The sequence below is a fragment of the Mytilus californianus genome, unplaced genomic scaffold (assembly GCF_021869535.1).
Source record: "Mytilus californianus isolate M0D057914Y unplaced genomic scaffold, xbMytCali1.0.p SCAF_11, whole genome shotgun sequence".
Lineage (NCBI taxonomy): Eukaryota > Metazoa > Mollusca > Bivalvia > Mytilida > Mytilidae > Mytilus > Mytilus californianus.
In genome coordinates, this window is record NW_026262593.1 from 1521063 (window position 1) to 1665241 (window position 144179).

The following is a 144179-nucleotide window of genomic DNA, read 5'->3' on the forward strand; positions in this document are numbered from 1 at the left end:
GAACTAAAATAGAATTTTTACGAATTTATGGTATCGTTTCAGCTCCGAAACATTTTGAAAGAACAATGGAGTCATTCTCCCTTAAATATACAAGCTCACTTAAATACCCAGAAATGCAAATGGTGTTATTTGTTGCAATTATTTATATCTTATTCAATTGTTAACTGTATCAAGTTTTTTTTCGAAAATCGTAAATATTTTGACTGGCAAATTATTTTTATTCGTTATAAGTTCTACTCAACAGGTTATGATTGCGAATGATTAAACCTATAAATAAAGGCAACAGTAGTATACCGCTGTTCGAAAACTCATAAATCGATAGAGATAAAAACAAATCCGGGTTACAAACTAAAACTGAGGGAAACGCATCAAATATAAGAGAACAACGACACAACAAAAACACAATATTAAAATGTAACACACACAGAAACGAACTATAATATAACAATGGCCATTTTCCTGACTTGGTACAGGACATTTTAAGAAAAAAATGGTGGGTTGAACCTGGTTTTGTGGCATGCCAAACCTCCCGCTTTTATGGCAACGTCAATCACAACACCAAAACGACAACATCACATGACAGGACCACAATACAAATAAATGGGAGAACATATAGGACAAAGAAACACACGAATAATAGCTAACAAAAGGTACTAGGCTTAAAATTCAATACGCCAGACGTGCGTCTCGTCCACACAAATAAATTATAAGCCAGTATCTTTGATGATTGTTTTATATTAAAACAATAATGGCCTTACCAAATAAATCTAATTATAATCGGAATGTCCAAAGATCTGATATGACTGCTTTATATTAAAACAATAATGGCCTTACCAAATAAATCTAATTATAATCGGAATGTCCAAACATCTGATATGACTGCTTTATTAAAACAATAATGGTCTTACCAAATAAATCTAATTATAATCGGAATGTCCAAACATCTGATATGACTGCTTTATATTGAAACAATAATGGCCTTACCAAATAAATCTAATTATAATCGGAATGTCCAAACATCTGATATGACTGCTTTATTAAAACAATAATGGTCTTACCAAATAAATCTAATTATAATCGGAATGTCCAAACATCTGATATGACTGCTTTATATTGAAACCATAATGGCCTTACCAAATAAATCTAATTATAATCGGAATGTCCAAACATCTGATATGACTGTTTTATTAAAACAATAATGGCCTTACCAAATAAATCTAATTATAATCGGAATGTCCAAAGATCTGATATGACTGCTTTATTAAAACAATAATGGCCTTACCAAATAAATCTAATTATAATCGGAATGTCCAAACATCTGATATGACTGCTTTATATTGAAACAATAATGGCCTTACCAAATAAATCTAATTATAATCGGAATGTCCAAACATCTGATATGACTGTTTTATTAAAACAATAATGGCCTTACCAAATAAATCTAATTATAATCGGAATGTCCAAACATCTGATATGACTGCTTTATTAAAACAATAATGGTCTTACCAAATAAATCTAATTATAATCGGAATGTCCAAACATCTGATATGACTGCTTTATATTGAAACAATAATGGCCTTACCAAATAAATCTAATTATAATCGGAATGTCCAAACATCTGATATGACTGCTTTATGTTAAAACAATAATGGCCTTACCAAATAAATCTAATTATAATCGGAATGTCCAAAGATCTGATATGACTGCTTTATTAAAACAATAATGGCCTTACCAAATAAATCTAATTATAATCGGAATGTCCAAACATCTGATATGACTGCTTTATCTTAAAACAATAATGGCCTTACCAAATAAATCTAATTATAATCGGAATGTCCAAATATCTGATATGACTGTTTTATTAAAACAATAATGACCTTACCAAATAAATCTAATTATAATCGGAATGTCCAAACATCTGATATGACTGCTTTATTAAAACAATAATGGCCTTACCAAATAAATCTAATTATAATCGGAATGTCCAAACATCTGATATGACTGCTTTATTAAAACAATAATGGCCTTACCAAATAAATCTAATTATAATCGGAATGTCCAAACATCTGATATGACTGCTTTATATTAAAACAATAATGGCCTTACCAAATAAATCTAATTATAATCGGAATGTCCAAACATCTGATATGACTGCTTTATTAAAACAATAATGGCCTTACCAAATAAATCTAATTATAATCGGAATGTCCAAACATCTGATATGACTGCTTTATTAAAACAAAAATGGCCTTACCAAATCAATCTAATTATAATCGGAATGTCCAAACATCTGATATGACTGCTTTATATTGAAACAATAATGGCCTTACCAAATAAATCTAATTATAATCGGAATGTCCAAACATCTGATATGACTGCTTTATTAAAACAATAATGGCCTTACCAAATAAATCTAATTATAATCGGAATGTCCAAACATCTGATATGACTGCTTTATATTAAAACAATAATGGCCTTACCAAATAAATCTAATTATAATCGGAATGTCCAAACATCTGATATGACTGCTTTATTAAAACAATAATGGCCTTACCAAATAAATCTAATTATAATCGGAATGTCCAAACATCTGATATGACTGCTTTATTAAAACAATAATGGCCTTACCAAATAAATCTAATTATAATCGGAATGTCCAAACATCTGACATGACTGCTTTATTAAAACAATAATGGCCTTACCAAATAAATCTAATTATAATCGGAATGTCCAAACATCTGATATGACTGCTTTATTAAAACAATGATGGCCTTACCAAATAAATCTAATTATAATCGGAATGTCCAAACATCTGATATGACTGCTTTATTAAAACAATAATGGCCTTACCAAATAAATCTAATTATAATCAGAATGTCCAAACATCTGATATGACTGCTTTATTAAAACAATAATGGCCTTACCAAATAAATCTAATTATAATCGGAATGTCCAAACATCTGATATGTGACTGCTTTATTAAAACAATAATGGCCTTACCAAATAAATCTAATTATAATCGGAATGTCCAAACATCTGATATGACTGCTTTATTAAAACAATAATGGCCTTACCAAATAAATCTAATTATAATCGGAATGTCCAAAGATCTGATATGACTGCTTTATTAAAACAATAATGGCCTTACCAAATAAATCTAATTATAATCGGAATGTCCAAACATCTGATATGACTGCTTTATATTGAAACAATAATGGCCTTACCAAATAAATCTAATTATAATCGGAATGTCCAAACATCTGATATGACTGTTTTATTAAAACAATAATGGCCTTACCAAATAAATCTAATTATAATCGGAATGTCCAAACATCTGATATGACTGCTTTATTAAAACAATAATGGTCTTACCAAATAAATCTAATTATAATCGGAATGTCCAAACATCTGATATGACTGCTTTATATTGAAACAATAATGGCCTTACCAAATAAATCTAATTATAATCGGAATGTCCAAACATCTGATATGACTGCTTTATGTTAAAACAATAATGGCCTTACCAAATAAATCTAATTATAATCGGAATGTCCAAAGATCTGATATGACTGCTTTATTAAAACAATAATGGCCTTACCAAATAAATCTAATTATAATCGGAATGTCCAAACATCTGATATGACTGCTTTATCTTAAAACAATAATGGCCTTACCAAATAAATCTAATTATAATCGGAATGTCCAAATATCTGATATGACTGTTTTATTAAAACAATAATGACCTTACCAAATAAATCTAATTATAATCGGAATGTCCAAACATCTGATATGACTGCTTTATTAAAACAATAATGGCCTTACCAAATAAATCTAATTATAATCGGAATGTCCAAACATCTGATATGACTGCTTTATTAAAACAATAATGGCCTTACCAAATAAATCTAATTATAATCGGAATGTCCAAACATCTGATATGACTGCTTTATATTAAAACAATAATGGCCTTACCAAATAAATCTAATTATAATCGGAATGTCCAAACATCTGATATGACTGCTTTATTAAAACAATAATGGCCTTACCAAATAAATCTAATTATAATCGGAATGTCCAAACATCTGATATGACTGCTTTATTAAAACAAAAATGGCCTTACCAAATCAATCTAATTATAATCGGAATGTCCAAACATCTGATATGACTGCTTTATATTGAAACAATAATGGCCTTACCAAATAAATCTAATTATAATCGGAATGTCCAAACATCTGATATGACTGCTTTATTAAAACAATAATGGCCTTACCAAATAAATCTAATTATAATCGGAATGTCCAAACATCTGATATGACTGCTTTATATTAAAACAATAATGGCCTTTCCAAATAAATCTAATTATAATCGGAATGTCCAAACATCTGATATGACTGCTTTATTAAAACAATAATGGCCTTACCAAATAAATCTAATTATAATCGGAATGTCCAAACATCTGATATGACTGCTTTATTAAAACAATAATGGCCTTACCAAATAAATCTAATTATAATCGGAATGTCCAAACATCTGACATGACTGCTTTATTAAAACAATAATGGCCTTACCAAATAAATCTAATTATAATCGGAATGTCCAAACATCTGATATGACTGCTTTATTAAAACAATGATGGCCTTACCAAATAAATCTAATTATAATCGGAATGTCCAAACATCTGATATGACTGTTTTATTAAAACAATAATGGCCTTACCAAATAAATCTAATTATAATCGGAAAGTTCAAACATCTGATACGACTGCTTTATTAAAACAATAATGGCCTTACCAAATAAATCAATTATATATATAGTCGGAATGTCCAAACATCTGATATGACTGCTTTATTAAAACAATAATGGCCTTACCAAATAAATCTAATTATAATCGGAATGTCCAAACATCTGATATGACTGCTTTATATTAAAACAATAATGTCCTTACCAAATAAATCTAATTATAATCGGAATGTCCAGAGATCTGATATGACTGTTTTCTTAAAACAATAATGGCCTTACCAAATAAATCTAATTATAATCGGAATGTCCAAAGATCTCATATGACTGCTTTATTAAAACAATAATGGCCTTACCAAATAAATCTAATTATAATCGGAATGTCCAAACATCTGATATGACTGTTTTATTAAAACAATAATGGCCTTACCAAATAAATCTAATTATAATCGGAAAGTTCAAACATCTGATATGACTGCTTTATTAAAACAATAATGGCCTTACCAAATAAATCTAATTATATATATAGTCGGAATGTCCAAACATCTGATATGACTGCTTTATTAAAACAATAATGGCCTTACCAAATAAATCTAATTACAATCGGAATGTCCAAACATCTGATATGACTGCTTTATATTAAAACAATAATGTCCTTACCAAATAAATCTAATTATAATCGGAATGTCCAGAGATCTGATATGACTGTTTTCTTAAAACAATAATGGCCTTACCAAATAAATCTAATTATAATCGGAATGTCCAAATATCTGATATGACTGCTTTATTAAAACAATAATGGCCTTACCAAATAAATCTAATTATAATCGGAATGTCCAAACATCTGATATGACTGCTTTATATTAAAACAATAATGGCCTTACCAAATAAATCTAATTATAATCGGAATGTCCAAACATCTGATATGACTGCTTTATTAAAACAATAATGGCATTACCAAATAAATCTAATTATAATCGGAATGTCCAAAGATCTGATATGACTTTTTTATTTGATCAGAGTTAAGTTCATTCTTAAATATGTTGAGAGAATTTAAGAGAAGATAACAAATGGTCAATAAATAACCATTAGTAGATGAAAACTAGAATGTTATGACAAATAACTAGGACAGACAACTTAAAGACTAACAATTTGGTTCTTGTATTTATAAAGTTTCCAGTGTGATATTCTAACCAGTAAGGCATAATCATATAAATTAGCTAGCTTTTGCTGAAATCCATTTTTGGTGTCAGATTATAAAATGATTTCATTTGCACAAAAAAAACCTGGAATTATCTCGTAATCTGGTCAAAAAGAATCTGCGTTATCGTTCGTGATGCTGGTAAGATTATTTAGACAAATTGTAAAAAGGCTAGGATAGAATTAGTTTTTGCATTAAATAAACAGGTATAGATCTGTCTAAATGTTCCAAGCAGGCACACAACTTTTTGTCATCAGATTTTAGGTAGTTAACATTTTGCATTTGAAAACAAGAATGTAATCAACAATATATTTACGTTTTATGTATAATATTAGTATCTAGCAAATTTGGTCAAAATTAGTATTAGAATGCTGAGAAAAATAAATATCAGGAAATTCCCTGGACATCGAAGACAAAGAGACCATAACAATATCACCACAATATTCGTGAAAAAATTACAAATGTAACAAGTTGTACAGTTTTTGTCTTTTTTTTTTTATTTATTATGTTGTTGTTTAACCTTTCTGTCACTATATATTTATTGTTTCCACAAGTATTTCAGTTAGTTGTTTTTGTGCTCACACTTCTGTGTTTTCTAAACACTTATTTCAATATTACTAAACCATATAACTTATCGTACTTATTTGGCCTTTTGAATTATTTTGATTCGAGCGGTACTGATGACTCTTTTGTAGACGAAACACGCGTCTGATTTAAATAATCTTAAGTCTGATATATATTACGAGTTCATTTATTATCATGTCCGGTCATTATTGAGAATCCGATGCTCCTTGGTGAGAGAGTGCAACGGTCTCAGCATGTTGAGAACCATTTCAACAACTCTTCGGGGGTCCATAGGTGGCCCATTGAAAAACAAAATTTCTCTCCCTATTGAATTAACTAATATATCATATTTTGCAATCGTCAGTCAACATTACCCGCCTGTCATGTCCAAGACCGTTCTATTATATCTATTGTTAACAGTTTGGACTTAAACATGAAAGAAATACTTGCCACTGAGCGTAAAGCAAACAACAATCAATCAATAAAATTCAAATTAAGTTTCAGATACGATAGTAACATTAAAACGAACAATGTTAACAACCCTAGAATTTTACCTTTATTTAGTCTGAGTAATCACAGTTCGCTAATAAAGCCTCGGAGGCAGAGGAAAAATCTCAATAGCTCTGAAAAACTTGAGCTGCTGTCCTGATGTGAACGACTGTATCAACATTGTTCACTTAACATTAAAGAAGTTGAATTGAATTATTTTGTTTTAAGTGTCCTCTTTATAATTCCTTTATTTCAAAAGTTTTCAAAACACGAGAAACATCAATCTCGAAAGCCTTTTTATCTGGATCTATACAAAAGAAGATTAAGTGTTTAATACAATACTTAGTCTGGTATGAACAGAATCTTTTTTTTGAGACAGGAAATAGTGATACACATTAAATTTAGCGTTATCCCTCTTTCTACTTGTTCTCGCTTCTCCTAATATTTTCCATCTTCAAAATTCTCATTTAATAACCAGTATGAATGTTTTCTTGCATGTGATGTTTGTTTGAATATTGTATTGATTTGTATTTTATATAATCTCAATGGGCCCTTTAATTTGGAATATATAATTTTGAATTAGATTTTTTTTTATCGCGAGTCTTCCTAGTTAATGTTTTCAAGATCTATGTAACGTACAAAATAATAATAATACTTTATTCCAAAATCAAGTACATCTTATAGGATATATACAATGTTGACAAATTAATTGTACATGCATCATTGTTATATCATGATATGCATATAATACATAGAAATAATAAGATAGAAACGCAATAGCGTTTCTGTTTTATTCTTTCATATCTAGTATATTCATAGCATAAATCAAACAATGTACTAAAATAAAAGGGTTAACTCCTTGCAAAGATGACCATTGATAATGTTGGTTTTACTGTTATAAACAATACGTAAAGGCGTTGACGATTAATTTACTGGACCTAAATAAGGGTTGCAACTCCATCAGACGAAGTTCACCTTTAAAGTTTTTTTTTCTGTATTAATATAACTATTAGTTCAAAATTTTAATCTGGTTATCTTTTTGATGAGTTTATGTATATTGTAAACCAAATAATTTACAGTCTGTTTGACTTTCAGGCTTAACAGTAACTTGGAGACAGATATCCAGGAAACACGTGTCATACAAACTATACTAGTATCTTTTTACAGCTGTTCCAAATAAACACGGAAAGGGTATATATATCAAATTACAATTTAATGACGCAGTAAAGCTTTAGACAGGTACATATGTATAAAAGAGCTCTTCTTCAAAAATGAAATGATAGGTTATAACCTCGTCAGTTTATTTCTCTGTACAGTCGACCAATGAAATAATGTTCATACTACAGCATCTACCAATAATATGTCTTGTTTTAAGCGGACAGATATGTGTCGTTACCAGCTCATGTAATGCTAAGCTGGGTAAGTTATATGTGCCTTGAGCAGCCTATGTAGTTCTAAGCTGGGTATGTTATATCTGTCGTGAGCAGCTTATGTAGTTCTAAGCTGGGTAACTTATATGTGTCTTGGGCAGCTTATGTAGTTCTAAGATGGGTAAGTTATATCTGTTGTGAGCAGCTTATGTATTTAGTTCTAAACTGGGTAAGTTATATCTGTCGTGAGCAGCTTATGTAGTTCTAAGCTGAGTAAGTTATATGTGCCTTGAGCAGCTTATGTAGTTCTAAGCTGGGTAAGTTATATGTGTCTTGAGCAGCTTATGTAGTTCTAAGCTAAGTTATATGTATCGTAATTAGCTAATGTATCTCTAAGCTTGGTAAGAAATATCTGTCGTGAGCAGTTCATGTAGCTGTAAGCTTGGTAAGTTATATGTGTCGTCAGTAGCTCGTGTTGCTGGAAGCTTGGTTAGTTATGTGAATTGGGAGCAGCTTATGTAGCTCAAAGCTTGATAAGTCATATGTGTCGTGAGCAGTCCATGTAGCTCTAAGCTTGGTAAGTTATATGTCACGTGAGCAGCTCATGTTCCTTTTAGCTTGGTTATTTATATGATTCGTGAGCATCCCATGTAGCGGTAAGCTTGCTTAGGATATAACGGGTTTAAAGTATTGCGTTTTATAATAAAATAATCTTTAGTTTTTATGATGGATTTATATCATGAGTTTTAATCTTATATTTCAAAGTGCAAGTAATATATGTATTCTTAATTACTAGACTGTGCAAGATATAGTCTAGCAAAACAAAAGAAATTGAAGTTTTAAAGTAAAGAAATATCACTTTTGAAAGCATAAACGGAAATATTATTTAACAAATAAAATACAAATGTTGACTATTCTGATCTTTGAACATTTGTTTCAATATTTGCAGAAAACTCACTGTTTGATGACCTTATTGGAATGATGTTAAAGTTGAAAGGAACAGGTACTAATGATTTAATTCATATATTTTGGTCATATCCCCCTCTCCTTGTCTTTTTCCATATCATGTCTGATATGCCTTATTCGTATATCAAACACCGAATTCTGATTTGGTTCATCTTTTTCAAAATCTCTTTTTCGACGTTTGTTTTCAAAAAATGCCAATTAATATCAAAAAAGATACTAATCGCTTTAAATAAGTTGCATATAATTTGAGAAAATAAACGATTATTCTTGCTGATTAAAAAGCATTTAGCAGATTTTTTGTTAATCTGAAAAGGAAATTAGACGAATATATTCTTAGGATAATAACTATATAAGGCAACGTTATACTCCTTTAAAAGACCTTATCAAAATAAAAATAAAAATTGTTGTAATCTAATTTCAGGGCATGGAGAACAAGGAAATATATCGACTAAAAAAGATACACCTGCCTTCACAGCCTACAGGAATTCTGTACAAACTCTATCGTCCAATGCTATTGTAAAGTTTGATAAGCTATGGACAAATAATTTGAATGCTTACGACGTTACTACAGGTGTCTTTACTGCTCCAATGCCTGGTCTTTACCACTTCTCAGCAGTTGTTATGTCAGAAGATGGTAAAACACTGTTTCTCCATTTATGGCACAATGATACAAAGACCGCTGGAAGTTATACGCGAGGCGATGGTTATAAAACTGGTACCTTTGATGTTGTGCTGAATTTAAAGAAAGGTGATCGCATCTATATAAGGTGTAAAGGAGGTCATGACAGTCAAAAAATCTTAAGTGATGGTAATAACTACAGTACCTTCTCTGGATATGTTATCGCTAAATAAAACCTTACAAAGTATTTATTTTGCTTTATTGTATTGGAAGACAAAAATAATCATCAAATGTATTAGACTTATAATTCGCCGATTTTTGGTATGATTCGTCTTATTCATGTTTTAGTTTTCTATGTGATTTAGGTTTTTGTTGTTTTGATTTCGTCAGGGTTACTTTTTGGCCATAGTATTGTCGTTTTTTATAAGATGTATGATTTGTGAAGGCTCCTTTGGTTTCTTCTCCCTTTTTTAACGATTCGTCTACATAAGACAAATCAGTGGCGCTCAAATCAAAACAGTAAGAACGCCAAACAAATACAATGTTGAAAAACATTAAAAATCAATGATTCTGAAAAGTTGTACCAGATACGTCAAAATCCATATATATGCTTTTAATTTGTGTAGAAAAACCTTAACGTATCGAATTATTTCAAGACAGAATAAAAAGAATACTAAAAGATTAAATTCAGAAATTATTGCGTCTTTTTAAGAAGACTATTTTGGTATGACATTAACAATACACTCGAAGTCTATTGGATAATAAAGGTTTGGACCACGATTTCAAACTCTAACGTCGGATAGGGCTCATTTCACGAACGGACGTCGATTAGAGATCAGTCATAGATAAACTATCTGTTTTCACAGGTCCTGTACTATATCTCAAGTTAACATGATTTAATAAGATTCAGTTTGTTTAATGAAGGTTTTGTTTTCATTCTCTAATTTTTAACATCTTTCTTGCCATGAGAATAACTGGTTCCGCTTTCAGAATAAATCGTATTATCATGAGTAAACGAAGATGTACAAGGAACACTTTCGGTCAATGGTGCATCAAGTAAACAACAAAACGTAACCAAATAAATGTCTACGGGTCACCACACGTTAGCAAAGACCAATTATTTATGACTACATTGATTAACTAGCTTTAAACACCATAAGGTAAAACAAACTGACATAATATCAAAAAATCATAATAGCACCTTCAAAGCTTTGTAGAAGCGTTTACAATATATTTGACCCAATCGTTGTTTACGTTTGTTTTTATCAGACATTTTTATTTTTCGCTTGGTGCTATTAATTTTATGCGGTCATATGTATTCTTTCTTTGATTGTTTCACACCTTGTTATATATGTGGCTGTTTTAGCTTTATATACGATATAAGCTTTGTTTATTGTCGAGACCGTATAATAATCGCTTAGATTTTTATTTTTCATTTGATAGTTGTCTTCGTGGGCATCATACTACATCTCCTTGATTTTAATGTTTGCATTCTCCGCAAACAAACATCATGATAAAAACAAAAACGTTAGAATATTGTGGTATGTAAAATTGAAAAAGTTGACTGATTCAGGTAGTATTCAGAGTTACTTTTTAATGGACTTTTAAAAAGATAAAACGAGTTACATATCAATGAGACATCAATTTAACGACACAATTACTAGTAAACAAATTAATCAACAGTTCAACTTACAGTCTTCAATAATAAATAGTTTACGTCAGCTATATAGAAATAGGACATTATGTTATTAGGACCTCAAAATACATATAACGCTGTTAGAACATTGCAATAGTGTGAAATTGTCTCTGTTGTTCTTCAAAAGTCACAAAATATATATGTAAATTTCACATAAAACCTTCTCTATGTTCTTCCAGCCGTTACAGTGAGTGAATCTTACATGTAATATCAAGTTACCATTTATTATTTTCTAAAGCTATGATGTCACGTTTATTTTAGTTCAGAGTATTATATTTATCCATAAATGACACTGAATTTGAAATTATAGAGATTCAAACCAAAATATGAGATGACATCTCTAATGCATGCTTTCAGTAAATAAAACGAATAGGTCATATCACCTTTTTTTTATGTAAGATGTACATAGAAAAGAAGATGGATTTTCAGATGTATGTGATTTATTTTTTGAAAGCAACAACAAAAGAAAACTGTATTTGTGAAAGAGAAAGGGTGAAAAGATTAGATGAAATCTTATATATATCTACATGTATTCTTATTAAAATAAAGGTGTAATACCACCAAATCATAGTAATTCACATCCGGTTGCATACGAAAATAGGTCGAAAAAAAATATTTCCTTGAATTTGACAGTTGTAGGTAATTGATCCTACATTTCATTGCAGTAAAACATTTCTGAGTCATAAAAATATATCTTGGGTATTTCAAAGTACCATTATTTCTTTATTTGGGGTTTCTATAGAATATTTTGGAAACTTGAGGTTACATGGTTACTAAAGCTTGTACACAGGTTAAAAAAGGGGGAAAATTTGATTGGTTAACTTCCAGTGATGGTTATTTTCTTATATGCAATGAAATGTTATGTGTAATTTTTTCTATAGTACTGGACAGGATAAAACTTTATAAATGCCAAGTATTTCTTTATTTGAAACAAAGATAAATTCTGCACAATTTTTTGAAAAGTGCAAATTTAACAAAGACTAATAGGGGAAAATCAATGGTGGTATTACACCTAATATGGGAAGCTGTACATGCACCTTTGACCTTGTGAGTACTCTCATGTGTTAGAATTTCTTGCTATTTAAGTGAAACATTACATATAATGAAATATTTTGAGTGGATTGAGTCTCCAAAATACATTTTATGAGAAAATTTTCTTGAAATAGGACTTTACCATGAATATTAGTTGACAGAACAAGCCATACTTAGAGTCTTGGGGAGCTTTTTCTCCTTATTTCTTATATTCTGCTATACAAGAAATTTTTTCCAAAGAAATACTTATAAATATATAGTTTTAAGTAAATGAAATTATTCTTAAAGCAGTAACAACAAAATATTCACCAAAAGAGAAGTTTTTTATGTCCCTCTCTGGAACGCGGCGTAAATTTAAGTTTTACGTAAGGACTTATTGAAACCTCCTAGGAGACAGTAAACTTGTATACGGATAGTTCATTCAGCTTGAATACTTCCATTAATCATTTATAATAACATTTCTATCATAAATGAGTGAAAGTTACCCCAAAATTTTTATTTATTGGCCTAAAAAGTAGAAATTTTGAGGAAATGAGACGTATAAATGGACCAAAAGAGACCTTATAAGGAAGACAAAGAGGTCCATTAGTAGTATTTATCATCCTAAAGTCATCTTTTGTATCATATTCAACTGTTTGTAGGCAGATGAGATAAATATTTGATCATTTATTGGTCCACACTATATTCTATCATGATGCGGCTTCGTTTTAATTTTTCGAAGAAATTTCGCTCGAATCGCTGTAGATGTCGTATTACATTATACTAGATTTTTCTCAAACTATTAAACTGATTATGACAAAACTTGACAGGAATGCTTGAAATAACCAGTATTACAAAGGAAAAAGTCACATTCAGTTTATTAAACAAAAAAGTGTTCTTTAGGGAACAACAAATAATTTCATTATGTCTATGTTGTGTTTTGTATACTAGATTTTTTCTTTTGGTCGTCTTTCATTTTTTGCCATTGCCTTGTCAGTTTGTTATCGATTTGTAAGTTTGAATGTCCCTTTGGTATCTTTCGCCTCTCTTTTAAAACGATTTTTTTAATAAACACATCCTTCTATGTAATTTTTGTAGTTCCGCTGATCAAAATGCAACCCTAATCAAAACGTGACGAATATCTATTATCTCACTCTTTCAATGTTATACTCTTCACATTTATAACAATTTTGCAGTGAAAAAAGACAAACTTGTTTTAGTTGTATGAATAAGTTTTCCTTTAATACAGAAATAACTTTATTAAAAGGTCCATTAAAGATTTCGTACTTTACTGAATTATAATAGCGCTACATTCTGATCTTTATATAGTCATCGTGTTTGAATTGACATATGGTGCAATGAGGTATTGCATATAATTATTTCTATAAAACCACAATTGATATTACAAAACTGCAACATTAATTCGATGCAACATATGTACATTTTGAATTTAAGATTAATCATGAAATTATGATATTTTAGATATTTTTATTCTTTTTTTCTCTGGAGTGTCTTCAAACTTGATCAGTAAATTATGTTTCCAAAAGCTGTTCATAAATTATTACAGCATAAAGGCGGAAGGAAAATAAATTACATGTTTGCCTGTGGTCATCCCCTGTGTACTCAAAACACTGTAAAGTTTAACTTAACTGGTAAAAAAAATATACTCATACTATTGGCAATCATACCACATCTCCTTATATTTATACAAAATGAAATTTCAATCGTTGCATATTGGCTTCGCATGATGTATACATACGCAGTATCGTCCAATCAGACTCAATGTATAATGCAGTGAGAGTGCCATGCTCTCTACACGTTCATGCATGATTCCTTCAAACAACTCTTTATGTTATATCTCATTTCCAATTACTGACTACAGATGTCGTAATATTTTAAAGTCAATTTATTTGTTGTTGTTCCAAGTCCGTTGTTATTTTCAAGTACGTTGACAGAACTTTGTAAAGCAGGATAGAAGGAAAGTTTATAATTCGCCCTCACATTTCAGAAGTTATTTTTAACTTAGCGATCTGATACATGAATTTTCACATAGTATATACTAGTTTTGATGGATAAAAAAATTGTCTGATTCAACCTATTTCTACGAGAGAAAACTATTACCGATTATAGATTACAGACACATAAGAATATTATTACATGTTAATAGTTAACACAAAGGTTAATAATGATACACCGAGGAACAAGTGATTAGTATGCTGGAGTTGCTTATTGACAACGTATTTGTTAAATTTGGTGGTAGACTTTTTCAACAAATTGTTGGCATTTCTATGGGAACCAACTGTGCGCCTCTCCTTGCTGACCTCTTCTTATTTTCGTATGAGTCGGAGTGAGTTCCTTCAGACACTAGTCAAAAACAAAATGATTTAAGAAGACAAATTATTTAATTTCACATTCAGATATGCTGATGATGTTCTTTCCATTAACAATTTAAACTTTTCTGATTGGGTTCCACTCATTAATATATCCTCCAGAACTAGAAATTGAAGAAACAACATACACGGCTTCCTCCGCCTCAATTTTATACTTATATCTCGAATTTGACATAAGCGGTCATCTCAGTACCACAATCTATGACAAACGGAGATGATTTTAATTTTGAGAAAAAAGCATACCAACTTCACCTGCAATTTGGATATACATTTCCCAACTCATTCGGTATTCAAGAGCTTGCAGCTGCTACTCAGACTTTATAAAACGTCACCAGTGTCTGGGCATAAAAGTCGATGAACCAGTTATGTCAAAGAACGTCTCGTTTTTTTTCGAAAAAAAAGTTAATCGGACGATACCAAGATCTTGTTGATCAATATTCCGTATCAACTTCACACATAATACATGATGGTCTTAAAGTATAGATTCTAGGAACTGACATTGTTCATCAGCTTAATTACGTGTTATAGTGATCTTTTTATTTGTCCTTGTATATTTTTAACCTTTACTGTTTTTGGTAATATCCTTTTCGTGTGGCTCGGTATCTACACATCCCGCCATTGTGTTATTGTGCTATGGTCATTTTTGGTATTAATGTCTTTCATTTTTGTGCAAGTGCTTTGTCTATAGAGTGTCTGCATGCCATTTTGTTTTTCTTTGTTGACATAGTTCTTTGTTTTATTAAGGATTAAGATTATAACACAATGTTGACTGCTGTACCCGAATTTTGACATTTTTACCTTTTATGTCTGTTTGTTTTGCTCAAACATTGTTGTCAATATAATGGAATTCTATGTGACTGTCATACAAGTGAGAAGTTTAGCTAGCTATAAAACCAGGTTTAGTCCATCATTTTCTACATTAGGAAATGCCTGTACCAAGTCGAGAATATGACAGCTGTTTTCCATTCGTTTGATGTGTTTGGCCTTTTGATTTAAAAATTTGTTAAGGGAATTTCCTGTTTGAATTTTCGTTGGACTTCAGTTTTTTTGTTATTTTACTTTTAACACATTTGGACACATTATCATAACCCTGATTCAATAGGCCTATGCTCTAACTCCCAAAAACCGCCGCGTTAAAGGAAGAGAAGCTGTAAATAGTAGAGTTAAAGTCTGCGATTTAAACTGATTGATCCCAAGATCACCTTGACTCAAGCCTTTGGCATGAAAGATTGAGAAAATCAAAAATATTAAAATCATTACTACTATGATATAAATATTTCAGCTTTGTGGGCCTCATTTTATGGAGAATACAACCAGTCTTTGTTCTGGTGCAACACTGACATTCAATTTGAAGTCTATTAGAGAATTAAATTTGTTGACCTCGATTTGAACCTATTACGTCAGATTAGACTGCGATTTCAAGAAACAGACATCTATTAGAGATCGTTCATCGATCAATCTAACGTATTATAATATGTAACAATCTGCTTCCACATGTGTTTCTGTCATCTATCTCAAGTAAAGATAAATAAGCTAAGTTTATAAAAATAAGAAGATGTGGTATGATTGCCAAAAAGAAAACTCTCCACCAGAGACCAAATGGTATAGAAGTTTACAACTAAAGGTAACCGTACGGCCTTCAACAAAGAGCAAAACGCATACCGTATAGTAACCTATAAAAGGCCCCGAAAGAACAAATGTCAAACAATGCAAACGAGAAAACTAACGGCCTGATTTATATACAAAAAATATCGAAAATAAATATGATATACAGCAACAAGCGAAAACTACCGAATTACAGGCTCCTGCTTTAGGACAGACACATATATAATGTGACAGGGTTAAACTAGTTTGTTGGCACAAAACCCTCATTAACCTGGGACAGTGATGTTACATCACAACATAAGAACAAACTTTAAAAATCAGTTGAAAAGGGCTTAACTCATTAGATCGATACAAAGCAGAAAAACATCTAACAAAAACACAGAGTGGACGTGGCAGGGTATTTATTCATCCCCACAACAAAAAAGATACTACGTACAGATCTGAGAGTACTCACAGTTACTAACAGCTAGTTCAAACCCAATAACAATCAATAAAAATACATACATCTAAGACTAAAATATCAATCAGTACACATCCAACATCTAATTGATTTAATGTAAGGACGTCATTAACAGTCAGAGAACGACATGACCTTGTGCAATGCCAAGATATAGGTATCGACAGATTGTAGAACCATGAATGTGCAAATGTATATAAAAATTCCATTTAGTTTGATTTTAATTTAGTCAGTTTTGTGAAGGTTTTGTTCTCATTGTCCAGTTTTTTTAAGTCTTTGTTGCCATGAGAATAAATGTTTCTGCTTTCAGAGTATTTTGTTATGATTCTTGATAAACGGATATGTACAGTGAACACTTTCGGTCAACGGCTTATCAAATAAACAATAAAACTCAACCAAAATAGATATCTGCGGGTTACCACGCGTCCTGAACGCCATAAGTCACAGAAAACTGACAACTGATATCAACAAATCGTTACATTACTGTGAAAGGCTGAGCGTTTACAAACACACTTGATAACGCCACATTTTCAAGGTGTAGTCAAGGGGTTGTCGTTAATTGTTATCTGACATATCTATTTGCTTAACGTTGTTAGCTATTTTGAGACCTTTCGATTTGACTTTTAATTGTTTCAAATTTTGTAATATATATGCCTGTTGTAGCTTTCTATGTGGTATGGATTTTGCCAATTGTCAAAGGCCGTATAATGACCTGTAGATTAAATAATCATTGATTCTTTCCTTGCGTTCGAAGCTGTCTTCAATATGTACCTTAGTCGGGAACGCCAAAACCTAAGCATAAAAAAGTCAGGGGTGTGTAAACAGGAAGAAACTCTAGGAGCTATATGACCAAAAAGGACCTGGACAGAATAGTCAATGTATCTAAGATTAACTTTCCTTTGGGAAATTGGAACCTTCGTTTCGTGATACTGAATTTATCTACTGGGAATTTCAAATAAGAAAGCTATTTATCATTCTAGTACGTTCCACCAACTTCTTAGCTGATAATACTCTCGGAAACAAACAGTTAACCAGCAGCGGTATCGACCAAGTTCTGTTACATGAAAAAAACACTTTATCAATGGCGTGCTTACGACGCGCTTTTCTGTATTAACCTTCATCAGGGACACCCAAACACAAACATTTAACAGCCAGTGATGTGTAAATACGATATGTATAATCTATATGTATGACAAAGCTGGACCTTCATATAATAGCCGATTTTATTTTAGGTCAAGTTTCCTTGAGGGAGTTTGAACCTTAGATTCTTAATAATAAATGCAGTTCTTTACTTTATTTTCTATGTTGGGTAGTTGTCTCAGTGGGATTGATGCGACAACTCCATATTTTATGTTCACATCTTACGCAAACAATCATCGTGGTTAGATGACTCTAAAACACTAACACACGTATATGTTTTGGTATTTAGAATAAAACATCTTTGGAAACACATTCTGTGAATTATACGTAGCAACGGTTTAATATACTTTTTTATAGATATAGGATATATATCAATGAAACAGCAACCTAACGACACACATAAAAAATAAAGTTCACAAAACAGTTTTCATCAATACAACGTTATCTAAATAAACTCATCATAGATACCAGGATTGAAATTTTGTATTAGCGCCAGACGCGCGTAAACAACCTGTTGCTGGGTGTCTACTAATAGACGTTTTTACTATCTGCTTTTCGAAATATGACACACTGTTGTTAGGACCTCACAGTAAACACAGGACACAATTTTAATAAAGATTATAACTATTTTAGAAGATTGCACCAGTGTGAAGGAGTAGATGAAGTTGGATATGTCTTTTCAAAAAGTCAAAAAATATAAACTGTTAATAAAACTTTTTCTATATTCTTCAAGCTGTGACATTGCGAGAATCATACATGTAATATCAGGTTACCATTTTCATTTTCGAAAGCTATGCTGTCACGCATATATCGACATTTAAAAAATAACATGTGTCTTTTATTGACAATGAATCTTTAATTACAGAAGTTTGAAACAAAATATGAGAAGGTAACTCTAATAACTTGTTTGCAAGAAATAAAAGAAAAATACTTTTTGTTAAAAATATACATATAAATGAAGATTGCTTTTCAGAAAAAACTTATCTGATTTAATGTGTAATCAACCAACAAAATTTCTGTATTTTTGAGATAAGAAATAATAAAATCTTTTATATATTTTAATTTAAATGAAAGGTCTAACAATAAGCATATTTGGCATTAAAATCAGAAAATTCAGAGAACTCTTCAGATTGCGAAATATTCATCCTCTGACAGAACGGATGTTGTCATGATAAAGAGCATTTTTCAAATGTTCTTGTGTGTATTTTTTCAGTTCCACTGATCTAAGTAATAGGAAGAGGGTAAAGATTTTAACAACAAGGTTAACCCCGTCTTAAATTCATTTGCCTGTCCAAAGTCCGGATCCTCGTCAGTGGTTGTCTTATGTCATACTTAAATATTTTTGTAATTTGATGGCAGATCTTTGGTACTTCTTTGCTATTCATTCACAACCATGTATAGACTCGGTACGATTTAGAGTTGACATATTGTTTGGACACCTTTTTGAGGACTACATGATATATATTGTCGATAGTGTTATTTTTTTTTTCACAATGCAAACTTAATTTTACTTGTGGGGGTGTATAAGTACCCTGCCACGTCCACCCTATGTTGATGTTAGATGTATTTCTGCATTGTATCCATCTGACGAGTTAAGCCCTTTTCAATTGATTTCTATAGTTTGTTCTTATGTTGTACTGTTATAGGTTTTCATATGTCTCTGATAGTGTTGATCAGGATTAAACACGTGTTACTATATGATCCAATCGCAGCTTACCGTCCAAAATTGATGACATAAGTTGAATGATTTTTTTCAAGATTTGCTGCCTATTTGAACGGACACTTTTTATTTATAGGATCAATCGTGCATTAGTGAGTTGATAGGGATTTATCTTTTGATAAGATTTGATTTTTTTATATATATTTCCTGTCTTTTTTATTGAAATATAAACGTCGGTATCATCATTTCTTTACTTTCAGCATTGTCCAGAATACTATCCATATAGTGAGAAAAAAAAAATACATTTACGGACCGACCATTTAGCTTCAAAAGGGCGGTATGTTCTTTTCTGAGTAAGAAAATTATTTAGTTTTTCAACACTATCACCCAAATATTTTTTGTTTTCGAAATTAGCACTATTATATACGGTATTGGAAAAATCAGGAATCAAAACATTATTTTTTTTCATCTGCTTGACCACAATATATTTTTTCTCATAAAATTGGGGATCAAAATATTTTTTTTTAGGAAAAAACCCAAACCCCCCTTTTGAAGTAAATGGTCAATCCTGTAGTGTACTGATATGAATAGTAATTTACTGGAATTGTTTGGAAAAAAAAATTATTGATGCTAACGTAAATATTTTAATAAAAAAGACAGGAAATATGTCGGTGAAACAAAAAGTTCTAATCTTATTGAAATTTAAAGTGCCCTTGAACTCACTGATCATGCACGAGTGATTCTATTCATAAAAAGTGTCCGTGTAACAACTAAAAAGTGTCCGTGTATCATCTCAAAAGTGTCCGTGTAACACCCGTTAATGTACTGTTTTTCTATAGCTCTGCTGGGGGCAAAGTCGTACAAGTCTTTTTAAAAAGTCGAAAAAATATAAATTGTTAATAAAACTTTTTCTATATTCTTCAAGCTGTGACATTGCGAGAATCATACATGCAATATCAGGTTACCATTTTTCATTTTCGAAAGCTATGCTGTCACGCATATATCGATATTTAAAAAATAACATTTGTCTATTATTGACAATGAATCTTTAATTACAGAAGTTTGAAACAAAATATGAGAAGGTAACTCTAATAACTTGTTTGCAAGAAATAAAAGAAAAAGAGTTCTTGTTAAAAATATACATAGAAATGAAGATTGCTTTTCAGAAAAAACTTTTCTGATTTAATGTGTAATCAACCAACAAAATTTCTGTATTTTTGAGATAAGAAATAATAAAATCTTTTATATATTTTAATTTAAATGAAAGGTCTAACAATAAGCATATTTGGCATTAAAATCAGAAAATTCAGAGAACTCTTCAGATTGCGAAATATTCATCCTCTGACAGAACGGATGTTGTCATGATAAAGAGCATTTTTCAAATGTTCTTGTGTGTATTTTTTTCAGTTCCACTGATCTAAGTAATAGGAAGAGGGTAACAACAAGATTAACCCCGTCTTAAATTCATTTGCTTGTTCAAAGTCCGGATCCTTGTCAGTGGTTGTCTTATGTCATACTTAAATATTTTTGTAATTTGATGGCAGATCTTTGGTACTTCTTTGCTATTCATTCACAACCATGTATAGACTCGGTACGATTTAGAGTTGACATATTGTTTGGACACATTTTTGAGGACTACCTGATATATATTGTCGATAGTGTTATTTTTTTTCACAATGCAAACTTATTTTTACTTGTGGGGGTGTATAAGTACCCTGCCACGTCCAGCCTATGTTGATGTTAGATGTATTTCTGCTTTGTATCCATCTGACGAGTTTTCAATTGATTTCTATAGTTTGTTCTTATGTTGTACTGTAACACAACCGTCCTATGTTAGGGGATGGTTGACGCCTTTAAACTAGTTTAATCCCGCCACATTCTATATGTGCCTGTCCCAAGTCAGGAGCCTGTAAATTCAGTGGTTGTCGTTTGTTGCTGTATATCATATTTGTTTTTCGTACATTATTTTGTACATAAATAAAGGCAATAGTAGTATACCGCTGTTCAATAGTCATAAATCGATTTAACTGAAACAAATCCGGATCAAAAACCAAACTGAGGGAAACACATCAACTATGAGAGGAAACAAAACGGAACAACAGAAACACTGAACTGCTACAAAAACAGACGCCAACATACATAGAAACGGCAATGTGATAACAACTGCCATATTCCTGACATGGTACAGGACATTTTAAGAACAAATGGTGAGTTGAACCTGGTTTTATGGCTAGCCAAACCTCCCGCTTATATGGCAATGTTAAAAATACCGATAAAATGACATAATACGTTATAGGAATGCAGTACAAATAAATGCAAGAACAATTAGGGCAGAGAAATACATAAATAAATATTATAAAAGTACATTTCAACATGTTAACCACAGAATAACAACGAACACCTAAAATTAATTTACGACAGAACACAAATACAGCACAATAGAATAATGAACACACAAATCTGGCCGTTTGTTTTCTCGTTTGAATGGTTTTACATTTGTCATTTCGGGGCCTTTTAAAGCTGACTATGCGGTATGGGTTTTATTCATTGTTGAAAGCCGTACGATGACCTATAGTCATAAATTTCTGTGTCATTTGGTCTCTTGTGGATAGTTGTTTAATTCGCAATCATACCACATCTTCTTATTTTTATAATAGATCAACACGTGTCAAACATCCAATGTTTGAATCTTTCAATGATATTCTACATTGATAACATTTTGCATTGAAAACGCCAAACCTTTCTCAATTGGGAAAAGAATTTACTTTGCAGAAATTACTCTTTAAAAGTTCCATTCATACTTTGGAATTCGTACTTTACTAAATTATAATTGCGCTATATTCTGATGTTCAATTGTTAGTCATCGTGTTTTGATTGACATCTGGTACATTTAGGTATTATATAAATTCTATAACCACCACTATTGATATTACAAAACTGCATCATTAATTCGATGCAACATATGTACATTTCGAATTTAGCATTAAACATGACATTATAGTATTTTAGATATTTTATTCGTTTTTCTCTGGAGAAAAATCAAACTGTATTAGTGAGTTATCGTTCCAAAGGCAGTTCATAAATTAATTATAGCATAAAGGAGATAAGAAAATAGTTGGCCTGTTAGTCTGTAGGCACGCCTGTGTACTCAAAAGACGCCAAAGGTTGACTTTGGTGTAAACATATGCTCCCATGACAATTTCCCGTCCGGTATTTCACTCGTGGCAGATTGGGCGGCCAATTGGCTTTGCAAGATGTATAAATACGCAGTATCGTCCAATCAGATGCAATGCATAATGTAGTTAATATGCCATGTTATCTACATGTTCATGATCCAGTCAAACATGTCGTCGAGGGTCTTGTATGATGCCTATCGTGATTTCCTTGATAGAGGTTTGCTGCTCACAAAGAAGCTATTAAACCAAGAGCACCAAGTAGTGAAGTTGAAATCATTTCTACGTAAATTTTACGGACTCCATCACGAGTTGGTTGACCGTTACGGAATATCTGTTAAACAGATGACAACGGATATGTTCAAATTGTCGTAACTACAATATCGTTACTTTTCACCCGAATGTGACCTACCGAATTAGACATATCACCGGGTTTGTACTTACATTAGCAACACAACAAGTGCCACATGTGGAGCAAGATCTGCTTACCCTTCCAGAGCACCTGAGATCCCTCCCAGTTTTTAGTGGGGTTCGTGTTGCTCAGTCTTTGGTTTTCTATGTTGTTTTGTGTACTTTTGTGTGTCTGTTTGCCTTTTTCTTTTTTGGCCATGGCGTTGTCAGTTTGTTTTCGATTTATTAGTTTGAATGTCCCTTTGATATCCTTCGCCTCTCTTTTCCAAGGTTAAATGTCCACAACTATCTGCCTATTTGCTCGTGGTAATTCAACATTTTTTTCCCGGTCAGGCTTAATAACCAAAGTTTTTGGATTATTTGTTAATTTATTATCGTCGTCAATATGCAAGAAATGTATGCCATGAACATGAATAAATAAAGGCAATAGTAGTATACCGCTGTTCATACAAAAGAATTTTACAATCTCATCAACAGAGATGACAATTATTTTTTTTTCTTCTGATAAACAGTATTCATTTTTTGTTGACTTTTAGTAAATGGTGGGCTATCGTATGCATGCATAACAGGAGACATTTACACTGTCGGCACACTCGGGCTCGCTTCTTTTGGGGTTTGTGATTGTTACCTTGATTTGTCTCTCCTTTATCGATTTACAAGATTAAAACACCAGAGAACTGAGTTTGACTAAATATGGCAATTATCAGAATATCGAACAATCTAATAACGTTATTACAAACAACTTCACGGTATAGTATTTATGGTTTAATTTTTTAAAATAAGAAAATGTGGTATGATTGCCAATAAGACAACCTTCAACCAGAAACCTAATGTTCTAATTCATATCGCCGTGCCCCTTCGTATCTCTTACCGTCAATGTTTTTGTTACTGTTCCATGTATGTTGTTATTTTTAAGCACATGTCCGAAACTGTGAAAAGCAGATAGAAGGAAAGTTGTATTAATTCGACCTATCATTTAAGAAATATTCACATAATATATGCCAGTTTCGGGAAATAATGTATAACTCCAATTCCACTTTTTTTACAAAAAAAATAACCAATTACTTTCACTTAATTTAATACTGCATTTTTTTAATATTATGTTAGAGACAACGACATTTATAGGTTATAGACAATATAAAAATATTAGTACATTGTTATTTTGTTGTATGTTGTCATATATATCTGCATGATGATTGTCATATAAATCGCTGATGGTATCAGTATGTACAGTGTCTATTATCTTAGTCAATACATGCTGAAACTTTCCTATGAGGCCATTTTATGCATTAAATACATTAATGTATTTTACATTGAAGTAACATCCCAAAGTAAATTGAGTCTAGACATCCGTAAATCAATGAAGGCCACTAAATATCTTGAACTATATCATGCTTAAATTATATCAAGAACAATGAACGACAAAATGGATACTTTGATAACATACATTTGTATATTGACTGCAACCATTGATGGCTTTTTGTTTTAACTAGGAAACATTATCCACAATGATTAACACAGAACATTTTTTTTTATAAATATACTGATTACCCATCTGGATAAATCCGTTTAAAACTTACATTCTTAAAATGAATCCGATTTGTTAAAATTCAATAAAAGCAATGCATCTAAGCCTTAAAACAATAAATTATCTAAATTGAGTTTGATCATAAAAAAATTGTGTGTAAATCGTACTAATATTCTTTCAATGAAACTTTTAAAATAGTTAAATATTGAACTGTTGACAAAGGAATAGGTCTCGCCTGTATGAATTTTTATCGAAAATTCAAATGTTGAAATTAAAATGGCAATCGTTGACATGTAAACTATACAAAACACTCAAGGCCAATCTAACATGATTGAAGGTGCATGGCCAAATATTCGCCCTGGAAATACGATATACTATACTTGTACAACTACAGACAAAATATCATTGACTTAATTAACATAAGTGGTTCATCTTAAACTAACCTAATCACTACAATTTACATGAAAACTAGGCAAAAAATTCAAAGTCAATAGACAACGACTGAGGGGCAGAACCATTTAATCCAAATGGAAATGATATCTAAAAATGCTGATATGACTATAAGACTAAGAAGATGTGGTATGATTGTCAATGAGACAACTCTCCACAAGAGACCAAATAACATAGAAGCATACCAAATATCATTGAACTACCATTAACGGTTCACCTTAAACTGACTTAATCACAAACTTTTGTATCTAACCTCAACAAAATTTTCAAGGGCGATAGAGCATGACTGATGGAGCAAAACCAAATAATCGCCTTGGAAATAATATGTGTCAATGCCTATACCAATAATACTAAATATCATTGCCTTACATTCAGTGGTTCCCCTAAAATGACCTAATCACAAACTTTAACAAACCGTCGTCGTCGACTACGGAAACTGCACATCTGAGTCTCGTCCCACTACTGCGTAGAGGTGATCCAAGAAATCAATACTTCAAATTAAAATATTTTTTGTTGTAGTATTAGGAATAACTGAACTCATATATCTTGGGTTTCTTGAGTATATATAGTCCAATACAAAAACGTAAATCTTTGTTCATTTCTCAAATTCATCACGTTCCTTTTCCAATTAAGTTGACAACAAATAATATCTTACTCATTACAAACAACATTATGTATATTCACACGCCAGATATCAAATGCAAATTGCTTTTCGGATGACACTATGACACGAAATTTTTGACTTATTACTGGTAAGCTGGTATACCCTGAGGAGATATAGACACGCGTTTTTAAATGCGTGATTCTTCAATTGAACATACTGGGTAGATATAGACACGCGTTTTTAAATGCGTTTTTAAATGCGTGATTCTTCAATTGAACATACTGGGTTGGTCAATCGTTGTCGTTCCTCCAGTTCCCTGAATCGCATAGTTGAATTACTGTTTATATTATTTTCGGTATTTTGCACGATTTCATTTCGTCTATTTTTAGACGTCTGCATACGACATTTTCTTTTCCATTGACAAACCCCAATCATTCCAATAAATAAATAATATGAAAGAAAAATAACAAGAACTAAAATAGAATTTTTACGAATTTATGGTATCGTTTCAGCTCCGAAACATTTTGAAAGAACAATGGAGTCATTCTCCCTTAAATATACAAGCTCACTTAAATACCCAGAAATGCAAATGGTGTTATTTGTTGCAATTATTTATATCTTATTCAATTGTTAACTGTATCAAGTTTTTTTTCGAAAATCGTAAATATTTTGACTGGCAAATTATTTTTATTCGTTATAAGTTCTACTCAACAGGTTATGATTGCGAATGATTAAACCTATAAATAAAGGCAACAGTAGTATACCGCTGTTCGAAAACTCATAAATCGATAGAGATAAAAACAAATCCGGGTTACAAACTAAAACTGAGGGAAACGCATCAAATATAAGAGAACAACGACACAACAAAAACACAATATTAAAATGTAACACACACAGAAACGAACTATAATATAACAATGGCCATTTTCCTGACTTGGTACAGGACATTTTAAGAAAAAAATGGTGGGTTGAACCTGGTTTTGTGGCATGCCAAACCTCCCGCTTTTATGGCAACGTCAATCACAACACCAAAACGACAACATCACATGACAGGACCACAATACAAATAAATGGGAGAACATATAGGACAAAGAAACACACGAATAATAGCTAACAAAAGGTACTAGGCTTAAAATTCAATATGCCAGACGTGCGTCTCGTCCACACAAATAAATTATAAGCCTAGTATCTTTGATGATTGTTTTATATTAAAACAATAATGGCCTTACCAAATAAATCTAATTATAATCGGAATGTCCAAAGATCTGATATGACTGCTTTATTAAAACAATAATGGCCTTACCAAATAAATCTAATTATAATCGGAATGTCCAAAAATCTGATATGACTGCTTTATTAAAACAATAATGGCCTTACCAAATAAATCTAATTATAATCGGAATGTCCAAAAATCTGATATGACTGCTTTATTAAAACAATAATGGCCTTACCAAATAAATCTAATTATAATCGGAATGTCCAGAGATCTGATATGACTGCTTTATATTAAAACAATAATGGCCTTACCAAATAAATCTAATTATAATCGGAATGTCCAAAGATCTGATATGACTGCTTTATATTAAAACAATAATGGCCTTACCAAATAAATCTAATTATAATCGGAATGTCCAAAGATCTGATATGACTGCTTTATTTGATCAGAGTTAAGATCATTCTTAAATATGTTTAGAGAATTTTAGAGAAGATAACACATGGTCAATAAATAACCATTAGAAGATGAAAACTAGAATGTTATGACAAATAACTAGGACAGACAACTTAAAGACTAACAATTTGGTTCTTGTCTTTATAAAGTTTCCAGTGTGATATTCTAACCAGTAAGACATAATCATATAATTTAGCTAGCTTTTGCTGAAATCCATTTTCGGTGTCAGATTATAAAATGATTTCATTTGCACCAAAAAAACCTGGAATTATCTCGTAATCTGATCAAATAGAATCTGCGTTATCGTTCGTGATGCTAGTTAGATCATTTATACAAATTGTGAAAAGGCTAGAATAAAATTAGTTTTTGCTTTAAATAAACAGGTATAGATCTGTCTAAAAGTTCCAAGCATGCACACAACCTTTTGTCATCAGATTTTAGGTAGTTAACATTTTGCATTTGAAAAAAAGAATGTAATCAACAATATATTTACGTTTTATGTATAATATTATAATGCAAATTTGGTCAAAATTAGTATTAGAATGCTGAGAAAGATAAATATCAGGAAATTCCCTGGACATCACAGACAAAGAGACCATAACAATATCGCCACAATATTCGTGAAAAAATTACAAATGTTACAAGCTGTACCGTTTTTATCTTTTTTTTTTTATTTATTATGTTGTTATTTAACCTTTCTGTCACCATATATTTATTGTTTCCACAAGTATTTCGGTTAGTTGTTTTTGTGCTCACACTTCTGTGTTTTCTAAACACTTATTTCAATATTACTAAACCATATAACTTATCGTACTTATTTGGCCTTTTTAATTATTTTGATTCGAGCGGTACTGATGACTCTTTTGTAGACGAAACACGCGTCTGGCTTAAATAATCTTAAGCCTGATATATATTACGAGTTCATTTATTATCATGTCCGGTCATTATTGAGAATCCGATGCTTCTTGGTGAGAGAGTGCAACGGTCTCAGCATGTTGAGAACCATTGCAACAACTCTTCGGGGGTTCATAGGTGGCCTATTGAAAAACTAAATTTCTCTCCCTATTGAATTAACTAATATATCATATTTTGCAATCGTCAGTCAACATTACCGCCTGTCGTGTTCAAAACCGTTCTATTATATCTATTGTTAACAGTTTGGACTTGAACATGAATGAAATACTTGCCACAGAGCGTAAAGCAAACAACAATCAATCAATAAAATTCAAATTAAGTTTCAGATCCGAAAGTAACATAAAAACGAACAATGTTAACAACCCTAGAATTTTACCTTTATTTAGTCTGAGTAATCACAGTTCGCTAATAAAGCCTGGGAGGCATAGGAAAAAGCTCAATAGCTCTGAAAAACTTGAGCTGCTGTCCTGATGTGAACGACTGTATCAACATTGTTCACTTTACATTAAAGAAGTTGAATTGAATTATTTTTGTTTTAAGTGTCCTCTTTATAATACCTTTATTTCAAAAGTTTTCAAAACACGAGAAACATCAATCTCGAAAGCCTTTTTATCTGGATCTATACAAAAGAAGATTAAGTGTTTAATACAGTACTTAGTCTGGTATGAAAAGAATCTTTTATTTGAGACAGGAAAAAGTGATACACATTAAATTTGTACTTGTTCTCGCTTCTCCTGATATTTTCCGTCTTCAAAATTCTCATTTAATAACCAGTATGAATGTTTTCTTGCATGTGATTTTTGTTTGAATATTGTATTGATTTGTATTTTATATAATCTCAATGGGCCCTTTAATTTGGAAAATATAATTTTGAATTAGATTTTTTTTATCGCGAGTCTTCCTAGGAAATGTTTTCAAGATCTATGTAACGTACAAAATAATAATAATACTTTATTCCAAAATCAAGTACATCTTATAGGATATATACAATGTTGACAAATTAATTGTACATGCATCATTGTTATATCATGATATGCATATAATACATAGAAATAATAAGATAGAAACGCAATAGCGTTTCTGTTTTATTCTTTCATATCTAGTATATTCATAGCATAAATCAAACAAATGTACTAAAATAAAAGTGTTAACTCCTTGCAAAGATGACCATTGATAATGTTGGTTTTACTTTTATAAACAATACGTAAAGGCGTTGACGATTATTTTACTGGACCTAAATAAGGGTTGCAACTCCATCAGACGAAGTTCACCTTTAAAGTTTTTTTTTTCTGTATTAATATAACTATTTAGTTTAATATATTTAAAAGTTAATATATTTGACTTCCCTTGCTTTTGCAGACGATCTAATGAAGTAAAATGCAAAATGACACATGTCGCATGTACTGTAACAAGTATAAGACGGTTTATCTTACTACCAAGTGATCGGTACTGATTTTAACGGACGTAAATGTACATGGACACTCTAGCCCAGAAACTAGTGTTCCGTAAAACCACCAAAGGGTAAGCAGATGATGGTTCTAACTAGTTTCGCTGAACTAATTAGAGCAATTATATTTGGTCCTCACAGCATTATGTCATCAACTTCTTATTTTATTTTGCCTTGATATTTTTTTCTGATTCGAGTGTCTCTGCTGATTCTTTTCTAGACGAAACGTTCGTCTGGCGTACATAATTTTAATGTGGTTATCTATTTGATGAGTTTATTTATATTGTAAACCAAATAATTTACAGTCTGTTTGACTTTCAGGCTTAACCGTAATTTGGAGACCGATATTCAGGAAACACGTGCCATACAAACTATACTAGTATCTTTTTACAGCTGTTCCAAATAAACACGGAAAGGGTATATATATCAAATTACAATTTAATGACACAGTAAAGCTTTAGACAGGTACATATGTATAAAAGAGCTCTTCTTCAAAAATGAAATGATAAGTTATAACCTCGTCAGTTTAATTCTCTGTACAGTCGACCAATGAAATAATGTTCATACTACAGCATCTACCAATAATATGTCTTGTTTTAAGCGGACAGATATGTGTCGTTACCAGCTCATGTAATGCTAAGCTGGGTAAGTTATATGTGTCTTGAGCAGCTTATGTAGTTCTAATATGGGTAAGTTATATCTGTCGTGAGCAGCTTATGTAGTTCTAAGCTTAGTAAGTTATATGTGCCTTGAGCAGCTTATGTAGTTCTAAGCTGGGTAAATTATATGTGTCTTGAGCAGCTTATGTAGTTCTAAGCTGGATAATTTATATATGCCTTGAGCAGCATATGTAGTTCTAAGCTAAGTTTTATGTATCGTAATTAGCTAATGTATCTCTAAGCTTGGTAAGTAATATCTGTCGTGAGCAGTTCGTGTAGCTGTAAGCTTGGTAAGTTATATGTGTCGTCAGTAGCTCGTGTTGCTGTAAGCTTGGTTAATTATATGAATTGGGAGCAGCTTATGTAGCTCAAAGCTTGATAAGTCATATGTGTCGTGAGCAGTCCATGTAGCTCTAAGCTTGGTAAGTTATATGTCACATGAGCAGCTCGTGTTCCTTTTAGCTTGGTTATTTATATGATTCGTGAGCAGCCCATGTAGCGGTAAGCTTGCTTAGGGTATAACGGGTTTAAAGTATTGCGTTTTATAATAAAATAACCTATAGTTTTCATGATGGATTTATATCATTAGTTTTAATCTTATATTTCAAAGTGCAAGTAATATATGTATTCTTAATTACTAGACTGTGCAAGATATAGTCTAGCAAAACAAAAGAAATTGAAGTTTTAAGGTAAAGAAATATCACTTTTGAAAGCATAAACGTAAATATTATTTAACAAATCAAATACGAATGTTGACTATTCTGATCTTTGAACATTTGTTTCAATATTTGCAGAAAACTCACTGTTTGATGACCTTATTGGAATGATGTTAAAGTTGAAAGGAACAGGTACTAATGATTTAATTCATATATTTTGGTCATATCCCCCTCTCCTTGTCTTTTTCCTTATCATGTCTGATATGCCTTATTCGTATATCAAACACCGAATTCTGATTTGGTTCATCTTTTTCATAATCTCTTTTTCGACGTTTGTTTTCAAAAAATGCCATTTAATATCAAAAATGATACTAATCGCTATTAATAAGTTGCATATAATTTGAGAAAATAAACGATTATTCGTGCTGAGTAAAAAGCATTTAGCAGATTTAGTGTTTATCTGTAAAGGAAATCAGACGAATGTATTCTTAGGATAATAACTATACAAGACAACTTTATACTCCTTTAAAAGACCATATCAAAATAAAAATAATAATTGTTGTAATCTAATTTCAGGGCATGGAGGACAAGGAAATATATCGACTAAAAAAGATACACCTGCTTTCACAGCATACAGGAATACTCAACAAACTCTATCGTCCAATGCTATTGTAAAGTTTGATAAGCTATGGACAAATAATTTGAATGCTTACGACGTTACTACAGGTGTCTTTACTGCTTCAATGCCTGGTCTTTACCACTTCTCAGCAGTTGTTATGTCAGTAGATGGTAAATCACTGTTTCTCCATTTATGGCACAATGATACAACGACCGCTGGAAGTTATACGAAAGGCGATGGTTATAAAACTGGTACCTTTGATGTTGTGCTGAATTTAAAGAAAGGTGATCGCATCTATATAAGGTGTAAAAGTCATGACGGTCAAAAAATCTTTAGTAATGATCATAACTACAGTACCTTCTCTGGATATCTTATTGCTAAATAAAACCTTACAAAGTATTTATTTTGTTTTATTGTATTGAAAAGCCAAAAATAATCATCAAATTAACTAGGCTTATAATTCGCCCGATTTTTGGTATGGTTCGTCTTATTCATGTTTTAGTTTTCTATGTGATTTAGGTTTTTGTTGTTTTCATTTCGTCAGGGTTGCTTTTTGGCCATAGTATTGTCGGTTTTTATAAGATTTATGATTTGTGAATGCTCCTTTGGTTTCTTCTCCTTTTTTAACGATTCGTCTACATAAGACTGATCAGTGGCGCTTAAATCTAAAACATTTAAAACCAATGATTCTGAAAATTTGTACCAGATACGTCAAAATCATATATATGCTTTTGTGTAGAGAAACCTTAACGTATCGAATTATCGAATTATTTCAAGGCAGAATAAAAAGAATACTAATAGATTAAATTCAGAAACTATTTTTGGGAGACTCTTTAGATAAGGGACTTTCCGATTTGAATTTTCCTTGGAGTTCGGTATTTTTGTTATTTTACTTCTTTTTTTTTTTTTTTTTTTTTTTTTTTTTTTGTATGACATTGACAATACACTTGAAGTCTATTGGAGAATAAAGGTTTGGACCACGATTTCTAACTCTAACGTCGGATAGGGCTCCATTTCACGAACGGACGTCGATTAGAGATCAGTCATAGATAAACTATCTGTTTTCACAGGTCCTGTACTATATCTCAAGTTAACATGATTTAATTAGATTCAGTTTGTTTAATGAAGGTTTTGTTTTCATTCTCTAATTTTTTACATCTTTGTTGCCATGAGAATAACTGGTACCGCTTTCAGAATAAATCGTATTATCATGAGTAAACGAAGATGTACAAGGAACACTTTCGGTCAACGGTGCATCAAGTAAAAAACAAAACGTAACCAAATAGATGTCACCACACGTTCGCAAAGAACAATTATTTATAACTACATTGCGTAACTAGCTTTAAACGCCATAAGGTAAAACAAACTGTCAAAATATAAAAGAATCATAAAATCACTTTCAAAGCTTTGGAGAAGCGTTTACAATATATTTGACTTAACCAAATTTTTAATGTACCATCCCAAAGCCAGAGATTTGCAGTCAAGTTGTTTACGTTTGTTGTTATAAGACATTTTTATTTTTCCCTTGGTGCTTTTAATTTTATGCGGTTTTAGGTTTTCTTTCTTTGATTGTTTCACACCTTGTTATATATGTGGCTGTTGTAGCTTTATATACGATATAAGCTTTGTTCATTGTCGAGACTTTTTACTAACCTACAGTCGTTTAGGTCCTTATTTTTCATTGGATAGTTGTCTCAGTGGGCATCATACTACATCTCCTTGATTTTAATGTTTACATCCTATGCAAACAAACATCATGGTTAAAACAAAAACGTCAGAATATTGTGGTATCTAGAGTTGAAAAGGTTGACTGATTCAGGTAGTATTCCAAGTAACTATTTAATGGACTTTTTTTTTTTTAAATACGGGTTACATATCAATGAGACATCCATTTTACGGTACAAATACTAGTAAAAAAAATAATCAACAGTTTCAGTTTCAACAATAAATACGATAAAACGTTAGGTGGTTTTTTTTAAATATTTTTTCGTCAGCTATTTAGAAATTAGACATAATGTTATTAGAACCTCAAACTACATACAACGCTGTTAGAAAATTGCAATAGTGTGAAATTGTCTCTTTCGTTCTTCAAAAGTCACAAAATATATATGTAAATTCCACATGAAACCTTCTCTATGTTCTTCCAGCTGTTACAGTGAGTGAATCTTACATGTAATATCAAGTTACCATTTATTATTTTCTAAAGCTATGTTGTCACACTTATTTTAGTTCAGAGCATTATATTTATCCATGAATGACACTGAATTTAAAATTATAGAGATTCAAACCAAAATAGTAGATGACTCTGGAGTGTCTTCAAACTTTATCAGTAAATTATGTTTCCAAAAGCTGTTCATAAATTATTACAGCATAAAGGCGGAAGGAAAATAAATGACATGTTTGCCTGTGGGCATCCCCTGTGTACTCAAAACACTGTAAAGTTTAACTTAACTGGTAAAAAAAATATATTCATACCATTGGCAATCATACCACATCTCCTTATATTTATACAAAATGAAATTTCAATCGTTGCATATTGGCTTTGCATGATGTATACATACGCAGTATTCTCCAATCAAACTCAATGTATAATGAAGTGAGAGTGCCATGCTCTCTACACGTTCATGATTCCTTCAAACAACTCTTTATCTTATATCTCATTTCCAATTACTGACTACAGATGTCGTAATATTTTAAAGTCAATTTATTTGTTGTTGTTCCATGTCCGTTGTTATTTTCAAGCACGTTGACAGAACTTTGTAAAGCAGGATAGAAGGAAAGTTTATAATTCGCCCTCACATTTCAGAAATTATCTTTAACTTAGCGATCTGATACATGAATTTTCACATAGTATATACTAGTTTTGATGGATAAAAAAATTGTCTGATTCAACCTATTTCTACGAGAGAAAACTCTTACCGATTATTTTCATTAAATCAAATACGCCTATTCTTTTAATATCATGTTAGGGACAACGATATTGATAGATTACAGACACATAAGAATATTATTACATGTTAATAGTGAACAAAAAGGTAAATCATGATACACCGAGGAACAAGTGATTAGTATGCTGGAGTTGCTTATTGACAACGTATTTGTTGAATTTGGTGGTAGACTTTATCAACAAATTGTTGGCATTTCTATGGGAACCAACTGTGCGCCTCTCCTTGCTGACCTCTTCTTATTTTCGTATGAGTCGGAGTGAGTTCCTTCAGACACTTGTCAAAAACAAAATGATTTAAGAACCAAATCATTTAATTTCACATTCAGATATGCTGATGATGTTCTTTCCATTAACAATTTAAACTTTTCTGATTGGGTTCCATTAATATATCCTTCAGAACTAGAAATTCAAGAAACAACTTTTATACTTATATCTCGAATTTGACATAAGCGGTCATCTCAGTACCAGAATCTATGACAAACGAGACGATTTTAATTTTGAAATTAAAAATTTTCCCCACCTTAGCAGCATACCAACTTCACCTGCAATTTGGATATGCATTTCCCAACTCATTCGGTATTCAAGAGCTTGCAGCTGCTACTCAGACTTTATAAAACGTCACCAGTGTCTGGGCATAAAAGTCGATGAACCAGGGTTATGTCAAAGAACGTCTCGTTTTTTTACGAAAAAAAAAGTCCATCGGACGATACCAAGATCTTGTTCCGTATCAACTTCACACATAATACATGATGGTCTTAAAGTATAGATTCTAGGAACTGACGTTGTTCATCATCTTAATTACGTGTTAAAGTGATCTTTTTATTTGTCTTTGTATATTTTTAACCTTTACTGTTTTTGGTAATATCCTTTTCGTGTGGCTCGGTATTTACACATTCCGCCATTGTGTTATTGTGCTATGGTCATTTTTGGTATTAATGTCTTTCATTTTTGTTCAAGTGCTTTTTCTATAGAGTATCTGCATGTCAATTTGTTTTTCTTTGTTGACATAGTTCTTTGTTTTTATAGGGATTAAAATTATAACACAATGTTGACTGCTGTACCCGAATTTTGACATTTTTATCTATTATGTCTGTTTGGTTTGCTCAAACATTGTTGTCAATATAATGGAATTCTATGTGACTGTCATACAAGTGAGAGGTTTAGCTAGCTATAAAACTAGGTTTAGTCCATCATTTTCTACATAAGGAAATGCCCGTACCAAGTCGAGAATATGACAACTGTTTTCCATTCGTTTGATGTGTTTGACCTTTTGATTTAGAAATTTGTAAAGGGACTTTCCAGTTTGAATTTTCGTTGGACTTCAGTATTTTTGTTATTTTACTTTTAACACATTTGGACACATTATCATAACCCTGATTCAATAGGCCTATGCTCTAACTCCCAAAAACCGCCGCGTTAAAGAAAGAGAAGCTGCAAATACTAGTGTTAAAGTCTTCGATTTAAACTGATTGATCCCAAGATCACCTTTACTCAAGCCTTTGGCATAAAAGATTGAGAAAATTAAAAATATTAAAATCATTACTACTATGATATAAAAATTTAAGCTTTGTGGGTCTCATTTTTTGGAGAATACAACCAGTCTTTGTTCTGGTGCAACACTGACATTCAATTTGAAGTCTATTAGAGAATTAAAATTTGTTGACCTCGATTTGAACCTGTTACGTCAGAATAGACTGCGATTTCAAGAAACAGACATCGATTAGAGACCGTTCATCGATCAATCTAACGTATTATAATATGTAACAAACTGCTTCCTCATGTTCCAGTCCTCTATCTCAAGTAAAGATAAATAAGCTAAGTTTATAAAAATAAGAAGATGTGGTATGATTGCAAAGTAGACAACCCTCCACCAGAGATCAAAAGACATAGAAGTTTACAACTATAGGTAACCGTACGGCCTTCAACAAAGAGCAAAACGCATACCGTATAGTAACCTATAAACGGCCCCGAAAGAACAAATGTCAAACAATGCAAACGAGAAAACTAACGGCCTGATTTATATATAAAAAATATCGAAAATAAATATGATATACAGCAACAAATGACAACTACCGAATTACAGGCTCCTGCTTTAGTACAGGCCCATATATAATGTGACAGGGTTAAAATAGTTTGTTGACACAAAACCCTCATTAACCTGGGACATTGATGTAACATCACAACATAAGAACAAACTATAAAAATCAGTTGAAAATGGCTAAACTCATCAGATCGATACAAAGCAGAAAAACATTTAACAAAAACACAGAGTGAACGTGGCAGGGTTTTTATACATCCCACAACTAAAAAAGATACTACGTTCAAATCTGAGAGTACTCACAGTTACTAGCAGCTAGTTCAAAGCAAATAACAATCAATAAACATATCATACGTCTAAGACTAAAATATCAATCAGTACACATCCAACATCCAATTTATTTAATGTAAGGACTTCATTAACAGTCTGAGAACGACATGAGCTTGTGCAATGCCAAGATATAGGTATCGACAGATTGTAGAACCATGAATGTGCACGTGAATATAAAAATTCCAATTAGTTTGTTTTTAATTTAGTCTGTTTTGTGAACGTTTTGTTCTCATCAGCCAGATTTTTTAAGTCTTTGTTTCCATGAGAATAAACGGTTCTGCTTTCAGAGTATATTGTTATGATTATTGATAAACGGATATGTACAGTGAACACTTTCGGTCAACGGCTTATCAAATAAACAATAAAACTCAACCAAAATAGATATCTGCGGGTTACCACGCGTCCTAAACGCCATAAGTCACAGAAAACTGACAACTGATATCAACAAAACGTTACATTACTGTCAAAGGCTGAGCGTTTACAAACATATTTGCTAACGCCACATTTTCAATGTGCCAGTCCCGAGTCAGGTGTAGTCAAGTGGTTGTCGTTAATTGTTATCTGACATATCTATTTGCTTAACGTTGTTAGCTAATTTGAGACCTTTCGATTTTACTTTTAATTGTTTCAAATTTTGTAATATATGTGCCTGTTGTAGCTTTCTATATGGTATGGATTTTGCCAATGGTCAAAGGCCGTATAATGACCTGTAGATGAAACAATCATTGATTCTTTCCTTGCGTTCGAAGCTTTCTTCAATATTTACCTTAATCGGGAACGCCAAAACCTAAGCATAAAAAATTCAGGGATGTGTAAACAGGAAGAAACTCTAGGAGCTATATGACCAAAAAGGACCTGGACAGAATAGTCAATGTATCTAAGATTAACTTTCCTTGGGGAAATTGGAACCTTCGTTTCGTGATACTGAATTTATCTACTGGGAATTTCAAATAAGAAAGTTATATATCATTCTAGTACGTACCACTAACTTCTTAGCTGATAATACTCTCGGAAACAAACAGTTAACCAGCAGCGGTATCGACCAAGTTCTGTTACATGAAAAAAAAAACACTTTATCAATGGCGTGCTTACGACGCGTTTTTCTGTATTAACCTTCATCAAGGACACTCAAACACAAACATTTAACAGCCAGTGATGTGTAAATACGATATGTATAATCTATATGTATGACAAAACTGGACCTTCATATAATAGGCGATTTTATCTTAGGTCAAGTTTCCTTGAGGGAGTTTGAACCTTAGATTCTTAATAATAAATGCAGTTCTTTACTTTATTTTCTATGTTGGGTAGTTGTCTCAGTGGGATTGATGCGACAACTCCATATTTTATGTTCACATCTTACGCAAACAATCATCGTGGTTAGATGACTCTAAAACACTAACAAACGTATATGTTTTGGTATTTAGAATAAAACATCTTTGGGAACACATTCTGTGAATTATACGTAGCAACGGTTTAATATACTTTTTTTTATAGATATAGGATATATATCAATGAAACAGCAACCTAACGACACACATAAAAAATAAAGTTCACAGAACAGTCTTCATCAATACAACGTTATCTGAATAAACTCATCATAGATACCAGTATAGAAATTTTGTATTAGCGCCAGACGCGCGTAAACAACCTGTTGCTGGGTGTCTACTAATAGACGTTTTTACTATCTGCTTTCCGAAATATGATATACTGTTGTAAGGACCTCACAGTAAACACAGGACACAATTTTAATAAAGATTATAAATATTTTAGAAGATTGCACCAGTGTGAAGGAGTAGATGAAGTTGGATATGTCTTTTTAAAAAGTCAAAAAAATATAAATTGTTAATAAAACTTTTTCTATATTCTTCAAGCTGTGACATTGCGTGAATCATACATCAGGTTACCATTTTTCATTTTCGAAAGCTATGCTGTCACGCATATATCGATATTTAAAAAATAACATTTGTCTTTTATTGACAATGAATCTTCAATTACAGAAGTTTGAAACAAAATATGAGAAGGTAACTCTGATAACTTGTTTGCAAGAAATAAAAGAAAAAGAGTTCTTGTTAAAAATATACATAGAAATGAAGATTGCTTTTCAGAAAAAACTTATCTGATTCAATGTGTAATCAACCAACAAAATTTCTGTATTTTTGAGATAAGAAATAATAAAATCTTTTATATATTCTAATTTAAATGAAAGGTCTAACAATAAGCATATTTGGCATTAAAATCAGAAAATTCAGAGAACTCTTCAGATTGCGAAATATTCATCCTCTGACAGAACGGATGTTGTCATGATAAAGAGCATTTTCAAATGTTCTTGTGTGTATTTTTTCAGTTCCACTGATCTAAGTAATAGGAAGAGGGTAACAACAAGGTTAACCCCGTCTTAAATTCATTTGCCTGTCCAAAGTCCGGATCCTCGTCAGTGGTTGTCTTATGTCATACTTAAATATTTTTGTAATTTGATGGCAGATCTTTGGTACTTCTTTGCTATTCATTCACAACCATGTATAGACTCGGTACGATTTAGAGTTGACATATTGTTTGGACACCTTTTTGAGGACTACATGATATATATTGTCGATAGTGTTATTTTTTTTCACAATGCAAACTTAACTTTACTTGTGGGGGTGTATATGTGAGCCAAAATTTGTTCCTGTGCAAAAAGTTCCAGTGGAACTAATATCACAGGAAATATGTTCTGGGAGAACTTTTTTCACAAATGATTTCTATATAATTTGTTCCATCTCTATAAAATAAGTTCCACACTTTACCTGGTGAAATAAGTACCGGGTTGGTGAAATTTGTTCCTTACCTGGTGAAATAAGTTCCGGGTTTATGAGATTTGTTCCTTTTCTGGTGAAATAGGTTCTGGGTTTGTGAGATTTGTTCCTCACCTGGTGAAATAAGTTCCTTGTCTGTGAAATATGTTCCACTGGTTAAACAAGTTATCTTATATACTGAGCATTTGTCATCAGTGAGTTTAAAGTTATCATTCAAGTGCATTATAAAAATAAGTATTATATCAATAATAAAAAAAGTAAAAAGTGTAAATCATCCAATTCGGATTCTGTGGAGTATAGCAAATGTTTAATCCTATACTCCGTAAAATATCAACATGACACTTTTCAGCCAGAAAAGAGTAGAATAAGAAAAATCAATCATTCAGAAAAAAAGTATAGTTAAAGATGAACAAATGTACTTATTTGAAAAGGAAAAAGTGACTGATCAGTTATATCAAAAGACATGTAGAAACAAAAGACACACTCTTTTGAAACTGTGCTATGACCTAAGTACATGTATGACTAAAACACGGGGCCATGACAGTTAACAAAAACCAAGGAGAAATACCACATAAAACATAAATACAAATTATGATACATTACCATCGCTTTTATTTCTTATCTTCATCCTTTAGTTACAGTCATGCCTTCAATTGCAAATGTATTCCATGCAAGCACACTCAGTACAGCACTCAGCTTGCATTATAATTTAAATTTAACAAGAAAATGTTTCGCTTGCAATTTGTTGCAGAGGTACTTATTTTCTGTGAAAATAGGTTTGAGCGGAACTTATTCATTGATTTCTATGAAATATGTACACGTTCGTTTAAAACAAATATCACAGGAACTTATTTAACTTTTTAAAACTCTTAATATCAATCGGAACAAAATTCATGGAGCTATGATTTTTGTTCCGGAACTTATTTCACATTTGGTCATAATATTAGTTCCGGAACAAATTTTACAGTGCTGGAACATATTTTCTGTGATATAAGGTCCGGTGGAACATATTTCCTATGAAATTTGTTCCGGCGGAACAAATGTCACGCCGGAACAAATTTTTTGTTACATATAAGTACCCTGCCACGTCCACCCTATGTTGATGTTAGATGTATTTCTGCTTTGTATCCATCTGACGAGTTAAGCCCTTTTCAATTGATTTCTATAGTTTGTTCTTATGTTGTACTGTTACACCACTGTCCCATGTTAGGGGATGGTTGGCGCCTTTAAACTAGTTTGATCCCGCCACATTCTATCTGTGCCTGTCCCAAGACAGGAGCCTGTAAATTCAGTGGTTGTCGTTTGTTGCTGTATATCATATTTATTTTTCGTACATTAGTTTGTACATAAATAAAGGCAATAGTAGTATACCGCTGTTCAATAGTCATAAATCGATTTAACTGAAACAAATCCGGATCAAAAACCAAACTGAGGGAAACACATCAACTATGAGAGGAAACAAAACGGAACAACAGAAACACTGAACTGCTACAAAAACAAACGCCAACATACATAGAAACGGCAATGTGATAATAACTGCCATATTCCTGACATGGTACAGGACATTTTAAGAACAAATGGTGAGTTGAACCTGGTTTTATGGCTAGCCAAACCTCCCGCTTATATGGCAATGTTAAAAATACCGATAAAATGACATAATACGTGACAAGAATACAGTACAAATAAATGCAAGAACAATAAGGGCAGAGAAATACATAAATAAATAATATAAAAGTACATTTCAACATGTTAACCACAGCATAACAACGAACACCTAAAATTAATTTACGACAGAACACAAATACAGCACAATAGAATAATGAACACACAAATCAGGCCGTTTGTTTTCTCGTTTGAATGGTTATACATTTGTCATTTCGGGGCCTTTTAAAGCTGACTATGCGGTATGGGTTTAATTCATTTTTGAAAGCCGTACGGTGACCTATAGTCGTAAATGTCTGTGTCATTTGGTCTCTTGTGGATAGTTGTTTAATTCGCAATCATACCACATCTTCTTATTTTTATAATAGATCAACACGTGTCAAACATCCAATGTTTGAATCTTTCAATGATATTCTACATTGATAACATTTTGCATTGAAAACGCCAAACCTTTCTCAATTGTGAAAAGAATTTACTTTGCAGAAATTACTTTTAAAAAGTTCCATTCATACCTTCGTACTTTACTAAATTATAATTGCGCTATATTCTGATGTTCAATTGTTAATCATCGTGTTTTGATTGACATCTGGTACATTTAGGTATTATATAAATTCTATAACCACCACTATTGATATTACAAAACTGCATCATTAACTCGATGCAACATATGTACATTTCGAATTTAGCATTAAACATGACATCATAGTATTTTAGATATTTTATTCGTTTTTCTCTGGAGAAAAATCAAACTGTATTAGTGAGTTATGGTTCCAAAGGCAGTTCATAAATTAATTATAGCATAAAGGAGATAAGAAAATAGTTGGCCTGTTAGTCTGTAGGCACGCCTGTGTACTCAAAAGACTCCAAAGGTTGACTTTGGTGTAAACATATGCTCCCATGACAATTTCCCGTCCGGTATTTCACTCATGGCAGATTGGGCAGCCAATTGGGTTGCAAGATGTATAACTACGCAGTATCGTCCAATCAGATGCAATGCATAATGTAGTTAAAAGGCCATGTTATCTACATGTTCATGCTCCATTCAAACAACTCGTCGAGGGTCTTGTATGATGCCTGTCGTGATTTCCTTGATAGAGGTTTGCTGCTCACAAAGAAGCTATTAAACCAAGAGTTCCAAGTAGTGAAGTTGAAATCATTTCTACGTAAATTTTACGGACTCCATCACGAGTTGGTTGACCGTTACGGAATATCTGTTATACAGATGACAACGGATATGTTCCAATTGTCGTAACTACAATATCGTTACTTTTCATCCGAATGTGACCTACCGAATTAGACATATCACCGGGTCTGTACTTACATTAGCAACACAACAAGTGCCACATGTGGAGCAGGATCTGCTTACCAATCCAGAGCACCTGAGATCACTCCCAGTTTTTAGTGGGGTTCGTGTTGCTCAGTCTTCGGTTTTCTATGTTGTTTTGTGTACTTTTGTGTGTCTGTTTGCCTTTTTCTTTTTTGGCCAAGGCGTTGTCAGTTTGTTTTCTATTTATTAGTTTGAATGTCCCTTTGGTATCCTTCGCCACTCTTTTCCAAGGTTAAATGTCCACAGCTATCTGCCTATTTGCTCGTGGTATTTCAACATTTTTTCCCCGGTCTGGCTTAATAACAAATTTTTTTGGATTAATTGTCAATTTATTATCGTCGTCAATATGCAAGAAATGTAGGCCATGAACATGAAAAAATAAAGGCAATACTAGTATACCGCTGTTCATACAAAAAAATTTTACAATCTCATCAACAGAGATGACGATTATTTTTTTTCTTCTAATAAACAGTATTGATTTTTTGTTGACTTTTAGTAAATGGTGGGCTGTCGTATGCATGCATAACAGGAGACATTTAAACTGTCGGCACACTGTCGGCACACTGTCGACACACTCGGGCTCGCTTCTTTCTGGGTTTGTGACTGTTACCTTGATTTGTCTCTCCTTTATCGATTTACAAGATTAAAACACCAGAGGACTGAGTTTGACTTAAGGGTGTACTTAGGTCAGGTTTAGGAATTTTTGTCAGATGTTCAGACTCCTTGGTTTTTTTCCTACGATACAGGGTAAAATATTTTGCCCCATAACACTCCATTTTTCTTTTCATAGAAAACTTCAATAGCTCATAAAAGGTCATTTTACCAAAATTTAAGCAGATTTTAAAATTTAAAAAAATAAATATCTCGAAAAGGAGCTCCATAAACTATCTATAGTTTTAGCTAATTATGTTCCTTAACTAATGCTCTTCTGATTAATAGTATCAATATTAAATTTTAAACTTTTTTTTATTTCACCTTAGTGCATCCTTAATATGGCACTTATCAGAATATCGAACAATAAAATAAACATTATTACAAAAAAACTTCACGGTATAGTATTTATGGACAACTTTCCACCAGAAACCTCATGTTCTAATGTATATCGCCATGCCCCTTCGTATATCTTACCGTTAAGGTATTTGTTACTGTTCCATGTCCGTTGTTATTTTCAAGCACGTGACCGAAACTGTGAAAAGCAGATAGAAGGAAAATTGTATTAATTCGCCCAATCATTTAACAAATATGCACATAATATATGCCAGCTGCAGGAAATAAAGTATTACTCCAATTCCACTTTTTTTTACAAAAACAAATAACCAATTACTTTCACTTAATTTAATACTGCATTTTTTAATATTATGTTAGAGACAACGACATTTATAGGTTACTTATAGGATATAGATAATATAAAAATATTAGTACATTGTTATTTTGTTGTATGTTGTCATATATATCTGCATGATGATTGTCATATAAATCGCTGATGGTATCAGTATGTACACTGTCTATTATCTTAGTCAATACATGCTGAAACTTTCTAATGACGCCATTTAATGCATTAAATACATTAATGTATTTTACATTGAAGTAAAACCCCAAAGTAAATTGAGTCTAGACATCCGTAAATCAATGAAGGCCACTAAATATTTTGAACTATATCATGCTCAAATTATATCAAGAACAATGAACGACGAAATGGATACTTTGATAACATACATTTGTATATTGACTGCAACCATTGATGGCTTTTTGTTTTAACTAGGAAACATTATCCACAATGATTAACACAGAACTTTTTTTTTTTATAAATATACTGATTACCCATCTGGATAAATCCGTCCAAAACTTACATTCTTAATATGGTCAATGAATCCGATTTGTTAAAATTCAATAAAAGCAATGCATCTAAGCCTTAAAACAATAAATTATCTAAATTGAGTTTGATCATAAAAAAATTGTGTGTAAATCGTACTAATATTCTTTCAAAGTAACTTTTAAAATAGTTAAATATTGAACTGTTGACAAAGGAATTGGTCTCGCCTGTATGAATTTTTTTTGAAAATTCAAATGTTGAAATTAAAATGGCAATCGTTGACATGTAAACTATACAAAACACTCAAGGCCAATCTAACATGACTGAAGGTGCATGGCCAAATATTCGCCCTGGAAATACGATATGCTATACTTATACAACTACAGACAAAATATCATTGACTTAATTAACATAAGTGGTTCGTCTTAAACTAACCTAATGACTACAATTTACATGAAAACTAGGCAAAAAATTCAAAGTCAATAGACAACGACTGAGGGGCAGAACCATTTAATCCAAATGGAAATGATATCTAAAAATGCTGATATGACTATAAGACTAAGAAGATGTGGTATGATTGTCAATGAGACAACTCTCCACAAGAGACCAAATAACATAGAAGCATACCAAATATCATTGAACTACCATTAACGGTTCACCTTAACATGACTTAATCACAAACTTTTGTATCTAAACTCAACAAAATTTTCAATGGCGATACAGCATGACTGATGGAGCAAAACCAAATAATCGCCCTGGAAATAATATGTGTCAATGCCTATACAAATAATACTAAATATCATTGCATTACATTCAGTGGTTCCCCTAAAATGACCTAATCACAAACTTTACGACTACGGAAACTGCACATCTGAGTCTCGTCCCACTACTGCGTAGAGGTGATCCAAGAAATCAATACTTCAAATTGAAATATTTTCTGTTGAAGTTTTAAGAATAACTGAACTCATATATCTTGGGTTTCTTGAGTATATATAGTCCAATACAAAAACGTAAATCTTTGTACATTTCTCAAATTCATCACGTTCCTTTTCCAATAAAGTTGACAACAAATAATATCTTACTCATTATAAACCACATTATGTATGTTCACACGCCAGATATCAAATGCAAATTTCTTTTCGGATGACACTATGACACGAAATTTTGGACTTATTTCTTATTACTGGTAAGCTGGTATACCCTGAGTAGATATAGACGCGCGTTTTTAAATGCGTGATTCTTCAATTGAACATACTGAGTAGATATAGACACGCGTTTTTAAATGCGTGTTCTTCAATTGAACATACTGAGTAGATATAGACACGCGTTTTTAAATGCGTGATTCTTCAATTGAACATACTGAGTAGATATAGACACGTGTTTTTAAATGCGTGATTCTTCAATTGAACATACTGAGTAGATATAGACACGCGTTTTTAAATGCGTGATTCTTCAATTGAACATACTGAGTAGATATAGACACGCGTTTTTAAATGCGTGATTCTTCAATTGAACATACTGGGTTGGTCAATCGTTGTTGTTCCTCCAATTCCCTGAATCGCATAGTTGAATTACTGTTTATTTTCTTTTCGGTATTTTGCACGATTTCATTTCGTCTATTTTTAGAAATCTGCATACGACATTTTCTTTTCCATTGACAAACCCCTATCATTCCCATAAATAAATAATATGAAAGTAAAATAACAAGAACTAAAATAGAATCATTACGAATGTATGGTATTGTTTCAGCTCCGAAACATTTTGATAAAACAATGGAGTCATCCTCCCTTAAATATACAAGCTCACTTAAATACACAGAAATGCAAATGGTGTAATTTGTTGCAATTATTGATATCTTATTCAATTGTTAACTGTATCAAGTTTTTTTTCAAAAATCGTAATTATTTTGACTGGCAAATTATTTTTATTCGTTATAAGTTCTACTCAACAGGTAATGTTTAGAGAATTTTAGAGAAGATAACACATGGTCAAAAAATAACCATTAGTAGATGAAAACTAGAATATTTTGACAAAAAAACTAGGACAAACGACTTAAAGACTAACAACGGTAAACACAACACTTCATTTCCATTTCATTTTAATGTCCAATAGGTTTTGTATTATTTACCATCTGTTTATAAATCACCAGATTTCACAGCCTCATGCGACAAGAAGATAAGCATTAGGATCAAATAGGCGTTAAAAGTTAGATGAAAATGTAGATGTCGTATATATCCATAAAGCTTGGCTTTGTCTCTTTTTTTAACAATTTGGTTCTTGGTTTCATTTGCACCAAAAAACCTGGAATTATCTCGTAACCTAATGAAATAGAATCTGCGTTATCGTTCGTGATGCTGGCAAGATCATTTATACAAATTGTGAAAAGGCTAGAATATAATTAGTTTTTGCATTAAATAAACAGGTATAGATCTGTCTAAATGTTCCAAGCAGGCACACAACCTTTTGTCATCAGATTTTAGGTAGTTAACATTTTGCATTTGAAAACAAGAATGTAATCAACAATATATTTACTTTTTATGTATAATATTAGTATCATGCAAATTTGGTCAAAATTAGTATTAGAATGCTGAGAAAGATAAATATCAGGAAATTCCCTGGACATCACAGACAAAGAGACCATAACAATATCGCCACAATATTCGTGAAAAAATGACAAATGTTACAAGTTGTACCGTTTTTATTTTTTTTTTTATTTATTATGTTGTTGTTTAACCTTTCTGTCACCATATATTTATTGTTTCCACAAGTATTTAAGTTAGTTGTTTTTGTGCTCACACTTCTGTGTTTTCTAAACACTTATTTCAATATTACTAAACCATATAACTTATCGTACTTATTTGGCCTTTTTAATTATTTTGATTCGAGCGGTACTGATGACTCTTTTGTAGACGAAACACGCGTCTGACTTAAATAATCTTAAGCCTGATATATATTACGAGTTCATTTATTATCATGTCCGGTCATTATTGAGAATCCGATGCTTCTTGGTGAGAGAGTGCAACGGTCTCAGCATGTTGAAAACCATTGCAACAACTCTTCGGGGGTCCATAGGTGGCCTATTGAAAAACTAAATTTCTCTCCCTATTGAATTAACTAATATATCATATTTTGCAATCGTCAGTCAACATTACCCGCCTGTCATGTTCAAGACCGTTCTATTATATCTATTGTTAACAGTTTGGACTTGAACATGAATGAAATACTTGCCACTGAGCATAAAGCAAACAACAATCAATCAATAAAATTCAAATTAAGTTTCAGATACGAAAGTAACCTAAAAACGAACAATGTTAACAACCCTAGAATTTTACCTTTATTTAGTCTGAGTAATCACAGTTCGCTAATAAAGCCTGGGAGGCATAGGACAAAGCTCAATAGCTCTGAAAAACTTGAGCTGCTGTCCTGATGTGAACGGCTGTATCAACATTGTTCACTTAACATTAAAGAAGTTGAAATGAATTATTTTCGTTTTAAGTGTCCTCTTTATAATACCTTTATTTCAAAAGTTTTCAAAACACGAGAAACATCAATCTCGAAAGCCTTTTTATCTGGATCTATACAAAAGAAGATTAAGTGTTTAATACAATACTTAGTCTGGTATGAAAAGAATCTTTTATTTGAGACAGGAAAAAGTGATACACATTAAATTTAGCGTTATCCCTCTTTGTACTTGTTCTCGCTTCTCCTAATATTTTCCATCTTCAAAATTCTCATTTAATAACCAGTATGAATGTTTTCTTGCATGTGATCTTTGTTTGAATATTGTATTGATTTGTATTTTATATAATCTCAATGGGCCCTTTAATTTGGAATATATAATTTTGAATTAGATTTTTTTTTTATCGCGAGTCTTCCTAGTTAATGTTTTCAAGATCTATGTAACGTACAAAATAACAATAATACTTTATTCCAAAATCAAGTACATCTTATAGGATATATACAATGTTGACAAATTAATTGTACATGCATCATTGTTATATCATGATATGCATATAATACATAGAAATAATAAGATAGAAACGCAACAGCGTTTCTGTTTTATTCTTTCATATCTAGTATATTCATAGCATAAATCAAACAAATGTACTAAAATAAAAGTGTTAACTCCTTGCAAAGATGACCATTGATAATGTTGGTTTTACTGTTATAAACAATACGTAAAGGCGTTGACGATTAATTTACTGGACTTAAATAAGGGTTGCAACTCCATCAGACGAAGTTCACCTTTAAAGGTTTTTTTTCTGTATTAGTATAACTATTAGTTCATAATTTTAATCTGGTTATCTATTTGATGAGTTTATGTATATTGTAAACCAAATAATTTACAGTCTGTTTGACTTTCAGGCTTAACTGTAACTTGGAGACAGATATTCAGGAAACACGTGTCATACAAACTATACTATACGTTCATTATCACTGAACTAGTATATATATATATTTGTTTAGGGACCAGCTGAAGGACGCCTCCGGGTGCGGGAATTTCTCGCTGCATTGAAGACCTGTTGGTGACCTTCTGCTGTTGTCTGTTCTATGGTCGGGTTGTTGTCTCTTTGACACATTCCCCATTTCCATTCTCAATTTTATTAGTATCTTTTTACAGCTGTTTCAAATAAACACGGAAAGGGTATATATATATCAAATTACAATTTAATGACGCAGTAAAGCTTTAGACAGGTACATATGTATAAAAGAGCTCTTCTTCAAAAATGAAATGATAGGTTATAACCTCGTCAGTTTATTTCTCTGTACAGTCGACCAATGAAATAATGTTCATACTACAGCATCTACCAATTATATGTCTTGTTTTAAGCGGACAGATATGTGTCGTTACCAGCTCATGTAATGCTAAGCTGGGTAAGTTATATGTGTCTTGAGCACCCTATGTAGTTCTAAGCTGGGTAAGTTATATCTGTCGTGAGCAGCTTATGTAGTTCTAAGCTGGGTAACTTATATGTGTCTTGGGCAGCTTATGTAGTTCTAAGATGGGTAAGTTATATCTGTTGTGAGCAGCTTATGTATTTTGTTCTAAGCTGGGTAAGTTATATCTGTCGTGAGCAGCTTATGTAGTTCTAAGCTTGGTGAGTTATATGTGTCTTGAGCACCTTAATATGTAGTTTTAAGCTGGATAATTTATATATGCCTTGAACAGCATATGTATTTCTAAGCTAAGTTATATGTATCGTAATTAGCTAATGTATCTCTAAGCTTGGTAAGTAATATCTGTCGTGAGCAGTTCGTGTAGCTGTAAGCTTGGTAAGTTATATGTGTCGTCAGTAGCTCGTGTTGCTGTAAGCTTGGTTAGTTATATGAATTGGGAGCAGCTTATGTAGCTCAAAGCTTGATAAGTCATATGTGTCGTGAGCAGTCCATGTAGCTCTAAGCTTGGTAAGTTATATGTCACGTGAGCAGCTCATGTTCCTTTTAGCTTGGTTATTTATATGATTCGTGAGCAGCCCATGTAGCGGTAAGCTTGCTTAGGATATTACGGGTTTAAAGTATTGCGTTTTATAATAAAATAATCTTTAGTTTTTATGATGGATTTATATCATGAGTTTTAATCTTATATTTCCAAGTGCAAGTAATATATGTATTCCCTAATTACTAGACTGTGCAAGATATAGTCTAGCAAAACAAAAGAAATTGAAGTTTTAAAGTAAAGAAATGTCACTTTTGAAAGCATAAACGTAAATATTATTTAACAAATCAAATACAAATGTTGACTATTCTGATCTTTGAACATTTGTTTCAATATTTGCAGAAAACTCACTGTTTGATGACCTTATTGGCATGATGTTAAAGTTGAAAGGAACAGGTACTAATGATTTAATTCATATATTTTGGTCATATCCCCCCTCTCCTTGTCTTTTTCCATATCATGTCTGATATGCCTTATTCGTATATCAAACACCGAATTCTGATTTGGTTCATCTTTTTCAAAATCTCTTTTTCGACGTTTGTTTTCAAAAAATGCCATTTAATATCAAAAATGATACTAATCGCTTTAAATAAGTTGCATATAATTTGAGAAAATAAACGATTATTCTTGCTGAGTAAAAAGCATTTAGCAGATTTTTTGTTAATCTGAAAAGGAAATTAGACGAATATATTCTTAGGATAATAACTATATAAGGCAACGTTATACTCCTTTAAAAGACCTTATCAAAATAAAGATAAAAATTGTTGTAATCTAATTTCAGGGCATGGAGGACAAGGAAATATATCGACTAAAAAAGATAAACCTGCCTTCACAGCCTACAGGAATTCTGTACAAACTCTATCGTCCAATGCTATTGTAAAGTTTGATAAGCTATGGACAAATAATTTGAATGCTTACGACGTTACTACAGGTGTCTTTACTGCTCCAATGCCTGGTCTTTGCCACTACTCAGCAGTTGTTATGTCAGAAGTTGGTAAAACACTGTTTCTCCATTTATGGCACAATGATACAATGACCGCTGGAAGTTATACGCAAGGCGATGGTTATAAAACTGGTACATTTGATGTTGTGCTGAATTTAAAGAAAGGTGATCGCATCTATATAAGGTGTAAAGGAGGTCATGATAGTCAAAAAATCTTAAGTGATGGTAATAACTACAGTACCTTCTCTGGATATGTTATCGCTAAATAAAACCTTACAAAGTATTTATTTTGCTTTATTGTATTGGAAGACAAAAATAATCATCAAATGTATTAGACTTATAATTCGCCGGATTTTTGGTATGATTCGTCTTATTCATGTTTTAGTTTTCTATGTGATTTAGGTTTTTGATGTTTTCATTTCGTCAGGATTGTTTTTTGGCCATAGTATTGTCGGTTTTTATAAGATTTATGATTTGTGAATGCTCCTTTGGTTTCTTCTCCCTTTTTTAACGATTCGTCTACATAAGACTTATCAGTGGCGCTCAAATCCAAAACAGTTGGAACGCTAAAACAAATACAACGTTGAAATACATTAAAAACCAATGATTCTGAAAAGTTGTACCAGATACGTCAAAATCATATATATGCTTTTGTGTAGAGGAACCTTAACGTATCGAATTATTTCAAGACAGAATAAAAAAATACTAAAAGATTAAATTCAGAAATTATTGCGTCTTTTATGAGAGACTCTTTTGGTATGACATTGACAATACACTTAAAGTCTATTGAAGAATAAAGGTTTGGACCACGATTTTAAACTCTAACGTCAGATCGGGCTCCATTTCACGAACGGACGTTCGATTAGAGATCAGTCATAGATAAACTAATCGTTTTCACATGGTCCTGTACTATATCTCAAATTAACATGATATGATTAGGTTCAGTTTGTTTCATGAAGGTTTTGTTTTTCATCTTCTAGTTTTTAGCATCTTTGTTGCCATGAGAATACCTGGTTTCAGAATAAATTGTTATTATTATTATGAGTAAACAAAGATGTACAAGGAACACTTTCGGTCAAGGAGCATTAAGGATGTACACCTCTGAGGAGCCAAAAATTTCTAGAATTAAACTTTTTTTCTTAACCTTATTTTTGGGTTTATATGACTGTAAAAAATAATTGGTCAAGAAAAATTCATATGGTGGTGCACTTCTTTTATTGCTACAGCCATTTGAAAGTACCCAATTTTGATGATTTTCACATTTTTCATTAATTTTTACCCATTTATGAGCTATTACCATGAAAAAAATAACAGTTTCAAAATTAAACTTTTTTTTTTCATACTCTCACTTAAGATGAAGTGGACCAATCTGAATAAATTTAACTTAAACAAACTATGGGTAGTTGTTAATATAAGAGAGTTTTATAAAATTTTGTTGCTTTTTCGTGAGTCAAATCTACCATGTTGTCAATTTTGTCAATTTGGAATTTTTCTCCTTTTTTAGAACAAAAAGCATATTATTTCAACTTTTTTGTTATAAATGATAGAAAAAATACATATCTAAAAAATTTCAAAAGAAAAATTTGATATGGGATGTACATGTATCTGGTAAAATCATTTCTTGTACCCATCACCCATTTTCTCACATTTTGGCTAATGAGACTGACTTGATTGGTAATAAAATTTGAAAATTGTATTACTCAAAAACTACTTATTGTAAATACACAATTTTTTCACAGAGTTAGGTTTGATTATAATTTTTTTTTTTTATTTGTTCCAATTGTCGAAGTTGCAATCCCTATCCCTTTCCCCCGAATGTGACCTACCGATTTAGACTTTTACCGGGTTTGTAATTATTTGAGCAACACGATGAGTGCCACATGTGGAGCAGGATCTGTTTTCCCTTCCGGAGCACCTGCGATCACCCCCAGTTTTTTGGTGGGGTTCGTGTTGCTCAGTCTTTGGTTTTCTATTTGGTTTTGTGTACTGTTGTGTGTCTTTTTCTTTTTTAGCCATGGCATTGTCGGTTTATTTTTCGACTTATGAGTTTGAATGTCCCTTTGGTATCCTTCGCCTCTCTTTGACATAATATCAAAAAATCATAACATCATAACATCACTTTAAAAGCTTCGGAGAAGAAAGAGAGGCGAAAGATATTTTTAAGATCATGGACAGGACTTAATACTCGAAAATATTAGGCAATGACGCCGTGTCAGTGAAGCAAAGTCACGTGTTCATGTCTATCTGCGTCAATCTATCAATGAAATGCACACTACCTCATTCATACAACCAAACAACTATCACAACGTTTTGTACGCGTAAAAAAAGTTTTAGTAACTATTTCATTTGATTTCATATTTTCAAGCACAAAAATATATAATTAAGACAAATTGCCGATAAAAAGAATAATGGCATTTTATTTTTTGATACTGACTTTATTCACTCTAATATAATATAAAACATATTTACCTATTTATATGACAAATATTCAAAAATTTCTCATTTAAAAATATGATTAAATTTAATAGCCTCAGTGGACCATTTGATTTTCAGTTGGAAGGTAGAATTATTGCTTGTAGAATATTAATTTTACACCAGTTGATAGTACGGCCTATTTATTTAGCGCAAATTTTTCATTCACTTTTTGTACACAACTATTTTGTGCAAATATCAGCATTTTTTGGGACAACATATTCATTTTCATCATGTCTTGGACAATGTAATTTTTTACAGTTAGTTCAAGCCCAGAATATTCATTTCCAAAATCACCCCATGGGTGATTGGGGAATAGAAATATGGCCACTTAGGTCTTCTTCCGATCGGCCGTAAGACCCTTGCCAAAGTAGAGCGTCCGTATGGATGTGCGGATGTACAAGTACTCAGCCATTTCCAGTCAGAATGGGGACATTAAATCCGATGCTTAGTTTTGAGAAAGTCAGTCTAATCAAAATATAGAACTCTGATTTCGTTATACTCCGTATGGAATGATTTTCAGGTGAACATTTCTAACACTGGCAGTTTTGATCTGACCACAACCTTTTGTTCATCAATGTTCATGGTTTAATATATATCTACAACATTTATTTTTATGGTTTTGGTATATTTTTCAGATACTTGAAGCAATAGGGCCACTATATGTTGTATATGGAATGATAATAAGGTGTTCATGTCTGTCTGGCAAGTTTCATTTGTTAATGCTAATTTTTTTCATGTTGTTTTTAGTTTATCAGATAAAGTATATGAAATGATTGGTATGTATTGTACATGTTTGTTTGGCAGATTTCATATGACTGTGACCTCATTTTATGGTTCATTTGTCAATTGTAAGTTTTATTTTGGTCTGTTTCCCAAGTACTGAGAGTAATAGGACCACTATATTTGGTGTATGGAATGCATGCAAGTCTGATTGAGTACTTTGTCTGGCATGCACTACAAATTGCTCATAGTCTGAAAAGACCATATTTTGTACTCAACCAGTAAGGTCGAGCACAGATTTTACTTGACATGACTCGATAGTACTTAACTGTACTTGACCTTTGTCTAGACTTTACTTAATAAGTCTGATTGAGTACTTGATAATCTTGGTATAGTCTGAATATGGTCTTGGTAAATTCTCAACCAGTCTTGACCAATGCTCGACCAGCCTCTACGTATACTCAGTCTTGTCTTTTAAATTTAGTCTCGGCCAAGTCTGAATCTATGTCAATTGTATATTGATCTTATAAAATGCCAGGTTATTTGATATTTTAGTAAAATAAATCTGGAATTTTCAGTTCGGACTAAATTCAGATAGTCACCTTTAAAAATTTCTATAACTTTTTCAAATTAACTTGGATTTTAATAAAACTCTACAGCTATCTCAATTATATATCAATCTTACAAAATGTCAAGTTATTTTGTAGTTTGGTTTATTGCTAGCTGCTGCTAATTTCAGAATTTAATTAATAGGAAAAAAAGCTAGAATTTTCAGTTCAGACTTAGTTCAGGTAGTCACCTTTAAAAATTTCAATAAACTTTTTCAAATCAACTAGGATTTTTATAAAACTCTACAGCTATCTCAATTATGAGTCGACGGGCAAAAATCTTAGATGCTGTTTGTCACTAACTTCGACATATATTCTAAGTGAAAACAATTTATATAAACGTTTAGTAAAAATGTATCATAATTAAACTACATGGAAAAGGGGGGGTGTCATTCGGGTCTCTCACTCAGGGGCACCCAAAGGGTATCCTGTCCACAAGTGCCTGTGGACTGAGTAGAGACTGGTCAAGTATTTGTCGAGACCATATTCAGACTATATCAAGTACCACAATTAGACTGATTAAGTAAAGTCTAGACCAAAGTTAAGTACAAAATGTACAATTAAATACTGTCATGATAATGTCAAGTCTTTTAAAGTTAAATCTATGCTTGACCTTACTGGTTGTGCACAAAATATGGTCTTTTCAATCTCAGCAGTGTATAGTGATGGTACCTTGACGTCATAATTATGAATAATGTTAGGTTTATATGATGCTTGTAGTGAAACCGTCATATAAAAGACTTTCAGTATACATTCAATCATATGTAAAGCAGGCGAGACATTTTAGCTTGTACACTCTTGTTAAAATATAGATCTTAACCTCTCCACTTTTTTATCCAGATTGTAGGATTGATAAAAGTTACATATCACAAAAAATATGAATTTTTGCTTGGATGTCTTTTTTGAAGAAAGGTGTCCAGCAAACGAGCAGTAAAAAACATCACTTATAATGACCATGATAGACTAAGATTGGTTTTTGGTACATATGTATCCCCTACAGCATGGGAATATTATAGGCAATATACGTGTAATATATCCCAGCCTACGACCTAGAATTTTTTTATTAGATACAAAATAAAAGAGTCCCCCCTTGACAGTTCAAAAATTATATTAGTTATACGTCCTTGGAGGACACTTATTTATCTTCTACAATGTAGGTAAGGTGAGGTGGATTAAAAGGGAGAGGGCTTGTAAAGCTACCATATACATGTATGGTTAATGCTTAGGCTTTCACTATGTCCCATTCCAAACAATGCCTAGTTTGCACCCCCCCCCCCCCCCCCATTTTTTTTCAAAATCCTTGGTCCACTTTTGGCAGCCAAGGGGAAGCACCGTAACAGTATACAGTATATAAGTGTTTACTGTACTCTTAATTTCCACGATTACGATCCAACCTCAAGTCATAAAAGCGTACTGGGCCAATCTGAAAACTATGACAAACGTCACATATTTCAAATATTCATGGCTATAGTTTACTATTTACTATTCTTATGTTTTATATTAAATTGTATTGTATGATGTAATGAATACGACGAAAGAGATTTAAAAACTATTTCCAGCCAATGTAATAATCGAACGATAAACCTCGGGACCTTTCAATGAACCTCATTCAAGTATATGTTCCGCGTGCGCTGTTCAGATTCGATAACTAGAATTCTGATTGGTTGAAGAAGTCACATGCCAAATCCTTCAGAAGTGAAAATATATACGGGACGTCGTTATACCTCATATTGAGTATAACAAAATCAGAGTTCTATATTTCAATTAGACTGTGAGAGAGTGCCACGCTCTCTGCACGTTAAAAACCTTTACAACGACACTTTGAGGGGTCCTGAGGTGCCCTGTGCAAGGCAAAATTTATGTCCCTATCCAATAAACTCTCAGTTTCCAATGGCATTCTAAATTGTTCCGATCTTCATCTCGGACGGCCTCTATTACAGAACCTACCTATTGTATGTATTGTGAATTTGTTCTCGTTCTGAACATGCATGAAATATTTTCCACTGGATGTTAAGCAACCAACAGTCAGTCAATCATTTTCAAAATCCCTTTTTCGTCCTAGTATTGTGCTGTTTAAGCCTGCTTAATCGAGACACCTTTTGAACTCTCAAAGTTTTCAAAATAAATAGAACGATTTTCTATCCTCGTGGGACATTTTCTTATTGCTTCTTGAAAAAAACAAACAATTTGTTTTCAATAGCATACAGGAACATTTTTAAAACTACATGTTGAAACAACCCCCGGCCTTCATTTTCAAAGGAATTAAACCCTCCTGAAACAAATTTATTTTTTCTTTAACAAAATTTGAATACAACAATTTATCTCCACCTAATCCCCCCTCCCCCCCCCCCCCAAAAAAAATTAAAAAATTAAAAACAATTATCAATTGGTCTGCGCCTTACTGATACAAAACGGAGAAATTTTAAATTCATTCCTATGTAATGTACATGTAAATTACGTGTATATGTTGTTAACTGGTGTGAACGATTTTCATGTACCAGTAATTAAAACCGATTACATCTCAGTTCATTTGTTCTACTAGGGGTGATCTGAGCCGGATCGCCCCTACCAGATCACCCTAGCTTGAGTTTCTTTGTTCTGCATGCTTTCCTTTGTTCTGTTACATTTTGGCGGGAATGCCAAATCCACAATAAAATTTAGACATATTTTTACGGAAAAGACTAACTATCAAAATTTGTGTCGAAATAATCCAGTGTCTATGCTGGGAATCGAACTCAAGACCTTTAGCATATAGACCCACGAGTCATATCCCTACACCAGGACGACTGGATACACACTCTCTGTTAATTTAATTTTTTTAAACATTGTGTTCGGCGCTCATAAAGGGTATTTACTATACAGTAATATATAAAATATATTATAATGATTGTGTGGCGTTCTAAACTAGATTTTATGAAGCGTAAATGTTTTTTTTATCTTATCTAGAACAGCTGGGATGTAAAATAGTTATCCCATTCGGACTTGGTGTGTCAGTGTAAGATCACCCTCTGGCCTCCGGCCATCGGGGTTATCTTACACTGACACACCGCGTCCTCATGGGATAACTATTACTGTACAGATGAGAACAAATTTAATGTGAAACGAGTATTCATTACATGAAACTAATTGTAAACAGGTTTACTGTCAACGTATATTTGTTCCGCCTAACAGAAGTTCCACTGGAGACTTTGTTATAAACAATGTCATAATATCTGTTCCTGTTGGAACAAATATTCTATACCATTTATTCCGTTAGGAACATTCACTGATATATTTATTCCAGTAGAAATAATATTCCTCACACCCCAGTTCTATTGTTATACTTCATATTTCTATTTCTGAAACAAGTGTAAATTGAATAGATCTATTGTTATGAATAACAATGGATTTTGACCACAGGGTGTGACGAGCGGGATTTCTGGAAACCCCTGCTTCTACATCCCGAAAACACAGTCCATTGTTATTCATAACAATAGAAATTGATTATTTTTCAAATAGCATGAAAATAAGAAATTACTAATAGTGTTCACTACAAGTTGTTACAAGATATTAAAAAACACATTTTAGGAAATTCCAATAGCGAAAAAAAATTAAGCATCTATTTTGAATAAAAAAAAATCCTTTAAATATACCTTTGCTTGAAGGTAAAAATTTTGATCCCAGTCATATATCTCTATTCTAAAGCATTGATCTTAAAAAAAAAACGACGATTCTAACTTTCGGACCCCCCCCCCCCCCCCCCCCCTGAATTGCCCCCAAAAAGGGATTTCCGAAATATTGAATCTGTATTTTTGTATGTTAGGCGTGTCCGGTCGTCGGGTTTCTAATCCAGACACACCTATCCCTCAGTATGTCCGAATATGAATGTTTATTTATTCTTGAGAAGAGAGGGAGGGGGGGGTCATTTTTTTTATAAAACATATAAAATACATTTATGATTACCTTCATTAAACTGATACAGGTAAGTATTTTGGGTTATGATATTGCCTTAATCTTTAGTCTCTTCTACCAAATCCAACGCTCGACTCAAAATGTCGTCCGTCTTCCGTCTTATACCCGTCCATATTGACAACTGCATATAAGGAGCATGATGAATTTTTTTTTTGTAATAAGAATGCACGAAACGGTCAACCTTGACCTGCTGATCCATGATATTAGCACATGGATTTAACGGGAATATGAAAAACAGCAAATTTGACATTTGTAAAATCTACTCGTTTGTCAATGTTTGAACGAAGATAGCCAAAGTAAGGTTACTAGTGGGGTTTCATGTAAAAAAAAATCTTATAAATCATGGTTTGATATTGTCAATAAATATGGTATCCGTTCATTTTCATTTAAAAATCAATGTTAACAAATATAGGGTTTAGCATCGGGTATAAGTTAGTTATACACCTCGGGATACGGCGTGTCTGGATAAGAAACCCCTCCGGCTCCAGCCGTCGGCGTTTCTTATCCAGACACACTTATCCCTCGGTGTATAACAATTACAGAATATTGTTTCCATTTGGAACTTACATTATGAAGGAACTTCTATTCCGTGACATTGCAGTACGAGACGTTTGGTGTGAACAGGACTTATGCATGCATAGCAGGAGACGATTACACTGTCGACGCACTCGGTCTCGCTTCTTTTTGTTGTTTTGACCGTTACCTTGATTTTTCTATTCTTAATTGATTTACAAGATTTAACTAAGGTTCACCTATATATGGTACATATCGAAAATTCCAACAATGTATAATAAACGTAATTACAAAAAAACTCCAAGGTATATTATTTATGGTTTATCTTGTTGAAATAAGAAAATGTGGTATGATTCCTAATGAGACAACTTTCCACCAGAGACTTAGTGTTCTTTCTTATTATGTCTTTCTCCTTAGTGACTAAAGGTGTCGTATATTTTACCGTCAATGTATTTATTGTTGTATCAGGTCCGTTGCTATGTACAAGTACGTAAACGGAACTTTTCTACAAATGAAAAGCATTACCAATTACTTTCACCAAATGTAATACTGCAGTTTATTTTGATATTATGTTATAGACAACGACATTTACAGGCTATAGACAATATAAAAACAATAGTACATTGTAATTTTGTTCTATGTTGTCATATATAAATATCTGTATAATTATTGTCACATATGTCGCCGATTGTATCATTGTATACAGTGTCTATTATATTCAGTCAATACATTCTTATGATGACAGTTTATGCATTAAATACTATAAGTTACATAGTGTGCTAGTGACCTAATACGATATATATGGGTTCAGTATATTTCATATGGGGTGAGGGCGAAGTGTGCTAGTGACCTAATACGATATATATGGGGTCAGTAAATTCCATTTGAGGTGAGAGCGAAGCTCGAAAACCCATATGGAATTTACTGACCCCATATATATCGTAGTAGATCACTAGCGCACTGTGTAACGAATTTATCTTACCGACTATTTTAACATGTGGTATTTAGACTAGGGGCCTATCAAAGTGATCAAGACTTCATTATTAAGAACCTTATTCCATTGGTCTATACAAAAACAAATGCCAACAATAACAACTTGTTAGCTTTTAATGTGTTTTATGAATTTATTTCAATCGTTCATCTCATCATCCATTTCTTCGTCTGTTTAAACCCTTCCGATTTTCCCTCAACACCGTGTTGTTTTTACAAAGGGACATAACACCACTACTAACCGTGTATTGAAATAAACCACGCCTACTGACCCTATATGAAATATGCACGGTATCCACGCGGTTGCTTTTACCCAATCGTATTCCAAGAAATGTATAGGAGGTAAGATAAATTATTATATTTTTACATTCAAGTAAAATCCCAGATAAATGGTGCCTAGATATGTAGATCCGTGAAGGCCACATAAAAGCTTGATTTGTATCAAGCACAATATAAGAAAAAGTGGATACTTTGATAACATGCATTTGTATATTGACTCTAACAAATGATGGTCTGATAAGATGGAAACCATAGCATCTCATTGCTAAAGTTATTTGACTCTTTATTTTAACTAGAAAACATTATCCACAATGATTAACACAGAACATTTCTTTTTAGAAATGTACTGTTGGACCATCTGGATATATGGTCAATGCTGCCGATTTATATTCTCTCAATACAAGAATTCAACTTAGCCTTAAAACAATAAATTATCCAGAAAATTCAATTTAATTTACCATAAAAAGGTGTGTTGAAAATACTAACATAAATTTTAAATAGTTTATTCTTTGAATAAACTGTTGACAATGAGTGTTGATCGAAAATACAATGATGAAATTAAAATGGCAATTCTGTAACATGTAGACTATGAAAATATCCTCAAAGCTAATGAAACTTGACCGAAGGTGCCGGACCAAATATTCTCTATGGACATAAGAAATGCTCCTGCTAATACAACAGTATACCATATAGCATTGACCTACCTTTAGTGGTTAATCTTAAACTGAATAAATCACAACTTTTTACATGAAAACTAGGCAAAAGTTTTTAAGTCAATAAACCATGACTGAGGGGCAGAATCATATTCTTCCCATGGAAATGAAATTTGGAAATGCTGATATAACTGAAAACCAAATATTATTGACTTACCATTAACGTTTTCACTTAAACTGACTTAATCACAAAGTTTTACATTTATAATAAGCAAAAGGTTCTAAGTCAATAAACCATGACTGAGGGGCAGAACAATATCATTCCTATGGAAATAAATTTTGAAAATGTATATACAACTGAATACCAAATATTATTGACTTCCCATTAAACTGACTTTGATATTTTATTGTGAATCTTTTTATGTTGTAATGTTATACCACTGTTTCAGGTTAGGGTGAAGGTTGGCGCCTGTTAAAACGTTTAAACCCGCTGCATTTTTATGCACCTGTCCTAAGTAAGGAGCCTGTTGTTCAGTGGTTGTCGTTTGTTGGTTTGGTTCATAAGTGTTTCTCGTTTCTCGTTTTTATATAGATTAGACTGTTGGTTTTCTTGTTTGAATTATTTTACACTAGTCTTTTTGGGGCTCTGTAAAGCTTGCTGTTCGGTGTGAACCAAGGCTCCGTGTCGAAGGCCGTACGTTGACCTATAATTGTTTATTTTTTACACATTGTGACTTGGATGGATAGTTGTCTCATTGGCACTCATACCACATCTTCTTATTTATATTGATCACTAAGTTTAACATTTAAACGAAGCAAAAGTTAATAAACCATGACTGAGGAGCAAAACCATATAATCCCAACGGAAATGAAATTTGAAAATGCATATACAACTGAATCTCAAATATTATTGACTTACCATTAGCGTTTACCCTAACTTGATCACAAAGTATTACATTTAAATGAAGCAAACGTTTTTAAGTCAATAAAACATGACTGAGGGTCAGAACCATATAATCCCCATGGAAATTAAATTTGAAAATGCATATACAACTGAATACCAAATATTATTGACTTACCATTAACGTTTACCCTTAAACTGACTTAATCACAAAGTTTTACATTTTAACGGAATCAGAGTTATCAGATTATTCTGAACGTCTTGAAACTTCTTTTTAGTATTACAGGTATTCACTTTTTATATATTCTTTAGACTACTATTTTCGAGTATGAGACGAGTTTATACATAATTGCAGTTATCAATCTTAGACACAAAACCGGGTCGTCATGAAATTTTTCGGATGATTTATTTTTTTTTAGGGGGGGAGGTACAAGAGGGGTTTGTGTTTTTTCTATTGGATCTGATGTCGCCTTTGTCTTCGTTTTGAAACTGCTGATTCTAACTTTGTTATGCTCTATTCCTACTCCATCATTTTATCTGCCACATGTAGTTTTTTTCTCAAATATTATGTTTTCATCAAGCTGTTAAACACAAAGTAAAATGATCTTTAATACCCGGGTACATGATTTGTTTTAAAGTACATAAGCCTTCGTGGAAATTTCGTCCGTGTCATCTAGTGACAGGTTTTGTAGTCTTATATCTTTAGATACCAGTATGGTCATCAGTTTTGTTATTTTGTTAATTGTGTTCTAATCGATTTTTTAAGTTTGACATGGAGAGCGGAATCGTATGACGGGTGACGCACGAATAGCAGACTATTCCTCTGTCAACATACTTTTTCCTTTGGAGTTTTATGAGTTATGAGTTTCTCTCAGTTTTTGTTTACCTTAGTTTATCTCTTTCTCATCGATGTACGAGATTTGAACTTCCGTAAAATAATATTTCCTTATGTTTGTACCGTTCCAAATGCTTCACCACTGATGTCGTCTATGAAATGTCTTATTTCTTTTCCGTATCATAATTTTGCAATAAGCTTCCTTTTCTACATCAATAACTAAAATTCGGTGTAAGAAGTTCTAAATTTATTAAAAAGAGACGTACTGATTGTATTTACCGATGAAGAACTCGTCTGTCTGTTCGTATTGGTTAATAGTTTAAAACAAATCAACGATAGGTAAAATAAAAACATATCCGATAGAAAGTTAAATAACAAAACAAATTAACTTCAAGAAAAATCAAAACGGGAATTCCTTTATCAAATAGTAAAATCTAAAGCTCAAACACATCAAACGACTTGAAAACAACTGTCATATTCCTGACTTGGTACAGACATTTCCTTTTGTCGGAAATGGTGGTGTAAATCTCGTTTTTAAACAGGCTAAATCTCTCACTTGTATGACAGTCGCATAGAATTCCATTATATTGACAACAATGTGTGAGCAACACAAACAGACATAATAGGTAAAAATGTAAAAAGTTGGGGTACAGTAGTCAATATAGAAATAAGAAGATTTGGTATCATTGCCAATGAGACAACTCTCCACAAGAGACCAAATGACACAGGAATTAACAAATATAGGTTACAGTATTGCCTTCAACAATGATCAAAGCCCATACCACATAGTCAGTTATAAAAAGCCCCAAAATGACAAATGTAAAACAATTCAAACGAGAAAACTAACGGCCTAATCTATGTACAAAATAATGAACGAAAAAAACAAATATGTTACACAGCAACAAACGACAACCACTGAATTAAAGGCTCCTGACTTGGGACAGGCACATACAGAATGTGGCGGGGTTAAACTCGTTTGAAGTCGCCAACCCTCTCCCTAACCTGGGACAGTGGTGTAACAGTACAACATAAGAACAAACTATAAAAATCAGTAGAAAAAGGCTTAACTCATCAGATGGATACAAATACATTGTGTTATAATCTAAATTACTATAACAATATACAACTATTATCAACAAAGATTCCAATGGGTAATAATTGTGCACCCCTTGTGGCCGAATAGTTTTGTACTCGAATTGAAGCAGAGTTCATTTAGAACCTTCTAAAAGACAAAAAGAAAAAGCACCTTGCGAAATTCTTTAATTTTACTTTCAGAGATATTGATGATGTCCTATCACTGAATGACCCATAGTTCAGTCAGTACTTACATCTCATATATCCCAGTGAACTTGAAATTAATGAAAAGGAATGCTTCATACCTTGATCTTTTCCTCAATATTGACACAGATGGACGTCTTCACCCTGAAATCTGTGACAAACGGGACGATTTCAACTTCCCAATTATCAATTTCCCATTTCTTAGCAGTAACATACATCTGCCCCGTCGTATGGTGTTTACATATCTCAGTTGATACGTTATGCTCGTGCATGTTCACACTATACGGACTTGATATACAGGAGTGTGCTCTTTACGCAGAAACTGCTCCAACAGAGTTATGAGGAGGAAAGATTAAAAATGACACTCCGTAAACTTTATGGACACCTTCACGAATTGGTTGATCTATACGATGTATCTGTGTCTAAACTAACTAATGACATTTTTGCCACGTCTTAGATTGTGCTTTACCATCTACGTCGTCTGGTCTGCTAAGTACCGAATGTGACCTATTCCCGAATATGACTTGCCGGGTGTGAATTCGCATTGCTATACGACGTGTCTCGGTATTTATACATCCAACATTCATGTATTTAGTTATGATGTTTCTTTTGTAAGTCTGATTGGATATTGTGTTATGTCTTATCGTTTGTGGTTTGAATTCTATTTTTATTTTCTTAGAAAATACATAAAATAACTCCAATCCAACTCAAGCCCAATTTTATATTCTATTTTTAGAAATTTACCAGTGATAAAATAAACGTCACGAAAAATACGTCACTTTTTGTGGCGTTGATACATTCATGTGACGCACAGTGTATAATTCTATTGTGGTGTCCTGGTGTACTGTCGTAAATTCATGGGAGGTGTCCGTTGTTATTCTGTGGTTAACATGTTGAAATGTACTATTATATTATTTATTTATGTATTTCTCTGTCCTGAGTGTTCTTGCGTTTATTAAAAACAAATAACTATTTTAATAAAGACAAAAAAGGGCATATAGACACTCTAATGGCAAAGTACGTTAGCAAAAAATGAAAGACAAGAATACAAAACAGACCATAGCACAATAACACAATGGTGGGATGTATAAGTTACGAGCCACACCAAAAGTTTATTACCAAATATGGACTAAACAGTAAAGGTTAAAAAATGTACAAGGTCAAATAAAAAGAACAGTAGAACACGTAATTAAGATGACAAACAACGTCATCAGTACCTTTAATCTATACTTCAAGAGCATCATGTATTATTTGTGAAGTTGACACAGAATATTTATCAACAAGGTCTTGGTATCTTCCAATGAACTTTTTTAGAAAAAGGACGAGACGTTCTTTGACACAATCTTGGCTCATCAACTTTCTACTCAGACACTGGTGACGTTTTATGCCCATTTTGTTTTGAAATTAACAAAAAATGTTCACACGTTTTTAATATCAAACTGTCAGACCCGAATATATTATAGACATATATTTATAAAAACACTTTTTTGGCGTATGCATGATTAAAATTGCACTTCACGGATTTTGGGGCTTTCGAAGCATTTTCTGGGTTTGCCTTTATAATATAGACTCAAACTCAAAAGAATATTTAAATTTAAGTACTTATATATTTGTAAAAAAAATGAAAACAACACTTCATGAATTTCATTCGAAGCTATATGACCTTTTAAGGTCAACCTTGCAAGAGGGAGATGATATTACACTACATGAGTGGTACTAACTTTGCTTGTGGACTGTAACAACTAATCTCCGTTGGTAGTACGAGCTCGAGTTAGTAACCATTCCAAAGAATTAGCCTTTAATAAGGCATCGTACCTGTACCTTTTTATTGAAAACAATTGTAATATTGTATAAAAATTAAGGTTATAACTTCTTTGAGCAAATATGGCCTTATTTCCATCAGGCTGTTTCCCTCTCCTTTTTGAGTTTATATGATTCATTTTTTTTGTTGGTTAACTTAACGGTAAGCTACTGTTGCCTTTATTCTTATATGACCATTTTTATTGGATGACCACAGACTTTTTATATGTGGATGGTATTTGATTGCAGCGTTCCTGAGTTGGAAGGTTCCAGTAATACATGTACGTGTCATGCTAAACATATTTTTAAATATATTTTTACAAGCTGTTCAATTCTTACACGAATATGTTAAATATCAAGTTACTATTTAATGACAGTGATTCTATAGACAGGTACATATGTATAAAAGACATGTTATACATGAATGGAAGTACAGATAAGCACATCTTCACTTTACGATTCTATATATCCAGTCGACAAGAGTAATAATGTTTGTTATACAACTCATATCGCTACTACTAACTGCACAACTAGTTGTTGTGAATAGCTCGTGTAGCTCTAAACTTGGTAAGTTGTCATCAAAACAATTTTGAAGTATTGTGTGTTATAATATCTTCAGCTTCATTTATGATATGCAAATGGATTGCTATTTGTATTCAAATAGCGTAGATTTTAAATAATTGTTTCACATTAACTAGACTGTGCAATATCTGTATAGCTAAAACTAAAGAATTTGCAATAGTTTAAACTTGAATCATGTCAAGAAATAACAATTTGAAAAGCTTAAAGTTAAAAATCGCTCAACATAACAGATAAACCTCAACAGTTCTCGTCTTTAAATGTGTTTTATATTCACAGAAAGCTCATTGTTTGATGACCTTATTGGAATGATGTTAAAGCTGAAAGGAACAGGTACTTGTTAATCATTTTGTTTTTGTTTTTTTTTTTCAACTAACCCTTTCTTATTTTTCTCCACAAACCAATTTTGTCTAGTTTGTCTAAATAGTATATCATTCAAGTCGTTATTCGATTTTTTTTTACTCGATTTTAAGCAGAAAGTTATATAAAAAAATTTAATTATAATATATATATCCGATTTACTATTGATTGAATATCATTATCTAAATCAACGTCAACACCAATGAGAAAGCTGTATAAAGATAATATATCTATTTTCAGAGCATAGAGGGCTTGGGAAAGAAATGAAACAAAAAGAAACTCCTGCCTTTTCAGTCTACAGGGATGCTCCACAATCTTTATCGCCATCAACTATTGTAAAATTTAATCGTGTATGGACAAATAACTTGAAAGGGTATGATGTCACTACCGGTATTTTTACTGCTCCAATGGCTGGTCTGTACCATTTTTCTGCAGTTGTCATGTCTGAATCTGGAAAATCATTATTTCTTCATTTATGGCACAACGATTCGAAGATGACTGGAAGTTTCATTACTGGCGATGGTTATAAAACTGGTACATTTGATGTTGTACTGAACGTAAAGAAAAGGGATCGCATCTATATAAGGTGTAGAAATAACACCAGTCAAAAAATCTACAGCGATAGTGATAACTACAGTACCTTCTCTGGATATCTAATTGCTTAAAAAAACGTTACAGTCAATAAATTTTTGTCTTATTGTCATAAGTTAGTTTTCTGGCAATTTTCCAAAGTTTGATTACAAATACAGGTGTGACCCTATATCCGGTCGAAAATTATAATGGTGGAATGGCACAGGGCCATGGTTTGCTCAGAATGTTTATGACGTCTTTAGCCTAAATTCGTTGGCGTAAATATAAAAAAGAAGATATGATTGCCAATGAGACAACTCCCCACAAGAGACCAAATGACACAGAAATTAACAACTATAGGTCACCGTACGGCCTTCAACAATGAGCAAAGCCCATACCGCACAGTCAGCTATAAAAGGCCCCGAAATGACAATGTAAAACAATTCAAACGAGAAAATTAACAGCCTAATTTATGTACAAAAAATAAACGAAAAACAAATATGTAACACATAAACAAACGGCAACCACTGAATTACAGGCTCCTGTCTTGGGACAGGCACATTAGTTGTGACTGGCTTTGAACTTGCTTTCAGTAACTGCGAGTACTCCTTTATCAGTACTTTGTGTCTATTGTCTTTTTGTGGGCTGTTTTTCGTGTTTTGTTCCGCTTTTCAACCGCTTTCTATAGCCTATTCTTATACTTTGCTATTAGGCCACTGTCCAAGGTTATTGGTTTGACATAAATCAGCCCGTTTTGGTTTTCTCGTTTGAATTGTTTTACATTTTGTTGTGTCCATTCTTTTTCAGTTCACTATACGGTATTGATTTTGCTCACTGTGACCTATAATGGTCTTTGGTGGATATTTTACTCTTTGGGAAGCATACCACAACTTCTTTTAATCTTGGTTGTGATTTGTGGGTGTATTTTGTTTTTGTTTTTTTGTTTTGTTTTTTTTTTTTGGGGAGGAAGGAGGTTTAACAATGTAACATGCAATTTCCGTAAGAAATACTGGGCATCGGAACGGAAAAATTTTTAACCCCCGACACTCCTTAAAAAACCTAAACAAAATAGAAAGACAAAGAGTCTAGTTCTTTTAATTTCTTTTTTGTTTGGTTTTGCTACTTTTACTCCTTTTTATTGATTTTTAAAGGGGTGGAGGTATAACTGTTTTTTTCCTGATGATGTCCTTGATTTTAAAATGACAATCGGTATACTATTTTTATATATTCACGGCTTTGATACTTGTTTCTATTATTTTGGGGTATACTTAAATACGTAATTTCCGAACAAAAACTCTTGTCTTATCAGAGAGACCAAAAGTGTGTACGATGAAAAAAAAGCTTCTTTATCCCGTTATCCTCTTCGATTTGACTAATTGTATTCTGCGTGGTACGAGTCAGTGAACCAGTTTGCAGCAAATCTCAGACTGCATTAGTTACAAAATACACTTTATAGTAACACAGGGAATACATATAGTCCATACTGTAAGATCTAAACAGTCAACATATATAGTTAAAACATATATTATTGTTCAGAAAATAAAACAAACAGATAAAACACAAGTTTTACAGCTAAGTAATAACTTCTACAATGCATACACAATTAATTACAAATAAATGACCATTAGAAGAAATATACAATATATATATATATACTTTTTATAACGTATAAAGCTGTTGAACATGAAGGTGTAAAGTGTTTAGGTTATAAAACTGTACCTTACAATAAGATCTATACGTTTCTGAAAGTAAGATCTGCACTGTCAATATATCTGTTTCTGATAGTAAGATCTGCACTGTCAATATATCTGTTTCTGATAGTAAGATCTGCACTGTCAATATATCTGTTTCTGATAGTAAGATCTGCACTGTCAATATATCTGTTTCTGATAGTAAGATCTGCACTGTCAATATATCTGTTTCTGACAGTAAAATCTACACTGTCAATATATCTGTTTCTGATAGTAAGATCTGCACTGTCAATATATCTGTTCATAACAGTTAGATCTGTACTGTCAATATATCTTTTTTTTGACAATAGGATATGCACTGCCAATATATATCTGTTTCTGACAGTAAGATCTGCACTGTTAATATATATCTGTTTCTGACAGTAAGAGCTACATAGTCAATATAGTTGTTTCTGACAGTAAGATATACACTGTCAATATATCTGTTTCTGACAGTAAAATCTACACTGTCAACATATCTGTTTCTGACAGTAAGATAAGCACTGTTAATATATATCTGTTTCTGACAGTAAGATCTACACTGTCAATAAATCTGTTTCTTACAGTAAGATCTACACTGTCAATTTATCTGTTTCTAACAGTAAGATCTACACTGTCAACATAGCTGTTTCTGAAAGTAAAATCTACACTGTCAATATATCTGTTCCATACAAAAAGATCTTAACATAGATATAGGAAGATGTGGTATGAGTGCCAATGAGACAACTCTCCACCCAAGTTACAATTTATAAAAGTAAACCATTATAGGTCAAGGTACGGCCTTCAACACGGAGCATTGGCTCAAACCGAACAGCAAGCTATAAAGGGCCCAATATGTAAATTCCATGCAGAAAGATCTCAACAGTTAATATATAAGTTCCATGCAGAAAGATCTCAAAAGTCAATATATATGTACCTGACAGTACGATCTACATTGTAATATATATGCCCAATGAGGTCAGATCTACACAGTCAATATATATGTCCTATGCAGAAAGATCTAAGCAGTCAATATATATGTTCCTTCAGTAAGATCTACACAGTCAAAATATATGTTCTTTAGAGTAAAATCTACACAGTCAATATATAAGTTCCTTACAGTAAAATATACAAAGTCAATATATATGTTCCTTCCGTAGGATCTACACAGTCAAAATGGGTGTTCCTTAGAGTAAGATCAACAAAGTCAATATGTATGCTCCATGAGGTAAGATCTACATAGACAATATAAATGTTCCTTACAGTAAGATCTACACAGTCAATATATATGCTCCATGAAGTAATATATACATAGTTAATATGTATGTTCCTTACAGTAAGATCTGAATAGTCAATGCATATATTACATACATATTAGCATATTATCTGCTTTTGTTGGATTTGTTTTTGTATTGTCTCTTGGTATATTCTCTTTCTTTCTACGCAAACACAGTATCCTAACTCTGAGTCAATCATTCTATGCTGTTACTCCAAAATACCACTAACAAGGCAGAGAAGCAGCACATACTAGAGTCAAAGTCTTTGGTTTAAGTGGACTCAGTGATGATATGATGATTTGTCATGTTTTCCATTAAGGAAAAAGAGAACATAAATATTACTACAGAATATGATTTCAATATTTAAATTTTTTGGGCGTCATTTGGAGGAGACTCCGATCAGAATATGTTCTAGTAAAATATTGACTTTATATATATATATATTTATTGAGAAACTACCCCTTTACATCGGGGGCAAACACCAACAGGGTATTAGTGTTTGCGTCATACAAACTATAAATATTATAAATACAGTGTACATAAATAAAAACATCACTATCATTAAAAATGTCAATATATTCGTAAAACAATTTCTTTTAAAACCCAACTTTTGGTAATAAAAATTATAAAAGTGAATAAAAGAAACCGTAAAAGTACGTTGCGACATTTTTAAAAGATAACACATATATACATAGACTTTTTCTAAAAATACATGCATATTCACATAAACTTGACACAATTTCAAACTTTCATACATTTAAATAATTTAGACATTAACATGCAACAACTCATTGCGAACTTTAATGAGTGAGGTTAGATATTGTTTTCCCATTTCATCAACCTTTTTTCCGATATCATCACCGAACAAAAAAGCTATGTCTCCGATAATAAATTGAAATTTATTAAAACGAGGCAACTCTGAGAAAAACACGCCGGTTCCTGCATTAAGAAGGAAATCGTGCAAATCAGAAAGGAAACGTTCTCGAATATCAGTATATGCTTGGCATTCTAACAGTATATGTAAAACGGATTCTTCAGTACAACACGTTTCACATGCATTACTATCTTTCAATTTCATGCGGAATAAAACAGCATTCAATGGAAGACAATTCGTTCTAGCCAGAAATTTAAGACGAGAGGCCCAAAAATCGTCTACATTTGATAAATACGATTGTCGTGCTTGTGTGACATAAAATGAACGGTAATCACCTAGGCTTCGATTTTCTAGAATTTCGGACTTCAGCTTATTACAAGCGTCAATACCAAAAAACTCATTAAATGTTTTTATATTAACGTTTCCATGTATATAATGGTCCAGTCCAGTGGACTGGAATATGCCATTTATATGATTAAAATATTCATTTTTTAATAACTTAAGTTCGGTAAAAATCATTTTGCAATATCTTGTACCAGGTAGAGAGTCTAATCTAGCAAAATATGTGATCCTTTGACGGTCCATCTAATTTGTTAGAGATTCCCATCCTAACTCTGATAACACAGAGCATTTTGGAAAGTTCATTTAAGAGTTTATTATAACTTTTGCGACTTTGTACTGCCAGCTGTCTAGCATTTCGGTTCCGGATTTTGACGTTGGGTACCATACACCACAAGCATGAGCAATGGATGGATGTATAACCGAAATCCACAAAGCACAGCCAAAATTAAACCGATTAAAATCGCCGTGTTCTAAAACGTGAATAATATAGTTAAGTTTCTTTTCAAAGTTTTCCTTAAGGTATTTCTCGATATGATGATTAAATTTTAACGTTCTTGAGAAATAAACTCCCAAGTATTTATATTCGTTTACTTCATCAATTAAAACATCCCCTAGAAACCAGTTTTTGTATGCGTTAAGTCTTTTTCCTACCACTAGAACTTTTGATTTTTTGGCATTAAACTTTAGGTTTCATTTAGAAACAAATCCACTGGCAATATTTAATAGGGTTTGTAATTCTTCTTCGGTTTTCCCTAGTAAAACAATATCATCTGCGAAGAGTAGACTACCTATAACTTCAGTCGCTACATTGATACAGAGATTCTTTTCTTTTATCATTGAGACAAGATCAGACATTAGAATAGAAAATAGTGTAGGAGATAATATACATCCTTGTTTTAGGCCAAATTCTTGATCAAACCAGTCTGATTCGTAATTCCCAAAAATGACCTTATTACTTACATTTTTATAAAGGGAACGTAGTAGTTTCCAGCATTTTCCTTGAATACCATTTTGCCAAAGAAGATAAAAAAGACCATCTCTCCAGACTTTATCAAAAGCAGGGGATATATCTAAGAAAGCTAGAAACGTTTTTTCCTTTTTTGTTTTTCTTAAGGAGCAGAGCCCATGAAGAGTGAAAATATGATCTTCAACTCTTCTGTCTTTTCTAAAGGCGCCTTGAGTTTCACCTAATAAGTTCTTATCTTCAATATAATTCATAATTTTTTCCTCAATAATTTTACAATAAACCTTATATACATTTGAAGTTAAGGTTATGCCCCTGTAATTTGCCAAATCATGAACCGAACCTCCTTTGTGAATTAATTTTACAATACCTTTATGCCATTCAACAGGAATGCATTCCAAATCGGTTATCTTAGTGAAAAGTTCAACAAGGGAATCAACAAGTATATCACCACCGTATTTTAGAAATTCATTGGGTATGTTGTCGAACCCACTAGCTTTACTGTTTTTGATTCGCTTAAGAATTTGCGTAATTTCCTGTCGGTCTATTGAAAGCAATAAAGGTGTTTCCGCCTGAATCAAATTGTTATCTATTTTGTACATCAAAGATTCAACATCGTTAGCTAATTCGGTTTTACTATTTTGCATTGATCCTATTGAATTAAAATGATCAGATAAGGCTTTATTAATTTGATCAGGTTCCGTTAATCTTACACCTGAATTAACAGGATCTATTATTTCGCATGGCACACTAGCATTTTGCTTTAATTTAAGAAAACTAAAAGCCTTAAATTTTATTTTTTGAATTTGTGCATTTGCTCGTGAACTGTTTCATTTTTACTAAACGCTCTTTACTTTTAATAGCTTGGTGAACTTTTTCTTTTCGTTTTTTATAGATACTTGTTAGTCGCTGGCCTACTTCATTGTTGTGTGGGTGGTTTTTATCATGTATACGCTTAAGTCGATTTGCCTCGCGCCTTTGTTTTAAAAGTTCATCTAACTCTTTGTCCCAAAAACTTCTATAATTCCGGACAGTTTTTGCCTTACCGATTGAATTTATAGCTGCATTTTCTACCTTTTCTTTCCAGCTGTTCCATATTTGATCAACATTCATAGTTTCTTTACAAAATACATTAAAATTAGAGAAGTTTTCGCGCAGTTTACTTTCAAAAACAGGCCAATTCGTCTTTTCATTGATATTCCAAAATATAGCATTTGTATTACTTTTAGGTTTTAGGGTTAGGTATTCGATTTAATGTTTACTCTAACGATAACGTGGTCGCTATGTAGGTCAAAATTTCAAGATTCATCAATATAGACACGTGATACGGCTTCCGTTATATTTGAGGATAAAAGAATATAATCAATTGCTGATCTTTGATTATTTAGTATTGTTGTGTAGTGTCCACTACAAGAAGTAAGAGTATTTGCAATAATTAGCTGAGAGGCTTCAACAAATTGACTTAAACGACGGCCATTGTATAAAGTGGACAGTTTCATTATATTTTACCCGGTAAATTCACATATGTCAATGCATCTCCCATTGAAATCGCCAGTGATGACAACTTCATAGCCTAATGAATATAGGTTTGAAACATCTTCAAGAAGTTGAAACATTATTTCGTCTGTTTTTGGTTTATTTATACCATCATTTGGCAAATAAACTACCCCTACAGCCGTTTTTAGTCCATTGATTCGTGTAAGTACCCATAATCTTTCATAACTATCATTTTTACTATTTAATAAATTATCATCTAGAATCGGGTAATTTTCATGTAAGCATATTCCTATACCCCCTTTGTCTTTGGCACTTTTCCTACACTTTCCAACCCAATTATAAGACTTATCTAATTTTGAGGGGCGTTCATCATTTTTAAGAAAGGTCCCGACCAAACTAAAAATTGAAACATAATCATTAAGTAAATGTTTGTTAAACATATGTATCTTTGATGTCATACCGCGAATATTAAGATAATCTATAACGATTTTGGGTTTTGTCCCTATCGACTTTTTCTTACTTCGTTTATGTTTTTTACCACGTTTAAGTTTTTTCCGCGTACACGAAGTTGCATCAGGAAAACCCGTTTTCTCAGAGTTGCCTATCCTTACGGCACTCTCTTCATGGCCTACAACCTAATGTTGACAATGTTTGGCCTTGTGGCCATATTCATAACAATTATTACATTGAACATATTTTCCATGTCTACATACAGAGGCGGTATGATTAAATTCACCGCAGTACCAAAATGAATTTTGATAGTCATTTTCTGTTTGCATTGTCTCATAGCGGGACGAAGTGTTATTACTCCTGTGGAAGTCGTTTCTCATATACGCTTTGTTATATGTACGATTTCTGTCATCCCTTCTGTTTGAAGAATTGTATAATCTGTTGTTCGTTCTGTATTGTTCTCTAGATTTTCGATAATCTCTTTGTTTCCTGTACGGTACGTGCTTTCTGGTGCTAGACGTATTTTGCACATGTCTTATGGTAGAGGACTTCGGATTTTGAGACTTAATTTGGTCAACCCCTTGACTTATCAATACCTGTCGTACTTCTGATGTTATCTTTGCCTTCTGGGAATTAATTTTAAGATTATTAGCCACTGTATAGGTACCATGAATAGACAGGTGTATACCGTCCGGTTCGTAGAGACTTGTATTTACTGAACCGTTCTGCAAACGGAGGACACTCTCATTATCAATATAATACAAATTTTCATCATTGGCTATTTTTCGGAGTATGTCATTTGCCTTGTGAATGTTACCTAATCTGTCATCGAGACGAGGACAAAGACCAGAGACAACAACATTTTCCGATAAGGATTTGGCTTTCATTACAAAAGTCATATATTCTTCATTGAACGATTCAACTTGGAAACCTTTCTCAAGACAGTCATTACTTCCTACTTGCAGGATGATGTTTTCGAGATAGGAATCCTCTGGCAGATTGAGTAGTTTTGCCGTTATATCGAAAATTTTGCCTCCTCGGAAATTTGAAGTCTATCAGAAAATAACATTCTGGGACCTCGATCAGAATCAGTTACGTCAGGAATGCGTGTCGATTAATGACCGGTAGTTGGTCTTAGTCTAATATATAAAAATGTGTAACGATCTGTTTCCACATGTTCCTGTCCTTATCTCAAGTAAAGATGTCTGAATAAGGTTTAGTTTGTTTTGTTTTCCACTTTTAAAATCTTTTTTACCGTGTGAATTACTGGTTCTGCCTTCAAGTCATTATTATGGATAAAACAAATAATCATTAAAACTTAGTCAAAATAGATGTCTTCGGGTCACCACACGTTCGCAAAGAACATTTATGCATAACTACATTGCACAACTAGTTCTTAACGCAATAAGATAAGACAAACTAAATATTAATAAAAAAAATCGTCACTATCCAAGGTTCGGGGAAGCGCTAACACACATTCTACCACATTGTAAAGCCATGAGAACGTAATGAAGTGGCTCACGTTGGTTTTTTCTCTTACTGTTAGCTTTGTGGGACATTTTCATTTATTCTTTGCTTGTTTCATATCTTGTTATATTTATGCCTGCTCTAGTTTTCTATACGGTATGGGTTTTCTTCATTGACCGTCTAATAACCTGTAGTCGTTTAGATCCTGATTTTATTGGATAGTTGTCTCAATGGGCATCATACTACTTGATTTTTATGTTTACCTATTACACAAATAAACATCGTGGTACGATTAACATCAAGTTCAAAACACAAACATAAGAATATTCGGATATTTAGAATCGAAAGTGGTGACTGACAACACATGCAGGTATTTTACTAAGCAACCTTTTGATGAATTTTTTCAAAAGAACTATGTTTAAGTTTAAATCAATGAGATACAACTTAACGACACAAATAAATAATTTATCCTGCAATCATCCAACTATTGTACACATAAAAGGTACACAAATAAATGTTTGCTTTATTTGTACAAATAAAGTCTCCTTTTACCTCGCTACCTTGTTGAGCATGCGGTAATATGGATATTTCTTTTTGCGTAACAATTCAATGTGGGGTCCTCTTCGCGCTCAGCGTTTAATCTATGTTGATTTCTTTGAAAAATCCAATTTAGATTTAAACAACTAAAGCTTCAAGGGCCGGTTGTAAATTGTAGGATAAAAACAATATATGAACATTTGTCATTTGGGGGCTTTTAAAACTGACTCAACGGTATGGATTTTGCTCATTGTTGAAGGCCGTAAGGTGAACCATAGCTGTTAACGTCTACGTCATTTGGGCTCTTGTGGAAAGTTGTCTTATTGGCATTACCAATTATCATATACCACATCTTCTTATTTTTATATATGAAATATAAAATGTATTTGTACTCGCTACTAAACAGGACAAACTACACATATTGTATATTCATCAAAAGTTCAACATACAATCTTAAACAATAGATAGATAGGTAGCTATACTATACTATACTACCATTCGTTTGATGTGCTTTTGATTTTGCCATTTGTTAAGGGACTTTCCGTTTTGAATTTTCCTTGGAGTTCGGTATTTTTGTTATTTTACTTTTTATAAGAAGTCAGTTGTTTATTTTGATGTAGTTTTTTTTTCCTGGCTGTCACAGAAAATGGACATATTGTTGTCAGGACCTCAAAGTACACACATGACATGAAGATTGAAAGAATTTTCGCAATACTCTGAAATTGGCTCTATAAAAGTTTTAAAAAATAAATATGTAATATTCCACAAAAACTATCTCAATATATTCTTCAAGCTGTGATAGTGAATGTATCAAACATGTAATATCAAGTTACCATTTATCATTTTCTAAAGTATGGTGTCACGCTAATACTAGTTCCGATATTAAAAAAAAACATAACATTTATCTATAATTGACAACGAATTTAGAATAATAGAAGTTTAAAACACAATATGAGAAGATAGCTTTCTTACTATGACTTCAGGAAATAAAAGAAAAATGGGTTATGTTTCCTTTTTTGTTGAAACATGTACATAGAAAAGAAGATAGATTTATTTTTTAATCAACCAAACATATTTTTGTGTTTGTGAGAGAAAAAAGTGATAAGGAATACTGTGGATTTACTTATTTTCGTGGGTACCAATTTTCGTGGATTAAGGAAAACTTACATGTTCGTGGATATTTAATTTCGTGGTTTTGCCGAAGTTTGCATACAAGCCTATAGAAAATTAGTCATTCGTTGAACATTTAATTTCGTGGTTCACCTGTACCAACGAAATCCACGAAAATTGATATCCAACGAATAATAATGAATCCACAGTAAAATTAAATCTTTACAAATATAATTTACAGTTGTCACTACGCATAGGCAGACATATATATATATATATAAATTTACAGTGATTGTATGCTTCTAAAAGTAGAATAGCATCCTGTAATTATACTGAAGAGATGAGTAGATGATCATTTCTGTACACTTAGAAATACTTTGTGTATAATGCTTAGACGTCCTTGTTTAATTCCTACAAGAAGGTAACACCTCCCGAAACGAAAGCTGATTTTTATCAGCTGTAGTTAGAAGAGGGGATAAGACGTCTGCGCAATGCGAGGCGGTGTTGTCGTAGAAGTATGAAGTGAAAAGCACAGGTCCCAGCCCCGGTCGGGGAGGAAATAAAGAATCAGATCTACTCTAACATTGTTAGGTTGATTTTCTAGGCACTTTATATATATATATTATATACATGTATATGTAATTCGTCTCAAATTTAACCCAACAATATTAGATCTTCAAATTTGCGTTAGCAAATTTTTGTTCTTCCCTCAGAGGGATTCTAGCCCTTGCTTCTGTGACATCGTGGCAACACCGCCGGAACCGTGTTCAGCGCCATAGACCACTCGACCACCTAGCCTACATAAAAAATATACCTTTCGGTGGTCGATGTAATGCCTTTCCTCGTCGGCTTATATAGCCCGGTCAAAATCTGGAACATGATTTTTAAAGACAATTTAATAACAAATTAAATAATATAAAATAAAATAGGATTACATTAAGTTAAAAGGGCAAAATCTTGACCGGCAGCCTCTCTTGTGTACAAATGAAGAAGTCAAAATTTCAAATATGAACTTAAATTCACGAAAAAATAAATAACACGGTCAAAATCTTTAATAGGATATCACTGTTTATTAACAAATAATTCGGAAAAAAATTAACTAGTAATACATCGAGTAGAAAGGGTTAAATATTGACCGGCAACTTCACTTGTATACATATGCAGAAGTCAAATTTTCAACTTTGGACTAAAAACTCTCCAAAAATCATGGGAATCCGTAAATAATCTCTGCATATTTTCTAAAGTTAATTTTATAACAAATAAACTTACTTTAGTTTAGTTAAAATGAATCATATGGAAAATGCCCAAATCTTGACCGGCAGCACCCTTTTATGGAAAAAAATGACTATGTTTCAAGACAATGTATTAAATGTTCTCTCATATATTTTTGATCGTACTTGATGAGTACCTCCTTTAAACCCAGATTGACAAAGTTCAAGAGCATTTGCAATTGCAAAAAGACCACAATCTATGCTGTTTTGTTGTTTTTGGACGTCAGGTATTCTTATCAAAATTTGTTCTTGTCTTTTCAATAGATTTGTGTTAACTGATATTCCAATGAAGTTGTTATAAGTTCAATGATAAGCTGTCTAGCAGATAGATGTTTTCATCTCTAGTTTGAACAGACAAAACCCAATAAGCATTACCATTATGATGTATTTGTACGCTCTGTGGGTCTTGTGGCTGAAACCCTGTTTCACTTACCCATTTACCATTTACCTTAACATGCGCCAATGTTGTTTCCTGGAACCCATTTATTTCTGGAAACTCAAAGTTTAGAAGGTTTTGTGTTGAAATTACTATATCGGAACATAGATACTGATTATTTAAAATATTTTGTTTGTGCTGTTGACTGCAATACCCTACCCACGGTAGATCTGATAAAGTTTTTGTTTTTTTCGTGGGAGTTCTCAACGTCTTCTTCGATTACACTAAGTTCAAGTTTTTTTTTCGATTTCGGAGTCGAAAATTCTGTTGATATTTGAGGCGTCTTAATTGATTTTATGCTACCATTTGTTGAAGGCGTTGCCATCAATGTTTGCTTTAAAGGAGTATTCATGGTGAATAGTGAATCAGGTGCAGGTTCGAATTCAATTCCGTAATCATTTGCTCTCGGTTGTTTTCTTCCTGATTTTTTGTCAATTTTTTTCTTGCTATTTTTTGATAATGCCCTTAAATTAACGACTCTATTTTTCTGTATCGGCTCTAACCCTATACTCATTTTTGCAGCCAAAATATGAAAACAAGTTGTTGATGATTCACACTGACATGATTCTTTCGGAAATAGAGTTACACAGTATTTTTCTTTCCTGCCATTTACAATAAACGCACCTTGTTGTGGGACCAAAGTAATTAAATTATTGTCAACAATAAACCGTGCCAAACTTTGTTGACTGCTATCATGCTGACCACTGGATGTAGGGACTGACGAACTAGACTGAGCACTGGATGTAGGGACTGACGAACTAGACTGACCACTGGATGTAGGGACTGATGAACTAGACTGACCACTGGATGTAGGGACTGACGAACTAGACTGACCGGTTGTTTTTTTCAAGGTTAAATGGTTTGATACCTATTGCCAAAAGTCTCATGGCTTTATCATGTATACATATGACGTAAAAGCAAGGTCAAAATCTAGAACGTCAAATTAAGCTATGACCTTGAGATCAATTTCAAGGTCATAAACCAAGGACCTCAAATCAAAAGACCATAGGTCTTAATTATATTTAGTTAATGAGTTATATCACCATACGCGTATTTTTAAATACAAGAGGGGAGAAAACTCTCTTTTACGTTCAACGTACCCTTACAATCAAAATTTACGTGTTACGACATGTTGCAAATAACAATTTAGTAAAAGTAATTTGTCGATATCTTATACGGTTTTTGGAAATAAGTGAAAAAAAGCCAAATTCAAAATTTAGAATATGACCTTGACCTCTGCCCTTGACCTAATTTCATTTTTTTGGACCAAGGACCTCAAATCAAAAGATCCTAGGTCTCTATCACTTATGGTTTACAAGATAGAAATGCATATCACTTATATCAAATGCATAAGGGGAAATAACTCTCATATGGAGCGTTCATATTGCTTTGGTCAAAATAGGACAAATCATGCGAAGGATATAATGAGCAATTTTATAAAATAAATTTGTCGCTTTCTTTTACGGTTACGGAGGAGATGTAGTCACAAGGAAAACAGTGTTTTGGGAATAACTCTTACAAACAAAATTGTTCGGCTTAGCATGGGTGAAAATAAAAAATCGCATAAACTATATGATATTATATAAGAAATATCTTAGCGACATATTGCGAAACAAAAATGTTACGCGAGAACAAAATTTGGCGGAAGAAAATAATAATAATCAGAACAAATATAATAGGTCTTTCCACAGAAAAGTGGAAAGACCTAATAATATAAGAGTACATTTCAACATGTAAACATCAGATTAACAACGAACACCTAAAATTAATTAACGACAGAACACAAATACAGCACAATAGAATACAAGATACTGGAAAATTTAGCACATACAACCATTACCATAGTTGCGAAAAGAGACAGCAAAACATGAGCGAACATTTAATAACTCAGAAAAACTTGTAGTGCCATCCAGATGTTAAAGACCTTATCAAAACTGTTCCCTGGTGACTTGCATTTTGTTCGTATGTGCCCTCTGTATAATTCATTAATTAGAAAAAGAGAGGCGAAAGATACCAAAGGGACACTCAAACTCATAAGTCGAAAATAAACTGACAACGCCATGGCTAAAACGAAAAAGACCAACAGACAAACAATAGTACACAAAACACTATAGAAAACTTAAGACTGAGCAACACGATCCCCACCAAACATTGGGGGTGATCTCAGGTGTTTCAGAAGAGTAAACAGATCCTGCTTTACATGTGGCACCAGTCGTGTTGCTCATGTTAGTACAAACCCGATAATAAGTCTAATTCGAAGATAAGAAAAGTTGAAAATTTGAGAAATGGTAATTTAAAAAATCTTTTTATCAGGATCATTACAAAAAAAAGTTTTACATGATAAAACATCATGTAGTTTGCATCTGAAAAAAATTCCAGTTGAGATAGAACTCTTTATATTAATCAAAATGTTTTATCCCTCTTTGCACTGCTTCTCTAATCTTCTCATATCTCTGATTTTAATATGATTATCAGTATAACTGTTTGCTTGCGTGAGATGTATGTTTCAATATTATTTGTATTTGGACTTTTTAATAATTTGTGAGTTTTTCTATGCTTGCAATAGTATTTGATCCTCAAACACGTCTTATATTCTGTAACCTACTTGATGTACACAATATCTGACTTTTAGTCTCGACCGTAACGTAATGTCGGATATTTCAGAAACTCCTTTCATACGTTCTAAAAAGAAAAGAAAAATAAAAGCTGTTCCATAGATACATGAATATTTTAAATATTTCAAATTACCATTTAATGATAACGCGAAGCAATAGACAGGTACTGATGTATAAAAGATATCTTGTACAAGAACGGAATGACAGAGTATCGAATCGTCATTTTATTTTTGTATAAAGTCGACTAGTGAAATAATGTTTATACTACAGCTCCTATCAATAGTGTGTCTTGTTTTAAGCAGACAGATATGTGTCGGGAGCAGCTCATGTAGCTCTAAGCATGGTAAGTTATATGTGTCGTCAGCAGCTCATGTAGCTCTAAGCATGGTAAGTTATATGTGTCGTCAGCAGCTCATGCAGCTCTAAGCTTGGTTAGTTATACGTGTCGTCAGCAGCTCATGTAGCTCTAAGCTTGGTTAGTTATATGTGTCGGGAGCAGCTCATGTAGCTCTAAGCTTGGTTAATTATATGTGTCGGGAGCAGCTCATGTAGCTCAAAGCTTGGTTAGTTATATGTGTCATCATCAGCTCAATCGCTCTAAGCTTGGTAAGTTATAGACGGGTTTATCTATAATTGACATAGAAAACATGGGCGCATCCATTAACCTCTCACGTGACCGATCAGCCATTACAACCGTGAAAAATAACGCACGTGTATTGATCAAAACATTATCAATTATCTATTTACATTTGTATTTCTTTCATTTTCTGATTTATTTTACTATAGATACTGCCGAAAGTTATAGAAAAGATGGAGGCATTTCTTGTGCAGTTAATAGTTGTACAAATAATCGTAGATATGGGAAAACATCAATATTTGAATAACACAACGAGTTGCACAACGACCGCCCTTGTTTGATTCCATGTAACATGTACACGTCTCATGTAATGCCTTCTGACGAGCCAACAAAACTTCAGTGGATCAAAGCTTTTTGAAAAAAACTTTGCATAAACCGGTTTTTGTGTGGTCCGGACATTTTTTTCTTGATGGTGCACCGACTGCACACAATCCGTTTTTTTTTAAATAAAACTTGTTATGAAAGTAAAATTACACTGGCAGACTAATGTTGACACGTCGTGAAACGACTGTAAAAAAACTTAAATTTATCTATGAAAATTAATCCGATTACTACAGTGCATCTGCCTCTTTTTGTATAGAAGATCCACACATCAGATGCGGATCCAGGATTTTGAAAAAGGGGCCGCGGGCCCCAAAACTCGACAAAATTTGAAGTGGAAGCGGTAAAAAGTATGGAATAACCATATATAAAGCTCCATAATGGGGGTCACGGGCACCCCCTTGAATCCGCCGCTGCACATTTCCTTAGATAATAACAATGAAACCTACCCCGAGGCTACATGTAGTTTTAATTGTAAGCAAATCAACCCAGTATGAAGAGACGAACTTTTTTTATTCATGACGACTATCTTTATGCGAATCGTAGTCATTTCGTACCCTAAACATTTTGTACCCCCCATTTCGTACCCTGGCAAAAACAATTTCGTACCCTGACCATATCGTACCTTGACCATTTCGTACCTCATGGAATATTTACATGTATACCATTTCGTACCTCATGGAAGTTTATATGTATGCCATTTTGTACCTCATGTAAGATTTATATGTATTCTGCAAAATGGACAGACATTAGTTCCGACAACATTAACTCAGACAAAAATATTGTTAACAGAGGAGTAAGGAGTAACTAAGTTTTCTTTACTTTAGTGAAATTACTACACAAATTTAATTTTCAACTTCGATATAGCAGATTAGCTGTTGCTCGATCGTACTGATGAGGTTAACACTTAGTTTGATATTTGGTTATTTTGGACGGCGCGATTTCATATTTCGAAAAGCACGGCTTGTAAAATATTTCATTCCTAGGTGCCAGTTCTTGCTGAAAACCTTAAGGTTTTACAAACAGCTGCATCGATCCATAGACAAATCCTAGCAAAACTTACTATTAAGGGCCCTTCCTTATAAGCCTCATCTTACTATGGTCCATATACATGATATATGTAGGCCTGTTTGCATTAAGTATATATTCACTTTATTTTCTATATACGACGTATCTGGGAACATGTTCCTGGAAGTAAACAGTAAGTTCTGTCGAAACTTGATTTGAACTCTCCTCGTCAGTAGATTATTCTGTGCATGAATTATAAATTTTTACACATTAGAAAGGATTTTCCAAAGGTCTTGGTAATCAAATAGTTTACTAGAACCTACGGACCACAAGCACAAAACTCTCGTCTCTGTGGAAAAGTTTCGGTACATGTCTATAAGTATATTTTTTCAGCAGAGACAAGTAACTGCGCATCGATGAAAACAGGCTGTCGAATGATAGAACCGTCGGATTAGAGGATTGTTGAATTTAAGGACGGTCTCATTATAGGTCTGACCACAGAAATTTCTATGATTTGATAAAATTGCAACGGGTTTTTCTAATATATTACATTCGAACCGACAAGACATTTTATTTGTATGATTATAATCGATATGTAAACTGGGATTAGTATTCGTATATATTATGTCCCGGGTGTAACGTATCAAATACAGTTATATTTTAAGGACACGACACCTGGCCTGCAATATACTTATAATTTTAATGTCCATTCCTTATCTAATTACTTTATTATTTATAGCATTTATAACTTTGCCGAGGTCAAGTACGCCTTCACATTCTTGTATTTACGTTAATTATAAGCGTACTGGGAATAGATGTGTATCTTGTTTATATTTTTTTCACGGTTGTAATGGCGACCGCTACTACAACGACGCCTAGGAGTCGCGTCACAAACTAAGGCAGATAATCGGAAAAACCTGTCTATATGTATCGGGGATAAGCTTTAATATAAAAATAAGGAGATGTGGTATGATGGCCAACAACTTTCCACCAACGTTCAGATGGATGTAAGCAATTATAGGCAACCGTACGGCCTTCAACAATGAGAATAATAGGCTTTAAAAGGCCCCAACATGAAAAACAGAGAAGTTCAATAGAGAAAAACTAACAGCCAAATTTATAACAGAGCAATTTTTGAGATACAAAGCTTAGTAAGTTATAGTTGTTGTCAGCAGCTCATAAGTTATATGCGTCGTGATAGCTCACGTACCTCTGCGCTTGAAAAGTTATATGTGTCGTAATAGCTCACGTACCTCTAAGCTTGTAAAATTATATGTGTTGTAATAGCTCACATAGCTCATGTTGCTTTGGCAAGATAATTATGAATCATGAGCAGATTATGTAGCTCTCAGTTTGGTAAATCATATGTATCGGGAGAAACTTATACTTATCATTCAATAAAACATATAAATTGGCATAACATTATTTTGATCTTTAATATATGTGTTCCTATATTTACAGAAACTCTTTGTTAGAAAACCTTATTGTAATGAAGATAAAGCTGAAAGGAACATGTACTCTTTATAAATTTTGTTTATGTCTTTCATTCCTTGTTTCTGAATCTATATTTCGACGTTTCTTTTCTTCAGATACCTTTAAATCGGTTTAAGAAGTTCTAACTACTCAAGATAACATGCTTTAAAGGACAAAATTTAAGTTGTATGATTTGGAAAATTTGATAACTGAACTTGTGCTATATCTAAACCAACACCCGGCAAATAACCTGATATGTTTCCCTGCTCAAAATGAACCTATAGTATTCCTTACAAAAATTACACAGTTGTTTTTGCCTATCAAATTAAGAACTTTTTTACACAAAAAGAAAACATATTATTTCCTTGTAAATATCAATTAAATGAAATGTCTGAGACTTGTTTCTACAAAAAATACATATAGAAAGTCAGGAATATGACAATAGCATTTCCGTCGGTCTGTTGGTTGATACAGTAAAGCGTTTGCATTTGTCATGTTTTATAGATTTCCCCTTTTTCAATTACCTTGGAATTCAGTGTTTTCATAAATCAGAACCCAAACGAATAAAACCATTTAAAAATAAACTAAACATGCATTTTACAATTTATCATCTTTTAAGATTTTATGTTAACACAATACATGAAAAACAAAAATGACAATCATCAGCAACAACAGACAACCGCTGAATCTCATGATTAACATATAGTAAAGGCTCATAAAGAATTTTGGCGGGTTAAACAATTCTGCGAATGCACAACCCTCTCCGAACCTGGGACACTTTTTTGACATCACAACAAACTGTAAACAGTTGGAAAGGGCTTGACCAATCTTGGTTATTTATATGTTAAATATCTTACAAAAGAGGAAAAAGACACACTCGCAGTTACTGGAGGTCAGTTCAAGGCAATTACAATTTCTGTTGGTTAATTATTATTGTTTTGTTTCATTAACTTCTTGGGAATAGATTCTAATGTTCAACGAAGTATAAAGAACTTGAACGATAACAATTTTACTGCACCATATGCGCATTTCGACAATTAATGTACCTTCAGTGATGCCCGAGCCCAACATATATTATATAGTTATATGTATAGCTCCATTAAATCAAACATTCACGAAGATAAAATGTTTCCTTATTTTTAAATGAGGGAAATATTCGTTGAATGTACATGCTCTTGATATGAGAACAACAATCAGTATACATCCAACGGATTTAGTGTAAATATGGATCATGTTTCGGTGGTAATGTAGAATAATCAACGGATGCGCATAGATTGTTTCTTTGGACCAGGTGGATATTCAATGGATGAACGTGGGGGTAGAAAACACCTCGGTGGCAGTATAAAAATCAAAACAGACGAACAAAGACAAAAGACAAAAAAAAGTGTCGTGATATTACGAATTGATATGAAATCCAGAATATTCCAAAAAGCATACTTATTTCTGGAACAAATCTAGAAGAAACGGGACATGCAGTGGAATACAGTCATTTGACCAGGGATATCGCATTTATATCAGATGCAGAGGAGGTCATGACAGTGAATTAATTTACAGGGATGCTGATAACTATTGTACATTCTCTGCATATCTTATCGCTAAATAAGAAATTGAAAAGGTTAAAAGAAAAAAAGAGATGTGTTTTGATTGCCAGTGAGACAACGCTCTACCTGATACCAAATGACGTAGAATTTAACAACTTTAGTTCAAGGTCCGCCCCTCAACAATGCAAAACATCCATACCACATAGTAAGCTATAAAAGGCCCCGAAATGAAAAATGTAAAACAATTCAAACAAGAAAACTAACAGCTTGATTTATGAACAAATCAATAAACGAAAAACAAATATGATATACAGCAACAAACGACAACAACCAAGGGACAGTCACATACAGAATGAGGCGGAATTAAACATGTTTGCTGGCGCCAGACCCTCCCTCTTTTGATTTTATTGTAATCGCCTTGTATTCTGTGACTTTGATTGATGTTTAAAACTGAACATTGGTATACTACCTTTATATTGATCTGATTTAAGAATCTTTTTTTTTCTTCTGATTTCACTTTATTATTTGTTTTATAGTTTTAGTTTGTAAAATTGCCTATTAGTCATTAAATCATTGAGATTTCACGAAGTTTTCCTTACAAACAACAAATGAATGAATCTGTAACTAAACCTGGATATCAAAATAACTTCAGCGTATATTTTTGAAAGACAAATGATAAAGCATGCTTGTCCAGGAATTGAACAATACTCCAATGATTAAATCAGAAGTTAAACATAAAAAGTCATCTATGTTCTGTTAAATTTTATACGATGACATGTACTATTCCTCTTTTTGGAAGCATTAGTAAAAATAAACGCGGATGTGTGATATACGTCATGGAGATAGCAACCTAACCACACGAAAACGATATATGTGAAAGTATATAGGGATCATCTATAACATAAATTGCCGTTTCATTTTGGGTTATCTTAAAATGTGTGGCTTTTGCTGGGATTATTAGCAACTGACAGAAAACAAACTGTCATTGAAAAAGACGTAATTGATCGAAAACTACTTGGTTTTAGATTTGCATAACCTCTACTTTAAAAAAGACAAAAAACGAAATATAAAATAAAAACGAATGGAAAACAACTGTCATATTCCTGACTTGATACAGGCATTTCCTTATGTAGAAAATGGTGGATTAATCTTGGTTTTATGGCTAGCTAAACCTCTCACTTGTATGAGAGTCGCAACTGGTTATAGTCTTGTCTCTCCTTTGTCATGCAAAAATTGATTTAATTTCAAAATTAAACATTCCATCCCATTTTAAGGTAAGATAATTTACATGACGAGGTTCACACATTTGATGATGTCTTAGAGTTTGATCAACCAATTACCAATGATATTGCCCGATGCCTAATCACTAATTTTATATAATCAACGTATCAAAGTAACAAGACGGGTTTCAAATATTGATCAGCAACTGATCACCCTTCTAAAGATCCTTATATCATCTCCGATTTTTGGTGGGCTCTAGTTATTCAATCTTTAGTTTTCTCTAGAGTGTTTCGATTTGTTGTTTGTCTTTTTTATTTTTTGGTCATGGGTTTGTTTGCTTTAATTGAACTTTCGGTTTTCGATTGTCCCTTGGTATCTTCCCTTTTTTACTACGCAGACACATTATCCTTACTCTGAGTCAATGTGTCTATGCTGCAACTCCCTTAAATCGCCGCGTTTTAAGCATGTTAAGATTGAGAATTTTCAAATATTTGTGTTAAATTATTTTCAAATTGGCTTGAGGTTGAACTCAAGATCACTTGGACTCAAGCCCTTTGAATAAAAGATTGAGCAAATCTAAAATATGAATTGATTGTAACATTATGGCGCAGAATAAAACAAACACAACGATAAAAATTGGTCGACTGTTCCAGGTCTTGAGGGGGAAATATTAATGCCTATACAATCTGTTAATTTCGTTCTCATTTACCCCATATCGATTCTTTAACCTTTGTTTTACAAGTCATCTGTGTGATGATATAATGATTGGTCATGTTGTTTTTGAATGCATGATAAAATGAACACAAAAAGATCACTGCAGAATATCATATTAATGTTTTAAGCTTTTTGGCGTTACTTTAAGGTGACTTCAATCGGTATTTGTTCTGTTATAACAGTGACTGAATTTGAAGTATATTAGGAAATAAAATTAGGGAACCTCGATTTAAAACTGTTACGTCAGATTGGACTACAATTTCAGAAACGGATGTCGATTATAAACTGGTTTTTGGTCTATCTTATGTATCTAAATGTGTAACGATCTGAAACCGCATATTCCTGTCCTATATTTCAGGGAAAGATGACTTAGCTAGGTTTAGTCTGTTTTAGGAAGATTTTGTTCTCATCTTCCAGTTTTTGAAGTCTTTGTTGCCATGCGAAAATTTCATAATTGGTTCAGCTTTCAAGGAAATTTGTTATGATTCTGAATAAACGGAGATTGACGGGTGAAGACTTTTGGTCAACGTCGTCTCTAGTAAACAATAAAACTCAACCAAAACATCTACGGGTCACCACACGTTCACAAAGAACAATCATCTATAGGTACATTGAGTAACTAGTTCTAAACACAATAAGTCAAGACACACTGGCATGATTTCAAGAAATCGTTACACCACTGTCAAAGGTTAGGCGGATCGTTTACAAACATATTCGATCCCGCCACACCCGGCAGGTGTAGTCAAGTGTATGTCGTTGGTTGTTATCTGACATATTTATCTGCTCAACGTTGGATTTTGCTAATTGTCAAAAGCCGTATAATTACCTGTAGATGAAATAATCATTGACGAATTCCTTGCATTCGAAGCTTTCTTCAATATTTACCTTAATCGGGAACGCCAAAACCTAAGCATAAAAAAGTCAGGGGTGGGTAAACAGGAAGAAACTCTAGGGGCTATATGACCAAAAAGGACCTGGACAGAATAGTCAATTCATCTAAGATTAACTTTCTTTGGGGAAGTTGGAACCTTCGTTTCGTGATACTGAATTTATCTACTGGGAATTTCAAATAAAAAAGCTATTAATCATGCTAGTACGTACCACCAACTTCTTAGCTGATAATTCTCTCGGAAACAAACAGTTAACCAGCAGAGGTATCGACCAAGTTCTGTTACATGAAATAAACACTTTATCAATGGCGTGCTTACGACGCGCTTTTCTGTATTTACCTTCCTCAAGGACACTCAAACACAAACATTTGACAGCCAGTGATGTGTAAATACGATATGCATAAGCTATATGTATGACAAAGCTGGACCTTCATATAATAGCCGATGTTATCTTAGGTCAAGTTTCCTTGAGGGAGTTTGAACCTTAGATTCTTGATAATAAATGCAGTTCTTTACTTTTTTTCCTATGTTGGATAGTTGTCTCAGTGGGATTGATGCGACAACTCCATATTTTATGTTCATATCTTACGCAAACAATCATCGTGGTTAGATGACTCTAAAACACTAACAAACGTATATGTTTTGGTATTTAGAATAAAAAATCATTGGGAACACATTCTGTGAATTATACTTAGCAACGGTTTTATATATTTTTTTATAGATATAGGATATATATCAATGAAACAGCAACCTAACGACACACATAAAAAATAAAGTTCACAAAACAGTCTACATCAATACAACGTTATCTAAATAAAGTCATCATAGATACCAGGATTGAAATTTTGTATTAGCGCCAGACGCGCGTAAACAACCAGTTGCTGGGTGTCTACTTATAGACGTTTTTACTATCTGCTTTCCGAAATATGACATAATGTTGTTAGGACCTCACAGTAAACACAGGACACAATTTTAATAAAAATTATAACCATTTTAGAAGATTGCACCAGTGTGAAGGAGTAGATGAAGTTGGATATGTCTTTTTAAAAAGTCAAAAAAATATAAATTGTTAATAAAACTTTTTCTATATTCTTCATGATGTGACATTCCGAGAATCATACATGTAATATCAGGTTACCATTTTTCATTTTCGAAAGCTATGCTGTCACGCATATATCGATATTTAAAAAATAACATTTGTCTATTATTGACAATGAATCTTTAATTACAGAAGTTTGAAACAAAATATGAGAAGGTAACTCTGATAACTTGTTTGCAAGAAATAAAAGAAGAAGAGTTCTTGTTAAAAATATACATAGAAATGAAGATTGCTTTTCAGAAAAAAACTTATCTGATTTAATGTATAATCAACCAACAAAATTTCTGTATTTTTGAGATAAGAAAAAAATAAAATCTTTTATATATTTTAATTTAAATGACAGGTCTAACAATAAGCATATTTGGCATTAAAATCAGAAAATTCAGAGAACTCTTCAGATTGCGAAATATTCATCCTCTGACAGAACGGATGTTGTCATGATAAAGAGCATTTTTCAAATGTTCTTGTGTGTATTTTTTCAGTTCCACTGATCTAAGTAATAGGAAGAAGGTAAAGATTTTAACAACAAGGTTAACCCCGTCTTAAATTCATTTGACTGTCCAAAGTCCGGATCCTCGTCAGTGGTTGTCTTATGTCATACTTAAATATTTCTGTAATTTGATGGCAGATCTTTGGTACTTCTTTGCTATTCATTCACAACCATGTATAGACTCGGTACGATTTAGAGTTGACATATTGTTTGGACACCTTTTTGAGGACTACATTATACATATTGTCGATAGTGTTATTTTTTTTCACAGTGCAAACTTAATTTTACTTGTGGGGGTGTATAAGTACACTGCCACGTCCACCTTCTGTTGATATTAGATGTATTTCTGCTTTGTATCCATCTGACGAGTTTTCAATTGATTTCTATAGTTTGTTCTTATGTTGTACTGTTACACCACCGTCCCATGTTAGGGGATGGTTGGCGCCTTTAAACTAGTTTAATCCCGACACATTCTATATGTGCCTGTCCCAAGTCAGGAGCCTGTAAATTCAGTGGTTGTCGTTTGTTGCTGTATATCATATTTGTTTTTCGTTCTTTATTTTGTACATAAATAGACAATAGATAAATAAAAGGCAATACTAGTATACCGCTGTTCAATAGTCATAAATCGATTTAACTGAAACAAATCCGGATCAAAAACCAAACTGAGGGAAACACATCAACTATGAGAGGAAACAAAACGGAACAACAGAAACAACAGAAACGCTGAACTGCTACAAAAACAAACGCCAACATACATTGAAACGGCAATGTGATAACAACTGCCATATTCCTGACATGGTATAGGACATTTTAAGAACAAATGGTGAGTTGAACCTGGTTTTATGGCTAGCCAAACCTCCCGCTTATATGGCAATGTTAAAAATACCGATAAAATGACATAATACGTGACAGGAATACAGTACAAATAAATGCAAGAACAATTAGGGCAGAGAAATACATAAATAAATAATATAAAAGTACATTTCAACATGTTAACCACAGAATAACAACGAACACCTAAAATTAATTTACGACAGAACACAAATACAGCACAATAGAATAATGAACACAAAAATCTGGCCGTTGTTTTCTCTTTTGAATGGTTTTACATTTGTCATTTCGGGGCCTTTTAAAGCTGACTATGCGGTATGGGTTTTATTCATTGTTGAAAGCCGTGCGGTGACCTATAGTCATAAATTTCTGTGTCATTTGGTCTCTTGTGGATAGTTGTTTAATTCGCAATCATACCACATCTTCTTATTTTTATAATAGATCAACACGTGTCAAACATCCAATGTTTGAATCTTTCAATGATATTCTACATTGATAACATTTTGCATTGAAAACGCCAAACCTTTCTCAATTGTGAAAAGAATTTACTTTGCAGAAATTACTTTTTAAAAGTTCCATTCATACCTTCGTACTTTACTAAATTATAATTGCGCTATATTCTAATGTTCAATTGTTAGTCATCGTGTTTTGATTGACATCTGGTACATTTAGGTATTATATAAATTCTATAACCACCACTATTGATATTACAAAACTGCATCATTAATTCGATGCAACATATGTACAGTTCGAATTTAGCATTAAACATGACATTATAGTATTTTAGATATTTTATTCGTTTTTCTCTGGAGAAAAATCAAACTGTATTAGTGAGTTATGGTTCCAAAGGCAGTTCATAAATTAATTATAGCATAAAGGAGATAAGAAAATAGTTGGCCTGTTAGTCTGTAGGCACGCCTGTGTATTCAAAAGACGCCAAAGGTTGACTTTGGTGTAAACATATGCTCCCATGACAATTTCCCGTCCGGTATTTCACTCGTGGCAGATTGGGCGGCCAATTGGCTTTGCAAGATGTATAAATACGCAGTATCGTCCAATCAGATGCAATGCATAATGTAGTTAAAAGGCCATGTTATCTACATGTTTATGATCCATTCAAACAACTCGTCGAGGGTCTTGTATGATGCCTATTAGTAGGGTGCCCAATGTCCAAAAAGTCCTCTAGTTAACGAGTTTAAGTTAACGGATAACACACGGCTGATTGTTTTGCACATTATAGAAAGATCATTATATTTTACAATCATGATTGTCGTCGTAAGTTCCCGTGGTCACGATTTTCTAAATTTCGTGTTTTTACAGGGTACCACCAGATACCATATTGTACGGGGAATCTTTAACATGAAAAATAAAATTATTGCTTTCTTTGTTGGTAGTTAAAACAGTACATATAATATAGTTTATATATTTAATATATCATATAACGAAATCGGGAAGTATTTAAGTGATTTCGATATAAGTATTTCAGCATTTTAGTAAAAGTAAAATTTTACCCGAAATTTACCCTATTTTCATCGAAAGCAAAATTATTACGTGTATCATCACAATATTTTTTACTCTGATTAAAGCAATAAGACACAATGCATGTGTGTGCCAAATTGCATGCGTGAAATAAAAATCGTTTTGAAGAAATTAGCAATTAAAAACACAAATTAAGTCAACATTTTGGTATTGATTAAACACGGATTATCTCGTGCCATTAATCATTTTGTTGCTTACACTATTAGGTCATTAACAAGGACAGAGGTCACTCAAAATATTTGTCTTTTTAGCTTGTTGTGTGGTTGATTTATTTGTTGTAAATAGCCAGCTAACTTTATAGATTGTCACTTTGTTCGGAGAAATCTTTTTTGTGTCTGTTTTTCAAAACTTTAAACTTTTTATTGAATAAATATTTTGTTATAATTGTAGTACAAGAACCAAATCGGTCGGTTTTGTTTCACACCCGGAATATGGCACATCAAAAGTCTTGTATGATGTTTTCGACCTAAATCCCTATCGGTGGGAACGACAACAAAAATATACCACCGTTCGTGCAACAAAAAAAAACCCGGATACAACAGACAGCAACCAACGACAACCTCTTAATTGCAGGCTCCTGATTTTGGACAGACATATTCAGAATTTAGAGGGGTTAAACATGTTTGTGATCCTTCAACCTCCCCTGACCTGGACAATGGTATAACAACACAGCATAAGAAAAATCTGCTGAAAACAGTTTGAAATGGCTTGACTTATCAAATCGGCATGACGCACAAAAACAACTAACATGAAGACAAAAAACATAAAGTACCGATATAATAGTACTCGCCGTTAAGGTAGAACATTTTATATTCTGAAGAAAGGGATGGGGCTGGCGGCGTGAAAATTTATTTTCACTTATGTACACATTCATATCCTCAACTATCCTGCATTTCATGTTGAAGAGTGTTCATTCTCATCCTGTCTTGTGCAAAGTCAATTATTTCAGTTCATACCAGGCCAAGTAATTCATTTTCAAAATCCTCATTCCCTCCCTGTTTTCGAAATCAAATGGGTGTTCCCTTACTGAAAACTAATGAAAGGACGTCATCAATAGTCTGAGAAAAGTCAGATCATAGACATCATTACCGTAAAAACTAGCTTTTGATATAAATCAGCAGCCGGTTGTACGAACGTGTCATTAGTCTAATGAGTCATTAAGTCTTCATTAGCCTAATGCAGCATAAAGGCTTAATGAAGACTTAATGACCCATTAGGCTAATGCCACGTTCGTACAACTGGCTGCAGGCCGTTAGTTTTTTTTTCAAATGAATTCTTTCATTTTTTTCATAACTGGCCTTTTATAGCCGACCATACGGTATGAGTTTTTCACATTGTTGAAGGCTGTACGGTTGCTTATAATTGCTTGCTTCTACATCTAATTTTTATATTATACAACAAATAGTACATAAAATTAACACTATCAATGTTCCATGTAAATGAAGTAAGGTCAGATGAACTCTGCAACAAAATCGCGTACACCTTGTTACAGTTCCATACACCAAATATATTTAACCCACTACTATCTGAGACTGTACGGACTTGACCACTGAAACTTAACCTTATTCACTGATCCGTGAAATTAGATCGAGGTCAGGTGAATCATGTCTGACGGTCATGTAGACATTGCAAGGATACCATATATTAGTAACCAAATATAGTTATCCTAGAACTCGTGATAATTGAGACATTCACATGACGAAAAAAGCTATACAGTTTTTTAGCAGTCACTTAACCATGAATATGAGGTCAAGGATAATGATTATATGACGAAAAGTTCATAACACAGTGGATCTATATACAAAGTATGAATCATCTAGTTCCTCTGCCCTCTGAAATATAAAGCTATACAAATATTTTACGGTGTTGCCGCTACCACCATCAGATTGTATTCTGTATGCCTCGCATTCTGCTACTTGCGTCGAAAAGAACAACTGAAATTATCTCTCTTACCTAAACCTATTCGATGGGCTTTCAACTTACCAGTAGACAATGAAACGTAATGGCTACTACTAGCTTCGGTAATTTTTCTGTGTTGTTTCGGTCTTATTAAAATTCTGATCTTTATTAACTCGCGTGCTCTTATATATAAGCTCAAATGAGGATAACGAAATCAGAGATCTATATTTTACTTAGATTGATGTTGTTTACAAGTGTTTGTAAAATACATCGATGCTGTACAAAACTTTCTTTTTGTGGATAATCTTTAACTTCATGTCCATTGTAGGCCAATTTATGTTCGATAAGTCATGCACATTACACTTGATATAAGTGTGTAGATAGAGTGATTAGCCTGCTGTTTCTAATTCTCATTTTGTTTTCATAACTTGTAACACAAACCCTCCCCCTTTTTCACCGTTTGCAGTTTTTTTTTTTTTATTTCTGTAAAGCAAATATATACTCAGACCTGCTAATCAGTTTTGGAACTAAGTACTATTTGATGTGCTTCCACGTTCACCAAAAGAAAATTGGATATTTACCCAGAAAATCATGACGAACACCTTCTATCAAAAGACGGAAAAAGTAACATTTTGGGAGGGCAACTTATAAGTGTTAATATCTAAAAAACATCTCTAAAGATCACTTGTATCGAATCTTATGTAAAAATTCCGATTTTGGAACTGTTAAAAGGTCAAGGTCATTGTTATTTAACAGCTGAATGAAAATTGTAAATGTGCACCCTATAAGTACAAATGTCAATCTCGAACCATATTTGGCAATAAAATTATCAAATTAGTCCTAAATATAGAAACTTTAGTTATAATCCTTTGAATTATTTGAATTTATTTTGCTATAAACGCAAATATGTAGGGGTGGCCAGCTGTATAAACGTGACTCTACGTTTTCCTTGAAATTTTAGATTTGACCTTTGACCCAAATTAAAGAAAATCGTGACCACTGTAGACAACGACGACATCAATATTTCGACGAGGCTTGTTCTCCTCTTTCCAATGATATAAAATCTAGCCGTGTGTTATTCCGTTAACCCAAATCGATCAAATTTGTTGACTGGGCACCCTACTATATCGTGATTTCCTTGATAGAGGTTTGCTGCTCACGAAGAAGCTACTAAACCAAGAGTTCCAAGTAGTGAAGTTGAAATCATTTCTACGTAAATTTTACGGACTCCATCACGAGTTGGTTGACCGTTACGGAATATCTGTTATACAGATGACAACGGATATGTTCCAATTGTCGTAACTACAATATCGTTACTTTTCACCCGAATGTGACCTACCGAATTAGACATATCACCGGGTTTGTACTTACATTAGCAACACAACAAGTGCCACATGTAAAGCAGGATCTGCTTACCCTTCCAGACCACTGAGATCAGTCCCAGTTTTTAGTGGGGTTCGTTTTGCTCAGTCTTTGGTTTTCTATGTTGTTTTGTGTACTTTTGTGTGTCTGTTTGCCTTTTTCATTTTTGGCCATGGCGTTGTTAGTTTGTTTTCGATTTATTAGTTTGAATGTCCCTTTGGTATCCTTCGCCTCTCTTTTCCAAGGTTAAATGTCCACAGCTATCTTACAATGCCTATTTGCTCGTGGTATTTCAACATTTTTATTCCGGTCAGGCTTAATAACAAAACATTTTGGATTAATTATTAATGTATTCTCGTCGTCAATATGCAAGGAATGTATGCCATGGACATGAACCATACAAAAGAATTTTACAATCTCATCAGCAGAGATGACAACTGTTTTTTTCGTCTGATAAACAGTATTCATTTTTTGTTGACTTTTAGTAAATGGTGGGCTGTCGTATGCATGCATAACAGGAGACATTTACACTGTCGGCACACTGTCGGCACACTCGGGCTCGCTTCTTTCTGGGTTTGTGATTGTTACCTTGATTTGTCTCTCCTTTATCGATTTACAAGATTAAAACACCAGAGGACTGAGTTTGACTTAAGGGTGTACTTAGGTCAGGTTTAGGAATTTTTGTCAGATGTTCGGACTCCTTGGTTTTTTTCCTACGATACAGGGTAAAATATTTTTCAATAGCTCATAAAAGGTCATTTACCAAAATTTAAGCAGATTTTAAAATTTTAAAAATAAATATCTCGAAAAGGAGCTCCATAACCAAATAATATTTTTAGCTAATTATGTTCCTTAACTAATGCTCTTCTGATTTATAGTATCAATTTTAAATTTTAGACTTTTTTTAATTTCACCTAAGTACATCCTTAATATGGCATTTATCAGAATATCGAACAATATAATAAACATTATTACAAAAAACTTCACGATATAGTATTTATGGACAACTTTCCACCAGAAACCTAATGTTCTTATGTATATCGCCATGCCCCTTCGTATCTCTTACCGTCAATGTTTTTGTTACTCTTCCATGTCTGTTGTTATTGTCAAGCACATGGCCGAAACTGTGAAAAGCAGATAGAAGGAAAGTTGTATTAATTCGACCTATCATTCAAGAAATATTCACATAATATATGCCAGTTTCGGGAAATAAAGTATAACTCCGATTCCACTTTTTTTACAAAAAAAATAACTAATTACGTTCACTTAATTTAATACTGCATTTTTTTAATATTATGTTAGAGACAACGACATTTATAGGTTATAGACAATATAAAAATATTAGTACATTGTTATTTTGTTGTATGATCTCATATATATCTGCATGATGATTGTCATATAAATCGCTGATGTATCAGTATGTACAGTGTCTATTATCTTAGTCAATACATGCTGAAACTTTCCTATGATGCCATTTTATGCATTAAATACATTAATGTATTTTACATTGAAGTAACATCCCAAAGTAAATTGAGTCTAGACATCCGTAAATCAATGAAGGCCACTAAATATCTTGAACTATATCATGCTTAAATTATATCAAGAACAATGAACGACAAAATGGATACTTTGATAACATACATTTGTATATTGACTGGAACCATTGATGGCTTTTTGTTTTAACTAGGAAACATTATCCACAATGATTAACACAAAACATTTTTTTTTATAAATATACTGATTACCCATCTGGATAAATCCGTCCAAAACTTACATTTTTAATATGGTCAATGAATCCGATTTGTTAAAATTCAATAAAAGCAATGCATCTAAGCCTCAAAACAATAAATTATCTAAACTGAGTGTGATCATAAAAAAAAATGTGTGTAAATCGTACTAATATTCTTTCAATGTATTTTTTAAAATAGCTAAATCTTAAACTGTTGACAAAGGAATAGGTCTTGTCTGTATAAATTTTTATCGACAATTTAGATGTTGAAATTAAAATGGCAATCGTTGACATGTAAACTATACAAAACACTCAAGGCCAATCTAACATGACTGAAGGTGCATGGTCAAATATTCGCCCTGGAAAAACGATATGCTATACTAATACAACTACAGACAAAATATCATTGACTTAATTAACATAAGTGGTTCATCTTAAACTGACCTAATCACTACAATTTACATGAAAACTAGGCAAAAAATTAAAAAGTCAATAGCCAACTACTGATGGGCAGAACCATTTAATCCAAATGGAAATGATATAAAAAAATGCTGATATAACTATAAAACTAAGAAGATGTGGTATGATTGTCAATGAGACAACTCTCCACAAGAGACCAAATAACATAGAAGCACACCAAATATCATTTAATTACCATTAACGGTTCACCCTAAACTGACTTAATCACAAACTTTTGTATCTAAACTCAACAAAATTTTCAAGGGCGATAGAGCATGACTGATGGAGCAAATAATCGCCTTGGAAATAATACGTGTCAATGCCTATACAAATAAATACCAAATATCATTGCTTTATATTCAGTGGTTCCCCTAAAATGACCTAATCACAAACTTTAACAAACTGTGGTCGTCGACTACGGAAACTGCACATCTAAGTCTCGTCCCACTACTGCGTAGAGGTGATCCAAGAAATCAATACTTCATATTGAAATATTTTCTGTTGAAGTATTAAGAATAACTGAACTCATATATCTTGGGTTTCTTGAGTATAAATAGTCCAATACAAAAACGTAAATCTTTGTACATTTCTCAAATTCATCACGTTCCTTTTCCAATAAAGTTGACAATAAATAATATCTTACTCATTATAAACCACATTATGTATATTCACACGCCAGATATCAAATGCAAATTGAATCTCGGATGACACTATGACACGAAATTTTGGACTTATTTCTTATTACTGGTAAGTTGGTATACCCTGAGGAGATATAGACACGCGTTTTTAAATGCGTGATTCTTCAATTGAACATACTGGGTTTGTTAATCGTTGTTGTTCCTCCAATTCCCTGAATCGCATAGTTGAATTACTGTTTATATTATTTTCGGTATTTTGCACGATTTCATTTCGTCTATTTTTAGACGTCTGCATACGACATTTTCTTTTCCATTGACAAACCCCAATCATTCCCATAAATAAATAATATGAAAGTAAAATAACAAGAACTAAAATAGAATCATTACGAATGTATGGTATTGTTTCAGCTCCGAAACATTTTGATAAAACAATGGAGTCGTCCTCCCTTAAATATACAAGCTCACTTAAATACACAGAAATGCAAATGGTGTATTTTGTTGCAACTTTTAAATGCTCACACGTAAAAGAATGTATATGCGGTTGTAACATATCGGAAGAAAATTTACCACTATTTAGAAAATATTCCACTTTTGATCCAAGCATTGTTTTATTGCTAAAAACAGTTTCTTCATAATTCCACTCAATGGCAATGGAAGACGTTGTTAGCGCCAGCAGACGAACTTTTAACAGATGATCGTAATTAGATGGTTGTGTAGGTAACGTCATAACTGAATCGTCCATTGATTGGTCGTTCATTACGTCATACTTGACATTGTTACTCCTTGTTGAATTTACTTTTGTAAAATTGGCAAACAACGGCGTCCACAACCAAATCATTTTGATAAAGTTATCATTATTCATCCATTTCATTTCTTGGCTATACTTTGTACCAACCTGAAAGATCAACTGAAACTGTTATTATTAGAACTAAAACAAACCGAAATTACGGCAATCAATTTACAATCATATTTATGTTGATAGAAGAACAGCATCAACAGCGCTGTTCCTTTGCTTTTTATGTGTTGTTTGCTATGCATGTACTGATTTTGTGTCATGGATGGATACCCCAGATCCTTTGTTTTTCTATTATATCATGTCTGTCACTTCTGAGGCAACCAATCTTAATTTTAATACAATTTACGCTCTAAAAGAGGGACGAAAGATACCAGAGGGACAGTCAAACTCAACGATCGAAAACAAACTGACAACGCCATGGCCAAAAATAAAAAGACAAACAGACAAATAATAGTACAGATGACACAACATAGAAAACTAAAGACTAAGCAACACGAACCCCATCAAAAACTGGGGGTGATCTCAGGTGTTCCGGAAGGGTAGGTAGATCCCGCTCCACATGTGGCACCCGTCGTGTTGCTTATGTTATAACAAATCCGGTAAATAGTCTAATTCGGTAGGTCACATTCGTGAAAAGGGAAAGGTATTGTAGTTACGACATAAGGAACATATCCGATATCATCTGTGAAACGGTTATTCCATAACGGTGAACCAACTCGTGATGGTGTCCGTAAAATTTACGAAGGGATAATTTCAACTTTCACTTCTAACCGATGGACATCACCTCGTCAGCAATTGTATTCGCTGATATCTTAATGTGTTCTTTTAAAATATTTGGTGTTGACTGCAGTTTGTTTGTAGTTTCTATTAACAATATAATAAGAAATGTCACCCTAAAAATTTCGTGCATCAGAAGCGCAACTGGCAAATAAATTTTGAATATAACGACTAAAAAGTTAAATAACAAAAATACCGAACTCTTCGTTAAATACAAGGTCTTGTTATCTTCCGAAGTACTATTCTATTTTAGAAAAAGGAAGAGACGTTCTTTGACATAACCCTGGTTCAGAACATTTCTGCTCAGACACTGGTGACGTTTTATAAAGTCTGAGTAGCAGCTACAAGCTCCTGAATACCAAATGACTTGGGAAATGTATATCCCATATGCAGGTGAAGTTGGTATATTGCTGCTAAGGTGAAGAAAATTTATAATTTCAAAATTAAAATCGTCTCGTTAGTCATTGATTCTGGTGCTGTTATGACCGCTTATGACCAACTCGATGAAAAAGTCTAAAAATGAGGCGGTGGAAGCCGTGTCTGATGTTTCTTTAATTTCTAGTTCTGGAGGATATATAACTGGAACCCAGTCAGAAAAGGTTGGATTGTTAATGGAAAGAACATTATCAATATACCTGAATGTGAAATTAAATTATCTGGCTTCTCCGATCTTCTTGGTTTTGATAAATGTCTGAAGGAACTCCGACTCTATGAAAATAAGAGTTCGGCAGGGAGAGGCAAACAGTTCGTTCCTATAGGAATGCCGACAATTTGTTGAAAAAGTCTACGTCTAAATTCAACAAATATGTTGTCAAACGAAACTCCAGCATACTGATCACTTGAACCTCGGTGTAGAATGTTTTACCTTTTATTTTTCTATTAACAAAATATGCCGTAATTGAAACTAGCTTAAGTAATCGCACGAGTGACAAACGGGAGACCCGGTGCGTCAACAAATAAGTATATTATGCTATATATGCATCAACCCTCATGAGATGTTAGATCAAATGACTATTCTTGCCTTCAAAGATAAATTACATAAAGATGTTTTTCGTAAGCTGACACGTGGTATTCGAAAGACAATTTGTGGTATTGACCATAAAAACCAACATTATCTTTGACTTTTATTTTTAAATTTCAAAACCATGAGTATTTTTATCATACTTTCCTTCTTTTTTTTTCGGCATCAAGTCGGGCGAATAAGGAAACGTCGAAAATTAGTACATGGTGAATCGGCCGTGCTAGTAAAAAGGAATTATTCACTTGCAGTCAATTAAGATCACTTCAGTCTTTGTTCAAACTGTTCAGTAGTTCTTATTTACCTGTACACATCAAAAATAATACTGAATTATATGCAAAGCTACTGAACGGTACTGAATTGACTGCAAGATAATTGTCTGAACAGAACTGAATTAACGCAGTGGATAAGTTTGAAAATTGACTGAAAGGCTGAACATGACTTTTCGGATATGTAAAGCTCAAAATGACCGTTTAATACTAAAATGTATTCATTAGTATCCGCGGATGACCTTTATATACAGTTTTGACCGTATGAATATATCAATAATAGATTTATATAATAATAAGAAGATAACAGTAATTACCACAAATATTGGAGAGTAAAAATGACACAACAACCACAACACCCAATTATCCGATCGATAGACGTTCAGACAAAGACAACCAGCAACGAACAACATTTGATTTAGAAATATTTACTTAGTACAGGCGGGGGTAATAGAAAATAAGGAAGAAGTGGTACAATTGCCAATGAGTAAACTATCCACCATAGACTACAGGACGATGATTAAACAACCATAGGTCACAATAACCATGTGGTCTTCTACAATGAGTAAATCACTTCTCACAGGCCTCTCTTTTACCGTGCAGTAAGCTTTAAATTGCCCCTGTATGACAAAATTATATATTTGTAACAATTCAAATGAAAAAGCCAACGGCCACCTTCTTGTTTGGCCTATCTAGACCAATATTTCAGTAAACGTAAAAAACATAATAAAACATATGAAATTGCAGCTACTATTAAGTAACCAATAAGATGAATTAGTGGTAGCCAGTAAATTGAGACACAGTCCCATCGTATTGGTCAAACAATTTGTGATTCTGACTGCAAAACTGTTGTGTTGATTAAAGTCGTTCTTATATTTTAGATAAAAAGTTAAATCACAAAAATACTGAACTCCGAGGAAAATCCAAAACGGAAAGTCCCTATTTAAATGGCAAAATCAAAAGCACAAACACATCAAACGAATGGATAACAACTGTCATATTCTTGACTTAGATGTTATTTTCAGGAGTCCATATCTGTTAATGAATGAACAAATAAAAGACGACACTTTAATTGGAGAAGCAGGGTCAAAATATGCTATAGTAATCTTGCTATGATAGCCACAACTATTGCTTAAATATTCATAGAATGTAGCAACTTTTAAGGTGGTACCCAACACCTTGACTAATATTAATTTGGCTCGTTTAATTTTCCTTAAATTTTGACAAAATGTTTACTTTGACCCTTTGACAAAAATATAAAAATTTCAAATAATTTGAACCAACCACTTTATCAGAAAAATTTCACTGGTTATATAGCAGTTTGACAAACACTATTTTTGATCATTGAGAAGCTTAATATTTCCTTAACAATACAACGTGATTAAAACGTCTAGCTGATTTTTACAGAGTTATCTCCCTGTAGTGTTAGGTACCACCTTAAGGAACATAAAAGGGCATATAAGGGTCTAAACAATCCACAGAACAGCTGTTATCGACATATATTAACAAGTAAAAGAGGTCTCAAAATTTCTGCGAATCATAATAGATGAAGGAAAGAAATCAATTTTGATTGAGACTAACAGAAATATCGTATGCAAATGTATTAAAGAAAAATTGCCCGTAATCGTTACTATTTACTGTAGATCAAAACATATTGCTTTTTGCAATTAAAGCGTCTAGTTATAATCGTACACATTGAAAATAATTAGATACATAAATTTATCTTCCTTTTTGATTTTCACGTGTTTTATTGCTATCTTTTATGTAAGTGAATTTACTTACCTGTTTATCATTAGTTAGAAGCTGTTCACATGGCACAAGGCGGAATAAACCTAACCTGTAAAATATTTAAAAGAAATCATATGTGCGTATTAATGTTAAGAATGGACGTTAACAAATATAGTGTTCGATGAACATATTTGCATCGTAAATATTTATTAACAAAAGCTCTTTCTATTTGTAGTTGTGATTGAATAAGGACTGCAAAAATAAATCCATAGTTAAATTCAACTCATTACGTGTATGCTTTGTGTGTTTCCCCATTTGTTATGAACATATTTGTATTTTAAATGTTTATTACAAAAGTGCTTTTTTGTATTTGTGATTGAATAAGGTCTTCAAATTAATCCATAGCTTCATTCAATTCATTACGTATGTGCTTTGTGTGTTTCCCCATTTGTTATGATGATAAATTTTAAACTGATGGTTTAAAATACAAAAGTATATTATATGATAAGTCCAATAAATTCATATGAATACCAAACTTTACCGTCAACATTAGGAAATATCATACCTAACCGTCCTAATTAGGAAATTGATCGTCAGAGTATGATTACAGACATGGTATGGTGAAATCATTTCTTCACGACGGGTGTCATATGTGGAGCAGGATTTGCTTATCCTTCCGGAGCACCTATGATCACCCCAAGTTTTTGGTGAGGTTCGTGTTGCTCAGTCTTTGGTTTTCTATGTTGTGTTTTGTGTACTGTTGTTTGTTTGTCTTTTTCGTTTTAGCCATGGCGTTGCCGGTTTATTTTCGACTTGCGAGTTTGATTTTCCTATTGGCATCCTTCGCCTCTCTTCTTCAGGTATACAATTTAAGGCAATAGTAGTTTACCAATATTTTGTTCTCACAAGTACTTTGTGGAGATACAAATCAAGGTGAAAATTTCTTTTTTTTTTCAAAATGTATGAGGGAATCGCATGAACTCCAAACGGAACGAGACCAGATTTGTCCTAAGTAAATGTCTCTGGCTATGTTTGCATCACCTGCCATGTATATTCTCTCTCAGTCACAGAGAGGCGAAAGACACCAAAGGGATATCTAAGCTGATAAGTAAAAAAACAAACTGGCAACGCCATGGCAAAACACGAAAAAACGAAAAGACATCTACAGTAACCACAACATAGAAAACTAAAGACTAAGCAACAGGAACTCCACCAAAAACCGGGAGTAAAATGTCATAATCGGTAAAGTACACAATCGATAAATTTACGGATCAGGAGACTTAAATCGTCAAGTTTTTATGAATACAAAATTATACATTGAATGTGAACTACATGGACAAGCTAGTATCGATCAGAAAAAGAAAAAACCAAAATACATCAGAAATGGAGTAAGAGTACTTGGTCCATCAAGTACTTCTTGCTCCAAGTATGGCTACTATTGGCCCGAAAACACAGTTATTTGGTAGTGCATTTCTTTAAGACAAAAAAAGGCAAATTAAAAAATTCGTAAGGGTTCCGAGGAACCCAGTGTCTCGCCTACTTTTTCTGTTAATAGCAGGCTCAACAAAAATGAGGAAGTAAATCAATAAAAATATTCCTCTTGATACTATCTTTTGATTGTAAGAAGCTTCTGTCCAAGTTTGGTAAAAATCCAGGATAGTTTATGAATCTAATAAATGTTTAAAAACTTTAACTGCAGACTGAATGTAATGTTAACTGGAAGAAAACAAAATTTCCTTCTAGATACTAGCATTTGATCATAAACAAGCTTCTGTCCAAGTTTGGTACAAATCCAAAATAGTATAAGAAAGTTATTAAAATTTTAAAAACTTTAACCACAGAGTGAATGTTGTTTCCTGGCAGAAAATCTAAGTCTATTCAAAAGTAAAATACGGATAAAATGGATTTATTTATTTACAAAATTTACTTCTAGATACTATCTTAAGATGATAAACAAGCTTCTGTCCAAGTTTGGTGCAAACCCAGGATAGTTTAAGAAAGTTATTAAAATTTTAAAAACTTTAACCACAGAGTGAATGCAATATTTCCCGGCAGAAAAACTAAGTCCATTTATAAGTAAAATACGGAAAAAATGGAATTTTATTTTTACAAAATATACTTCTGGATACTATCTTATGATCATAAACAAGCTTCTGTCCAAGTTTGGTAGAAATCCAGGTTAGTTTAAGAAAGTTATTAAAATTTTAAAAACTTTAACCACAGAGTTAATATTTGTGGACGCCGCCGCCGACGACGACGACGACAACGACGGAATGTAGGATCGCTATGTCTCGCTTTTTCGACTAAAGTCGAAGGCTCGACAAAAAATCGCACCTTCTCTTTCCAAAAAAGATTTTTACAGTGTAGTGTAATACTTTTGGGACAAATTATATCAAAATTATAGAAAAGTCTATCGGCTCTAACTCAAAATACGGATAACTGTTAAGGGGGTCTGTAATTCAGTTTGACAGCTTCAGACATACTAATGTTTGACCTTTTTAAACTGGACCAAATCACTACTTAACCTAAAAATGCATGCCCAATTTTTTTTTCATTTGCAAGTTAAACACTGTCCACACTAGGGACTCTATTCGTAGACAACGAAAATCAAAGGACGATAACTGTGTCCCCGGACCTATTGGTAAGATTCGTAATGATTATCGAACAAAAAAGAAAAGGGACATTTCACTGGTTAGTTGTTACATAATTCTGACCAATGTATATTATCATTTATCTGATTCTTGCACTATTTCAGAATTATATTTTCATGATATTAAACACAATGGCTGAGGTCACGAACACATGTTTTTAAGGTTGGTTTAAATTTTAAAACATAGTTCGATATTTCAGTTTCTGTTATAAAACACATTCAACAAAAACAAGTTAAAACATGCACATCTATCAAAGCTAAGATAAATTAATCACATGGTTTGTATTTCACACAGCTCTAATGGATTTGATTCCTTGAAGGACTTACGATTGCTTTTCAACAGATTAATTCTATAGAAATCACAAATGTCGTTAGATTGTGTTAGAATGTAATTGAAAAAGACACATATCATCACCGTCCATCATTGTCTTTGTGTTAATATAGAGATACTGTAATTAAAATATTACAAAGAAAATTGAAACGAGAAGTCATTAGAACACAATATAGTGCAGGTTGCTCCATATTCAATTCATGAATTATGACCTCCCTTCCAAAAATATCTTTTAACTATCGGTTAAAGATAAGGATGAATTAAAGAAAAATGTTGCAACAATATGGTTTACTCCACAGATTACTTGCGCAAAACATTTATTCATAATAGATGAAGTGGTAAATGAGCTTAAGAAATAAGGCCAAATAAATAAATAATGTTTTCCCCCAATCCAAGAAAAAATGCTACTTCCCCATAAAGTATTACCCAATTGGGGACATTAATATGTGTACGTCTTAAAGACTTCTATATCCTTCGATAAATTGAGGCAGCAGTTGTTTACTGATATACAAATCAAGTTAAGGTAACAAATAAAGACTGAGGAAATCGCATGAACCCAAAAAGGTGGGTCTCATTGGGGTCTAAGCGTGACGCGGGATTGCCGATTTTTTGTAAGCGTGACACGTGAAAGTCAAATTATTGTGCCGTGAAAACGGGAAATGAAGTCTAGCGAGACACGAGAAATTACAAAAAAATTAGAATTGCTTACGTACATAGTGTAAGCGGGATACGGGAATCTGACAAAACAGTAAGCTGGATCCGGGATCAGAACCCCCCAATGAGACCCCCAAAAAGGAGGACACCGATGGCGTATCTTGCTATTCATAGAACATCTGCCAAATGAATTCAAACTCATTCAAAATGTCAGAATCGGGATTTGGATGAACGTTTTTACACAGAAACCTATTTTTTTTATCCTGTCATCCCTCCAATCTATTAAAAGTGAAAGAAGATATCTAGCCGGGCATTCGGAAATCTTAAGTTCAATAAATGCAGACAAGATAATGGCCAAACATTTAATTAACAAAAGAATAAACAACGATAACAAAATATCAGACAGAAAACTGAAGACTACGCAACTCAAACCTCTTCAATTACCAGGAGTGAACTCAGGGACTCCTGAAGGATAGGTAGTTCCTGCTCCACATGTGGCGCCGTCGAGTTGATCAAGCAAGTAAAAATTCAAAAACAGGTCGCTTTCTGTAATGTCAAAATAGAAAAAAAACAGGCGGGATCTAGGTTACAACAAGTAGCACGATCCCGTACTCATATGTGACACAGATATTCCATAACTGTCAACAAAACCATAATGGCGTCCGTAAACTTTCAAAAAGATGACTTCAACTTTATAACTTGAACCCTTTTTGCTTAGCTACTTTGTTAATTTAACCCTTTATCAAGGAAATCTATTCAAACATAGTTTCAAAAATACCTTCAAACATGTAAGTAAGGATAGTCGATTTTTCGGTCATGATCTCATATAAATAATAAATATAATGATAACAATATTCGCGATTTTTGTTGTTATTTGATGTTATACTATAGTATTCGAACGTAGTAAAAAAAATATTGCTATAGTTAAAGTAATTTTTACGATAATGATAAAACTCTTGAATTACATATGTTATGCATATATGTAATCTGATATCATAAAGTGGTAGTAAAAATTAATTTCATAGGAATTTGTTGATACATTAGAGAATATACAACAATGCAGATAAAATACCAATATTGAGAGGAAATACAGTAATAAGTACTGTGGCAAATTATTTTTACTAGCAGCGTTTCCCTTGTTTGTGGTAACCTTTTTTCTTATCACTGAAGTAATGACATTAAAAAGATATTAAAGAAACTTACCACAATTAGTTGATTTATACGGCAAATATGTCACCAGTTAACATCCTTCATGTCGTCTGCAAAATCAATGAAAATAAACTAGTGTTATAACAATCAATACAAAACAGTAACCGATAGAAAATATAAATATTTTATCAAATCATTTAATTTATGAAAATATTTCCCCTGAAAATATTCTATCGACTGGAACGTGGGTGTATGAATAGATAATGTAGGGAAAATGTGTTGACATTAATTAATGTTTGATGAATTGATTTCCCTGGGAAGCCTTGATTTACTTTACTCGTTTATATGTAGTAAATTAGTTGTTAATCTCCATATTGAGTGTTACGATAGACTATGAATATACTATACATAAATAGTTCAGGCAAAGTTATCCTTAGATGGATCTGGCTATTTTTTAAACCTCTTCGCTTGTTCATATACTTGTGAATCCTTGGTTTTTACTTAGTGGGGGTTGGAACGTTCCTAATTAAGGTAGATCCAGTTCGTTTGTAAAAAAATTATGAAGTATTATTTTTCATTTTTGTCCTACAATATTTTTGTATTTAACAAGACGTTAATGCAACCGTTATATAACTTTTCCATTGAACTAAAGAAATACAATACAGTTCTGAATGTCAAATTAAGGGGACATTAGTTTACCGATCAAAAGCATCTGTACACACTTCTTGTATATTATTTATTCTACAGTGTTGTTTTGAATCCACTGGCAAATATAACATGCCTATTAGAAGGAGGATATATGGTTATGCAGTAGTTCATAAGGTCACAGTCCACAGGAATTCTGCTCTTTGGACAGGTGGTTGTCTCTTTGACATATTCTGCTTTTCCATTCCATATTCGAATGTTACCCTACCCGGGCACATTATTCTGCAACCTAGTTTATCAGTCTTCGCTCTTACTCATAAATTTCATGCGCCATGCGGCATATTTTATTTGTTATTAGTGTGCGAAAAAGGGAATATGTTTAAGATCAAACAAAATTTGGTCATTTGATAATTTATCAAATAAGTAAGGAATAGGAATCAGGAAGGGGAAACAACCACTACTAGAAACAAACGGGACTCATTAATCAATGTATTGCCCTCACATGGAAAACTAACGACAGACCAGCATAAAATAGATAAAGATGCTATTAATATGGTAGCTTTGTAATCTGTGCAACATAACAACTTGTACAAAAAATGAAACATATGTAACGAATACACTCGAGTCTCCGGTAGTTCTCTCCGTCCGATTATTATGTCACACATCGCTTTTCCAATAATGTTAGCATAATGATTATTTTCGATTGATCATTCCATTCCATTCTCATTAAATGTTTTATAACAAAATAATAGTTGTTACAAAGTACATATTATACTGTCGTTGACAATTTCCCTGAAATATTTGTCGTATTATATATAAAAATGGGGAGGTGTGGTGTGATTGCCAATGAGACAACTCTCCACAAGAGATTATATGACATAGAAGTTAACAACTATAGGTCACCGTACTGCCTTCGGCAATGAGCAAAACCCATACCGCATAGTCAGCTATAAAAGGCTCCGAAAAGAGAAATGTAAAACAATTCAAAAGAGAAAACAAACTAACGGCTTTATTTATGTACATAACAATGAACGAAAAACAAATATGATATACTGCAACAAACGACAACCACAAAATTATAAGCTTTTGACCTGGGACATTCACATACAGAATGTGGCGGGGTTAAACTAGTTTGAAGGCACCAAACCCTACCCCTAACCTGGGACAGTGGTGTAACAGTACAACATAAGAACAAACTATAAAAATCAGTTGAAAAGGGCTTAACTCATCGGATCGATTCAAAGCAGAAAAACTACTAACAAAAACACAGACGTAGCAAGGAATTTATAAATCCCCACAACAAAACAGACACTAAGTACAGATATGAGAGTTCTCGCAGTTACTGACAGCTAGTTGGATGCCAATAACAACTAATAAAATAAAATCATATATTTAAGACTAAAATATCAATCAGTGCACACCCAACATCCAATGAATTTAGCATAAAGACGTCATTAACAGTCAGAGAAGAACATGACCTTGTCAAGATACAGGAATCGACAGATTGTAGAACCGTGAATAGGTTTGTAACAATAATATTTAGTTTGGTTTTAATTTACTTATAACAAAATCAATATTTATACCAATAAGAACAATATTCAAAGATCTAATTACAGTGTTGAATTTCTTACCTTTTAGAATAAGTTTATTTAAAGGATCGATAAGTTTACCCAGATCGTATCTAAATATGCATTATGTATATATATATATATGTATATCTACATGTTGCAATGACCGAATGCTCTAGTTTACAAACAGTCAACTGATGTCTTGTAAGTGTCAGACTCAGTACAGATGAATTATCGTGTCGTAAATAAAAGGATAGCGGGTCAAATCCTTTGATTTTATTACATTTTATCATTATTTGTGTGTGCATGTATATGTGTGTGGAGGGGAGGAAACCTTGCTTGAAAGCACCACTTTAAAATACACGTTTTTCATCACATAAAAACGTTTTAGAAAACAATTGTGCGCATACGTATGCATGATGTATGTTGTTTAGGCAAAATATCCTATTTTAAACACATTAATGCCCTGTTGATACTACGATACCACTGCTGTTAGGAAAACATTCAAAACCATTCTTAAGTTATAAATACTGTACATCGTTTCAGAGATTGAAATGTGCATATAATGGTCATTTTGTGAAATATATTTATGAATGATATAATTATAAAAATTTCACAAAGACAACAATAACAACGAAAACGATAGAACTGGATCCGTTGATCATCACTCTGTCCCCTAAAAGCAGACAAACCGGAAGTGTAAAAGGTTCTCTAGAACTTAAATACACTGCCCTGTACGCAGATTTATTAACAATGCTTAGTAATCAAGCCCGGGATTGCGCATATTTATTTTTAAAATTTCTGAGGATAGGAAAAAGTAATGAGATGAAACTAATAGGTTTCACGTAGGGAACCCTGATTATGACAATTAACTTGATGAAGTTCTGAAATTTACAAGTCTAAGCTAAGATTCCCATGGGCAGTTATTTCGTTCTTTTCAGGATTGAAAAGACCCATTGGTGGCCTTCGGCTGTTGTCTGCTCTATGGTCGGGTCGTTGTCTCTTTGACACATTCCCCATTTCCATTCTCAACTTTATTAAAATAGAAGTCATTGAATTTCATATATGAGATCAAATTTCTACTTTGATAAGTTGAACTTTGATGATATTGATAAACTGAGGAACTTTCATCAATATGGAATGACTGATACGGTTAAATGTCGATAGTTTTTCAGCTCTGGCAAAGAAGGATACGCAACCTAGACTGGACATATTATATACTATTATGAATTCATTCAAGCTACTGAATGAGAGTCTGGATAAGGGTAACAGAATAAAGAATAAAGAAATGCGCTATATAAAGAAAAGAGAATAATTGTGTACTTAAGGTGGTACCCAACACCTTGACTAATATTAATTTGGCTCGTTTAATTTTCATAAAATTTTGACAAAATGTTAACTTTGACCCTTTGACAAAAATATAAAAATTTCAAAAAATTTGAACCAACCACTTTATCAGAAAAATTTCTTTGGTTATATAGCAGTTTGACAAACACTAATTTTGATCATTGAGAAGCTTAATATTTCCTTAACAATACAACGTAATTAAAACGTTTAGCTGATTTTTATAGAGTTATCTCCCTGTAGTGTTAGGTACCACCTTAAATATATAGAAATGTAAAATATGGAGAAAAAATATAGAGAAAAACAAATAAAAAATACAGGTATGAAGGCTCATCCCGTCAACCCATTCAGCCCCCCCCCCCCCCCCCCCCTGAATGTAAGACAAAACATGTAAAATGTCAATGTTAAAATATTCAATATCAGCAAAGCATATTTTTACACGTTTAGTGAAAAGATACCTTTACGATATCTACTTGTTATTAGTATTAATATTTGAACGTGATTAGACTAATGTGATTGTTGTTATATTGATTGCATGTTAATTTACATTTTCTTTAAATAAAAAAGCATGGTTAACTAATTTACGTTCAGAAAATGTGTATAAAAAACAAGTAAGCGATGAATCCATTGGACAAGGCTAGTCATTTTGGGACCCTTTATATATTGCTGTTCGGTGTGAGCCAAGGCTCCGTGTTGAAGGCCGTACTTAAACATTTTTTTGTTAACTTTTTACACATTGTGACTTGTATGGAGAGTTGTCTCATAGGCACTCATACCACATCTTCTTATTTCTATATATCGGAATAAAACTGAAATTAAAAAGTATGGGAGCATACATATCAGAGGTAAATTTATTCTATTTAAGTAGAATAACTTTGGTATTGTTGTTCGAGGAAACAGAAATTGTTTCTGTCATAGTTTTTAATACGTCAAATAACAAAATTTTCTATCAATCGAAGACAAATTCCAAAAAAAAATATAATTACTGTCCGCCTCCCATGATTGTTTTTCGCTAAATGTAACTGATTATAACCAAACTATTTGTTTTCTGTGTTAATCTGTTTAACATTATCTTAACCGAAAACATTTCATTCATCTGGTTCTTCTTGTTTTGCGTTACACTATAGTTGTTCTTGTCTATCTTGAGTTTTGCTTGTTTTGTTCTTAGATTGACTTTGTGTCTTGATCATTAAATAGTTACAGACCTGTTTGATTAAGCTTATAAGTGTCTACCGAAACAAATGATTAACTCCTTGTATCAAACAGAAATGAGACAGGTTTTTCGACTTCTTTTCATATATTCTTTCAACTTAAAAATAGACGAATCAATGGGGAACATAGAGCGCTCACAAATATGTCTGAAGCCGCCACATGCATGTACCTCTCCCAAGCAAGAAGCTTAAAATCAATCGGTTGTTGTTGATTTTGCTTGCCATATTTGTTTTTGGTTTATTGATTTTAGCACAAAAAACAGGTCGTTGGTTTTTTTCTTTTGAATTGTTTCACAATTTGTTTTATGGGTGTCATTCATAGCTTACTATACAATTTTGGTTTTGCTCATTTTAAAAACCTTACGGTGACCTGCAGTTGTTTACATTCTCGCCCTCTGGTTGTTGGATTATTGTATCATTGTCAATAACACCACAACTCCTTATTTCAATACATATGTTTGTACTTATGGAACGCTACTTCAAAAGTAAAAGTGCAAACTTGTTAAATTCAACAGGCAAGTAAAAAAACCTTACATTTTTCATTGGAAAGATTTTCCCAATCACAGATATGCCATGAATGATTGATCTTTCATTTGTAAGGAAAATATGTGGCCAACAGAAGAAACCAAACCAATACATATTTAAAGTGAATTTAAAATTAAAGTCAATCACGTACACAAATGTTAATAGTGAGGTCTAACATTTAATTCAGATCAACCCTTTAACGTGTTTATGTTGGTTTTTTTTCAAATTTGGGTAGTTGTCTGCGGTTGTCCGTTCTTTTGCTTCAGAGAATTTATATTCTAATTTAGTTAAAGATGATGGCAAAATAAGGTGGTGTCTGTTCAATCTAGTCACATTCATTCGAGACATTTTCTTCGATTTAGTAAGAGTTTGTTTGACCTTGTCTATTGTTGCAGACCGTGTTTTGACCTTCACAGTAACTTTTCTAATGTTTTATCTTTATCTAAATAAAAGTTCTAGTATTTATATCAAATTGTCACGAAAATAGAAAATAGAAAGTTGATAAATAGCATTGTAGAGAAACATAAGTAATCTATATTATAAATAATCTACGATTTTAATGGAAATCAAAAGACAACTAAGTTATTCTCATCAGCCAGCACAGCAAGTCTTAATTATTAATAATATGTACTCAGAAAGGACGATACCTCAGACAATCAGTCGAAACATTTATCATAGAGATGACACGGTTAACACAAATTGCCTTCATTTATATTATATGTCAGAGCAATAATTTCTTACATGTAAACAAAGCGCAGATGGAGTATTTATCAAAGTGAATGCCAATGACTGCGAATCGCCCATTAATCGTAGAATTGACCTTTTCCCATTCAAAAGTGTTATTACAAATGATATTGCATTTTATTCCCAAGTGAATGAGTCTTTATGTAACGTCTGTCTTGCAGCATATCATAAATGTTTTATAAAATTTAGCATAAAATATTTATAAAGTTATTTTCATATTCAGATGAACAAATGTTTTGTGGAATTTGAAGGAAGCTGAGGTTTTCGATACATTGAAATACATTATCATATATATTTCTTTAAACATCGTGCATTGATAAATAAAGGCAACAGTAGTATACCGCTGTTCGAAATTCATAAATCGATTGAGAAAAAAACAAATCCGGGTTACAAACTAAAACTGAGGGAAACACATCAAATAGAAGAGGAGAACTACGACACAACAGAAACACAACATTAAAATGTAACACACACAGAAACGAACTATAATATAACAATGAAACAGTTCAAAATGTTTATGTTAAGAATGACATAAATAAGATGATGTGATGTGGTTGTCAAAAGACAACTACTCACCAAAGATTAGAGGACTAAAATGTGAAAATCTAGCAAAGAATTCTTTTCAAATCTGTTCTAGGGTCGTCTTGTACTGGCAATGATGTATGAACAATTCTCCGTTTCAGAATGTAAATGACTGTGGGCAATTTCATTGTGTGTATCCCAATATGAAAGCAATGTCACTTTATTGGTTGGTATTCAATTTTTTTAGACGTTGTTAGCCAATCACGGCGGATGGTGTACGCTTTTGAAAATATGACCGAGCAGGCATTAGATTTTGAAACGGCTAATTTCAAAGTAAGGGCTGTGCTTTTATTTTGATTCGATTTTTTTTTCAAATTGAGTTTCATGCTTTTGTGCTAGGAACAAACACTTTTTGAATTAATATTGATTCACTCATAGGGTCTTTGCATCGGAAATAAACACATTTATTCCTAAACCAGTTGTTGGAATGATACGGGTTATGTTCTTCTCTTATATTTTATGATGGTATGCTAATAAACCCATTAGCGGGAAGGATTGTGCCTGATTTTCATATGATGAAGACATAATCTTTAAATCAGTTTAATTGAGGTCTGGAGCTGGCATTTCAGTAACTGCTAGTAGTCCTTTGTTAATTTATGTTATCATTGTCATTTTGCTTAGTTTCTTCTGTTATCTATTATAACATCGGACTCGGACTTCCTTTAAACTTTAGATTTACTCTACGTATTGCTACGTGTTTGTTTATTCTATATTGGCTAGAGGTATAGGGGGTTGGGTTGCGATCTCACAAAATATGTTTAACCCCGCCGCATTTTTGCGCCTGTCCCAAGTCAGGAACCTCTGGTCTTTGTTAGTCTTGTATGTTTTTTTACTTTTGATTTATCTATATGTTTCGGAGTTTAGTGTGACGTCCATTTTCTCTTAACTCGTACACATTTTTGTTTAGGGGCCAGCTGAAGCCTGCCTCCAGGTGCGGGATTTTCTCGCTGTGTTGAAGACCCATTCGTGGCTCTTTGGTCGGGTTGTTGTCTTTATGACACATTCCCCGTTTCCATTCTCAATTTTATTTACTATATCATTTCTTTTCAATGAATTCGTACGTGATTATACAGGGTAGCGATAGAAAACATTTTGAATGTACGTATGAATGTAAGAACATTCAAGTCGGTTGATTACTTTATAAGTTCTTGTCTGTTAAGGATGTTTGCTCCTCTTGTTTTTGAATTTTTGCAAGATATTCGGAATCCTCTGGTTTTATCCATGTAGTAACCCCTACTTTTCTTTTCATATTTTTATTACATATAGTTTAAAAAGCCATATTTGAAAATCTTGTAAAATACTTGTTATTTTTTCATAGTTTTTGAAAGAAAAAAGGTGTCAATGTTAATTGTATGAAAAATCTAGAGAGAATCATTTCCCGCCAAATTTTTAATGGCTTATATCTTGAAAACAAGCACACAGACCCTTCATTTTTTTTCTGCTTTTTTAGTTCATTTATTCATATACTTTCAATTTATATTAGTCTTTTTAAAAGCTTGTTATTTTGAAACAGAGTAGCGAACATCCTTAACTAGTGATGTTCTAAACATATTTCAGATACTGAAAACATTAGTGGTATTGATTGTAATAATGATTGTTTAGATAAAAGTATTACTGCGGAGGAGGTGTTAAAGGTTGTAAAAGATTTAAAGTTAAAAAAAATCTGCTGGTTGTGATGGTATAACAAACGAAATGATTATAGTGTCATGTGGTAAATTAGTTAAAACATATGTGTTGATTTTTAATTTGACATTCAAAAGCGGAATCTTTCCTTCTATATGGAGAGAAAACATCATTAAGCCTATATTTATGGGAGGGTGTTTTAATTATCCTTCCAACTACAGGTGTATAGCTCTTTCTAGCTGTTTAGGTAAATTTTTCTTAAAGATATTATCTACCAGGTTAGATAACTTTCTTGAAAATAACAGTATATTTCACAAGGAGCAAATAGGCTTTAGGACAAATAGCAGAACAAGTGATCACATTTTAACATTATTTTATTTATAAAAAAATATATTTTTTTAATATTTTAAAAGATATGTACAAAGATGTCTCTTTCTCTGTAAAATTAAAAGAGGGACTAACAAAAACATTTCCCTCATGTATAGGATTAAAACAGGGTTGTATATTAAGCCCTACATTATTTTCATTGTATATAAATGAACTGGTTGAAACGTTTGACCACAAATATGATCCAGCATGCCAAGATGATAAACAAGTGTCTTGTCTTCTTTATGCAGACGATTTAGTAGTAATATCAGAATCTGCATCTAATCTGCAAAATGCTTTAGATGAATTAAACATATTTTGTGATAAATGGAATCTGTCTGTTAATCTTGATAAAACCGAGATTATAATATTCAATAAAACAGGGGAAAAAATAAAAAAACACAAATTCTATTACTATGGAAAACTACTAGAGCTGACTGATGAATACAAGTATCTAGGTTTAATTTTTAAACCATCTGGATCTTTTAGTACAGCAATTGGTCAGTTATGTAAAAAGGCTAGCAAAGCTATATTTTGTATTAGAACATTATTATTTTCTGAAAAGATGAATTAACTACAACATTTAAAGCTTTTTGATTCATGTGCTAAACTTATTTTATTATATAGCAGTGAAGTTTGGGCTACTGTTAGTTTAGTAAAACTATATACTACCATCGAGTCAGACTATGAAAACTTAAGTCCAAATAAGATTCAAATCAAATTTACTTAATTTTTATTGGGTGTAAATAAAGGTGCTGCATGTTAATAATGCCAAACTTTCTGAATTAGGTTTATTCCCACTTTCATTGTCAGCCCTTAAAAATACAATTAATTTCTGGCTTCATATCATTAATATGAATAGTGAGAGTATGGTAAAGGAAGCATACAGTGAAAACTTTAACATGTCTAATGGTTTTTGTAGTAAAATAAAAGTGTTTGTGGGGTAAACTTGGTTTTCAGCATGTTTGGGAAAATCAAAATACTATGTCAAAGACAAAATTACTTTTTTCATTTCAAAAGAAATTAGAGGAGGAATTAATAAAATCCTGGAAACAAGCTCTTTTTGTGACTCTAATAAAGATAGTCATGGTAATAAACTAAGAACGTATCGCAAAGTTAAAAATAGTTTCGAATTAGAAAAATATCTCCTACTGGACCTTAATAAAAGTGTTATTTCTAAAATGGTAAAAATTAGAATTAGTAATTTTAAAATTAAATAATTGTCCACTTTGCAAGGGTGGAATTGAAGATGAATTTCATTTTCTCATTATATGTAAAGCGTTAGAATTTAATAGAAATATACTCTTTTGTAATCTAAGTGATATAGTTCCATCTTTTGTTAATATGTCTGAACAAGATAAATTTAGTTTCATTTTGAAAAGTAATGATACTGACATTTGTACTGTATGTGTAGCTGGAATAAGCGATATGTATGATTCGAACATTCATTTAAAACAAACATAATGTTGTTAAGAACTGTTGTAGTATTTAAGCTTATTGTAATAGCTTGAATTATTAATATAGTACACCTCCACGCAATGTAGATATAAAATATGTGTCTCTTATCATTGAGAAAATATGTCTCTGTATATTTGTTTTTGTTTATTTGTGTCTATTTTGTGTATTTGTATTTTGTAAATGTCAGCTGGTCTCATTCCTGTATTGGAATTTACACCAATAAAATTATTTGATTTCAAATTGATTTGATTGATTGATACTGTAGATCGGACAATGAAAGATTGAGAATCATTAAAACTTATTATTTATTATAATTGAATGATTACTTTAGCATGTACGTTCACTCCTGCATGTGTGTTCAAATTAATTTCCCAATAGACAACTTTCGAGTTCGATGCATTTCCGTCAAAAACTCATAACATCATTCGTGCGTTTAGGCGCATCGTCACTTCCGTTCCAATGTTGAGCAAGTGGTTGGAAAACTATAATGCTATATTGCACGAATTATTCGGCAAATTAAATTCTCATAATTGACAATCAGCACTACTGTCATTAGGGAATTGTGATTAAGTACTTACAAAACAAACATTATTTCTAGTTTATCCTGCACAATGACGATCACTAAGACGCTTGATGAACGTTATTAGTGCAGGGATACAGGCGATCCCTTCTATCTGGTAAATGACGTCATGAAGGCGCGCGTAATTGACGAGTTTTTTCCGGTGAAGGATAACTCGAAAGTGGTCTATTGCTGACATGTGATTTAATTGATACGTCACACAGGTGATTTTAAGAGATTACGCATGCACCATAGTCATTCTAAAAATTTTAAATAAATCATGTATACGTTATCAACGCCTGATAGTGTCGTCTGCGCCAATAGTTGCCCGGTTTATGAAATAATTTGCAAAATTCATTCAAACATTAAAAATCTGAATTATAAAGCTTTAAAAGTATAAAGAGTCTCATATTATTGACATAAATCATAGTTATATATAGTCGGTGAAAAATGAAACAAAATCTCATCTAAAAATAAGTATTAATTTCCAAATTTACATTTTAAAGGGAACGATTGAAATCAATCTCAATTATGATCATTAATTTTGTTCTGCCACTAAAAAGTGTAAATTCATGAAATGAGAAGCAGAACGACATGTACCGGACTTTTTGATTTTTTACGACATTCCCATATCAAGGGAAATAACTCGTATTTTTACTACATTATATTGCAGAATAAATGATTCATGATATTTAAACATCGGTAAACTACTATTTACCGGATTTGTAATAACATAAGCCACATGACGGGTGCCACATGTGGAGCAGGATCTGCTTACCCTTCTAGAGCACCTGAGATCACCCCAAGTTTTTGATAGGGTTCGTGTTGCTTTGTCTTTAGTTTTCTTTGTTGTGTCATCTGTATTATTATTTGTCTGTTTGTCTTTTTATTTTTGGCCATGGCGTTGTCAGTTTGTTTTCGATCTATGAGTTTGACTGTTCCTCTGGTATCTTTCGTCCCTCTTCTATATTAAGCCCTAAATGAAAAAGGTAAATTCAAATCCATTTTATCTGTTACATAGATGTAATATTACGTAATCTGTAAACACGTCTGATTTTCATGGTGTATTTTTTCCCTCATAAACGAGAGAAAGGTCATGAAGTATGACGTCTTTAAAACTGTGCAAAAGAATATTAATTACCTAAAACATATCTGATTGTTATCCTATCAATAATCTGTTAATGTATCAAAACATTTTGCATGTTAAATCTATCAAAAGCTATGTATTCTTAATATTCAGAAATAGCATTGAACGTTTTTATTGAACACAAACAAATTTAAGTTTATATGTAACATCTGCATCTTATATGAAAATTAACTGAGTAAAAATACTTGGGATTGATTAGATAAAAACATTTCTAGACAGAAGCCACATGTTTAATAAATTTACCCTTGTTTTTAACATTTAACAATTAATGGTGATGCCAGTAAACGTCAATAAAACGGCATCCAAAACTTAACAAAAAAACCCAAAGGACATCCAGAGTTTACAGAAGACCTTCAATAATAAATAGTTGTATATACAATAGCTCTATCTCTATATAAGCCTGTGTTCTGGGAAAGCTTTGTATAAATTTAACGTGAACTATCAGGATATGTGAACACCTGATGTTCAGTAGTTGCCGTTTGTTGATGTGGTTCATAAGTGTTTCTCGCTTCTCGTTTTTTATATAGATTAGTCCGTTGGTTTTCCTGTTTGAATGGTTTTACACTAGTCATTTTGGGGCCCTTTATAGCTTGCTGTTCAGTGTGAGCCAAGGCTTTGTGTTGAAGGCCGTACTTTGACCTATAATGGTTTACTTTTACAAATTGTGACTTGGATGGAGAGTTGTCTCATTGGCACTCATACCACATCTTCTTATATCTATCTAATTTTCTTAATAAAAGAAAACAAGAAAATGCAAAATGATGGAAGACAGCCTCAAATAACCAATCGGGTATAAGGAATCGCCATGGTAGTCAATCGCTCATCGGGATTTAAAACTCACAAATGTATTTAATCGTTACACTTTTATGGGAAATGAGATTTATAACCAGACATGTCTTTCATATCAAGCTTTTCAAATCTTACGTTCGCAAATTATTACAAATAGTTTCTGTGAGAATGCTGAAATGTGATTTGTGTAATCACCCTGACGAGCTGCTGGTAGTAACACCATGGATATGATGCCAAAATAAGTTGAAATTGTTTAATATTCTATTATCGTTTGACATTTACGTTGTTCTGCATCGACATGAATAGTTTGTCCTTATAGTAATTTGACATTTCAGTTGTGTACAGCATCAATATTAAATGTCGCCGATAACAGTCATCACCGTACACCAATTAATTTACCATGTTTCTTTGTGCATCAATGAATTGTATTAACCATTCTCAGCATAGTTCATATTGCTGTAATGTAATTTCTACTTAAATCTGCAGAGTTATTTTATGCAAATAATTTATCAAGACGATAACGTTGATCTAGAAACTTACTATTCTTATTTAACGATTTTTAAGCGGGTATCACGGTAATTTGGATATTTTTACCAAAGACGTATCTTATATAGATCAAGAAACAATTCTGTCTAGTTTTTTTCAAGAGTTTCCTTATAGGAGAGACGAGGGATAATAAAGGGATATTTAAACTCATAAGTCGATAACGAAAAAGGCCAACAACAGTCTAAAATCACAACACAGAAAACTAAAAACTGATTATCACGAACCCCACCAAAAACCGAAGGTGATTTCAGGTGCTCCGGAATAATGAAAATGATAGAATGATAGATGTAAAGAATGCTAATAAAAGATACGAAAAGATGTCCGTCTAGTACAAAGCAGGGTTAGTATTCATATTACATAATATATATAAGAAGATGTGGTATGAGTGCCAATGAGACAACTCTCCATCCAAGTCAAAATTTACAAAAGTAATCCATTATAGGTCTTCAACACGGAGCCTTGGCTCACACCGAACAGCAAGCTATAAACATGTTCTCGTCCTGAATATGCATATTTTACCGCTGGAAGTTAAGCAACCATCCATCATCATCATCATCATCATCATCATCATCATCATCATCATCATCATCATCACCAATTTGGTCAATACAAAAGACATGTTTTAACGACACAGGGTTTACATGATTACAAGGACAAGCTAAAATAATCAAAGGAAAATCGCTGTTAATTGTAAAAAACATTTTAACAAGGTGTAGTTGCTTATAGGTCTTACAGATGAACAAAAAATACAAAGGGGGCAATCGAAAACCATTAGTCCAATAAAACAGACACAATGATACCAAAAAATTAAAATGTCAAACGTACAAATACCAATAGCAGTTCATACACTAAATGTTTCACCACTCGTGTTACGCGTTAACAAATGATATGTCAAATCCATTGATTATGTATATTGCATTGCGGGATTGATCAATGTCCCTTGTCCGAATCATTAAAATCACCATAAACAACAAACCATCGTTATACGTTAATTGTTTAACCTTTAGACGTGACAGAATGTGAATATTCAGAGAGTACCTTATAACAAGGTCGACGTCATTCGCTTTGAGTATAGCGGTACTTTCAATGATAAAACTGAACAAATTGTGATCTGGTAAATTTTACTTTCTTATCTATTGAAGTTGACTGACAGGAAATATGATTATATTCAATTCCCAAGCATTTCTCTGACATATAAATTATTTTGTTTTTCAAATCATGAACAATCTATCTATTTCAATAAGAAGAAATCACATTTCCTGATATCAAACTCGATTAAGATAGACAAAACGAAATTATTTCAATTGATTTTTTTGCCAGATGAGACGCACGTAAATATCACCTTAACAAAATGACAATTTACAAAAAATAACTTAGTCCTAGGTAACCCATGTAGAATATCATTGAGGTTACACTCTTGTCTGTTATACATTGAAAGTAATTTTAGTTTATTCTCAGAGGTTACAAGTAAGTTATTATTTATATAGTCGACAATGTTAGCCTTTTTTTACTCAGCGTTTTCGTTATAAAATCATTCGTAGAAAACTGTAAAATTATGAATTTTCAATACCTTTGAGTGTGAAGAAAACTGCAAAACACATATGGTGCCGTGGCTTTTTTCTTCTTATTGAAAATGAAATTGTTAAGGGTACTTTATGGTACTGGAGTTTTCGAAGTAGTATGAATGAATGTAACCCTTTGCTTAATATTGCACATAAACTTTGCTCATCACAAATAGTTTCCTTCAAATTTTTCGCTTTTTCTACACCAATAGCCGACATTCATTCCTCACTATTTCATTTTTTTTCTTCTAATAAGCAGGGCAGCAGAAAATAAATTTACCTCTAGTTATTATCTTGAATGTAAATTTTAATAAATGAATAAAACGAGATGGGGTATGATTGCCAATGCATAAAATGCCCATAGACCAAGGGACAGAGTTGTAAACAATTATAGGTTACCGTACCATCTTAAATAATTAGTAAAACCCATATCGTATAGTCTATAAAAAGCACCGGTACGACAAAATGTGAAACAGTTCAAAAGTCAAAAACCAACAATATGGTTTGTACAACAATAATGAAAATGAAAACAAATATGACAGAGAGGAAACAACAACAACAACCACTGGTATATAGGGTCCTTACTGAAAAACCACACTAATTCCAACAACGTATACACCGAAGATGATATCGTACAACTGTTGAACTTTTTTTTAGCGAAAACGTATTTGTCGAGGTGAATGGATTGATATTTTGACAGACAGTCGGTATTCCAAAGGCTACTAGATTTACACCCCGACTAGCTGAATTGTTATTGTCCTCAAATAAAGCAGAATTCTTACGCAACCTTCTCACAGAAAAAAAAGAAAAACCATCTTGCAAAGTTCATCAATTTCACTTTCAGATATATTGATGAAGTCCTGTCACCCAATAACTCACATTTCAGTGAGTATTTCAATTTCATTTATCCCAGTAAATTTTATATTAAAGATACTAGCTTAAAAAGAAGGACTGATTCATATTGTGAACATTTTCACGATATTAACACAAATGGACGAATACAAACTAGAATCTATGAAAAACGTGATGATTTCAACTGTCAATTGTAAAAGTTCCATTTCTGAGTAATAGTATACCCTCTGCCCTATCGTTATCAAGTTTGGTTTGGGGTACGAACATTTAAGGATGTTCGCTACTCTGTTTCAAAATAACAAGCTTTTTGAAAGACTGTCATAAATTGATAGTATATAAATGAAGGAACTAAAAAAGCAGAAAAAGATGAAGGGTCCGTGTGCTTGTTTTCGAGATATAAGCCATTGAAAATTTGGCGGGAAATAATTCTCTCTAGATTTTCCATACATTTAACATAGGCACCGTTTTTCTTTCAAAAACATTGAAAAAATTACAAGGATTTTATAAGATTTTCAAATATGGCTTTTTAAACTATATGTAATAAAATTATGAAAAGAAAAGTAGGGGTTAGTGGACAAATTACTTAATGGAAAAACATGAATAAAACCAGAGGATTCGGAATATCTGACAAAAAATCAAAAACAAGAGGAGCGAACATCCTTAAACGGTCCATAGTCCTTTAGATTCAGAAACAACGAAGATGTTACTGTCGTCTTGTAAAAGAAACATTATCACGGCTATCACGTCAGTGCATTGTGCTGTTTTGAAAGAATCAATCATTTTTATGACTTCGGATGAATGACGGCATGATCAATAGGGCACTGATATTGAATAAGAGTAGATGTGAATGCAGTCACAGGACTTTAAATATTTCAATCCTTTATGGGTTGATTTATAATACATATATAAGTAAGAAATGAATGTGGTTGTTAAATTTGATAGATGATTTGTGTGCTTCTTTGTTAAATGTTTGTTTGTTTTGAGATTGTGAAACAGTGATGACTGCAGTACCCATATTTTGACAATGGTACCTATTATGTCTGTTTTGTTCAGGCATCGTTGTGAATATAATGGAATTTGATGCGACTGTCACAGAAGTGAGAGGTTTAGCGCTATAAAACCAGGTTCAATCCACCATTTTCTACATTTGAAAATGCCTGTACCAAGTCAGGAATATGACAGTTGTTGTCCATTCGTTTGATGTGTTTAATCATTTGATTTTGCCATTTGATTAGGGACTTTCCGTTTTGAATTTTCCTCGGAGTTCAGTATTTTTGTGATTTTACTTATTGCTATTTCAAGTTTGTATTCATTTCATACATTCTTAATCTATTATTAACAAATACTTTTTGAAGAAAAGTTGGAATTGAATGAATTTACTATAAAAGAGAGGCGAAAGATACCAAAGGAATATTCAAATTCATAAGTAAAAAATAAACTGACAACGCCATGGCTAAATAAGAAAAAGACAAACAGACAAACAGACAAACAACAGTACACAAAACACAACATAGAAAACTAAAGACTGAGCAACATGAACGCCACCAAAACCTGGGGGTGATCTCAGGTGCTCCGGAAGGGTAAGTAGATCCTGCTCCACATGTGGCACCCGTCGTGTTGCTCATATTAGTACAAATCCGGTAATAAGTCTAATTCGGCAGGTCACATACAAGGTCATATCTTGACTTACATCTAGAAATTGACAATTAGGGTCGGTTGAAAACAAAACTTTACGACAAAAGAGATGATTTCAGCTTCCCAATTGTGAACTTTCCATTTCTATGTAGCAACATTCCAGCAGCGCCGGCATACGGAGTATATATCTCCCAATTGATACGATATTCCCGAGCTTATATTTCCTATCATGATTTCCTTGATCGAGGATTGCTACTCACAAGGAAACTATTAAACCAAGAGTTCCAAATGGTGAAGTTGAAATCATCCCTTCGTAAATTTTACGGACGCCATCACGAAATGGTTGACCGTTATAGAATAACCGTTTCACAGATGATATCGGATATGTTCCTTATGTCGTAACTACAATACCCTTCCCTTTTCACGAATGTGACCTACCGAATTAGACTATTTACCGGATTTCTAATAACATAAGCAACACGACGGGTGCCACATGTGGAGCAGGATCTGCTTACCCTTCCGGAGCACCTGAGATCACCCCCAGTTATTGGTGGGGTTCGTGTTGCTTAGTCTTTAGTTTTCTATGTTGTGTCATCTGTACTATTATTTGTCTGTTTGTCTTTTTATTTTTGGCCATGGCATTGTCAGTTTATTTTCGATCTATGAGTTTGACTGTCCCTCTGGTATCTTTCGTCCCTCTTTTCGAGGAAAGGGGAACGGGATTGTAGTTACGACGATTGGGATATGTCCGCTATCATCTGGGAAACAAATATTCTATAACAGTTAACCAATTCGTGATGGATATGTATATAATCTACCCTTTACCCCTTTTCAACCGCTTCCAGTCCTTACAAGTATCTACAATCGTCACTAGAATGACAAAAATATTTAATAAACTGCTGAAAATGCCCGAGAATCAATCATCATTAGATTTTTCCGATATGCTCAAACAAATATTTAACTGTTAACTTAATGTGTAATTGATTACAGGCCAATAAAGGAATTTTTTTTACTTTACATTGATTTGTTTTTTCATCTACATAACTGTTATAAAGATATTAATATTCTGACTCGGTTATGGATAATAAACTTATTTACGTTTGTAATATCAATTTATAAGATGTAACTAAAACGGCTGTATTGCTTATTTCAAAACAAAATGAATTTATAAACATACACACGATCAAATTCCTTGAATCAACGTTATTTGTACTCTGTTGGATAATTGTCTCATTGGCAATCAAAACATTTCTCCTTATTTTGACTCTGTTGCATAATGGTCTCATTGGCAATCATACCATAACTCATAATATAGTGTTGCACTACTAATATGACAGATTTGTAAACTCTGTCAAAAAACAAACTTGTACGAAAGTGACACATAACGATTGCACTCATTATCTCTGTAGTTATCTGTGTCTGATCATCATGTCAAATTAGTATTTTAAATGATGCTTTCATAATGATTATTTTCTATTGGCCATTTGTATGAAATGTGTTAAAACAAAACTTTAATTGTTACAAAGTACCTATATACTGCCTTTGACAATTTCCCTTAAATGTGTGTTGTATTTTATATTTACATAGTATAGAGACAGAATTGAATAGCTTACAGACAGATGAATGACCAACTGATGTCGTTGAATGTTATTCAGACTAAATATTCCATTATCAATCCGTCTACTACACATGAAAAATATGTTGTGAGTGAAAGGATAGTGTTAGATTCGTCTAATTTTGTTTTTCCTGGGGTTAAGATTTCTAGATAGAATCACCTTTTAAATAAACATTTTTATAACAGAAGAAATTGAGTGCGGATTAAGAAAAACTATTTTTCAAACAAACCAAATGCAGTTGAAGAGAGAAATAACGATGTTTATGTTAATGAAACAATATGTTATCGAGCTTCGAATTATGGGCACATATCCTAGTGAATGTGTGTATCTGTTAAACTAGGGTTTTAACAGGGGTACAAATGCAAGAAATATAGATAATTTCCAATGACTTTGTTTCACTCGTAGGAGTACAAACCCGACAGATATATGTTAGTTCTTTTACAAGTTAACATGAAATAAATTTATGAAATCAAAATGTTATTCAATTCTGTACGTTGCTCCTGACGACAAATTTGATACAATGTTGTAGCGTTGTATTCGTTTTGTAAAATTTTTCATCGAACGCATTCAATAACAAAAATACATTAATTTGTATTTGAAATAAGGTATCATTACTTTCCACATTATTTTTGTTCTGTCCTTATTTTTTTGTTGTTGAATTGTCAACATTTGCTGAGTCTTTAATTATTCCAACCCTGCAGTGTTGGACCATCCTAAATTATTAATGATTGGGTAACACTCTCAAACTCTGCAAGCCAAGTCGTTATTTTGTAAATAATTAAGAAGATGGACATGCTTAAAGATTAAATTGATGATGTCAAACGGAAGCGTAAAGGGTTCTCAGGAAGCTAAATATTATATTTATATCGGGATAATCGACTCCCACCAAAAAAAACCAGCAAAAATGATACATCGTCCATCGTCCTAACCCTAAACACAGAAGTGTAAAAGGTTCTCCTGAAGTTTAATATTCTGCTCTGTAAGCAGATTCATCCACAATATTCAGTGATCCGGTATGCACATATTTTGTTTCCAACATTGTTCTGTGATCCGGTATGGCACTGATTTTGTTTCCAACAATGTTCAGTAATCTGGTACGGCACATATTTTGTTTCCCACAATCTTCAGTGATCCGGTATGGCACTGATTTTGTTTTCCACAATGTTCAATGATCCGGTATGGCACTGATTTTGTTTTCCACAATACCCAGTCGTCCTGTATGTCACAGATTTTGTTTTATAGGTCTGAAAATGAGATAAAGCAATGACAAGGAACTGATACGTTTTTCAGTAAGAAGTCCTGATTATGACAATAAACGCGGTGATGCAGTCTGTTAAAATCCAAGATTCCTCGGGGCAGTGATGAATTCTTTCAAGGATTACAATGTTCTTCAAAGGAATCAAAGCATTTGATCTAAGGCATCCAATTCTTCCTATTCATGAATTGAACTTTTATGGTATTGATAAACTGTGGAACATTGATGGATATCGAATGACCTTGTAAGAATTCATCTTCAACAAAGTGTTTAGATGACTGATACGAAAAACAGTCGATAGTTCGTCAGCTCTCGCATGCACGCAACCCATATATTCCTAATTCATCTGGAATCACGTGTCGTGTTAAAAATCACAGTAGTCTCATTTACTAAGATAATAACCCATGGGTAAAACTAAGCTGGAGTTCCATTAACCTCGAGCTATCGGCTTTGCAAGTGTAAAAACTTAGCCGTCTATATATATTGAATTAAGCAGTATGAACTAATTGTCATAATCTAAGTATGGGGGTATGGTTGGGGTTTGCAGAATTGAGAATAATTGGCCAGAACAAACAAAGAATAGAGGAAAAATGGGCTAACAGTAAGTAGGTGTTAAGAATAACAATGTATAAGACATAGAGCAAAATGGCATAAAGATATAGAACACAGAAATGAAGGCTATATACCCTGCTGAATGTAAGATGTTAAAAGGTCATCGTTAAAATATTGAATAGCGAAAACTATTCCTTTTACAGAATACATGACGATATTGATACTTCATACGAAACAATGTACTTCTATTTGAACATGTTTAAACTGCGTTTTCTCTTGTTCCGTTGATTGATTGCGTTTGATTTTGTCAGTTTTTATGGACTACCCCTTTTTGAGTTTGTCTTACGCTTAGAGTAAGGTATTTTTGTTATACTTTTATACTTCGATGGCTGTCATATTGATTGCTTGTTTTAATAAAAGTATCTCTTAAATTTGATAAAGGTTTACTATTTCATGTTAAAAAAATGTTTAAAAAACAAAAAAGCCTTCAATCAGTGGAACAAGACATATCAGAATAAAAAAAATTCGGGAGAAAACATTTGTCTTATTTTAGGCAAAAGTAGGTAACCGATGTTTAAAGCTCATAAATCGATTAAGAAGACAAATCAAGGTAACAAACAAAAACTGAGGGAACTGCATAAACTCCAAATGACAAAACAGGATCAATCATGGTATAAAAGAAAAAAACTCCCACCTCTGACAGTTGAATTGTCTCTCCCTAAAAACTTGTAAAATATCAGCCTTTAGAAGTCGTCTGACTTGTCGAAAACAAACTGTAGACATAAAAAAAATGTCTAGTCTATCTAATTATGCATATAGAAGATCGAAAACAATTGTTTTCATTTCTGATATTTTAATGTTTGAATGCCAAACTAAGGCCTTCGTTGCCCTACTCCTTTTGAAGTTTAATTTTTCTTTTCATTTGAAAAGGGTATTTTGAAATTTTTAAGGTTGTTGAAGTTTTTTATACATTTACAGACATTACTATATAAGTTTCTTCAAACGTTATGCATTTAAACTGTTCAAATTTGCTGTTACACAATTTTGGAGATTATTTTAGTTCAAGGAGTAAATCTCCCTCATGTAAAGCTCTGATTCCTTGACTGGCTTTGGTTTTACTTTATGTCCTATTAGGTTTTATCAGCTCTTCAAGTTTTTAATAAGTAATGCTTTTTCAAATATTTTGGCCTTGAACATCACTGAAGAGACGTTAATTTTCGAAATGCGCATCTGATGCAGTAAAATTGGTACCGTTAATTTTAAGAATAGCTTAAATAAGGTGAGGTGTTGTGGCTGTCAACAAGAATACTATTCACCAAAGATTAGTTTTTTTCTCGAATCAGCTCTCGGGTCGTCTTGAACTATTAATAGGTGTGAAATTTTGCTAAGTAATTGCTGTTCTTTTGTTTTGAGTGTTTTCTTTTCAGTTGAGTGTCACCATGTTCCTTCTTTTCAATAATCTTATATTCGTGTTCAATTATTCAAGGTGAGCAATTTAAAGCATTTTTGGAGTAGGTAAGAATTTTAGAAATTGTATGTCGATTGATTACTTAAGTTATTGCTGGTTAACTGGTTATTTTTCAAACTTTTTTCAAATAGTATAGATCTGAAACTAAAAATAGTAAGATTCATTCCAACAATATTTTTTTATAATTGATTGATTACTCCCGCATGTCAGTTAACGGTTAAATCCTCAAAGTATTTATTCAAAATTAATGTTGCCCTTTGCTGACATGAATTTTCTGTAAATGTAATGTTTATAAAAATCATATTATATCTAACACTAGGGTTTTTCTACTCCAAGGTAAAGATGGCATGGTTGGTTTTTACACAAATTTTTGGAATGTTGTCAATGATCTTAATCTTCGTATTAGATTTTGTCTTTCAACAGTTCTAATGTACACTAATAAATCTTCTGTAGACAAAACGCGTGTCTGACGTATTAAATATCAATCCTGAAACCTTGAATAAGATTTTTGTTTTTAAATATCAAGAGTAAAACTTCTATCTTGATATGATAAATAAGCTTCAACTTAATGATGAAGACATTTAAGTAACAGTGACATGACAACTACAAAATGAAACATCTCGTCCTTTGCATTTTTGACTGATTTGGATTCGCATGACGACTGGTGCATGTATATCAGGAGACGCTTGTTCTGTATTTGCGCCTAGTCTTTGTCCGTTTGGAGTTCATGACTTTCCATAAATAATTTTGCTCCCATGTGAGTTTTTAATTTTACAGGAACATAAAAAAAGATCCGCAGACATGAGTGTCAAGGGTTTGACCTTCATTAGATAGGAGAACTAATTTTCTAATCAGTTTACATAATGTGAATTCTGTCAGGTCAGAAGATAGATATTGCAGGAGTGCTCGAAAATCTGTTGACCATGATGGCACTTATGCAATTAATCAATATTTGTTTCACAGCCAAGATACATTCAAAATTAGTACGAAGATCTTCTTATTAATGGTCTATACACTATCATACGTTATTTACGACTGACTCGATAAGGATTAAACTATTTCTCTTTATTGTTTGGACTCAGATTAATCGTATTTCGGCTCTTTTGCTAGCTTGTTTCATACAAGTGTTATCGGTAATTTTAAGGGTAATAGTAAAAACGTGAACAGAGAAGTTGTATAGGTTATTTCATGAGGCAAAGCATGCTACACAGTCATTACAGAAATAAGAAATAAATAATGTATACGTCTTCAACACCTGATACTTTTGTCTGCACACTAAATTAATTTGCCAACAATTGTCCTTTTCTATGTGAAGTCACGCAAACATGCAAATCTGATATCTAAAGTTTTCAATGCATCGAAAATCTCATTGCTGACATTTTATCATAGTTATATTCGCCCGTGATGGAGCGCAAAACTCACATGAAAATAAGTATTAATGTCCAGATATACATGTTAAAAGATTAGCATTTATATTGAGGATGTATAATAATTTTGTTCTTCCACTTACAACTCAAAATAAGCGTAAATTTAAAACAGAAGCAGAATGACATATACTCGACTTTTAATTCTTTACGACATTTCAAATCAAAGGGAATAAGTCGTCTTTTTTTTTACTAAATTCAGATTGCATTCACGATAGGTATCTCAGATTTTATCCTTAGATAAATATTATTGCATTTTGTAACGGATATTTTCACCTCTTTTTTCTAATATTTCGAACCCCCGAAATTTACTGATTTTTCTTGTGCAATATATCTGCCATCATCTTTATAAGAACCCAGAGACATATTACTTAAAATTGACGTTTTATCTAAACCTTAGATAATTTTACGAAACAGGTAACAAAGGCAGTCAATGATTTTTCAAAAATGGCGTCTGACTGTTTTATCTGTAACTTCATACTTGATTCGAGCGTCACTGATGAGTCGTTTGTAGACGAAACTCGCGTCTGTCGTTTGAAATCTTAATCCTGGTATCTATGATGAGTTTAGCTATAAAAAGGGCTTTGAGAAAAAATATTTTGTATTTCTGTATTTTCTCCTTCAATTTGAAGATGAATAAATATGTCGCCAAAAATGACTTAGGCCTGACCAATTTCAATCTTTAAGATAACTATTTCATTGAACGTGTTTAGTCTTTGATAAGAGTTTAGTTTGAATCCATTACTTATCTCATGTCAATATAGTATTATGAAAATCAGTATACACGATAGATTTTATGATATAATTTCTGTAATTATAAACCAGGTTGTCGCTAATAAAGCATTTCTGCTTTAGATCTGTAAAAATAACATGAATTACAAAAAAAATGTATCGATACATGTAGCTATCCAATCAATATCTTATTACATTAAAACATTTCGCATATCTGTCCGATCAATAGATATTCAGCAACACCATTAAAAGTTCAAAATGAACACAGACAAAAGTAAGTTTATAGGTAACGTATGCATCTACTATGAACATCAAATGAGTAAAATAATTTAAAATTTAGGACGATACATGTCAAATACATTTACATATTTTTTTACCATTAAAAGTTAATGGGGTTATCGGTAAACGGCAACGAGACGGCAACCAAAAACGACACAGAATTCAACAATCAGTCTTCAAAAATGAATCGGCAGCTATAAAATAGCTCATTCTGTGTATTAAACGAATCAACGATATCAAAGATTTGTTACACCAGACGTACGTTTGTCAACATGAGACTTAACAGTGGCTCATGAATAAAAAAAACAGATGGAAGACCAAATTATACTCGAAGTTGAAGAACATTACAATCAATGATTTTATATAGAGTATGTCTGTGCCTAGGAATGCATAAATTAAATGCAGTGATATGTTGATATGTGGCATTTTCTACCTGTGAGAGGAAATTCGTATAATTTTTATGATATTTTTTGATAATCATATATACAAATTCGCGGAAAATCTTACCGCTTTACACCGTCAACAGGGTAATGTGCAAGCTCAAATGTTGTAAAAATAAGTTAACGATTTTTGAACCCTAGTATATTGAATTTAACATTTATTTTTATTTCTCTTTTTTATTTATTAACTGTTTTTGTGGATGTCGTCCTTTAATCAACACATAATTTTCTAAACGAAAAAAATCAAGAATCACGCAAACATTAGTGAAGCCAATACAACTAACCTACCTTGTCATTTCTTACACGATTCAAAACAAGTAGAAATGTGATTCAAAAACAAACATTGGGTTCATATATATCAAGCTGCAAACCCAATTGTTACAAATACAAATTATTACAAATAGTTTCTATGGGAATGCTGATTTGTGGTTGTGTAATCGTACTGACGAACTGCCGGTAATAATTCTATCGATATGATGTCAAAAATGTGTTGAAATTGTTTTCTATTCTGTCATCGTTTGACATTTGGTGTTCTGTATTGGTATCAAAAGTTTTTCGATAAAGTAATTGACATTTCTGTTGTGTTCAGCATCAATATTAAATGCCGTCGTAAAAGTCAACACCGTACACCAATTGATTTACCATATTTCTTTGTGCATCAATGAATTGTATAAACTAAACTAAGAATAGTTTATTTCGCCGTGATGTAATTTCTACTTAACTCTACAGCGTTGTCAGGAACAAAAAAAATATCTCAACTTAATGTCGACTTCCTTCTTATTCTATCACAATCTATTTTATTGTTCGAATTTCCCTACTGTTTTTGACATTATATTTACACATATAACAAAGACATGTCTTTTACAAATCAGGAAAAAACTGAATCTCTCAACTTTCTTTTCTTTTTCTGGTTTGATTGCCAAAATCTGAACCTTTTACTGATAAATGATAATACTTCTATGTAAAATAAGCAACAAATTACTAGTGATAGTTTGTAATTTGCATAAGTACATTCTGGGTACGACGTTTATTTATAGCATATCCTTCAATGTATTAATAGATATTAATGTACTAGAACTAGTATATTAATTTATAATCTACAAACGAATTTTGGTTTGATCAAGAAGCTTAAGTTATTCATCATTAAATCATTAAACGCTTAATCTTCATTAACTTCTTATTTCCTTGCAGTACTTATTAAAACAAAATGATGAACGTTTTATACTCAGGCGTGCGTACGATTAGCAGTGGGTTTGAATACATATTTAACATGTAAATGTTTACTGTTTGGAAATTACTTTCCTAGTAATTAAGACTGATTCAAATAACATACTTCGAGCAAAGTAAATTGTAAAAGGATTTGGATTTTTTTGTATGCCAAAATTCAACTACAATATGCGTGCAAAAGCATGAAATCTGTTTCCAAGATAAAATATTTAACAATTTACTGGTTGAAAAAAAGTTAAATAACAAAAATACCGAACTCCAAAAATAAAAAAATTAAAACGGAAAGTCCTTTACCAAATGGCAAAATCAAAAGCTCAAACACATCAAACGAATGGAAAACAATTGTTATATTCCTGATTTGGTACAGGCATTTCCTTGTGTAGAAAATGGTAGACTAAACCTGGTTTCATAGCCAGCTAAACCTCTCACTTGTATGACAGTCGTAAAGAATTCCATTATATTGACAACAATGCGTGAGCAAATCAAACAGACATAATAGGTAAAAATGTCAAAATTGGGGTACAGCAGTCAAAATAGTGTTATTATAATCCTAATCACTATAAAAGCAAACAACTATGTCAACAAAGACTTATGAAAAGATCATCAAATGTGATACATTATTTTCATAATTTTAAATCTTTTCAAATCAATCTAATAGTTGTACAAATTGATATTTACTGTTAAGAGGTGAAATAGAGCATCAAATGAGATGCAGTGATAGGATATTTGTCATGGTAACAAAATGTTTTCAATGCCGTCTGCAATATTAAACGGAAACGCAACACATGAATGACTCACTTTAATTTTGGGGTACGGGCAATAACATTACATATTTAAATAAAAAACTTAGAAAAAAAAAACCAGAACGAATTTAGCACTGGATCGATACCTCTGCTGGTGGACTATCAGTCCATGAGGGTATCATCATCTCAGCAGTCAGTACTTCGGTACTGACATGATTTATAACAATCCTTTCTAAAATTGTCAGTTTATAAATTTGAAATTATAAAAAAAACTAAGGTTAGGCCCTCAGGCAAAGTTGACCTCAGATGGATTTGGCTATATTTTCAAGGTTCTTTTTGGTCATATAGATCTTCGACTGTTTCATATTAGATACAGTTCATTACTTTAAACGTTAACGCACTCCAGCTTCCTCGTCCAAAAACAAAATAGCCGTGATATAGCCAAAACAGCTGAAAGTGATGTTAAACAACATCGACCAATCAACGCAACGTTGAGAGCCGGCTTGATTGTACCATTGTTAATGTCACTAAAATAAGAATATGTTATTATATTAAGTTGAGATTGCAAATTTGCTATAAATTATGCTATTAGTTTTCTCGTATGAATTGCTTCACATTTTTTTATGTTGAAGCCTTTAACAGCCGACTATACGGTATCGATTTTTCTCATTGTTGAAGGCTTAACGATGGCTTAAATTTGATTATTACCACTTCATTTTAACTCTGGTGGGTAGTTGTCTCATTGAAAATCATACAACATCTCCTCATCTAAATATAAAGTCAAACGAAATAAACGTTGTTACCGCATCTTCAAGCATTGAGCTTACCCATCCGTTACTTTGGGGCCGTGACCAGGATATGTTGACCAAACAGACGGCTATTAGAGTAGGCTGTAGAGTAGCCGCATGATAATAAATGTCCAAGATAGAAGAAAAATTGGAAAAATCAACAACACAAGGCGATAAAATTGACAGTTAATTTAAGACATTCTTTTGAATTTGGAAGATGAAATTTAGAGGAAACTACCAAGGAAAACATGGAAACTGCGATAGAAGTCGCAGTTAGGGATGTTTAAGATATGTATCGTATTTTGACAAATCAAAATTTTTAAAACAAATGGTCAAACAAATAAAGAATAGAGAAATATTGGTCAACAGAAAAAATAATAGAAAATAATGGGTGAGAAATATATCGAATAGGGGATAATCGGGTGCTTAAATATAAAGAATAGATAGGTAATGTTATGTTAGAATATAAGTTATAGAGAATAATGCGATGCTTAAATATTATGAAAATAAAGAATAATGCTAAACAATAAGAATAAGAAATATGGCCAAAATATTTTTGAAAGCAAAATTAAAGACCTCATCCCTTTTTCCCATACCCAGACCCTCATCCGTCTTTCGAAAAAAAAAACATAAATAAAAATTGCGTGTTGTTGTTATTAATGATATATGCCAAGAATGCTAATAAGAAATGACCATTATATTTTATTATTAGGTTTCCAACACTATAGCATTTTCTGTTAATCGTTGAACATTTTATGTCCATGTTAAACAATCAAATATTTAGTAACTTGTCGGAAAGCGTGTTTCTCATTTACCTTGTTTTCCTTTACTTTCGAATATCGGAAAATACTGAATAAATGCGGAAAACCTATAAAATTTGTCTGAAAATGTCTTTTTTATTATTCTCAATAAACTTATGATATAAAACGAAATTCTAATTTTTTAAAGATAAAAACAAGTATGAACTTCGGTGGCTAGTTGTCTCATTGGCAATCATACCACATCTCCTTGTTTATATCTTTACTTTATACTATTTCATATTTCAACAAAAAATAAACCCATTTTGTCAATCGAGAAGGGGGTGGGGGGGGGCCTCTTTGGCCGAGTGGTCATGTCGTATATATGCAGTATGATACTATCACTAACCTGTCAATACCGGGGTTGTGTGTTCGATCCCCGCACGTATCAGGTGCGTTCGACACCTAACTTACAAATGGACCAGGATTGCTAGTTTTTCGAAGGTCGGGGATTTTCTCCAGGCATTCCGACCGCCACGATATAGCTATGAGTACTAAAAGTGGCGTTCAACTCAACAAGTCAATCAATCAGTCAATAAGGCATTATCAAACGACATAAATACCAGGAAATGCTCATACATCAAATGAAAAAGCGCTGTTTATGCTAGAGAACTTTTACGTTAACTACTGTTGCAATTTATAGTAACGTTTGAAGATGAACGTATTAATACACACCTTACAACGAGGTCAAACCACCTCCAGTGCATTGATGTACGTTTTACAAATACTAAAAGTAATCAAACTGAACAAAATATAATGTGGTAGATTTTTTCCTTTTTATCGAATTTGACTGACAGTAAATATAATTATATTTCAATCCCATAATACACTTACTTATACATGAGTTGTAAAGTTTTCGTAGTATGAAAAAAATACTGTCTGGTTTTATTAAAAGAAATCCCATTTACTGATAACAAATTCAATTACGAGAAACCAAAACGAAATTATTTGTGTATTGTGTTATTGCCAAATGAGACGTACTTAACAAAATGACCATTTACAACGTATAAAATAGTCCTTGTTGAACCAAGCAATATCTCACTGAGGAGACACTCTAATCGTGGATTATTTATTAGTTGTTATTGGCTTTGAACTAGTTTCCAGTAGCTGCCAGTACTCTTATATCGGTACATTAGGTATTCTTTTAAAATTATTAGTTATTGTTTGTGCTTTGCATCGATCTGATTAGTTTGATCAAAGTTTGTTCTTAATTTTGTGCTGCTACAGTTTCCTCAACTGTCTCGGGTTTTGGGTAGATGACCCACAAACCTGTTTAACCCCAGAAAAGGTGAGGCCAAAGATACCAAAAGGACATTCTCATAAACTCATAAGTCGAAAATTCTTTATGCGCCTGTCTTCTCTTTGTCGTCTCTTGAAACTTTTGGTCGTCTATTTTTAACCCCAAATCATTTTTCAACCCCTTTCATCACCTGATAGTATCGCTCGACGAGGTTAACAGCAATTTTTAAATAAACTTCGAGGAAATGCATCAGCAGAACCGTCCATAAATACATTTTAGTGTATGTTCTTATTATACACTTGTTATACACACAAATGTATTTAAAACTAGACTAAAAGTGTAATCACATGTCTTTTAGTGACATTTTTAATTTATTACTTTGCATATTCATCTAGATAATTGCTATAAAAAGTAATTGATATTAATGTTGTTTGCATTTTGTTATGGAGGATAAAGTTATAGATATAAGAAGATGTGGTATGAGTGCCAATAAGACAACTCTCCATCTAAGTAAAAATTTATAAAAGTAAACCATTATAGGTCAAAGTACGGTCTTCAACACGGAGCCTTGGCTCACACCGAACAGCAAGCTATAAAGGGACCCAAAAATTACTAGTGTAAAACCATTCAAACGGGAAAACCAACGGTCTAATCTATATAAAAAACGAGAAACGAGAAACACTTATGAACCACATCAACAAACGACAACCACTGAACAACAGGTTCCTGACTTAGGATAGGTGCAAACAATTGTGTATATTTGTAATAATTTATAAAATGTATCGATCAAATAAACAAAATCGGTTTTATTACGATTTTAAAACAAAATGACATTGCAAATAAACTGCTGATTAAATGTCAAGTAATATTGGAATATTCAAAGTATCTTTTATTTCTCATATCTTATAGTAAATGTAATGGTTTTTCTTTTTTTTTTTATAAATGATTAAAAAGCAATTACTACAAAAAAAAGTTACACCAATCAGACACATAACTTATCTTAAAGGGGCATTAGCTGTCAAATTTACGTTCACCGATTTGACTCAAATTTCCATATATGATTAATAACATACTAAAACGTATATCCAAATTACAAAAAGTCTAAAATAAACAATTAACAATGCATGAACTCGATAATATTTCGTGTGTATGTTTGTCTAGACGTCATCTAATTAACAATCGAAATGCCCTCCGAAGACTGCCGACGGTCTTTTAACCCGATATAAACATAAATATAAATTTAAAGATTTAGCGACCACGTGCAATTTGACTTTTATAGGTCTGTTTGATTTCATATTGTAGGTTTAAAAGTATGTTTATTATCTTTTTTACCTGTATAAGAATGATTTTTTTTCTGTGGATCGAATCAGTCAACCAAATGGTTCATCCTTGTTTCACTTTCAATGTTGATCTTCTTTTCCTTTTTATTGGTGAAAACATGCGTGACTCATCTCCAGCGAAGGATTAAATTTGAGGTCACACGAATACGGATTCAATGAGATCGAATTATTTACTTGCAAGTGAATAATTCATCAGCAATATTTCTTTGCTTATTTTGACAAAACTGAACCAAACTAACTGCTAGAAGAGAATGGTTATTTCACTATTTCACTTTCATTAATGATTGAACAAAAATAAGTCATATTTTAATTTTTTATCATATCTCGTAGCTAATAGCCCTTTCATGAAATTATCATATATTACCTTGAAATATCTCAGAAGTATACATTAGAGGCAATTGTAGTTTACCGAAGCTTTAATACGCAGGTATTTGTGTTTCTAAAGCGTAAAGTTTCTACTGGTCTATTTATTTAGTTGTTGTTATATTCATTATTCTTTAATAATAGATAAATTATATTTAAAATAAATTCATCATAGATACCTGGATTAAAATTGTGTACGCCAGACGCGCGTTTCGTCTACAAACGACTCATCAGTGACACTCGAATAAAAAAAAATTAAAAACGCCAATTAAACCATAGCTTGACTTTAAAAACGGAATAAATATATGATACTGGTATTGATGCGCACAACGCGTGTTTTTGTAATAACGTCCATCGGTTAATCTCCAGACAAAAAGTTTGCAAAGCCCGATCAAGCATAACTCGTTTAGGAGATTCAGAACCGACCCAAGGTCTTAAACAGAACATACACATCAAATATTTTGTGTTATACAGGTTTTTTCTAACAATTTTGTCTTAGATTCTCCGTAGGCAATGAATTGATAAAGGCGAACAACACATTTAACCTTGCGATGTCAATGACCGAAGTCAGAACTTTGTAATAATCATTATTACAGACAAAATACTACGGAAGCCGATAAGGGTCATTCAAAAAAAAATGTTTATGTCGTAATTACGACATAACATGTCGTAATAACGACATCACTATGTCGTAATTTCGACATAACATGTCGTTATAACGACATCGTTATGTCGTAATTTCGACATAACATGTCGTTATACCGACATCGCTATGTCGTAATTTCGACATAACAAGTCGTAATTACGACATCGCTATATATATATATAAGAATATGTATTATGATTGCCAAGAGACTAAATGACACAGAAATAAACAACTATAGGTCATCATAATGCCCTCAATAATGAGAAAAGCCCCCGCATAGTCAGCTATAAAAGAGGGACGAAAGATACCAGAGGGAGAGTCCCCGAAATGACACTACATGCAATCAAGCTTAATTAAAGTTATTCACTAGCACCTCAGACTTGCACATACTAGAACTTTATTTATAATCAAGTCAAATGAGACGCTTTGTGCGCATTTCTGTGTCATTAAGTCTCTTGGCAATCATAATACATATTCTTATATATATATAGCGATGTCGTTATTACGACATAGCTATGTCGTTATTACGACATAGTGATGTCGAAATTACGACATAGCGATGTCGTTATAACGACATGTTATGTCGAAATTACGACATAGCGATGTCGTTATAACGACATGTTATGTCGAAATTACGACATGCTATATCGTAATTACGACATAATTTTTTTTTGAATGGCCCTTATCGGCTTCCGTAAAATACCATTTGCTCATAGAATTGATCAGAATTAGATATAATCAAATACAAATAATTATATGCATATTAAAAAAAACATAACAAAATCATTATGCTGATGTCAGTGTTTTTTTCGTCTGACATCATGTATTTGACTCTACTATTAGGTCGGTAATATAATCTGACTCGGTAAAGACCATTAACATTGTTCTGATGATACAATTATACCATGGCAAGATACCCGTTACTGAGTGTCACCGGATATTGTAGATATACAAGATACCCGTTACTGAGTGTCATCAGATATTTTAGATATACAAGATACCCGTTACTGAGTGTCATCAGATATTGTAGATATATGGATATGCAACCTAATGACATAAAATAAAAAGCATTGAATCAACATGGTTATATTCTTTATTTATGTTCTAGAACGAAAACGAAATATAAAACAACGCTGGAATATTTATCATTCTATTGACCAGTTTTAATTTACTAAGATATATATAATTTCATTCCGTTTCAAAATCAGTAAGTATTTTAAACACGTAAGCAGTGAATAAGCTTGAATTAATTGCATCAGAAATTGTTCCGTTGTTCCGAAAACCATGGCGGTTGTGTTTACTTTTTTAAGCTTGTTTTCTACCATATCATGTGTAGTTCTTTAATTCTTTGAGAATATCATTATAATAGTTAACATACATTTGTTATTGTCGAATGTCATTAAAACTAATGGTATTTGTATGTACTTTGTACTTTGTTTGAAGTTTGTTATTTCTTATGTCATTATATCATTAGCGAAATCAAATGTGCGAAGCTTTAATATGCATGTGATTTTTAAAGCGTAAAGTTTTAGGCGATCTTTTGGTCTTGACTATTCGCTATTCTTCAAACCATCATTTTACTTTAAAAACACAATAATTACATTACATAAAAAAGAAGATGTGGTATGATTGCCAATGAGACAACTCTCCACAAAAGACCAAATGACACAGAAATTAACAAATATAGGTCACCGTACGGCCTTCAACAATGCGCAAAACCCATACCGCATAGTCAGCTATGAAAGGCCCCGAAATGACAAATGTAAAACAATTCAAACGAGAAAACTAACGGCCTAATTATTGTACAAAATAATGAACGAAAAACAAATATGTAACACAGCAACAAACGACAACCACTGAATTACAGGTTCCTGACTTGGGACAGGCAGATACAGAATGTGGTGGGGTTAAACTAGTTTGAAGGCGCCAATCCTCCCCTAACCTGGGACAGTGGTGTAACAGTACAACATAAGAACAAACATAATAAAGAGCTGCGCCATGAGCGCATGATACGCCCGTCTCTTTTTCAAAGAATAATGTTCCATATCTCCTCAATGTCATATCAGAAATTTATAAAATAAACTAAAGGGAGGTTTTTTTTATAGATATAAACCAGTCACCATGTTTCATGAAAACTGCTCAAAGCACTTTTGAGTTATTGTCCGAAAACTGGAAAATCCCCCTTTTTTAATGAATAACACCCCCATACCTCGGAAACGTAAAATCGAAAATTTATAAAAATCGAAAGGAAGCTCACGTCAATAGATATAAAAATTTACCAAAATTTCATGCAAATTGGTTAAAGCGTTTTTGAGTTATTGTCCGACATGTTGACGACGGACGGACGGACAGACAGACTGACAGACTGACGGACAGACGGACGGATGTACGAACGGACAGACGGACGGACGGATGGACGTACGAACAGACGAACGGACGGACAACGGTAGACCATAATACGTCCCGTAAACGTGCGTATAAAAATCAGTTGAAATCAG

General features: G+C 32.6%; 3 protein-coding genes and 1 long non-coding RNA gene across 4 annotated transcripts in view; 3 read left to right on the forward strand and 1 right to left on the reverse strand.

Moving 5' to 3' along the window:
• The first annotated feature begins 8658 nt into the window (after positions 1–8658).
• On the forward strand, positions 8659–51611 carry LOC127719347 (complement C1q tumor necrosis factor-related protein 6-like). The gene is made up of 3 exons (XM_052225416.1): positions 8659–8678; positions 9311–9364; positions 51167–51611. Exons 2-3 carry the CDS (start codon positions 9340–9342, stop codon positions 51595–51597), a joined length of 456 nt encoding a protein of 151 aa, XP_052081376.1. The 5' UTR covers positions 8659–8678; positions 9311–9339; the 3' UTR covers positions 51598–51611.
• Positions 30602–32435, forward strand: LOC127719344 (complement C1q-like protein 3). The gene is made up of 3 exons (XM_052225413.1): positions 30602–30747; positions 31556–31609; positions 31994–32435. Exons 1-3 carry the CDS (start codon positions 30660–30662, stop codon positions 32419–32421), a joined length of 570 nt encoding a protein of 189 aa, XP_052081373.1. The 5' UTR covers positions 30602–30659; the 3' UTR covers positions 32422–32435.
• Positions 51612–66763: 15152 nt separating the features above from the next.
• Positions 66764–67968, forward strand: LOC127719346 (collagen alpha-2(VIII) chain-like). The gene is made up of 3 exons (XM_052225415.1): positions 66764–66898; positions 67190–67243; positions 67511–67968. The coding sequence occupies exons 1-3, from the start codon at positions 66820–66822 to the stop codon at positions 67933–67935; spliced, it is 558 nt and encodes a 185-aa protein (XP_052081375.1). The 5' UTR covers positions 66764–66819; the 3' UTR covers positions 67936–67968.
• Positions 67969–100097: 32129 nt separating this feature from the next.
• Positions 100098–144179, reverse strand: part of LOC127719349 (uncharacterized) — a 52548-nt gene continuing 8466 nt past the window's right edge. The window contains exons 2-4 of the long non-coding RNA XR_007990231.1: positions 109670–109725; positions 104886–104940; positions 100098–101138 (exon numbers count right to left, since the gene is read on the reverse strand). This is a non-coding gene — a long non-coding RNA (uncharacterized LOC127719349). The remainder of the gene's footprint in view (positions 101139–104885; positions 104941–109669; positions 109726–144179) is intronic.

What these genes read in the sequence shown, in the direction of transcription:
- LOC127719347 (XM_052225416.1), top strand. Translation starts at nt 9,340, where the DNA reads ATGATGTTAAAGTTGAAAGGAACAG. An exon ending in GTTAAAGTTGAAAGGAACAG is followed by an intron (nt 9,365 to 51,166) that starts GTACTAATGATT and finishes ATCTAATTTCAG; the next exon opens with GGCATGGAGGACAAGGAAAT.
- LOC127719346 (XM_052225415.1), top strand. Translation starts at nt 66,820, where the DNA reads ATGTTTGTTATACAACTCATATCGCTACTACTAACTGCACAACTAGTT. An exon ending in CTCGTGTAGCTCTAAACTTG is followed by an intron (nt 66,899 to 67,189) that starts GTAAGTTGTCAT and finishes TTATATTCACAG; the next exon opens with AAAGCTCATTGTTTGATGAC. An exon ending in GTTAAAGCTGAAAGGAACAG is followed by an intron (nt 67,244 to 67,510) that starts GTACTTGTTAAT and finishes ATCTATTTTCAG; the next exon opens with AGCATAGAGGGCTTGGGAAA.
- LOC127719344 (XM_052225413.1), top strand. Translation starts at nt 30,660, where the DNA reads ATGTTCATACTACAGCATCTACCAATAATATGTCTTGTTTTAAGCGGA. An exon ending in CTCATGTAATGCTAAGCTGG is followed by an intron (nt 30,748 to 31,555) that starts GTAAGTTATATG and finishes CAATATTTGCAG; the next exon opens with AAAACTCACTGTTTGATGAC. An exon ending in GTTAAAGTTGAAAGGAACAG is followed by an intron (nt 31,610 to 31,993) that starts GTACTAATGATT and finishes ATCTAATTTCAG; the next exon opens with GGCATGGAGGACAAGGAAAT.